The sequence below is a fragment of the Chamaea fasciata genome, unplaced genomic scaffold (genome assembly GCF_029207755.1).
Source record: "Chamaea fasciata isolate MVZ Bird 193981 ecotype frontalis unplaced genomic scaffold, bChaFas1.0.hap1 SCAF_1, whole genome shotgun sequence".
NCBI classification, from domain to species: domain Eukaryota; kingdom Metazoa; phylum Chordata; class Aves; order Passeriformes; family Sylviidae; genus Chamaea; species Chamaea fasciata.
Window position 1 is genome coordinate 120,627,273 of NW_027094086.1, and position 122,618 is coordinate 120,749,890.

At 39.4% G+C, this 122,618-nt stretch overlaps 1 protein-coding gene across 3 annotated transcripts; it reads left to right on the forward strand.

Moving 5' to 3' along the window:
* Positions 1-28,761: 28,761 nt before the first annotated feature.
* OSBPL3 (oxysterol binding protein like 3) lies at positions 28,762-111,199 on the forward strand. Of its 3 annotated transcripts, XM_066195589.1 has the most exons (24): positions 28,762-28,996; positions 47,668-47,786; positions 68,195-68,437; positions 74,916-75,032; positions 75,231-75,284; positions 75,500-75,613; positions 76,375-76,545; positions 80,164-80,290; positions 81,118-81,221; positions 81,366-81,458; positions 82,056-82,212; positions 84,611-84,741; positions 87,453-87,560; positions 90,355-90,486; positions 91,200-91,293; positions 94,184-94,434; positions 96,239-96,376; positions 99,103-99,166; positions 102,198-102,276; positions 104,415-104,559; positions 105,838-105,982; positions 106,658-106,784; positions 107,326-107,448; positions 108,651-111,199. In XM_066195589.1, exons 3-24 carry the CDS (start codon positions 68,345-68,347, stop codon positions 108,745-108,747), a joined length of 2,664 nt encoding a protein of 887 aa, XP_066051686.1. In that variant the 5' UTR covers positions 28,762-28,996; positions 47,668-47,786; positions 68,195-68,344; the 3' UTR covers positions 108,748-111,199. The 3 variants fall into 3 exon arrangements, with proteins under 3 accessions (XP_066051686.1, XP_066051694.1, XP_066051699.1); XM_066195597.1 differs by lacking the exon at positions 87,453-87,560; XM_066195602.1 differs by lacking the exons at positions 28,762-28,996; positions 47,668-47,786; positions 68,195-68,437; positions 74,916-75,032 and having other exon boundaries at positions 75,264-75,284; positions 75,504-75,613.
* Positions 111,200-122,618: the final 11,419 nt, after the last annotated feature.

Consider the following 122,618-nt stretch of genomic DNA (forward strand, 5'->3'; position numbering starts at 1 on the left):
GTGGGATTTAGGCATTAGAGTCCTTCTCTATTTCTAAGCACTCAAGTAATAAAGGCTCTGTGAATTATCTCCAGCATACAGTATTACTATCTTTCCAAAATTGTCATTGCAGTTGAGTTTAATGGCTACTGTACAACTTAGAAGTAGCTATAAAAATCCAAGAGGATGGCACCACAGCTACAGACTGAAATCCAGAAAGCTGTAGTTCTCACTCCAAGAAAAAAATCTAATGCATTAGCAGAACATGACTTCATTAGCAGCATTAAAAGTTATCATTTACGGGAAGGCAAGCTCTACTTTGGCAAATATTTCAGTGAATAACAACAACTTCTTGAATATTTCAACAAACATGCATTGACAGCTGGTTTAGGGCAGCACGTCTAAAAGCATTTAAAATTACAGCAATGTTCCTTAGTATAAAGCATTGTTACTGCACTAATTTTCTTTGTTCTACAAAGACATTTTTTACAGTGTTTAATATATAATAATGTTCATATGTAAGTAAAGCCACAGACATGTCTCCTAGCTAGTTATGTTGCCCAGTATTTTTCTAAAATACAGTTTTTTGGAAGGGGGGGGGTATTTTGGTTTGGAATTTTTTTTTTTGCTTCGGTTTTGGGTGGGGGGATTTGGGGTTTTCGTGTCACCACAGAGAAAGAAACATTTTCTACATTTTGCTACTTTGTGCCTTAAAATTTTGCTTACAGTTGACTCAATTTTGGGACTGGGGAGGGTTTGTTGTTTTTGGTTTTTTTCTTCTGCTTCTCCTCCATCTTCACCTCTGTACATGGAACCTACATAATGCTCATCAGTCCTTCCTTCAGCCCTGGCAGGATTTGTTGATTATCTCTTGTTTCTATGTTGCCTGCAGTGGGTCCTCTCCTAGGCTGCTGCCACTGCCACTGCCACACTGAGGTTTAGCTTTTGTGACATTATCCTTCTGGGAACAGTAGGATAGATTTCTTGGATTGCTGCAAGCCACCTATCTGAATAAGAATATATCACTCTGCAGTTCAGAGACTGGTATTGTTTCCTGAGCCAGCAAATCAATATTGATAATATTTCTTAGCTGTTTTGACAGTTATTTTCTTTTCTCTTCAATCTCATGATTGTTAAAAGAATAGCTGCTATAATTTTGATTTAGGACAGCATCATTCAATGTTTCAGAAAATCAAGATCAATTTTAATTAGGCTTTCTAAACTATCTTTTACTTACAAGAAAAGAAAATCAAAGTAGGGTAGAAATGCTACTCTGTCTCTGAGGATTTCTTGTTTACACATGTAAGGCTTGATTCTCTTCTGTTTTATAGTGACACAAATGAGGCATAAATGTTAGGCACAATGTAAATGTAGAGTGGTGTAAAAGCAGGGGAAAGGGAAAGAATTTGGGCTTAAGATGGGCAAAATAGACACTATTTAGATGCAGGTAGAGTGCATGATCTTCAAAGCAGAGAAAGCAAAGACAGGAAGTCCATGAATGTGAAGTGAACAGACAGGAATCTCAACTCAGATCCTGCAGGGAAGTACAAGAGGTAGCTGGTTTGATGCCCCTTCCCAGTCTTGCAGCAAATAATTGTTTCTAGATAGGCCTTTTCAGACAGCAAGATGTACAGGTAAGACATTTGACAGACAGAAGGGGAACATAACCACATCATGCAAGCCTTCCCTGCCCCTCCAGGGACTGGGACAGGAGAGGAAAGGCAGACACACTGTTCCCATGTCCTGTTTGGTTCTGCCTGGCTGCAGAGATCAAATGTACCTTGCCATACCTAAGAGTACCCAGGGAGTTTCTGGAAAACAGGAGAGCCTCTCAGCAGTTGCAATGGCTGAGGGACTGCAGAGCCACCAGGACTTGCCTTTGCTGTGCCCAGGCCTTGGAGCAACTGGAATAAAGGAAACTTCTTTTCCAGGCAGTTAGAGAAGTCATGCAAGCCTCATTTGCGGTCACTGCATCTCAACCGAGCCATGACCCTTTTCTGTAGTGGAGCTGGACACTCTTGCTGTCATATTAAAGGGGATAAAAAAATAAAATTTAAAGACATTTGAGAAGAAAAAAAGGAAAGTAAGCAAGTCAAGGTAAAATCAAGCCTGCTCTTCAGTGCATTACAGAGAGAAGGGTGGGGACAAGAAATCAGAAAGTTCTGGAGGGAAGGCACTGTGTCAGTTAACAGTGAGAACTGGAAGTGCATGGAATATTCACTTGTTTGCTCACATCTAAATTTCTACTAATGTTTTCAACAAAAATGGCCATTAAGCAGCAAGACAAATATACACAAAAGCTGTATGGTGGAAATGGTCACTACAGTCCACCCTGTGGCACTAAAGAGCTGCCTGAGCAATACAAGGAGCTGCTTCCTCTGGCCACCTACTGGCACTGTATGCATGTGTCTGTCCTGGCTGCCACTTACTAACAGGAGCTTTGACATCCCTGACCCAGCTGCAATGTTACCAAAAGTATCCTCAAGTCACTGAAAAATAGACTACATAATTCTCATTTGGCAAGTGTGTGGAGAGGAAAGAACAAATCATGCAAGTGTTTTTGGTGTGCTCCATATCCAGCACCTAGATGGAGAAGGGCATGGGCACATATATAAAAGTATGAAAATTCAGTTGCAGAAAGGAGTAAGGGAAATATGGAAGGGGCTGAGGAGATAGTGAAAAGGCTTTGTGGTGGAAAGGTCCCCAAGACTCCCACTCTTTGGGAAGAAGAGAACAAAAGACTGGAGATAATCGAGGGAAAGGAAAGCTGGTGAAGTGCTCACACAAAAATTAGGGAGGCAGACCTGATGACATTTATCAGGGAGACAGCACTGAAAGGACTGTCATAGGGAAAGCAGGCGGCTTTAGGAAGGAACAAAGCAAATGCAATTTAAAAGAATCAAAGAATTTCCATGAAAAGAGTGAGACATGAAGAAGACTACAGAAAGTTTATCTAGACATAAAAGGATGGTGGTGGAGAAAAAGAAGGTAAGAATCAGAGCAGGACTAGGATATTATTGACTCTGTTTTATTGAGTGTTTGGCTCATCAAGCATTCTGCCCTGTACGTGACTAATAGCTTGCTTCCCTCCCTAGATTCCACTTCTTTCAATACAGCCTACACCATCCTCTTTTTTCTTCCTTCTGAAAAGCTGCCTGATCTTGCACTCATACAGCTGAAAGTCCATAAAAATTAAAAAAAAGTAATCTTACAGCAAAGAGCAATATTACAATAGCGAATCACTGTGCCTCCACAGGCAGCAGCTGCAGGAATGGGGTGTAATTTTCACTCTGATCAGCTCTTCAGCTGAGCATTTTCATATGCCCATGGTTTCATTCTGTGCAATAACTGAGAGGTAACAACTGAAAGCTACGGAGAAGCTTCATATTAATAATTATGTAGTTACTTCATTAATAAGTAGAACATACATATCAGGACCACATGTACACTGAAACAATTATAAGTTGTTCAATTGAAACCATACTTACAAAAATCCCTAGGCAAAATATGTTCTATTTCATATGATTTTGAGTTTTGTATATTATTTGTCCATAAAGATAATGAATCCTCTAATTTCTTTAATTTGTTCTTATACAGAAGAAGAAGAACGCCCATGATTCCACTTTCTTTGAAGGAATTTCAGAGCATAGAATAGCACTGGTGGCACTAAATAGCTCATTTAGCTAAGACTTATTTGCAAACTGATAAAATAATAGCAATTTGTGGAAGCATCTTTCATTGCTGAAATTGATAGTCCTGTACTGTCATCCTCTGATTAAAGTTGTTTTGGAAATATGGTGTAGGGAAAATTACTACCCAAGTTCTCTTTGCATTCCTTTTAATAATATTGGCCTACAGTTCAGTAATAACCAAAACTATGATTATACGTAAATACATAGAAAGTTTCTCTCCTCTGATAATAAATAAAAGTCTAGGACCATCTGAAGCACAGGTTTAAATTCAACTGGAAATGAAGTTTTAAGAGGTTTTTGTTCCTGACAGGCCGGGAACATTACTGGGTCTTTGACTAGAGTCTTTTCATTTCTGATCAGCTTCCTCTATTCTTAAATGTGTGCCTAGGAAAAGGCCTGGTTAAAAGAATGTTGAGCAGTCAAGTAGAAGCTCCTTTAGGAAGCAACATTTCTGTGCTCCCAGGTGGCAGCAGAAATGGGGGCTTCTGCTGTTCTCTTCGATTCTAAGCCTGCTCATCTTTTCACTCTCAGGGGTAGGTGCACCTGTGCTGTACAATGCAACACAATATACAGATTTTCAGGCTAATTCTTACTGAGCTATCATTGGCAGCAAAGAGAGAAGAGCTGCATTAGCAGAGCACTGCATCAGAGCCAAGTCCTCCAGCTGAGAAACCACCCCGGATGCCTCTACTCATTTAGCACTTATCCTCACAGTCAGGCACTGTGTCCAGGCATGGAAACAGGCAGTGTTACTGAGGGGGAGAGCACTGACCGCTTCTCCTGGTGATTCACCAGCTCAGCCTGCCTCTTAACAATCCGTGCGTGGTGTCCCGTGGCCTTCCAAAGGACGTGTTCAGTCATGGGTGACACACAGAGGCCAAGAGACCTTTGCATCTTTGGCCCCTGACCAAACTCCTGCGAGAGAGGAGAGGCGGAGGCTGTCTGGGAACATCGATCTGGCTATTGACTGGTTTCTTTCTCTAGCCTGAGCAGAGCAGGATCCCTCCTTTCTAAGGGAACTGGCTGCACAAGGTCCTGAAGCAGCAGCATGTGTCAAGTGCCCCTGAGAATGCCTGGGGAGGCTCTGAAGTCATTATAGCCGGTGTTTTGTCCAGCACCAGGAACAGTGCTATTGATTTTGCTCTGTTCTCTTGTCATCAAGCTGAGTCAAGACCCCATTCTTCTAAAAGCTGCATTAGAAAAATGTCAGCAGAGGATCTGCTGCACCTCCACAAACTGTTCAGGGAGCTCACAGGTTTATCTAAGCCTGATGTGGTAGGACAGTATATCGTCTTTCTGATTGATTGCTGGAAATCTGTTGTTATGCCAGGCTCTGACTGTCCTGATAAAGAAGGAGTACTGTGCCAAGTACAGGACTGAGTGAGTGCGGTTCTATAAATCAGCTTTAGTGCTTGGCTTATTAGAACCAGAGGCAAATGAGAGGCTAAATGAGCAATACTGGTATTTAACTATGCATGAGATATTATTTAAGCAGCACGAGGCTTGCGTGTTGGATGTACTGTCAGTGGACTCAGTAATGAAGCTCTTTACTGAGGAACACTCACTTTCCTTTAGCCAAATGACGAGAAATGCTTTTTGGCATCATATGACTATGATATTGCAAGTTTTGCAGTGCAGAAATAAACTCAAAAATCTAATTTAACACTGAGCAATAACTTGCTGATCACAGACTGTTAGATTTATCTTTAGGTAAATCGCCCTCCTCTAGACAACAGCAATTGATGTTTAGACATAGTGGTATAAAGGGCAGTTAAAAAAGAAGAGTAATGCCTTCATCCCCATGTCTCCTAAACTCATTGCCCAAAATACATGTAGCTCTACTTAACCTTCACCAATGTCCTCTGCAGGACTTACTGCAAGTGTTCCAGACATTTGCTGCTTAAGGAACGATCAAAAATATGAGACAAAAATGGTTGTGATTTATTCTTGAAGCTGTTAGTTGCAAGATTCAGGCCCAGATTCAGGCCTCCTTAGGGCAGTTTTGTGCTGCACCCTGGGCAGAGTGCCCTTGAAAAGGGCAGAGCTGGTGTTGTGTTTGTGGACTACACTCCAAGGTGTACTAAGCAGCAAAGGTCAAATTCTGCTTGCTCTTTGAACTTTTTTTTTAAAAGTCAGAAAAAGCTAAAGGCAAAAAAAGAAAGTACGTAGTCTGTAAAGAATATGCAGTCTAAAACCTCTGTTGCGATCATGTTTGGTAAACAGTGCATTAACAAGAAATCAGTGTGATTCCTCCAGTAAATCTGAAATCAGACCTTATTGTTGAAAAGAAAATAAAAGGAGCAATAAGCCATTCTAGCTATGTTTGCACTTCAGTACTGATGCCAGAAGTGCCAAGCTGTCACTCAGAGTCCAGCTTTACAAACATGACTCTACCTTTTACCTTTTGCTGAAGTGCTTTGTTATATAACAGTGTTCTCATTTCTTTTTTTCCTGAGAGATGGGATTTTGTCATCTGAGTTCTGCTAAGAAAAAGACCAACTCACAGGAAACACCATTATGTCCACTGGCTTTAGCTCATACCTGAAACTCATTTTTCTTCTGCCAGTCTGTCCTGCCTGCACTCTCCTTTCTCCCATCCCATTTTCATTTGTCTTCTTCACCCTTCTCTGTCTCCTTGAGCAGGTAGGACCGTACACCTCCATGACAGCTGGATTAGCAAGCTGTGCTTTAAAGAGGCTGAATGCTAATGCCAGCTCGCCACATTTCACAGGCTGTGGATTTAACCTAGCTGCAAGGGTGCAAGGAGTGCTGCAGCAGCACAAGCCTCATCTGTATCCCCTGCATTTTCACACTGCTGTGTCTACATTCTTTTGTTTATGCAGAAACACCGCTACTTTCTCAATGACTTTCTCTTTGTCAGTTCTTTTCTAGAGACACTTTTCAGGCATACTTCAGCCACTGGGATGATCAGATAAGTGCATCAGTAAGGATTTCTGTCTCATTGTTGCTAGACCAGACAAATTCACCTTGATACATAGAAAAGCAGGTCTTCTTTCCTTTTTGTGTCTTACACACATGGACATTAATACTTATATAGCCTCCTCCTGATGTTTCTCATCCCTTTAGGCCTGATTGTCACACCAGCAGGCTACAGCATGATGGAATGAAGTTTCCATATGATTACATTGGCCTAGTGACATCCCACCCCATGATAAACAGACAAGATACAGAGCATTCCACACAATCTGGAGTTTGTGGCTGAGGAGCCCCATTGTGCATTGGAACTGCTAGCAAATGTTTTATTCCCCTGTTTGTAAAGAACCTGTACTTCAGTGTTTTGCCTGAACTGTCTCACTATCTGTCTTAAGGACAGAGGAGACTGTGACTGTTGAACTCAGCACTCCAAACTGTGTTTAACTGTTACTGTCACTCAGAGATATGATTATGCTAGACCCGCTCATTCACCTGGCCTGTTTCACCACCAAAGTTTGCTCAGCACTTGCCAGGCAAGTATCTTTTACTTAGAAATCATTATATGGTTACATAAGAGCACTGATAGGACACTTTTTCATGTCTATCAGAGGAGGCCAGCACAGCTGATCTGCAGAGCCTGGGGCCTAATTCTTCAACATGAATGAAGCTGAGATGGAAATGTCTTCCCACACTTCAGCTCATGCAGAAGTCAGAAAACAGAAAACCTTTGCTGTGACTGATAGCACAAGCAGACCACAGACAATCCCAAGCTGCAGGAAATGCATGTTACAAGATTAGGTAAGCATGTCAAAAGAGTCAAAGACTGATGCAATCTATATGGTTTCAATCAGTGTCAGAATTTTTGCTTTCCTCACTAAAAAATAAATGCTTTTGTATTTTCTTCAGTTTTCTTCTTTAACACAAGAGTGAAAGAGGTGTGCAAGTGTCAGGAATAATCCCCATATTCTCCTTGCTGCCAGTGTCCTTGGAAGCTGAGATTGGATTGACACTTTCCTCCCTTAATTATGTCAATTTTAATTTGCTGGCTGTTCATATGAAGCCACTTGCCTGAAACAACTGCTGGGGCTGTGCAAAATTAAGCTGAGCCATGTCCAGGGTCCAGGAGTGGGGTGCTGCTCTGCACAAGCTGACACATTTGGTGCTGACATCTGTTCTTGAAGCTGAATGCAGAAGACTGAAAGCTGGATATGCCCTGGAGATCAGTACGTCCTGCCTTCCTCTGGGTTTATCTTCTTAGCCCTTGCAGAGATGGATTTGCAGGGGGAAATCAGGAGGAATGTAATTCTCTTCATCTCTAAGTGTCACAAGTGTGTTTTGTATCAGATGGGGAAGTGCCCATGGCAGGGAGTGCTTTCTCCCTCAAAGTGTCATCATGACTCTCTTATAACTAACCCCGAGTGGTGAAACACCTTTGGAAAACCCTAACTCCCTCGTTTCCACCCTGAAGGACATGAAAAAGTTTCTTGAACTAAGGCAAATCTGCCCTACCTGGTTTACTGCAGCTAAAACACAAAGTGATTCCTAGGTGGTAAAGGTGGTTTACCCTGGGATCAGTGTCCTGTATGCTGTTGGCCTAGAGTGGCTACCTCTGGGCTTTTTACCTCATAAATAGAGATAAAGGTTAGTGGTTTTGCCCTGGTTTTACCTGTTCTCTGAATTATATTATTCAACCTCCAGTGCTCCCAAGAAAGTCCTTGGCTGCAATTTTCCCAAGACTAGTTCTGTCCTGTCAGTCTAAGTGTTCATGCTTCAAAATAAGGTTGTGTTTCATGGGGAAAATCAGCAACATCATGGTGAGTCAAGGAGAAGTATGAAGTCAATTGGCATAACTTAGAAAGGGAGAAACCTGCACATTGAGATTTTATTCTACAAAATGCCTTTGAATCAATTCAGAGCACTTTTTCATCAAGGACTAAATCCCCAAGGATTAAGGACAACTTTAGTCACATTAGGACCACTTTAATCCTAAATGAGGGCACCCATTTGGGGCTTTAATGCATGTTGATTTTCCACGGTAAGATAAATTGGCTTAACTTGTTAAAGTGTGTCCTTCTGCTTACAAACTCCAAGTCTCCTTTGTTTTGCACTTCTGCCATGTCCTACAGGAAAGAACTGCTGCGTCACGCCTGCTACCCCGTGTGTGCACAATCCTCTTTCCTTCTCTAAATCACTGACTCATCTCTTCCGGCAACTCTTGACTCTCTTTGTAAAGTTTTGTATGCTGCAAGCTATATAAAGAAACAAATTTCATTTAACTGTATTCACAATCAGCCTGGAGGAGTTTTTATTTCTTTTTTTTTTTTTTTTTTTTTTTTGATGGGGGTGGTGGTTAGGGGGGTTCCATACAGAAACCCGTTTTCCCAAATCTTCAAACTTTCCAACACACTTGACTCACATTCCTGAGTTGTCAGAACTACTTTGTGGCTGTGTTGTATTTCTTCATTCATTGTGTTCTTTATTCAGAGCTGATAATTTTTCCAAAATTATTTAAATGATACTACAATTACCGTATTTCACATAGAAATAACAAGTCCATCTATTCTCTCACTGTAATTAGAGAGTAACATAATGCATTTGAAAATAAATAGCCCAGGCATGAGGTGGTTATATGGAACAATACAGAACAAGTGGGTGGACAGGAATGTGGAAGTAAAGCCAGGATTTGAGTGGTAAAAATTGGCTCATCTCCATTAGCTTTCCAGAGTTACAATAGTTTGAACTTTTGCATTTGGCAATGAGTGGTAAAATTATAAAAATATATAGTATCAGGAGAAACATGTCCTTTTAAGCTTTCTTTCAGTGAATTTCTGCTGGCAGCAGCACAGCTTTAGAACAAATGATCTAAAGTTAGATTTCTGTAGTTGCACTCTTGGCTATAACTCAATGGAGTTACAGCAGAGAAGCTGTGTAGAATGGGGGGGGGGTGTCTCTGTGTTAGGTGGAATTACTGGTAATATGATATTGCTCTATGTTGTAGTGAACTGAATGACCAGGAAATACAACAGCATAGACCAACACTTTATGATTTTTATGCTATTGAGAAATGGAGAGTAAAGAACATTGAAAATTTTCTTTCATTTTTCCCCCTTCTTTCTAGCATAGCTGCTTCTTTTCCTGGAGTGCTGTCTTTGAATAAAAAAAAAAAAAAAAAAAAGAAAAAAAAAGGCTATATACCTTTAATAAAAATCAGAATACAGGTTTCAAATTCAAGGTGCTGCTGGAAGTTGTATTCCCATCCTGCCAGTCATCCCTAACTTCATATCACGAATCTCCTACACCATTGCTTCTGTTTATAGTTTCTTACAGGCAGATTTCTGGTTTGTGTTGATTGCTTGGTCTCTCTTGGCATCTTTCAGGAGATCATAGTCAGTGCTGAAAAAAAAATGAAGCACCTAAAATCTGCTTCAGCCATAATTTTGTTAGCCTTAAGAGGAGAAAATCAGATCTTTGTGGCCCAGCTTTCTGGTGCAGAATCTTTGGATAGAAATGTGTGTTGAAACAAGACCTTATCTACTTGTTTGTTCCTGTTTAAGGAAGCCAGGTCATTAAATCCAGTTGTTCATTTCAATCTTTACTTGACAATTGTGTTTGTCTATTCTATTTTTCTATAAGTAAAAATATGACAGCTCAGAAACATCTGATCATAGCTGTGCTATATTTATTAGTTAGGAGTCTTGATAAGATGTGGCCTTATGACTCTCCAAATATATTCTTCCACTCTTATTTATTTGCTACTTCTGGATGAAAGCATCTCTTCAAATGGCTTAACATAGCACATAAATATAATGAATTTGCAAAATATGGAGCATCAAAGAGAAGAATTACATCATACTCTGTCCTCCCTTATTTCTCAGGCTAATATAAAATGTCATATGCTTCTGTTATTGAATGGGAAACAAGTTGTTGCTTTTCTTAAAATTTAGGTTATGGTAAAAGGCTAAACTCCTACACACTTCCATGGGAAATATCATATATATGAATCAACATCACTGCATTTACCTCCTCCCTGATTCTAGCTGTACAGCTCCTAATCTCTCCCAGCAGTGAGGTTTTGTATGTAGTCTCATGCCTGGTCTGATGGCTGGGGTTGTGACCAGTATGTGGTTTTCACAGTTGTTGGCTGAATTTCACACTTACACTACTCCTATCCTGAAATTAGCAAAAGTATTTGCGCAGAGCTCTAGTGAGCTGTTAGATTGTTTTGCGTGGCTGTGTCAGGTTCCCTACAATGACCGACCCAACACTCGTCTGTATTGCCACCCATCATGCTGAGGTAGACCACAGGAGTATTGGAGGACCAAAATTTGCTCAGAATTGTTAATGCTGATAACAGTTGAGATATCTGTGGCCTTTTAGATGAAATCTGCAGCTCTGGGAAGGCTGGGTAGGGAGAAGTCAGAATTAAGAATCTGAGAACTTACACGGTGCCTACCTCCCCAGACGATAGCTGCCAGGGCCTGCCATCATCACTTATCTGCAGACAGAAGGACATGAGTAATGCCTTGGATGTCACCCCACACCTCCCCCGCTGCAGAGCTGTGGTGCTGCTGCTGCAGCAGAGGCACAATCGCCCCCTGGAATCCAGGGTGGCAGCAGGAATGAGTCCCTCTCACACTTTATATCAGAAACATCTGGACATAAATTACACTTTGGCCTTGGCTAGAAAGAAATACAGAGCTGAATCTGAGTTTTCTTCCCTAGATTTTTGGTAGTTCTTCTCTTACTTGGAGCAGCACACACCTCCTATCCTTCACCAGGTTCTCACTTGTGTAGGCTCTCACTGTCCAGTGTATAAGAATGCCAGGTATGCACATTCTTCTTTGTAAGTTGTTTTTTGTGGAGAGAGACAGAAAGAAAAAGTTGGTTTGTATTTTTCACTGACACATCTTAAGGAAATAAAGTGTGTGTCAAAGAGGGATGGCTGAGCAGCAATCTCTGAGATGTGAAGATCTGACAGATGACTGGATTGGGAGCAGGAAAGAGGGAGCAGCAGGGGAAACTCAGATGAGATTTCTCTCCGACAGCAGCTGGTTAACCAGTGACTGTGCCCGTAGCTCTTCATACCATGTGCTTATTTGTGCTCATTTGTGCTCAGCAGAAAGCCCAAAGGCTGTAAACAAGGGGCATAAGTAGATCTCTAGATGCTGCATGAACAGGACAAGGGACTGTAAAGAGGAGTCTGAGGCGAGAATTTAGGAGAGACAAAGACTGAGGACATGGTGATGGCAGTACTGCATGAAACATGGGTTAGAGATGGATTACTAACACATGTTAGGGCTCAGGGCACATAACATATATTTGTAGCTTGTTCGACTTAGGTTGCTTTCCTGCTAATGGAGTAAGTTATTTCCCTCTTTAGTCCCAATTGCCATAGCTTTGCCATTGTATCAGCTCCCCCATCAACAATGACTAGGAAGGCAGGCACAAACATCTAGAGCAGCTTGAAATTTTTGTATGTCAAAAAAGAGTATTTCCTGGCCAGGGGACATCTCCTGAATAACCCCAGTTAGCAGATGGAAGAGCCACAGCTCTGAAGTGTGTGTGTGCTTGTGTCAGCAATAGTCCTCTCTTTTGGTGAAGCAATCCCTACAAATTAGAGGCAGAAGTCACTACAGAGGCAGGTCATGTAAGTAGAGCTTACCCAAAGTGTAGTGATTAGCACCTTTTACTACTCTTGGATTTCTGATGTGTTTACTGTGGGTGTTCTGCAAACATGGATAGGACTTATCAAGCTGTGACCTTGAAAGAGCTGCTGCTATGCAAGAAACCAGATTCTGCTGTCCAATACTTGTGGAAAAGTCACTAGCAGTCTACAACAGAGTAATCTGCCTCTTCCTTGGTGACTGGAGTTTTTTTCACTTGGCAGCATGCCTAGTTCAGAGTTAGTACCAAACAGAGACTAAGTCTCAATCTGTCACCTGCTTCCAAGAATACCACTTACAATAGATCTGATCACTGTTCCCTTTGTCAAGTAATGGTGTCACCTTTCTGCAGTTCAGTATTATGTTCTTAGATGACTTGAGGTTTATTGAAGTCCTAAGGCAAAACACAACTGCAATAATATTTTAGTGAGCTTCCAATGAAGTAGTGGGATATAAAAATTGAAAAAACTTGGGTTAATTACCCCTAAATTTCCAGGATCTGTGTTATTCCTCATGTATGTGATTGTCAGGAAACAAATGGCCACTGGAAAGCCTGGTGTCAGAGAGAGTAAACCAGAGGCTTTGCATGGTATCTTTTTCACCAGGCTGAAAGATGTTGCAACAGTATTCTTGGTAGACAGACAACAGGCCCAGTCTGCAAAAAAATGGTCCAAAACATAAAAAGACCACAAGCTTACTCTGCCAAAAATAAGAAAGTCAGGACTTTTTTTTCCTAGTCTAGGACTGTGAAGATCTAGCAGTAAAAAGTGAAATGGAAAGTGAAATGGAAATTGCATGCCAAACTAGTGACGCCATCGTTTTCCTTCAAGAGTTCTATCACAGTCAGAGTTCTCACTACTTTGTCTTGCTGCCCTCACTAGTAAGTTTCAGAAACTCTCTGAGAAGATAATTGTTTACAGCTTTTATGATTGCATCACTGGAATACTGTCAGAAGAAAATGCCTGCCCTGGGCAAGGTATTGAGCTGCCAAAGAAGGTGGCTCTTTGTAATCAAGGAACTAGAGATCTCTGACTTTTCTCAGCTCTGCTTACAAGACTTGGTTGAAAACAGTGAAAAAAGTGCTACATCCACATGGACAGCTTAACATGCCCTTAAAGCAAATATATGACCTTCAGAAAGAGCTGTCAAGAATTTGTTGTGGAGACAGAGGAGAGAAGAGAAACAGATTGGCTAGTGCTTATTGTCTAGATGAACTTAAAACACAGAAAGACATAGGATGTCATTGCAAATCTCCAGTGCTTCACTTCACACCACAAAAAGGACTTGGGCTTAGTCATTCAAGAATATTCACTGTTAGATGTGGGCAATTTCTTTGAAAAATAAATATTACTATGACTCAGCCATACACCTGTCAATTTTGCTACATTTTAAATAAATTATATTCCTGATAATTTTATTTCACTTGCATACATTTTAACAGTTTACAGACTTCTTAATATTGATAAGTTTCCATATTAGATGTTTTAAATTGTGTCCAAAAAAGGCCTTTCCTATGCTCGCATATTTAAAATACCAGCATTTTTTTGGAATCAGACCAGTGTCTACTTTTCATGCTGCATTACTTTGGTTCAGGTGCCTACTTTCAAGGTTAAAAGTGTCAGTGTTCCTTTCCCACTGAGAGGTGTGCTTTGGAGTGCTTTTGTACCAGCTGAGAAATCTTTGGAGGAAAACAGTAATTATATGACAATGTTCTTTTTTTGTCTTTTGTATTACAATAGCAAAGAAATGCACAAAAGTCACAAGATCTGACATCATTGCTAGCCCTGGAAATTCAGACTGCTTTAAATAAGACAATGTCATGGATGAGACAGAGCAAATGGCAATCCACCATTGATCTGGGAACTGAACATTACTTAAAAACCAACAAGATTAGAATTTTTACCCTTCGTAATTATTTCACATACTCAGTCCTACTGTCACTTCGGTGTTATGTCCTCTAAGTCTCAGCTTCACATGCCAGCAGGAACATCACTACTCAACCACCAAGGCCATCCCCTGGCATTCACCTACACACAGCCCCAGGTCTCTAGGATCTTCCTCCACATTCAGGACATTTTCTCTAGCCAAGATCTCCACCTTTCTTTCTGCAGGCCACCTTGTTTTTATTGAGACCACTTCTTATTGGGAACCTGTCATTTTGTCACCAGCTCTTCTTTACAGAATTCAAGGACCCCATTTTCCCTCAGCAGTCTGAAGCAGAATGCGTATGATCACCCTTGTAACTGGTGGCTCTGTCTCTTCGCAGGATTCAGGATGTACCACTTCTGTTTAATCCGGGGGTTACCAAAATTTGCTACCAGCCTGTACCATTGCAGTTAGTAGCTGACTTCTAGGCTGAGCTTGGTAGTCCAGAAGTTCAGCTTTTGACATTCTCCCGCATACACATACATCCAAATATCTGTCCCCTGTAGCATTCACAATTTAAATCATTTTTTCACCTAGGGCAGACAGGGCAGGGACTTTCTACCTTCTTCACCAGTTTTAGCTTGGACTAGGATTAAAGTTCTTGAGGCAAATGCTTGAGGACAAAGAGATACTGAAGTGTATTCTGCCTGGGGAAACACTGATGAATCCTACCTGGGTTCTACTGGAAGAAAGAGACTATTTGGAATAACTTGTACATTTCTATCCTCCCTGGCAGTCCATGAGGGCCGCCCTTAGGTCACCAAGCCAGATTCAGCACCAAAATCCTGCAAAATTAGTCAGCATAATCGTGCAAATTTAGTCATGAGGGAGGTGTTAGGATGAGTTAGACTAAAAAATACCAGAGCTAATAAAAAAGCTGGTAAAAACTGACATGAGCACAGGCAAAGAGTAGGCAACTGTGCATTACAAGGCTTTTCGAACTAGCATAAGCTCAATGCAGCAAGTCCTAGAGTGCATCCTCATGAGAGCGTGGCTCTTTTGCTTCCAGATTCAGCCCAGCTCACATAGAGCCCATGGGAACATTTCCACACTGTGAGCAGAGTTACCATGCCACCTAGTTAATTCTCCACCAGCTGATTAGGAGGAGACTGTAATTGTTTTGGGTTTGAATGGGTTAGTATAAACTAAAGCCCACTTGCCTACATTTCATACAAGCTCAAAAAACAAGAATGAATCTGGTGTCTAGGATGATATTATTTTACTGGAAATCTGCTCCATATTTGCAGTACTTCAATGCAGATTTTATTAGAGACCCTTCTGCCTTTCTCTTCTTCTGTATTTCCAGGAACTAATTTTCATTTGCAAAGTTATTTCAGCTGGATCAGATAGCTGAGTTTCACTTCATTTTCAATGACTGAAAATGATTTAAGTCTGTTCATTGTGGAAAGAGGCCCCAGAGTGTTGGGCATTCGCAACAGAAAACTATTTTTAGTCTGTTTTCTTAAGGAAGCAATGTCTGCTCAGCAAAGTATTTTGTTCACCCATCTATCAATTTAGCTGTAATAACTACGAATATGGGACTTATTTCAGGCAGATTTGGCAAATTTGCAACATTCCTGCAAATTGTATTAAAACCCTGTGGTTAGGTAGAAAAAGCCTATTATTTCTTTCATGATGCAGGAAAAGGAGGCACTCAGGCACTGTTCTTTTGGGTGAGAGCAGGCTGACCTCTTCATCTTGTTACTGATTGACTAGATGCTGAGCTTGAATTCAGCTACAGCACATCTGGCCTCTTCCCGACCTGGTAATTAGAGGGCCTGGAGTGAGGTGAAACTATCGTAGGAGAGCTGAGGGACATGTAGGTAAACTTTGCAAGATGAAGGGAAATCCATGGTTATTGAGTCAAGCTTTGTAAGAAACATGCAGAGAAACAAATCTGTAAGAGAGATTTCATTAGTTCTGCTGCCCCTGACATACTGTCTTCTCTTTCCCTCTGAAGTTTCTTACTCTGAATTTTTTTCTTCCGTTTATATTCAGAAATCTCACCTGAATGATTCAGGTCTTTTCAGCTACCAGTTTGAAGACATCTGTCATTGCCATTGAACCTATATTTGCTGAATAAAAAGACAGTCACCTCTCTGGGCACCTCCTCCCTGAGCTGCTTGGGCTCACAGAAGCCTGGACAGCACATCCATTCTTTGCCAAACACTTTGTGTCACTTTCCTTCCTTTCATTTTTTGGGAGCAGATGCTGAAAATACAATATATTCACATTGACCCTGGGGACCTTTTATGATGAAAGTTATTATTTGTCTTGCTGATTATGTCTGGATAATTTTCTTTTAGGTGGAAGATTTCAAGAATTGAAATTAAAATAGAGATTTTAAGGAAAAAGTGCTTTTCAAATTCAACCTCAAATATGGAAGTGATAGGATGACCACCTGAGGAGGTGAGAGGGGTAAAAAAAGGGAAAAAATAGTAGAATTGTTTGGGTGTGCACTTAAGGTACATGTGAGTCTGGTGAAGGAACAAAAGAGAAGAGAGTGATGAAATGAAGGAGTGGAAATGCAAAAAGCCACCCAAAAAAAGCAATGTGGGATGTCTTTGAAAAATGCCTTTAAGTTTCAAGGGCTCTGATGCAGCCTGTTGTTAACTGACAAAGTGAAGACCGAAAGAAGGCTACATGGCATCGTATTGTTTTGTTTATTACCTTTCATTTTCTTCTTAAAAATGTTAATACTTCACTCAGTTCTTGACAATTGCTGAACACTCAGCAGATGTCTTGGATGAACTGACAGCATGCATTTGCATCCTGAGCACCACAAAGTGATTTGACAGCTAAACTGGACAATTTAAACAAAAAGTGGTTACAATCAAGACTACAGTCTATCTTCTTGTCAAAAGAAACCCTGGAAAACACTGGTTCATTTGACACAGATATTCCGTTCAGCCTCAGAGAAATACTTCGCTTAGAAGAAAAATAGAAGAAAATATAGTCTAACCCTCCAATTTTAGTGTTCCTGGTTCTTTGGTGAGTAAGCATGAAGTGGGAGCCCTAACCTCCTGTCTAAAGTATTTTCTGGGAATCAAGCATTTCCTGACAGGAATCAAGTTTTTTTTGTTGGGAAACACCACGTATTAAACACACTGGATTTGTAAAGACATTAAAGCACTACATCTTCTTAGGAGTGGTCTGATCACTGCCAAGGTCAGGGATTCATCCTTTTCCTTTTTTTCTCCAAGGAAATGAAACAATTCAGTCTGCACTCTTTGGCACAGCTTATGCTGTGGTAGTCCTGTGGCATTCCCCCATGATATGTGGACATCCCTTACAGGAAGGAAGGGGAACTGGTTTTCATGCATCTTTTCTAAGTGCTCCAGTTGCTACTTCACTTTTTCGAATCTGGCCCTCGACATTTTTTGGGTCTTGTCTTGCTGAAACTATTTGGCTAGTCAGTTCATATTTGCAAACAGTCTCAAGATGACAGCAACCACACCAGCAGTTTTACTGGTGCTTTTTTAATGGTCTTCTTGCCAGTTGTGGTAGAGCTGTCCTTGGAGACTACAGTTCAACCAGAGCCCACTCCACCCAAGCGTTCTATGACTTACATTCCTTCCAACAAGCCTTATCTTGAACTTTCTTTGTTGGTGTCCTGATTTTGGCTGAGACAGGGTTAATTTTCTTCCTGGTAGCTGGTGTAATGCTGTGTTTTGGATTAAGTATGAGAATAATGTTGACAACACACTGGCGTTTAGTTGTTGCTAAGTAGTGCTTTCTCTAAACCAAGGACTTTTCAGTTTTCCATGCTTTGCCAATGAGGTGGCACAAACAAGCTGTTAGTGAGCAGCACACCCAGGGAAGCTGCTCCAAACTGACCAAGGGGATATTCACACCAGAGGACATCATGCTCAGTGTATAAACTGGGGGGAGTTGGCTGGGAGGAGCAATCTCTGCTCAGGGGTGTGCTGGGCATGATTCAGTGGATGGTGAGCGACTGTATTGTGCATTATTGGGGTTGCTTTACCTTGAGTTTTATTTCTTTCTCTCCCCCTCTCTCTTTGTTACCTCCTTTTTCATTGCTATTATTAGTAGGAATATTAGTATTATACTTGACTTTATTTCAATTATGAAACTGTTATTATTTTAAACCACAAGTTTTACCCTGTCCCAATTCTCCTCCCTGTCCTACTGGGGTGGGGGAATGGGTGAGTGGCAGTGTGGTACTTAGTTGCTGCTAGGGTTGAACCATGACAGTTGGTATTTCATTTACAATTATATTGCTTCCAAACGTTTACAGTAGCTTTATTAGATCCATCTGGTATTCTTCATAATATTCCCAAACTGTGCCAAACCCAAACAATCTGTATCATAAGCAAATTTTACTACCAGACCATTCATCCTTGCAGACTCTGAATACTATACAGAAGAGTGGCTCCAGCCAGGGTCCTTGGGGCATCCTGCTATTAACCTTTTTCCATTTTAAGAGGCAGTGATTTATTCTAGCTCTTTATAGTCTCTCTCTCAGATAGTTTTAATTCATGATATGACTTCACCTTTCATGTCTGATTCTCAAGTTCCTTTACAGCCTCTTGGAAAAAGACTTTATTGACAGTTGTCTTGGTTTGGGAAGACAGGTATCTGCCAGGTAATAAAAAAAAAAACAACTGGAGTTTCCTTTGGAATGGAGAGTGTAACCCCCCACCCCTTTTTTTTTTTCTTTTTCAATTATAAATTTACAATCAGAGGCTCTTAGCCAAAGATTTGGGAAATAGGAATAGCAGTTCTTTACTAGTCTGTATTACAAAGCAAACAAACACAAAAAAACCCCACCAAACAACTACAGCATTAATAACAAACGAAAACAGTACCAAGAACCTTGAGGGCTTTGTTTCACAAAACCCAGGGTAGTTTGGTTTTGGTGTCCCTGCAGGATCCTCAGAGCACCAAGCTGAAACAGTGGAAAAGTCCTGGGCTGGTAGCTGGGATGGCAGGGTGTCCCAGCAGGCAGGGGCAGGATGTCCCGGCAGCCCAGGGGGTGCAGGGTCACGCTGTAGCAAGACGAGCAGCGCCGAAGAAGCCGAAGGCAAGGCAGGGCCGGCCCAGCTCCCACGGGTGACAGAGAAAACTCAAGATTCAGGCCGAACCGGTGATAGTATATTTCCCAGGACTGGATCCCTTTGGCCACAGTGAAACTCTTCCAGCCAGCAACAGCCGTTCTCTCTCTCCCCGAACACCAAAAAAAGAAGAGCCAGAAGAGCCCACAGCTGCCTCAAGCTCTGTCTTTTACTTGCGTTATCTCCCTCTTCCAACTTTGTCCACCTCTTTGTTTTGGTTAAGTACTCTCAAGTATCCAACACTTGGTCTCCTTGGTAACTTATGGGGAAAAAAAAAATTCTTTAGAGAAAGAAGGAACAAACCTAACCCCCAACAACAGTGTATCAAGGTTCTCAATTAATTTTGTCTCTTCATCCTTCACTAGCCAGTATTTTAATACTGAAATAATATTTACATCTTAGAAAATAAATGCTCTTCCCACCATCAGTAAGTGACTTCATTTTGGCTCATCAAAACCAGTGCATGGCAGGCATATTTGCTAGTTTTTCTCTCCCTATTGTTATGACTGTTTGCTTCCAGTCTATAATAGTCCCCCAGTTGCCTCAGAAATACACCTTTAATTCTTTACCTCAACACTGACTAAAACTCTATAACCTGTGCAATTCCTAAAATCAACATGAGTTCTAATTTAGAGAGTGAATATCGTGTTGTTTCATTTTTCTCCTTGCAAAGTAAATGTTTGCTTGTAATACATTGCCTTCGCTTTTTGAGGTCAGTTTAACAGCCCATTTAATTGAAAGGCCATTTTTCATTTTGTGGGATGGATTTTATGAATTCAGCTGCTTCTTATTTTAGTTCTTACTATACATTCTACATCACCTGCTCCCACTTATGTACTGTGATTTAATTCCACCTTTTCAAAGATGTTGCCAGATGTCTCAAAGATGTCTCTTTATTACTTGTAAAAACCAAGAAACCCATGAATTCCCCACAAGTAGTTATTTCCTGCCATTTGATTTTACTAATTACTGTGATAATCCCAGAATCCTGAGGCTGGAGAACGCCTTTAAGATCAACCATTAACCCAGCACTGCCAGGTTCACCTCTAAACCATGTCCCAAAGTGCCACTTCTACATGTTTTTTAAATACCTCCAGGAGTGGTGATTCCACCACATCCCTGGGCAACCTGTTACAATGCCTCACAACCCTTTTGGTGAGGAAATTTTTCCTTATATTTTTTCCAGATATATTTTTCCTTATATCTGATCTAAACCTTCCCTGGCACAACTTGAGGGTGTTTCCTCTCTTTCTATAGTTTGTTACTTGGGAGAGGAGGCTGACTCCTACCTGGCTACAGCCTCCTTTCAGGCAGTTGTAGAGAGGGATAAGGTCCCCCTTGAGCCTCCTTTTCTCCAGATTAAACTCCCCCAGCTCCCTCAGACACACCTCATAGGATTTTTCACCAGACCCTCCCCAGCTCTGTTGGCCTTCTCTGGACACTTTCCAGCACCTCAATGTCTTTCTTGTAGAAAGGAGTCCAAAACTGAACACAGGATTTGAGGTGTGACCTCACCAGTGCCAGGTGTAGGAGGACAATCAGTGCCCTGGTCCTGCTGGCCACACATTGCTGATACAGGCCAAGCTGCCACTGCTCTTGGCTACCTGGGCACATTCTGGCTCTTGTTCAGCTGCTGTCAACCAGCACTTTCAGGTTTTTTCCACTGGGCAACTTTTCAGCCACTCTGCCGCCAGCCTGTAGCACTGCATGGGATTGTTGTGACCCAAGTGCAGGAGTCAGCACTTCACCCTGTCATGTCATACCCTTGGCCTTGGCCCATTGATCCAGTCTGTCCTGATCCCCCACAGAGCCTTCCTACCCTCCTGCAGATCAACACTCCTGCTCAACCTGGTGTTGTCTGCATGCTGACAGAGGGGGTAGTCCATGTCCTCGCCCAGGTCATTGATAAAGATATTGAACAGGACTGGCCCCACCACTGAGTCCTGGGGGGATGATGACTGTGCACAAACCGATCTGTGTCTCTGCCAAATATTTTCCTTCTTCAGTTATGAATTGATGACTTGGTGTTTCTAAAGATCATAGTATACACTTGTTCACCCTCAGTTCCTTCAAATGTGTACAGATCAATAACCCAAATATTTTTGGTATAATAATTGCTGAACTTTTCAACAGGTTTGGGTTTTTTTGTGTTTTTTTGGGTTGTTCTTTTTTTAAATTCTATTTTAAAATAACAGTTTATTAAAATAAAAAATCTTAACAACTGGTAAGTCTCTATCTATTTGTATTCAAAAAGAGATTTTAGAAGTGGCTGACTTTAAAACCTTATACAGATATCTCTTTACAAGACCTCTTCTGGAGGCAGAAAAGTGGAAAAGCAGTTGCACATCTTTGTCATGGGTGAGGGCACTGTTAATTGAACTTGTGCTAAGTGACTGATCAGCAACTGAGTGGATTGAGGTGACTGAAGAACTGGCTATACCTGGGCTGCAGGTGAGTAAACTTCCTTTCATACCTTTTACTCATGACCTCTATATTTGTATTTGCCCAAGGCGGACTGTGTGGGAGGTTTGCTTTTCCTCTATTTCACCTTGTCAGCCAGTTGTGACAAAGTGTGGCACTACTGCCATAAAATACTCTTGGTCTTCTCTTTCTCAGCAATCACCTTTGAGTTCAATTAAAGGCTCTCATTGCTTTGTCATTGTCAAAACTTTCTTAACCACAGAGACCCCTTCTCAGCAGTAAACCCTTAGAAAAACAGCATGGATGAAAGGATGCATTGAGCAGTAGCCTGTGTGGCCCATCTTGCCTCAATTATCATGAGGCAATAGTGGGGGGCAGTACTTGTCTTCCCACAGCTGCCTGGATTCTCATCAATATCCTGAGATGCAAGGGAAAATCACAGCCACTCAACATTTTGATCCTTTAGGTGAGGCATCTGACACAAAACTCATTGAACTTAAAGAATGATTTTTCCATTGATTTCAACAACTCTAGATACAGTCTGATGCTGCTGCCTGGAACAGTACTGTTACTTCCAATAAAGCAGAAGATTTTATTTTTTGAATTTTCCTTCTGTATGGAACAATTCCTGACCTCTGGCAAATAAAATAAAGTCTGCCTGGACTTACTGACTTGTTTTGTGTGGAGCCAGGGTTATGATGTCTGGGAAGACATATTTTTCTGTCAAATAAGGTCTAGCAGTAAAAGTGGGAAGTAAGCTTACTAGTATGCATCTGAACTGTTTTAAAACTCAGGCTGTGACACTAATGGCTGTAGTACAGAAAGAGGAGAGGCTACTACTGTACCCCAGTAGAACTCAACCCACCTAGCTTAGTTTTTTCCCCCAGCTAACAGTAACTTGGCAGTCAGACTGAACAGTTTTCTTGATGGCAATCTCCTGATGCAAAATGAGCAGTTCATTCACAGCAGCAACAGGCATGCTTTCTACAGTCATCTGGTGAAATTCTTACTGATGTATCTGTGTCTAACAGCTATGAGTGGATAGTTTTGCTACATTAAGTGTTACTAAGGTGCATGTCTGGGGGATTGTGCTTGTTTTACCTGGGGTAGTGTTAATTTTCTTCACAGTAGGTAGACTTGGGCTGTCTTTAGAATTTGTGCTGAACACAGTGATAATGATATATTTCTGCTATTGCTGAGCAGGGTTTGCGCAGAGCCAAGGCCTTTTCTGGTTTCATACTGTAATGCTGGTGAGGGGAGTGGGGGTGCATGAGAGGCTGTGAGGAGACAGCCAGGACAGGTGACCCCAACTGACCAAAGGGATATTCCAGACCATGGGACATCATGCTCTGTATATATTATGTGAAGAAGAAGCAGGAAGAGGAGGACATTTGGAGTAACACATACTAGCAACTGTGTTAGCCATGATGAGGCCCTGCTCTCCCAAGGATGGCTGAACACCTGTCTGCCCCTATGAAGCAGTGAATTAATTCCTTGTTTTCCTTTGCTTGTGTGTGCAGCTTTTGTCTTGCCTATTAAACTGTCTGTATCTCAACCATGAGTTTTCTGGCTTTTATCCTTCTGATTCTCTCCCTGATCTCACTGGTGGGGCAGTGAGGGATTGACTGAGTGGGGCTTGGCTGCTGGCTGGGATTAAACCACGACAGGGTGGGAAGTATCACTGGGCACAAACTATGCCCAGCCTGAGAACTAGGAGACTGTCTGATCACTGGAGCAGGAAGGCTCTGGAACAGCTCTTTGGTTGGAGGCCAGAAGCCTAACTTTCTAGTGAGTGTGAGGAGAGTTGGTTCTCTGTTCTGCTGATGCCAGTCAGAAATGTTTGCTAAGTTTAATGGTGTAGCTGGACTTGCACACATTGCTGGGGTCATGCTTGTTACTGCCATTATTGACACTTGCTGAGTATCACATGCACTCAAATGAAGTACTAGCAATTTCTAGGAGTTCACACAATGGAAAACTTTGTTCATGTGGGCAGGAAATGTACCTTGTAGGTCCAATTTACAAGGTTTGAGCAATGTAATTTATTTCCCTTTGAAATGAAATGCAAAGGTGTCTATCCCATGGTCTTCCAGATAATAATTCAGTGTCTTATTTTACCTTCTGTGTTCATGGTCCCAAAAGAATGAAATAACTTGGCATCAGCAGTTTTTGTGCATTAGTGTTTCCACATTTTTTCCTGTTATGTGTATTCAAAAGAAAGGAGCAGCAAAGCTACCACTAATAAGAGAAGCTGGGATCCTACTCTCAGAGCAGAAAGCATGACAGTCGTCGAAGATTAAAGAATCTGTGTGCAGGTCCTCTGAGAAAAGGAGAACAGAGACCTAACCTCTCATTTGAAGTGCTCCATGATGTGTGCAATACTTGAAGGAAAAATAACACAAGAGTTATGCCTGGGCCTCATCCAGAGCCCAGGGAAGTAAGCAGAAACTTTGGTTGCAATGGATAACATATTAAGTCTTCCATCTGCATCTAGGTGGGACTCTAAAAAGCCGATGGACCCGTGGTGTGGAGTATCTCTGCTAACCCTTTGTTCCCACAGGAGGTTTTCGTCTCTCCTGCTCCAGGTAGAATCCCTCACTAGCAATCCAAATAACCAGGCCTGCATCAGTAGGGAAAGATAATCTGGCCTGCAGTGCACTGAATTTCATTGTTGCCCAATAGCTGTATTGCCCTCTGCCAGCTGAATGGCGCCTGGCTGCCAGATTCTGCAGAGACTTGTACCAAATCTCTGTAAACATGCTGGCTGAATACAGTAAATCTCCATGTATTCTGATGTTTTCTGCCTTAAGTAATACCCAAAAAATAGGACTAATTTTTTTTTCCATCTGACTGCCTTTTAGATAAATACTAAAATCCCAGAACACTGGGACAAATGAGTAATAGTCACCAATGAGGGGGAGGAGGATAAATGTTATAAAACAGCATCTGGTATGTATGAAACCAGCACAAGACTGAGAAATCCAGCATCTCCAATTGCCAGTTTGTTTAACTTCTTTTCTTAAGGGAAAATGCTACTATAAAAAAAAATCAGAATAACTTTCTCTTGAAAACCTTGAAGTTTCCTCTCATTTCCAAGGCAGTATTAAGTTACTGCTTGAAAAATGTCCTCATCTGTGTGAAGAAGAAACTCAGTGATTCTTAATTCCCTGTTTCTCTAGAGGTCTCAGTGTTAATTTTACTCATCCACCACACATTGACCACTTGACATTCAAAATTGGTTCTCAAATGCAGTAAGCCCAGGAGCCAGACCAAATACAAGTGGGCACTCACAGTTTCCCTGGAGCTAAGTAAAACAGACAAATAAAACTCAAATCAACAGCTAGAAAAGTAATTTTAATATTCATGATGAACATTACTATTTGGAATTCAGTCACTGCCAAGTCCACAGATCCTACTGTGGCAGGTAATGCACAAACACACACACTCACAAAAGACAGGATTATGAGAGTCTACACTTTTGGATCTTTTTCAAGCAACATATGTTGCACGCCTTCTCTATTTCTTTGGTGTGCACTAGTGCCTTCTGGGACAGATCAGCAGCATTGTGGAAAGAGGCTGTGAAGCCATGTTATGTTATCATGTCATGTTATATATGTCATGCATGTTGAGTATATCAGGTCATGTTACACTATGCATGGTCATGGCAGCCACAGCAAATCTGTGCATCTCTTTAATGTTTGCTATCTGGTTTGTCCTACCCAGATTTGTTAATTTTAGACCAGGTCAAACTTCTTTTGACCATTTGGCACAGGAACTCTCTTCCTGAGTGCCCAGCTGGTGGATATTAATTTCCTTTCAGTTTTTCACCTTCCCATTTTGACTTACTTCTGGTCACGCACCTGCCTTGCCAACATGGAAAGACTACCTGAGAAAGAGCCTTCCTGCTCTCTCTCTCTCTGCCCTCAGAAGTAAACAACAATCAATATAGCAGTTTGTAAGAAGAAAAAAGGGTAAAGGATGCTGTGGCATCAGGTCTGCTTTCCCCCACAGCTGTAGGGCTCTGATCACCATACAAATGACAGGGCACAATCAAGATTGCTAAAAGTATTGCAAAAGTTAATGAATTTTGCAACACATATGATATGCTTTTACCTCAGAAGTATCCAGGAGGGCTCTGAATGGAATTTAACAAGGCTAATTCTAGCTGGGAAGCCAGACAAGCCATGGAAGACCTAGTAACCATGGTCATGTGAAAAGAGGCTTGGGCAGCCAGGGAGATAGGCAAGCATTTAGAAGTACCAGCAAGAAAGACACATGAAAGGTAGTGCTAATATCTTCCATAACACCAGTCAGTAAGTGCAACAGGACAACAGCAACGTTTGCCAAAACACTGTCAATGGGATAGAGGCTCTTCAGTGGTGACAAAGAATAACATAGAGGGTACTGGCTTAAGGACAGAAATTACATCATGGGGAGGGCTGGTGGAAAGAAGAAAGCTCTCAAGGACAGATTTATTTTTGTGCATGAAGAAAGATGTTTCTGAATTTCAAGATAGATAACTCCTGCCCAGGACTGAAGATATATGTGCATAGTCATCAGAAGAGTTAGACAGATGAATCCAATAACTTTGCAACATGCACAACTCTTCTGCTGCTCACACCTTAGCCACACAAATACTGATAAATATATCCATCTGCTGTAAATGTAGAAGCTCTTTGCAAAACTTATTTGTCAGTTGTTCAGCTCAACACCAAAAGTTTTGTCACAGGACAAAACTTGTTTCTCATAATGAGCCTTTCTCTTTGTGGTCCATATGCATGGAATGGAAGCTGGGTCACCAGAAGAAGATTCCTTAAACACGAAACATCATTGCTTGTCTTTGAGTTCAATAGGGATGCAATAATTATTTTTAGCTAATAATTAAAGGAAAAAAAAATCAAGCTGGAAATCAAAAGACTATCCTTTTCATTGCACCACTGGAGACATCATTATGAACTGTCTTTACAAAACCACAGGAAAGAGCAAGCTAAAAGAAGATACATTTTGGTAGAGTTTTAATTCAGACAATGTAATTTAATTCTGAATTATAATAGATCAAAGGGAAACTGAATTAAAAAAAATACCTGTTGGATTATGCAGAATGGAGTTCCTCTTCTTAATAGGTCTGAAAAGATTACTGTGTCATGAGGCTGCATCAATCAGAACAGAAAACTCAAAGAGCAAGGATAAATTGAAGGTTAAGTGCATGTTGCTGAGGAACACCCTAACCACCTTCCTTTTATGATAATAAACAGGGTGAGTTTGTGTTGATGGATCTATTAGGAACAAAACCCAGCAATCTATATTCACACAGAGGCTTTCTGCCCATACATTTCCCCCAATGTGTACAACCACATTGTATTTTGCCATCTCAGTTTACGAACTGTCACTATTTCTCTGTGTGTTGCTTTTCTAACTGAAAGAATGATCTTATTCTCAAAAGGCTGGTTATTATTTTATTTCTAAACTTTTCTTTAGCACAGGAAAACAGAGGACTTCAATATTTTTTCATTGTTTCTCTTTGACAGAAGGGAAGAACAAAAGGAAAGGAAACAAAGCCCTAAATATGTAAGAAGATCTAACTCCTTCCTGATGTAATTCCAGTGAAATAATGTAATACGGCCCATGGATGCACCCAGTCCATGGGCCGTTTTACCCTCTGGCAATCCCGTATTATACCCTCTGGCAATCCCTGAATTCCCATACAGCAGTAACTTGGAGCTACATTAAACAATATAATGAAAACTAAAACTACTTCTGTTGCTTTTCATTGACTATGATGCTTGATGCTGACTAAAAAGTTGTTGCTTCACTGTGTAGGCAGCATCTCCTTAAGCTATCATCAGTCTGTGCAGCTACAGACAACAGCACAGGCATCAGAAGCCCTCTCTGCTGTAGCATCACATAGGCCAGGTCTGAAAGGAGCTTTCAGGTTGTTTGGGTCACTCTACTGTTGATGGCATGGGAAGCCTACAGTGGACAGCGCTCTTAATAAGAGTGATATTCTGTGGCCTCTTTCATGCCCTCACAAGACTTTGTTCAAGGTGCAACGTACTGCTCTGCTCCTGGGCTATGCTACCTCAAGTTCCAATCTGTGAATAACATTCCTAACTTTTGGGATGTCACTTAAGCTTGCTTTTCCAAATGCTTCTGCTCTTTTTTAATGCTGTATGATGGTATACATGAAGAAAAAGGTTTCTGTTTCCCTCCAGTCGAGAAAAGCACCAAGTTCTGAATGGAATTGAGAAGCAGCTGATCAGTTTTGGACTTGTGAGTCTGAGTAAAGAAACCGGGGTGGTTCTTCCCACCCCCCCCCTTCCCGCCTCCGTTTCTCCTAAGTGTGGATTAAATCGCACTTTGCAAGTAAAAACGGTGTGAATGGTGTGCCAGGTCACATCCCGTCTACCTCCTCGCAGGCAGTAACAATTTCTGGAAGATTTAGCGTACACATTCAGGGTTCATGGAAGACGTCCAGCGCGCTTCTAACGGCTTGGATCTAATTAGTCATTCAAGTTGTTTATTTTTAAATAAGCTACAGAGAAACACGATAATTTTAGGATGCCGGTGAGGGGTGGGGGTAGGGGGGGAAGACGGGGCGGGGTGGTTCTCCCACGGAGGAGCTCTTCCCGAGGCGGATGGAGAGGTCGGGCGCGGGAAGTGTTCCCCGTGAGCGGGAAGCGATGCCCGCAGGCTGCTGTGGAAGCGGCGATCCCCCGGCAAACCCTCTCCGCCGGCGCTCGCTCGCACTTCGCCCCTGCGGCGCGGGAAGCCGCGCCCTCGGGACCAGGCGGCTCAGGGAGCCATCGCTCCCGAGGCTCCCTCAGGGCCGCTGCGGGATTAGCTCCGCTCCTGCCCTGCCCTACCCCAGCTGCTTAAGGCGGGCTCGGGGGCTCAGCTCCGGCTTATCCCGGGGCTGCTGTCCCCGCGTCCCCTCGGGAGCGCTCCCCACCTGTCCGCGGGCGCTGCCCGTGACGTCATGGAAACACCCCTGGCCCCGCCCGCCGGCCGGGAAGGCGGCCCCGGGCGGCCGCGGCGGCTCCGGGCGGGGGCAGCCCAGGCTCCTCCCGTTGGCCGGCGCGGCCGTCAGTCGAGCGCGGCGGTCCCGCCGCCGGTCCCGCTCGTGGGCGCTCCCCGGCAGCCGGAGCGAGCGCTCAGCCCGGACCGGCCCTTTATGCTGGCGGCCGTCGCTCCTGCCAGGCTCCTTCCTCCCTCCCTCCCTTCCTCCCTTCCTCGCTCCTGCCTGCGGGGCGCCGCTGCCCGGGGGCCATGGCGGGGGCGCCGGGCGGGCCGTAGGTGTGGAGCTCAGGTGGGTGTCCGCCGTAGGGGTGGGATGGGACGGGGCGGGCCGGCGGGGCGCGCCCGGCGGGGCTGGCGGCGGTGGCCGCTTCCCTCGCTGGAGCGCCGCGGGACGAGGCGGGCCGGGAGGCGGCAGCCGGCGAAGTCGGCACGCGAGAGAAGTGGCGTTTTGGCACCCAGAGAGCGCCTTTCTCGCCCAACTGGCAGCGAGGGCGCCCACGGCTGCCGGCCGGGAGGCTGCTGCCGGTGCAGCGCCTTATCCCGCCTGCCCCGCCGAGCCCCTGCAGCCTCCTCCTGCGGCCCTCGGGGTCTCCGGCCGCGCTGTCACAGCCCCGCGAAGCTGTTCCGGAGCGACAACCCACTTAGACACCTTCCCTGCTCCGGGAGGGTGCCGCTGAGGGGTTTATTTGGCTGCCGGTGCGCTCCATGTGGCACCGAGACGGAGCGAATTCCAGGGGAGCTGGGACTCACCGGTCAGCCGCTGCCCCGGGGGTGGGCTGGAGCAGCTCTCCCCCGGCGGCGGGCTCGGGGGAATCGCCCGGTTGGCTGTGGAATGGAACTTCAGAAATCTTGAGCGTGTTTGCAAAGCCGTCGATCTCTGCTCAATCTGTGGTTCTCTGTGCTCATGTAAAATAAAGGAAAAAAAAAAAGAGCCACCATTATTATTATTTTTATTTTTTGCCTCTGTCTTAAATAGGTTAATTAAATCCAGCTTGTTTCCAGGTTGATTTAATTTCCATTTGAGGACCAGTTAGGCAATGTGAGCTTTTAAACAGTCTATTATTTGAAAACTGTTTAGTGTAAAATTCAGTGACAGTGAAGTACTCTTCATTGAGATTGTTTTATTTTTACTAATATCTAGATATCTAGAATAGCTAGGGAAAAGGGCAGTTATTAAATGTAAGGTAATTTTCTGCCTTATGTTTTTGTCCTAGCCCGCTAGTGGTGGTGGTAACAATGTTCTCTCTCTGTTTTCTTGAGAAGGGGCTAAGCGAGCAGCTGCTTCATCACTTGACTTTCATCGATTAATCATAGAGTTCAGAGTGTTTCACTCATAGAGTTCAGAGTGTTTCACTCTACTTAGTTTCAACAGAGCTTGTAAGTCCGGTTTGGATATTTAAAGCATGTGTGTTCATGGACACTTTCTGTAAAGCTATGGTTAACATCAGTTTTAATTTTCATGAGCTTTGTTTTTTTATTGTTTTAAATGTTTTTAAAAGGTGTTTTAGAATAATACTTCCCAGTCTGCACTCCCAATAGATTAAGCTAACTAGTTTTCCGCTGTGGCTCCTATCCATTTTCAAAGCAACAGCATTCACAAGTCTTGATTCTTTTTCTCTTTACTCTTGTATTTACTTCCCCACACATTGCATTAGGCCCACCTATGTCCTCTCTTTTAAAATTTTGTGTAGTATCCGGTTTTGCATGCAGGAAAGGTGGGAGGGGACTTTTAGGTGTTGGAGATGTTCTCTGTGTGTGCACTGAACAGTTGTGGTTGTGCTGAAATTATTAGTGTGTTCACCAAGGGCAGGAAATGATGGTAAGGCTCAGCTGGAGTTTGCCTCTTGCAACACTCTGTGTGTGGCTAGCTCATTCACTGTTGCAAATGTAAGTATACTGTATTTTATGCAAAACCTTATTTGGTGTTTTTAAGTAGATGTGTGTATATTGTTGTAAAGAATTTGGTCTTGTTCAAACCACATCTATTATAAACAGATGTGTGTCAGCTTAATTCCCGCGTTTGTTTCATTCTCTAGGTCTTGTTACATACTGCGGAGAAGATAGTCAAACATGGCATTTCCCCAACCTTATGGTTTCTAATTGTAAAACTGAGTTTTTGGTTTCTACAAATGGTGCTCTTAGCTACCAAATGAGAAAAGCCTCTCTAGAGAAAAGTTATTTCTTAACTAAGGTGCTAATATGTTTTATGTTTAAATTGGATTTGCTGCAAAGTGTGTTTCAAAATCATACAGCAATGAACGAGGCAGCAGAATGTTACTGTGCATGGGGTTGTTGTACATGTCAGAAGCAGTGTAGTATCTGTATCAGCATATTTTTATCTCATTAAATTTAATCTACTTTATGACAGTTAAGATTTGACTTACCAAAGTAGCAAGGTTTTGCTGGTAAAAGGCTGGGGTATAGATGCTGTGATAGACTGCTACTTAGGTACCAAGGAAACTTCTAGGAGAATCTAATTGCTTTTTTTCTGTATCAAGTTTCAGATAATAGCATGGAGATATACTGAGATCTGACAAACAACTCTCTGGACCGGGACTAATGTGTTACCAAATTTACCCTCCTCTGCTCTTTGAGATGCTGGATTTGCATGTCTGTCTTCTGCATTAGTGATTGTGTTCAAACATTATACTTCAGGGGTCTGACACTGTTTTTAGGCTCCTGCAGCTGTCACTTGTGCTATGTCCTTGAATACTGTGCCTTGAAATACATATTTAATTGCTTAAGTTTCTCATTTATCTGAAGGACAAGGAGGTTTGGTGTATTGTAACGTTCTGTCCTGTTGTGGATACTTGTCTTTATTTTGCTAACATAAAATGTATCTTCTCCATGTGAATTTCTAATTACCTTAGAGGGAGGTTTTCTGTCTGCCTTCAAGGTTGAGTGGTCTGGGTGTTGATGCTAATGACTGTGATAGCCTAGGTAAAGTTGTAGGCATAATAGCTAAGAAAAGCACAGCTCTGGGCCTGACCCTGGGAGGCAGGATATCTGTAACTTCTTTCAATCTGTTTTAGTTTGTTACTCGTGCAAAGCTCTTGAAGATGCTTGTGGCTTTCACATAGGGTATATGTTCAGAAATAGATTCTATTGTATATGAAGTTATGACATGAATGAACAGTGTTGGGGTTTTGGAACTCTGTCAGCATGAAGCTCATGCGCGTTGTTGCAAGTCACTTGAAACATTTAAAAATAAAGTTGAGGATGGCCTCAGCTGGGGAAGAAAACAGAACTTGAACAAATTCTTTCTGATTTTCTGTATTCAGCTGTTGCAACTGAGATAATTATTAAATGATGAGAGCTGTTGTGGCTGCTGGGTTTGTTTGTTTGTTTGGGGGGTTTTGTTTTGGTTTTTTTCTAAAATACAAATTCAGTGGCAAGTCTGGTACCTGCCTTGCTACTAAAAGCAATGGGGACTTAAGGAATGCTAGCTGAAACTGAGAAATGTACTTGGCCATTGCAGCTCAGCCTCTACTGTCCTGCCTGACTCAGTGCAAGCTCCTTAGGGTAGGACTCACGTGTTGGTGTGTGGCACAGCAGGGCCTAATCCTATTTCAGTGTCTGGGCACTCCATGATGTTAACCATGAAAGTAAAGAAATAGAGTTGAGCTGCTTTCAATCTGACAGGTGCTGAGCAGTTTTTGCAACGTCTGTTTGCTATTTGCTAATGATTCTCAGTCTTTGAATGCAGGCTATTTTAGACATGCCTCTTGAATTGTGGAAAATAGGTACTGATTAGCAAGACTTGACAGGAATCCCTGTTATGTGCAAGAGGAGGAACAAATAAGAGAGAGAACTGACTTTCACTGACCGCTAAGCCTTAAGCTGAACTAGTACGTTGAGAGTTGCTATGTGCATCTAGCTCTTAGAGATATCTCTGAACTGAATAATTGTACATCTGGCTGTGAGACAGACATCCTGACATAAAGATAGTGGCTGCCTAATAGCATCTGGTAAGTCACAGGAGGAAGGCTGCAGATAGGATGTTTTATGTGTCTCTGTTGTTTGTCAATATTGTGACCGTTTAGACTGAATGTGAAAACTTGTCCTTTGAAGTCATTGAAAAGCATACTAGGCAAGCTCTGCATTCCTTGTCCAGCCATGAGGTGTGTGGTTTTAGATTTGTCACTTTCAAGCCCGGTTGTACATACAAGTACCTGAACTGAACATTTCCTCTCTTTGTCCTCCCCCTCATTTTAAGCTGTGGGGGTTTGATACCTGAATCATATTTAGTTTGGCAAACACAGGTGCTGCCATGTCAACTCTTAATTATTTCCTTCTGAACATTTTCTTTGGCAATTATATTAACATGAGTGTGCAAACAAATCTCCCTTTCCTCTGCTTTCCAATGTAATGCATAGATTGAGAATTAAGGACATTTTTCTTTTGATTCATCTTTACATATTGGCAACTTTTTAAGTCATTTTCAGATTCTGCCTGCATGCTTGTTGAACTTAAACCTGAAAAAAATCACGGCAAAACCATGGTAGTATGTGGTGCTACAGTTGTCATGCAGCACTTGTATGTAATTGCTGTACTTAGAACAAAGACAGTAACAATACAAAATTGTAAAGGTGAGAAACTCATCCATGTTTGTGTTTCTGTGTATACTGCAGTGGTATCTTTTGAATTTCAATAGTGACTTTTTTATTTTCATAAAAAAGAAGTATTGGGCTTTCTGGCCATTCTGTATATCCTCTGATGAATGTTTTCAGGGTAAAAATCTGAAATATTTCCCTTACTGAATGTAATCATACTTTTCTCCTATCTTAATTGCAGCCAATCCTTTTATTATTGCTCATGATGATCCTGCAGAGTCTGTTATCACAATTGTAATCTCCTATCTCTTGTGCCAGTCACTTAGGTCACTTTTAGGTCATTTCTGTCTTATCTGATGCCACTTATTCTTGTGATTCTGGAGGCTTTTCCTAGTCACAATGAACACTTCTTTACTGTTCCAATTTTAGTCTGTTCCACTTTCATATTGTTGTTGGTGAAAGTGAATGAAGCTCCTGGTGTAAATGGTTCTGGTAAGGAGCAGCTGTGTGGATATACTCCATTTGCCTCACATGTATACTCTGCCCAGAGAGTAGCTGAAACCCCTGAAGAGACAATTTCTGAACAGCCTGGCAATCAGCGAAAGAACCATGTGTGCAGGAGACTTTATCCTTCTCAGTGCACAAGCCCATCTGTGTCACTGTTAATTCTGCTTGTTACAGAAGGTTAAGTCCTGCCCTTCAAGTTTTCATGTGAGCAGAGTAGGATATAGGTCTCTAGTACTACTTTCTTCCATCTTGCCAGTCACGCATGTTAAAAACATTTTGTTGCAATGTCTCTCTCTTCTCCAAGATAATTGCTTTGTCAGTGGGCCTAGGAAAAATAGCCTTGAGGAGGGATAGACTTACTTCATGCTCATAGTTGCCTAAGTGAAATGTACAATTCTTATTTTTACAGAACTTTTTCTGTCCTGTCTGCAGTGACAACATATGACTTTGAGACCAGTCTTGCTAAGTGTTACTGTCAGAAAGGTTCTGGTGCTACCTCAGGCTGTGAGGTGTAAATCGTGGCATCTGCCCTGAATATGCATCTTGCTCATACTGGCAGCTGAGACTACATTGGCTGTAATTGTGCTGCCAGAAAAGAGGTTTGTTTAATACTCTAATGAAATACAGTGTTCTGAAGGAGAGTGAATGATTCTATCATTTTTCAATATCTCTTGCTCGTGACAAATATGAGTGCTGAGATTCCCTACACAAAGCTTTGACAGCATAAAATCTGAATTTAAGTGCAATTTATGATAGGAGGAAGGAAGTTCCACTGTGAACGTGATTCAGTCGCTGTCTTGTGTATCTTAAAAAAAGGAACAGCCAGTGTCTGTTAATCTTCTGTGGTAGTGCTTGACTGATTTAAAATAACAATGTGTAAATCATCAGTAGCAACAGCGATCCTGAAGACAGGCAAATGATTATTGTCTGTGTATTTGGGAGCAGATGAAGCGAGCTCCAAAGGATGTGGGCTACTGAGTCTCTGCTAGTTCAAGATGATTGTGGTTAAGAGTTTGTGGTGGCTTTCTCAGGTTCACTCCCTGTTACCTTGCTGCTTGCCAAAGGAAGGGCAGGCTGGTACTTGCTCAGAGATGCCTTTCTGCAATTTGGTAGCTGTGTGGGGTTTTCCCCCTCAGCTGGATGCATCTGTGTTTGTGCAGCATAGAGGCATGTGAGCTCTTAGTTCATGGCAACTATGCAGCCATTTAGGTAGCAGGTCCATCTTTTTAGCAATGGCTTCACCACCTCCAAAGAAGGTAGGCCATCTAGAATGCCTCAGACTATTTGGAGCTGGCATTTTTGCTGCAAGATTGAAGGTATTTATTATTTATTATTAAATAAGCAATATTGGAGTAAAGAAACAAAAAAAAAAGGAAAAGGTGTTGAGACTATGCCTGAAGAGAACGCTTCTCCTTAGCTTTTTTTTTTTTTTTTTGCTAATAAGAGCAATAGGACTCTTTGGTCTACCCTGGGAACTTGTCCCAACTCCGTCTTACTTGCTGTTACTGTTAAGTAGGGTTAGCTGAATCATTCAGAACAGCTGTGTTCAGTTTCCTTAAAAGATAACATTCTGATAACTGCTTTGTCACCTCTTAAGATAAGTGAGAGGACCAGAGACAATGGGCATTGAAACAGGGGAGGTTCCATCTGATCATCAGAAAGTTTTTCCTTCACTAAGGAGGGTTAATGAGCACTGGCACAGGTTGCTCAGGGAAGATGGAGTCTCCTGGATTGATGCTGGATAACCTGTTTCAGGTGATTCTCCTTGAAGGGAGGGTGTGTTGGACCAGATACCCTCCAACTGGTGTGTCCCTTCCAACTTGAACCATTCTGTGATAATTTTACTAGGGTATTTTGAAGCTTACTGTAGTGCAGTTCTGCTCTTCAAAACCCTAGACAAACAAATTAATTTTGAAAAGCCGGCCAGATTCTTAGTGGTTTTTTTTCTGGTCTTGCCTGGGCCTTAACAAAGTCAGTAAGTAAGCTTGGGTTGGAATACAGGTCATCTCTCACACAACAGGGTGCACCCATTGTTGGAGTAGGCTTTCTGTGGAGGATTGGTGATGTCTGTCTGAGGGAATTTGAGTTTTAGAAAGAGCTAGAGCTACTGGGGTTTTCTAATTTGCTTGATACCAAAGTCAAATAACAGCAATATGTCTATGAAGAGAGGAGAATCCAGGGTAGATCTTGTCCTGTTATTGAACTCTAGTTACAACCGTGTCAGGAAAGAAGGGTTAATATTTCTTGTTTGCTTTATGATAAAGGTCAAACAATGGAAGGAAAAGAATTTCGGTGTTGGTCTACAGGATTTTGTCATGTCTTGGCAAGAAAGATAATAACATTAATAACATTTTTAAGATGTGAATTTAGTAGGTGTGCTCTTCCTAGTGTCAACAAATACTATTTAGTGAACAGAATGATGGACGACAGAGATGTATCACGGACCCTCATTTGCCTACAACTGTGGTATCTGTACCACTTCTAGTCTGAGAAGGCAGTCAGCTGGCTTTAGATTCCAGGAAAATTTCTGTGCCAAAAATATCAAGCCCCGAGCAAAGTATTATGATTGATTTTTGTCTCCCTTAACTGAATGGTACTGATATTGTTTTACTGAGTGACCTAACTAGGAAGTTAACAATTCATAGTTCTTACACTACTGCCACAGCTGCTGAAATTCAGGAAGTATAAAACACATTCATTCTTTCCTGTTGTTTAAAAAAAAAAAAAAGTATCAGTGAGTTCACTTGCAGATTTCTTACTGTCTTTCAAATCCACCAATTTCAACTGTAAGACATTAAACCAGAAGCACTCAAAATTATGATAACTTTACAAACCTTATAAAATGAAGGCTCAGTTATTAAACATCTCCCAGCATTTAGAGAGTATCAAATTGTTGAGGAAGGAGAACTTGCTGAGGTAGGGAAGTGCTGCTGTGGATAAAGTAAGTTCTTGCCTTTTAGCTGATATCCAGTTTGTTCTGTTGAAACAAGCTTTTTTAACATCCTATTTCTCAGAACTAGAATACAAATGCTTTGCTGAAATCATGTTGTTTCACCCACTGAATAAATATGGAACTTCAGATTCAGAGATAGGAGGTTTAGAATTTTCCACAGGATGGCTGAATCATAGTCTTCTCTCCACACATGGACACAATTTTACAGCTTATTTTCCTGTGTATAATACTGTATTGTACTTTGCTACTTGAAGTTCAGCAGGATCAACGCTTGCACTTGAAAATCAACAGCAGAGCCATTGCCAGGATAACACTTTTGCTGATGACACTTGCTGTTTGTTTGTTTGTCTTTAAAAGAAGAAAAAGAAAGTAATGACAGGCTTTGACAAAATGCCATATTTGATAAGTGTGGTTTATAAATTCTTTTTTTTCCCCTTTATTGCCGGAACACTTAAGTATACAATATCACTTTCTTCTGCCATGTCATGTGTGTGCAGTTGTTGGTGTACTGAAGATCCCTTGCAGATAATATTACATTTTAAAAGATCAGGTTTCAAGTAATGGGACACCATTGAGTATTTTTAAATGCATGCAAGTAATTGTTTTCACCAGTAAAGTTTAATAATCTGCTTTTAGTCCTAATTGATTACTTAGATAAGCTGAGCAGGGAAAATCAACCTCCCATTTATTTCTGGCTGTAGTGTCAGCCATCTCTGTTTTTAAAGTGGTTTTCTTAATTTCATAGTAATTCGGTGCTAGAACAGTGGCTGTGTCTCAGTGACATCAAGTGACTGTTCTCACTTTGGGAGATAGCAGCTTCCTATTTGAAGAGGATTGGGAAATCTTGGTTTCTGGGGCACAGCATTTGAAAACATTGATGTTTTCCTAACTGTGGATGCCATTTCAGTCTTGGCATTCCAGACATGACAGTTCACACTGAGTTACCAAACACTCCTTGTCAAGTGAGTTTGCATTGTTTACTTTAATATGACTAGAATGCATGGTTAGCATAAACACACCCTTCTATTCAGTGCAGGATGAGAGTTGTTTGCTTCTGGTTTTCTCAAATTTAAATAGTAGTTCAGTCTCCAGAGTCCTTCTACACAAGGATCATCTTTGCTTGCTGTGAAGTGAATTTTGTGTTCTAAGCTTAGAAGAAAAAAGTTTGTCTCTTGACTGTTAGAGAGATGCAATGCCTTTCTCACTATGGCCTGTCTCCCAGCACTCACATCTTGCAGAACTAGAATCCTTGAGGGATTTTCTTTCTTAATATCATTACTCAACACTCTGCAATTGCATTGCTACTTGATCTACCTTGTGATGGCTTACTTAAGAGACATGGTATAAGCTGTGCATTTGTTGTACATTAATTTATTGATAAAATCATGTCTTATATTAGCCCAGCATAATGCACGCACAGTTGAGAGGTAGGATGGTATTCGGTAATGGAACTGGAGATGAAGGGTGGCAAAATAGGGTTTTATATTTTTTCTTAAATATTAATGTACAAAACTTAAATTCTTCTCTTTTTATTCTGGCTTCCCGACTGCTTTTTTATTTCCTTGTGGGTTTTGTTGGCCCTTGAAAATCATGAGGTTGTTTTGAGTAAAACAGCCAAGTCATCTTATGAAACTGTTTTGCCCAGTCTTTGAATGCCACTGACACATTTGCATGCAAAAATGCTTTGTGAAATGTAGGAGGAGTGCAAACAAAAATTGCAAGACATAAATGGGTTAGATTTGTGCTCAGATTGACTTTGAAGAAGGGAGTTGTTCTAATCTCCTGCTTCTTCCTTGCACTGAGATTCTGAAGTGTTTGTTTCTCTGTCTGAGTCCCAGAATGCTGGGTACTGTAGTTGTCTTTGGAAAGGCAAGGACATGCAAAGCATTGGCATCAAATCAAGAAGAAAATATGAGTAACTTTCATTGTCAGAATTGATGTAATTGAAGCTACCTATGACTGGTAGCTTAAACATAAATTCTGAAACACATACCATTTCCTTGATCTGCCACTTTTAAAATTATATTCCTTAAAAAAACCTCATAAAGACACACAAAATCTTTGCATAGAAGAAATACATGTAAGTGAGTACTTTCTTTTGAAGTGAAGTAATTTCTTTTTATTAATGGAAACCTAAGAGTATTAAGGCAAGGTCAGTTTTCAGCCCAGATTAAATCAGTGATAATAACATTGGCAAGTGGTATATAAAGACTTCCTTGCTGAAGGTGGCTGTACTGACACATAGTATGACTGAAAGAGAGTTCCTGGATTCTCATGTTCAGTATTTGTTGCAGTCAATGGATTTGCGTATTCCCTTTTGTGAAGTTCCCAAGCATCATCTTAAAGTAGTTAAAGCTTGTCTCATTAACAAATTATTTCAAAGCTTACATGTTTGGACTAAAACTTTATTCCAGAATTCTGGCTAAAAATACCCACAACCAGTTTATATTTCCAGCTGAGTAAAATTGGTATTTTCTCTTGGTTTTTATAAGAGCATGTGCACCCTTTGTAAAGGGATTTTCTCTCTGTTTATGTAGGGGAGACTCTCTCTCCTCCAGTCAGTTTAGGAGACTTGCATTTAGACTTGAAGAGATGCAGGAAATCTTGTGATATGGCTGATTAGGTATGCTCATGGTATTCATTTCAGGACAATATTCTGCTGTCAGTCTTCCTTGCATAAACTTACATATATCTCACCTGTGTCTTTGGTGTTATTTTTAAATTTTCTGACCAGATTAGATATTGGCCAGATTTTTTGATGCTTCCCTCTATGGCTCTGTAGGAAATGCCTTAATTTATATCACGGGTAGCTTTTTTCTCTTTTCGTACCTTCATCTATTTGGTAATGAGTTGATCAGACATGTATTCCATGCATGTGTGTACCTTCCTCTCCTTGGCCACTTTCCACTGTCTCAGCAGATCTTGTGCTTGGCTTACTCTTTGGATCCTGACCTTGCCTCCAGGGCTGATGAACTGCATTCCCTGCCACTGCTCCTGTTCATGTGGCTCCTCTCCCCTGATGTCCTCGTTGTTCAGGGCATCAGATGTGCCTCTGTACCTTTTGTCAGCACCATCTTTGATTAGACACCTCAATTCCCTTGCCAGTAGTAGGACTATTAAATAAAACTAGCTCCAAGATAATTCTTGGCAATTTCTTCTCGTGATCCATGTCCAGCCTGATAATTCTTTGTTGTCTGTGGCTAGTCAGTCACTTAGCAATTCTACCAAATAAGATCATTACCAACTTTTTTAATGCAGCTGTTGTTGAGTCCAGATGAGATCTAAGATTCCACCTGTCTGTTTTGAATTTTTTGTAAAATGTTGCTCTGTTACTATTGATTGCATGGTACTCATTGTAGTAGGGTTGATGTCTCTTTGCTTTTCTCCCCTCAGCATCAACTGTAAAGGCAGGTATTCTGTTTGCTCTCCTGCTCTCAGAGAATACTTCCAACTAGCTTTTTTCGTCTGCTTTAGAAATACAGATTATAGGTTTTAAATTATTTTATTGGCTAGAGGTGAAGTAGACACAAAAGCTTAAGAATACATGGAAGTTTTATTTGCAACTCCATGTACAATTTAATTTGCCTTTTTTTTTTTTTTTTTTACAGAAATCTGTAGTGGTTTCATCTGTTTTTCTTCACACATGCTCAGGAAGATGTTACTTTTAATTTCATGCTGGTTTTGGTAGTTAACAGCTGTGTTTCACAGTTGGCATCCTATGTTTGTTTTTTTACTAAGAAATTTTCACTTCCAGGTTACTACTTCACATAGTTTCTATGAGTTGTTGAATTTTGTTTCTCTTATCTTTTAAATCATTTTTTTTTAAGCTATAACTTTATTCCTGTATTTTAACATCTGACGTGCAGCTACTTTAATCAACTTCTTCTCTGCCTTTTGGGAGCTGTGGTGAAGTGCTTATCTAGTTGGGCCTATGTGATCTTTCAAGTTATCTACTGCATGCTGCATCCCATGAGGCATTTCCAGATTTGTTTATGCACATTTAATGAAGCAGCAACTCAGCATTTTCAATTTGGAGAGTCTGAACTCCTCAATCTACCTGACTACTTAAACTTCATATGAGTCAAAAGTTAATCTCTTATAATGCCCAACTCACTGGGATATTTTTCATTCTAATAAAATAAAGTCTGTAGCAAGGCTGGTTTCTTTGAATCTACTGTGGACTCTGAGCAAGGCTGTCTTTTTTTAAGTGTGGTTTGTTTTGTTTTCATGTTTTTTGTTTTATTTTTTTTACTCAGTTGGATTCCATAAGTTCTTTTGCAATGGTGTGTTTGGTGTGTTTTTTCTTAAATCTATCACAATATAAGGGGTACATATTTGAACCCCTACTTCTCTGGGCTTTTTTTGAATAGCTTGTGCATTTCATTATGTTTTGGCCACTAAGATGCTGTTGTCCCTATGATATTTATTCTTGTATTTAATTCAGGTGTATTAGTTTTGTAGTGGAGACCTGTTTTTTATAAGTCCACAGACACTTTAGAATGTTTTATCTCATCATGCCTGTTTACCCAGGCAGACTGCTTGTCTGCCTCAACCCTGTTCTAATCTGTGCTAGGACTTTCAGCCTTTTATCAAACAATCAGAGATAAGAGTCCTTCTTGGTCACATTCTCGTTTTCCTTTACTTGTGCATCGAGGTTGGATGTGGAGGTTGTGTGGGTGCCCAACAACTCTCACTTCTCACTTTCATCTGTAGCTCCCTCCCTGGCTGTGTCACCTTGTCCTTCGTGGTCAGTGTCCTTATCTCATAATTGAAAGTCCTTGAGCAGGAGTGTCCTGCTGAGTGACTCTGAAATGCTGCAGTGTTTCACCCACCTTTCTCTCTCCTCATTATTTTAATGCTTCTTCATCAAGTCACTTGAGATATAGCTGGATCAATTGTTTGAAGTTCTGCCATATAAATAATCTCTAGAGTCTGTCCCTCCCTCCTTAAGTAACCTTGAACACCCAGATAGATAGAATATAGCTTCGAATCAGCAGGGAAATACATAGACAGCAAGGGACAAGAGGAAAGCCAATATGTGTGAAACTGTTCACTTAAATGTGACTTTTTATATTTTATAAATATATCCCCCCCATGTTCCATTTAAGTGGATATAAATAATTAACTGAAAATACTTACATGTCATTTTCTTTTAGTCACAAATACAGTAGTAGCTGTTGCCAAGGTTTATCAGCAGCTATTGCTACTGCTAAGGCAAATTTGCAGGTCATCAGATGTAGAGAAAAACATCTGGTAAATAAATAGATTCTGGAATTTGTCGACATCTTGACTGGTCACACCTATCTGATTGTGGGCTGGGGTTTTTTTTGTTTGTGTTTGTTTGTTTTTTCAAGAAAATGTCCCTGAATAAAGTTACTGTGATTAGGTTGAAGTTTCTGCAGGATAGTGTTTATTTATTCTGGTGGATGTTTGATGTTTACTCTGATAGATCTTGTTGTTTTAAGGTAATTGCTTTTGAATTAATGCTTTCATGACAGTTTTGTGAATATTTAGGCTGCAGTGGTCCTGACCTGAGGTTGATAATGTTTTTTTGGGTTGTGTGTGTGTGTGTGTGGCTTTCTTTATATACACGTAATTCTTAAGAGGGGAAGGAGTTACACTGTAGATGTTCTAGTTTTGGAGAGGAGAACAAAATCTCTTCAGTATTATGGATGACAAGAAAACAAATTACCTTTTTCTGGTATCTTTTCTCTCTTGCTAATCCCCTGATCCAGATTTAGAAGCATTATGTGTCTGTCCACTGTAGCTGTGTGGTTTCTTTCCGGTCTGATGCTGCAGTTGCGTTGGCTGATCTCCACTGTTCCTCCCTCCTTTCGCTTGTGTGGGTTTTCCTGCTGATTTCTTAAAAGGCAGCATGTGGTGTGTCTCTACTCACTGCACCTCACATGGTGATTTCAGACCTGGGGAGAGGGTGAGAGGCTGTTTGGTGCCCAGGACTTGTGCAGCCCTGGCTGACAGGCTGCCTGCCCTGCCTCTGTCTGCTTGCTGCTGCCTGAGAGCCAACAGCTCCACCCGGCAGAGCCTCGTGGAGGTCTGGGGCGCTGAGCTCTGAATCATAACAGCTAACACATAGCTGGAAGACTATATTTATCCACAGTGTGTGCATGATGTTTTGTACACTTTGTAGGTTTTTTTAACCTGCAGTTGTTCTAAATAGTCTGTTGTGATTGGCGGAGTTTTAAAATAAAAACATGTTCTGTACCAGTAACCACCTGATCTGGTGTACAAAGTGCCTCCAGTAGTCATCCCTATTTTTTATGCTATTTACCCACCCTTTGATTTGTTACTTCAGAAAGAAAAATCTTAATGGGGAATGAATGTCATGCTCTTGTGCTTTACCAGAAGTTGTTAAATGAAGTCTGCGCCTGCACTGGCAGTAGGGAGCCTTTCTGTTCTGGGGCAGCTCAGCTAGCGGTAGAGCACAGATGTCCCAATGCAGAACAGTGCGTGTCAGGAGACTTGCTTTAAGAGCTCTCTTAAACAGTAAACAGACAGAGTTCATTTAACCTGACTTATTCAGCCTGGTCTGCACCTCAGAAATGGTAGGTCAGAGGGCAGAAAATCAGTGGCATACTACCTTTGGTCTTGTTCAGCGTTGAAGGTACTTCTTGGCAGCCCTCCAGGCAGTGTTTCTAAAGTGCTTGCACAGCTCTAACACAGGCAATCCTGGAATTTTACAGCTGAAGTGAAGGGCCAGGTAATGTGGCATTTGGTGATTCATATGGAGTGGTAAATAATTAATTTTCCATAAGCAGCATTATTCTTCTTTTGCCCACTCAGTAAAGGAGAAGGGGATGGATGAAATCAGAGAGAAAATAGTAAGATGGTCAGATGATGGTTTGGAGGGGAGAGAACAAAGTTTGGAGTTCTGGCCTGAGGGATAGTGGGAAGACTTGTCATTGCAACAGTGATTACTTTTGGTTTAACTCCATGGATTGTAGAAAAACTCTGAGCGCTTTAATTACATAATGACCTCTAAAATGAAGGTGAACAGAAATGCTGAATTCATAGAACACATTTCTAACAGTCAGCCAAATTTTCTGAGTGAAACCCGTTATCAGCTCAGAGAGGGGAAAATGAAGCTTGCTACGTGAAACTTTTCGTTACATTTTTTGAGATCTTTGGGTATTAGCAGGCAGAAGAGAGAATTTGTTTCATGCCTTTGTTGGAGTGCCACAGTCTCAGCTGTTCCAGCAGATTTTGGAGCCCCTTGTCTAAGTTGTGCCTATATAGTGGCTGCAGGGAAGGGGCATGCTGTATATGAGTGTGCAGCCTTGCTCCTCTTCCTGCCCCGTGGTGCCCAGCAAGGTGGCACAGGAAGAAGTGTGTGGGCACCACAGCAGCTTGCTGGCAAAGACAACATCTTTGACTGGAAGCACAGGGCAAGCGAGATTTACAGTCTGCTAATAAAGCAGCAAAATGGCTTAGTTTGAAAAAGTATGCATGCTTCCATCACCTGCTGTAACTGGAATCAGAGTGGTGGAACAGGGAGACATTTGGTCTCTTGAAAAATAGGAGTTCTGAATGAATGTTGGAGACTAATGTAATCATCTTAATGGTTTGCTTCCTGCTTCTCTGTGGTAACATGCCACTGTGTACGCCTGTGTGCTTTTTCTAACGAGAAGGTTTTTCCCTCCTTGAAAGACAGAAAAGCTGAAGGGGAGCTATTAAATTCTGAAAGCTATATTTAGCTGGGAGCAATTAAAGCTAGCACTGTATAATGACACTTGAGACTAGCTTATCCATCAGGCAAACGGTAAGATTTTAATGTTTGGTTTCAGTCAGACTTGGCATTACTGTTAACTTTTGCTTGCATTCATTAAATTCTGCATTTTAGAAGGTGTGTCTGGTGTGGGTTGTTTTGGAGAAGTTATTTGCTTTCTTACTGTTCTCACTTTGTTCCTTCTTCCATTTTCAGTGTAAACCCCCATAGTCTCATGTTGCTTTTGAAAGAGGTAGTTCTGCTCTACCCTCCAGTCAGCAGATGCCTAGTTTGCTCTTTTCATCATCTTTATGCTTGCAGCATGTTGATGCAGTGAAATGACTCTGCAAACACTATGGCTAAAAATTTGTTTTTTTCCCTCTTTAGTTATTAATTGGATTAATTTTCCACTCTAATTTCACTCTGTAGTCATATTGCTACCAGCTCTAGTAGAACTTGCTGTGGGGATAAATGGCTAACTTTGAGAAGGGAGAGAATTGGCTGGTTCTTTCCCAAGGGCCCAACCAGTTCTGCTTGATGCAGTCTTATACCAAATTGCACTCTATTGCCAGACTGAGTCTTTGTTACACTCCTGGTAGGCTCTTCTGGAAATACTTAGAAATGTGTGGCTTCCTTAAGACTAATACAGTACAAAACAGCTTAATTAATTGCTGTAGAGTTGTTAAAAGGTCAGTTACTACATGTTCATTCTTTTTCTTTTTTTGGGTTCCAAATAATTAATTTTCTCAGTTCTGCATTAAATGAGCATCCTTCTATGATGCTCACATGAGCTATAGTCATCAACTGCGAGATATGTTTATTGCTCAATTTGTCCTTCTATTCCAGTGCATCAGCACTAGAATTTTTCTGGTCTAATGTTTTTGAGTATGTCTGTACAACTATGGGTTACTCTTTTGTTACACAGACACATAAAAACTTACAAATCAATCAACAGTGCCTTTAGGCTGATCTGGATTTCCCAGATCAGCCTTAGATTTTAGATTTTAGAAATTGTGTACCTGTGTTGCAAAATATTCAGAAACAAAATCATATGAGTGCTTCTTTATGCTCACTGCTCAGAAGAGACCTCTTGAGTACAATGGTTTGGGGACCAAGGGAGAATATGGAACCTGTTTTGGACCAGCAAATTGTGGGGGAAATTTCATTTTGGAAGGAGGAAAACTTGATGTCCATGCAAAAAGTGGGAAGAGTGTGGACAGCAAAGGCATCACTTGGCTTTTTGGAGTGACTAAGTGGTTGATACAGCCATCAGCTTCCTGAGCTGCTGATGGCCTAAGGTGCCTCATGAAGGATGCTTAGGCTGTGTCTCCTTATATCTGTCACTTCACTTTAGGGTCGTTCTAGAGTCCCTGTTACTTCAATATGATATGTAATATACTCCAAGTAACTAACATAGTTCTTTGTAACCTATGTCAGATAATTTTTTTTTCTGTTTTTCTTACGGTATTCATGCAAATAGCACAGAGAATTAAAGGCACAAATGTTTCAGATCTAGCTTGTTGGGTTTTTTTGAAGGCTTTTTATAAGGTTATTCTGTTGCCTTAACCATGAGAAGTTCTTAATATATGATTAGTTGGAAGTTTCAAATGTAGAACAGCTTAATTTTTGAGTTACTGGGAAAAATGCCAGCCATAGATTTGGGAAAGTCTGAGTAATAAAATCATTAAGCTGGTTCATTGCTCAGATATGTTGTTATTTCAGCTGCCTCTGCCCACTGCATGTTCCTACAGGCTAAAAATGTCAATAGACTCTTATATTAATAGCTATTTTAGTACTCTAATCTTAAAAGACAGTACAATGAAAGAACCTTACATTAATCAAAAATACCAAAGTTAACACATCAAGTGTTCTTTCTTACTCTAGTTTAAAAAACTTCTACCCTTAATACTTATATGATTAAAAATGCACAAGTTCGTGTCTTGAATTATCCTAAAATTAAATCACAGATGTTTAAACTACAAACCAGATGGGGATACTGGCATTTCTAGGAATCGATATAGAAGAAGCAAGAAATTGAGTGTAAATGTGAAATTAGGAGATATTAAATGTAGACAGCTGATAGGAGAAGGCAAAAGTATAGCTCAAAACTCTGAGTTGAAAACAGGGAAAAAAATTTCCTTTTTCCTTGGAACATATGCTAAGACTGTAAGAATAATATTAAATAAGGGCAGTAATGTCAATTCAAGAAATGCAGAAGAATTTAATTTCAATACTGAATTAAAGCTATAATCTGACAGCCTGCTGTCAGTAATAGCTAAGAAAAAGTTAAATTGTAACAGTAATCTAAATTCAAAACTGTTATCACAAGTAATTTGAAGAATTCTCTGTTTCTAGGATTGAAGAAAGGTCAGGAAAGTCTCACCACTGGAGAAAGCTTAACAATGTGCTGGTTTTTATAAACAATACATGGTACTCAGACACTGGTTTTTCTGGGGCAAATTGATTGCAGACTTTTGGAAAATTAATTATCAAGCTGATATGGGAACTGACTCGGTGCAGTAGAAATTCAAATCTAATAACTGGAATGAAGGACCGTGCAGTCCATGAAGATAAAGGCAGACTAAACCATTGTTCCTTTTTAGCTCAAATGGAGCACGTTAAACTTTGTCATAAGCAATTTCTGTTTGGTAGTGTTCACAGTGAAGTCCTGCAGGCTGCTAAAACTGTAAAAGAGAATTGTCTTCAGAAAAAGGACATTGGACTAAATGTCAAAACCCCATGTTAGTTGCTTCAAAGCAATGGCTGAATAGTGATACAAGTTTGTCAAGGAGTAGCACCCTGGCATCTATTTCTGTTCATGATTCTTCTTTCTTGTTTTGTGCTGAGGAGATGTTTGGGCGGGTTCCCCACAGCCTCAGTAGTTACACGCTTGTGCAGAGTTCTGGATCTTCAGAGCAAGAAGGGTTTCTGTTACAAAGTGCATTGCTCTCATAGTGTATTAGCAGACTAAAATTCAAGTTGCTTAGTTATACGGGAGAATGTGGCTAACCTGAATTTTTAATGCATATCTTTCAGAAAAAAATGTCAGCTGTAGATGCTGTATTTTAGGGATATGTTTTGGGAGAAGAGTATGTACAAAAAACAGGGTTGAAAAATTTTTATTCATGTATTCTACTTGGTACTTCCCTTGTGCTTCTCAGGTATGAAAGGACAATGCAGCAGGAAGTTTTATTTCTCATCTGTTTTTTTGGTTTGTTTTTCAGATCTGACACAAGACTCGTGAGCTTGCCACATCTTGCCTAATGGTAATAGCTCATACTTTCACTTCTGTAAGAGAAGAGATTTGGATTCTTCCTAGTGGCAGTGATGCTACCCACTCACTGTAAGTCAGTCATCCTTCTATCATGGCTGTGTTGCCCTCTTTCTAGGAAAGTAGAGGTTAAATTATTGTGGAGCCTGTTGTAGCCTAGAGAGAGCATGATCAAAGAAGCTTTGCAAGAAACTTCTTGGCATAAAGAATCAGTCAATGGAGAATGGGAGGGGACTACAGTATAGCTGTGAAGAGGCAGCAGTTCAGTCCCCTTTTGGGATAAGATGTGCTTAATTAGATGTCTAGAAGAATAGAAGGAAGTAACAAGGATATAGAATAGGTAAACCTGAAGTTGTGCTGATGTAACCTTTCATTCTGCTGAGACAAGGGTAATTCAAAAATACCTCAAAGCTGTGTTACTTTTGAGGGAAATGGGGAAAAATACCATTTGTTGGGTTGTACTGTGTTTGGGTTCCCTTCAGTTCAAGGCTTTGGGGTTTCCACTGATCACCCACCAAGTCAGGAAGGGGGAACTCACACCCCTTCAATGGTGCATTCACCATTGGACTGTGTGGCTTGTGTCTCATTCTGAAATGTTCTCACTAAACTGCAGCCAAATACAGAACTTGGGCAAGGTTGAGATTGTGTTATTGGTGACAGTGAAAAACTTCTTGTCCTGCTGATGGGTTCTTCTGCCTGAGTGTTCACTAATCGTGAGATTTAGCGTTAGGAAAAAATTCTGTCCTGAGTCCTATTTCCAGTCATGGCACTTGTGGCATTTTATCTTCTCTAATAGTATGTAAATGTAGTCACAATGCCTTCTGAATACTTAACAATTTCTCTTTTGGTGTAGGAACATTGTTAATGTATTTGAACTTTCTGGCTAGCTACTTGTGCTGCATTTCAACTTTTTAACATTTGTATATGTGCATATGTGCATAAATATATTACTTGTCCTTTTAAACCTGTAGGGACTAGATAAGTATTTTAGAGCACATAGGGCAGTTAGGATGTTGTAGGCCTTATGTGCATGTAATTTACATATTTGATTGCAGTTTTGGAAGGCTGGGTGTTCTGAACTGTGCAGTTCTTACAGTCCTGTATATGAACTGATGTTTTTAAAGTCTGTCTTGATAGACTTATATGGATCTTATACTTGTAAACCAGAATTTAGCAATGCTGTTTGCACTAATTTCTTATTGTACTTGCTCCTCTGTCTAGGTAAGCTTAATCAGTGCTTTAACTTGGTGAATTTTTAGGTTGAATCTCTGTTTCTCTTGAGAGTATGCAAAAGGTATCACTAGCTCTGTGATGCCCAGTAGGAACTTGCATTTCTCTGGAAAGCTGGAGATGAGTCATGAGAACTGAAGTATGGAGCAGGCACAAGGACTGAATCTTTGCTAGATGTGGCTGCTGTAAAGCACATTAAAAACCACATATGTTTTCAGCTTCTCTAAATTAGAAGCTGTAAAGGTGTCAGTGGAGGAGAGCAAGGAGTGGAAAATACTTTCACTTGGTTATTTCTGTTGGTAGGTACTGACTGTCATGCTGCTCCAATGGGAGCTGCCCAGTTGCTATAGGATCCTTTTACCTATGAAGATAGTGGAATTTATCAACACTATTACAAAACAGTTTGCTGATAAAGTTGGGAAGTTTTATGTTTAAGTAGCAAACCAAAGTTTTGTGATTGCCTAAGGACTTTTAAAACATTTCTATACAAGGCAGAAATGAACATAGACCTGCCCCACCCCAGTGTGCAACACGTAGCCATTTTATTTACAGAGGGGGTTCCTGTGGAACAGAAACGGTTGTGACTTCACTTGGAGTCATGCAGGAAACCTGTGAAAAACTCTGGTCAAGACCTTATCTGCTTGTCCTAATTTTTCTAATGTTCCCCATTGAAAAGCAACTTTGATAGCAAGGGATACAAAACTGACAGCATTTGAACAGTTACAAAAAGGGAATTTTTTCATTGCTCCTCTAATAACTGCAGCAGAAGGCTGAAATGAGAAGTAGGATTTATCTTAACAACAATGCTTCCATTTTCATGGTGTCATGGTACAATCCTGTCGGTGTATGTTCTCAGAATGCATTAATACTTTGTAACACCCTGTTTTTGAGATATGTTAAATCTCCCATTAACACATGGTATAATTTCACTGATTAGCTATGTATCTTTTGAAAAAGGAAAGAAACAGTAGCTGGTGCTCAAAGTGAATTCACCTTTAAGTGGCTATCTTAAATTCATTTTTTACAAGCTTGAAAATTGAATCTTTGGCTGTTACAGAAGCAACTTCTGTATGTCACTGAGCCTTTAGAAGAATTCTTTACTGCTCTCCTGAATGTGGGAAAATACAGTGAAAGAAATGATCCTCAGTCCACATAAATTGTTTTAAAAGAAACATCATGGAAACCTTGTGTATTCTGGTCTTTGTTGGCATTTTCTGTTAGTTTTGCCAACCTAAAATTCCAAGCTGGTTCTGTGATAATAATATTATGTACATTGACTATTTGATTTTATCTCTCTTATGAAAGGTATTTAATTTTACTTTTTAAGCTGAATATTGGCAGCTCAGTGCTGTCTGCTGTCTCTTTACTAATAGTCTTATATGAAAAACTCTTATACAGAACAAAATTCTGTGTTAAAATATGTCATTTAGTACTTCCTGTGAAGGAAAAAGAGGCCGAATCTTAGCATGCATATGCTTGTAAATGCAAAAATAACTAATGTATAACCCTAGCTTTTGTGTACAAGCTCATGGCTATGAATTTAAGCCACTTCTCTCAGATGTGTTTCTTTTGGAATTAGCTATGAATATTTGTACTAACTTGTCCAGTGAATAGTAGCATAGGTAAACTTCCTGCAAAACAAAGTGAAGCAGGGAAGAAAAACACTGGTTTTTATCTTCATATCTTACTAGTTGCCATTGAAACAAATTAGTTTTGTTATTTTTTAAGGCAAAACCAAACTGTTACATCTGAGTATCGTGGATGGCATGTGTGGTTGGGAGCAGTGAATAAGCAGGTTACCTACCTCCTGGAAGCATGAACTGTATTTTTTTTAGTTTTAGTCATAGATACTTAGATCTAAAACAGAAAACACCTGCTTAGACAGAGGAACTATTTGAAACAAGCAGACTGATTTTATATGATCTCAGAATAAAGTCATTTTTAGGACTTGTTTCAATAGAAAAATAATTGTTTGTGATACTATGAAAAGAAGGATGAAATATACAGGCACAGTTTCATTAATACAGCATGATATTATTTATCACTTAAATGCATCTTTTAGGGCAAATTGTTGCTTGTAAATGCCAAACGTGTCAGGCTGATGTTTGGCTTGAGGTGGTGTGAACTCCTCGGCCCGGTGGTGCCAAGGTGACAGACCATTCTCCCTGGGTTAGGGACAGAGTATGCCACACACAGGAAAATTCAGGTCTTTTAGTAGTTACTGCTTTGTGCTTTGCCAGAGACTATGAACTTTAAGTGCTTGAAATAGTTAATTAGCATAGCCAAAAGTAACTTAGAAGATCATGAGTTTTGTCTTATGTTATGGAAACTTTAAATTCCTTAAGCATAAATGCAGAGGAAAGTAGCAACTGCTGTGTGTTTGGTTGTTCCAGATACAGTCAGCTGGGAACAAGTTGCCTTCTTACTGACATTATAGTGAGGATTTTACAAAGTGAGATTCTGCGTTTTGCTTACAGAAAGTGATACAGATAGTCCATATTCTTACCAGTGAAAAGGTTTTGATCACACCCTCACTGAGCAGAAGGATACACTTTTCATGAACTCAATCCTGTGATGTACATAATTTTTTTGCTTGGAGAAGCCAAAAGAGCTTGCCCCTCTTTTAAGAGTAACTCTAAGACACCATCTCTTTCTTTTAGTTTATGTTTGAACATGTGCTTCTGCCAGCCTTATTGTTTTGAAAAAAGATGGGGTAAATTTTTCCTCTTTGCTTATGTAACCTCTGGTAATTTCTCTATTTGTCCACCAGCTGAAGAATAGAAATAAAGCCAGAAATAAAAATACATCAGAAGGCAGAAGATTTGTCAAGTTTCGAAGGGGGCCTTAGAAATGAAGACCAACAGCTGTAATAGCTATGTAGTTGTAGAGCTTCAGGGCCCCTCTTTCCAGTTGTGCCACAGCAAAGGTTTTGTGTGCAAGCAAATTGCAGGAGAAGATTGCAGTTCTTGGTGGGCTCCTCTTGAGTGGTAATGAGGATATGAAACTGAATCCTCAATCTTGCCATGTGTAGTAGTGAATGAGGTATGGCTTTTGCCTCTCTAGTGGCTGTTGCTTATTCACTGATTCCTAGTTTATATGCCTTATATTCACATTTGCTTCAGAGAAAAGGTCATATTCTTGTTTTAATTCATGAAGCAGGTTCTCATAGCACCAGGTATTTGAAGACAAAATGAAAATGATATTGTTCTTTTAGTTTGGAAGAAGCTTCCTACTAAGCAAAAAAAATATTATGATTATTGAAGTAGTTACTTCTCAAGGAGAAATAAAGATTACTTTTTAGACTGAGTAAAATGTTAACAGTATAATTTTTTTGAGCTATGTGTATAAAGTTCAGTGGCTTCTTCAGTTTCAGTCACTGGGCTTCTGTTACATTAATGTGTTTTAATCTTATTTTATCCTTGTGTGCTTGCCCAAGAATGTAATGTTGTAGATTTTTTTGTTGCACTTCTTATCAAACCATATATGAGGGATGAAAAATGGTCAAACCTGATGAAGTACAGTTATCAGTGGTGATTAATAAACAGATGTCTTTATTGAAAATGTAACATTTGCAGTATTTGTTTAATGAGTTTTTTAAATTTATCCAACTTTATGCATCTCACACACAAAATGTCTGTTGTGGAGACATATGCTTTTTAGTGACCAAAGCATAGCAAGAATTTTTCAGAATAGAAGTACATTCTCACATCAACTTGTTTCAAGAGCATTAACATTCTGAGAGAAAACTAGGGAAGCTGTTACCTGCCAGGGAGTAAAACGCACTGACACAAAAGTGAGCATCAGAACAATGATGAAAATAAATTGATGATAAAATGATGAAAAAGCTTTAAGAAGCCTTCAGTGCAGCAGCATGTTTTACTGTGGCTTTCACTGCTCTTCCCTTCAGAGATGTCCAGGTGACTTCTCTGTCTCCAGATCAGGAGGATGCCTGGGCTCTGCTGCTGTATTTCTGGAGGATGGCAAGTTATTAAAGAAAAGGAAGTTTTTGATCTAAGACCAGATTTCATATGATGCTTTACCTTAAAAAGTAGCAAAAATTCTTTTTTTCTACTTAAGATTCGCCCATGGTATGTTTGTCGCCTGGAGTTTTTTACTTCCAGTGCTTAAATATCTGAAAAATTTGGTGACTGTCCACAGGTGTGTTTGAATGTACTTCAAGCTGTACTTTATTTTAAACAGCAGGAATTATGCTTTCAGAAAAATCAAAGAAACTCAAGTTACTTCTCTCCTTTAGAAGTCTAATAATAAAGGATTAATCAAAATGTTGACATTAGTCTTTCTGTAGCACAGCATTTGTTTGGAACTTTTAACAAGCTGTCAAATGCTACAAAAAGAAATAATTTCAATTATTGGGGGCTCTCACATGAGCTAAAAGGTAGAAACTCTCAGCTGCATGAATGGTCCTAAGGCAGGAGTACTCAGTGTGGTGACTGTGAAAAAACTATTTCTGGTTGAGGGACACCAATAGAATTTGGCATTGCTGATGAGAAGGACAAGGAGGACTGAAGAGTCCCTTTGCATGTGATTTTTTTTAATGCCAACTTTTATTGGGCAACAACTTTTCGCTTCTAAAGATTTAAACTGTTAATGTTGTTTTGAACACATTGTGATGAGTCATATGCCGCTCCCTGCCTGCTTTTATTTTTGCCATCACTGGACAAAATCATAGAAACAGGTGGCTAGCAAAGTAAAATGTACCTTACGAGAAGCTAGTTTATAGTTTTACCCTTAATACCGTTCAGCATCTGGCCAGCAGCTTTTGAGGGAAAGCCTTTGTTTCAGGAGAAATAGAAAAAGCATTCATAGTTTAGGTCAAGCTTGGGAGCTCCAAAGGAAATTGGATTTTCCACTGTATGGAGTGAGACAGGCTGCACAATCTAGAACTTAAAAGTTCAATGGGTTTTGATTTGTTGTGAGGGTAGTATAAAATAAACATTTTCTATGGCTGTTTGTTCCATCTTGTCAAATTATAGTTTGTACTTCACCCTTAACATTTTTACGTATGGTTTATGTTTCGAGCTTGAATTGTCTGGGTTTTTTGATTGTTGGGTTGGCTTTTTTTCCTCTTTTTGTTGTTTTGTGGGTTTTTCAGTGCCGTAAAGCTATTGAGGAAATCTAAAAGAAACCACTAATTAAGAGGTGGTGATAGCTAAGTAACAGCTGTTAAGGACATGATTCAGCATTTCCTGCTGCAACTAGCTTCCCCTGTAAATTGTGAAATCTCCATTCTGTATTTGCAAAATCCCTGGTAAAGAGGTGCAGGTAACCAGGGTGCAGGGACTGCCACAATAGGTGTGTGGTGAGTCGCCACCAGGTGCCCACTTAAGCCACTCAGCCACTCCCCTCAGCTGGATGGGGCAGAGAAAATATCATGAAAGGCTCATGGGTCAAGATAAGGACACAGAGAGATGACTCAGAAATTGCTATCATGGGCTAAACAGTCTTGACAGAGGGAAATAATTGTAATTCAGTGCCTGTCAAATATAGCATAATGAGAAATAAACCCAAATCTTAAAACACCTTCCCTTCATCCCTCCCTTCTTTCCAGGCTCAACCTCCAAATCTACTTCCTTCCTCCCGGTGAGCAGGGAGTGGGGAATGAGGGCTGTAGTCACATCATCACACGTTCTCTCTGCTGCTCTTTTCTCCTCAGGGGAAGGACTCCTCACTCTCTTGCCCTGCTCCAGTGTGGGGTCCCTCTCATGGCAGACACTCCTCCAGGGATTCCTCCTTTCCATGGGCTGTAGTTAATCATCAGCTGCTCCAGTGTGCATCCCCTGTGGGGTCACAGAATTTGTGGAATACTTCTGCAGTGGAATTTTGGCTTTAAGCTGGAGGCCCTTTTAATAGAATCTCGTGAGAAATAAGGAACCACTAAAACCTTCTTTTGCCTGGATGTCTGGCTCTGTGTGGGATGCTCCAGCTGTGCTGTGCAGGCTATTCACTGAAGAGTTGGACTCAATGATCCTCATGGGTCCCTTCCAACTCAGAATATTCTGTGATTCAGTTGTCACCTGTGGGAAGATAAATTCATGGTTTTTTCAGTTACATAACCATGCATCACATTTCATTTAACTTATAGCCCAGAAATCTGACTGTAAGGCACTCGATATGATGTGTGCATTTAAAACACAATGGCATTGTCGTAGAAAAAATAAATGTGATTATTAAGACCTGATTAAAAAGAGATTATTAACACTTGAACAAGGTGCTAGTATCACTTCAGATCCATATATAGAGTCCATGAATGTCATTATGCCTATACATTGCATAGGTATTGCAAATGAAGCAGTTTTATGACTAGCAAGAATTATGGGGTTTGCCATGGAAAGTGCAGCAGAAGTTCTTAGCCTGATGAATGGAACAGAGCTGCCGAAGGTGTATTTGGTAGAGGGGAAGGCTGCAGTTCCCGAGTGTCCACCTGAGGCAGGTGCGAAGCGGATTGATCTGGGCCAGCTCAGAAGGCCCAGCCATGCAGATACTGAGTGAAATGTCCAGATCTGAGTCTCTGCAGTGAGTCAGAGCTCAGGGGCTTCTGCCTTTGCTTCCAAATGTGCTGCCATCAGTCTGGTGTAATCTAATAGGCAGTGACTTTTAATTGCCTTTTGGCCTTGTGGCATCAAGCTTCTACTGCCACAAATGACCATTAGTAAAATTCCTCTCATTAGACTGCAGTGAACAAAGGGTAACATGATAGAATATGCAGGGTAAGGAAGATGTATTTTCCTTCATAAAGAATATTTTATTGCTATCACAAAAACATTCATGTGATTGCATGTGTTTGAATTTCAGAGTATTCTGAAATGATTGTGAAAACTAGCATTGTTGCTACTTATTTGTGTGAATTAGCAGTAGCAAGGGAGTTCTGATTCAGTATGTTAAAAGGAAGCTCAAATGGAAGACTGTTTGGTGGTTTTGGATAAATTGTGGCGACTCAGTTTGGACTGTATGCTTTCACCTGATTTATTTAATTTACTACCTATGAAATACCCTTTTTCTGTGCATGGGCACAAGGCTCATTAATGTTTTTGAAATAATGTCTCTCTACTTGCTCAGCTGAAGAAAAGTCAGGCCTGCAGCATCCCTGAAGGTGGTTCTGAGTCTAAAAAACAGTGGTTGATTATGTACAAAATGTTAATTGTCACTCTGCTCTCTTCAGACATAACTAATGTGTGACTTAATTTAGATATGTTAGCTGAGAATCATGAAGTTCACAGGGGAAGTAATGCTTTTGTCACATGTATTTACTTTCTCACGCCTAATGCATAACATCCAACTTGACAATTCCTGCACTTGTTGGTGAGTTTAAGCTTCTTAGATTTACTGTGTAAGGTGGTTAAGCTGCTGGTTTTAACTTCCGAATGCCTAATGCTTTTTCCATGTCCTCACCTAGCTCCAGAAAAGTATCCCAGGCATGGGGAATGGAGCAGGGAGGAAGACAGAAACTGAGCTGTCCAGACTGGTAAAAGGAGATGTGAACTCTGAGCAATTAGTGAAGTCCCCAAGCAAAATTAATATAAAATCAGATTTCTCTGCACAAGGCAGCAGCATTTATTGGAAACTTTAATTATTTTAAAGCACTGTGTGCTGGATTTATATGGACAATCTCTAAAAACAAATGACAGACTTTTCAAGATTAGTTGCTGAATGCCATGGACAGCAGAAGAAAATTTACATTCTAATTTTGGGAATAATACTGAAATTTTGAATAGACTGGCAGTTGGTAATAGGTCAAAATTTGTATTTCTGGGAATGCTATCATTTATGTGAAAGAAAAATGTGAGGTGTGAAGGTGTGAAAGCTGTGATCTGCCTAACTGATACTGTAAAATCACTCTAGAGAACAATATTTCGCTCTCTCACCCCGAGAACCATATGGGAAGAGTTTCAACAGCACCTCTTCTATTATTAGTGTGAGTGTCCTTCTCTGGAAGATCATTGTAGTGAAGGATATCATGGGGCTGGAGAGCAGTCAGGTGAGTCAACAGGTTTGAGAAGAATCTGAATAGGAGCTGGGGTACTGCCAGCTCCCATGGCCACCTTGTTTGTTTGCAACTAGGACAGACAGTGGACTGATTTTCTTGTTTTTTGAGTGCAGAAGAGAAGACTGTCAAGCTTCAAATGCTGATAATGTAACTTCTCCAAATGTCATCCTTCCAACTGCCATTGGTCATTCCCAGATTTATTTTTAATGTGATGTTCCATGTAAATTCTTGTGATTTTGCTGTAAAAACACTAAAGATTTTTGGGTTCTTTGACAAAATGAAAGAGGATGTGATCTCAAAACCAGTAAAACATGTTAGGAGAAATATATATATATTTTGTGTGTATATATACATACACACACACACACACAAAAACAGTATAACATGTTGGGTACATTTTTATATGGATATCTTAGGGGTTTTTTACTTAAATTACCTTTCTCTGTAAATTTTTTTCACTTTTCTCCTCCAGCTCCTCATTTTCTACATACATTTAATTTTTCTATCTTTTCACAATTGAACGCATAGAAAAAAAATAATGAAAATCAGTTCAGTGGTTCTGTTTTAACTGCCTGTATTGCACAGGTGTATTTTTTTCTACAAGACAGTGTGAGTTATAACAATGCTTTAATGTCTGCAAATATCATGTTTTTTGATCAAGGTTGGATGAAATTTTTGTGCATAGAGTTTCAATATTGAACAGCTTTTAAAAAGACAGTTTTATGTCAGAAGTGTAATTTTATGTCCTGGACTTTGTGAAGGTGTTTTCCTCCTTTATGCATTCTATATTTTATAATGTTAGAAATATGTTTTTGCATAAGTTTCTCAAACCCTTAATGCTAAATGTCTCACTTGGTGGCAAAACTATAAAATACACAATGAAATCAATGGAAGATTAATATTAGTAAAAGTTAAGGGCAAAAAATGTAGGTCAGCACAGGTGAAGTAGGCATGAGTGCCATCTGTTAAGAAAACAGCTTTCAGTATTATGTTTCCTGCACCTTCATATGTTGTTATTTTAGTAATTTTAGACATTTTTATTAAAAAACCCTAAACCTTTTAGTGTCTTCCTCTAAGAAATTGCTTTGTTCTACTTTCCTTTTCAGAAATTCATCAAGAGAGTTATATGAAATAAGACTTGCTAAGCATTGTGAGAATTCACTTTATGTGCTATCCATAATTAACCACAGGTTTGATTTATTTTTGTGTTGTAAGTCCTGATGGTCTAACAAAGCCAGTGCCATATGCCAGTAGTTTAAAAACGAACACAAAACTGATGAATGATTGGAAGGAGAGTAGAGAGAGAGAAGGCAAAGACTGGTGGAACTATTTTAATATCAAGCTGTTTAAGGGGAATCTACATCTCTTGTGAAAACTTCTGTTTATTGCTGTTTTATAGCCTATAATTAAAATCCAGCTTGTTAGTTGCTGTTCAAGTATAACCAACCTCAAGAATGCTATGAAGCAACAAAAATGTTGGGCTGTACACATTATAAAACTCTTCATGTTGTTGTCTGTCATCTCTATGGCCTGCTTGCAGTGACTGGAGCTGAACTAAAAAATTGCATACTACTTTGAAATAAAAAATATGGATAGTTTAGTTGTACCACCCTTTCATTGAGCTCGAATCAAGTTCTGTGTAAATTACTCATTCTCACTTATTGCTGAGGCATCCTAATTAAAACCTTCCATCTTTTAAACCTCTAAAAATACTTGAGAATGAGGGCTTAGCTAAAGCTTATTTTAATCATGGAGCATTTCACTTGTTTTTAATTAAATTCAAATAGATAGCTAGCTTGCAAAACCTGAATCTAAATGTAAAATTAGGGACAGAGTGTCTTGTTCAGAACTGTCTGGATCAATTGAAAATAACACTGCTTCCACTTTCTTGTCCACCAGCTGGTGATGACCATCCCAAAGCAAGGTGTGAGAGCTACTTGCTGTGATAAAAATCATGCTCTACTGAAGTGGATCAGGGAGGGCTCCTGTGATTTTTTTTATTTTTTTATTTTATTTTTTGTCAGGGAAACTACCGATCTCCAGGAAAGTAACAAATTGCTTTGGAGCAAGAATTTCTTTAATTACTTTGTCACATTTGAAAATAAATATGAATTTGAGCTCTAAGCTGTCAGTGGGGGCACTGAACTGCTATTGAGACCCATAAAAGTTCTCAGCAGCTTTGTATTAACTCTGAGCTCCTTGCTGGAGGCAGGCCATATTTTTACATTGGGATGTCAGATTGTAGTAGACTTGTATAAACAAACCTACTGCATTAAAACTCTTTGGGTCTTCCTTGTTCTGGGCTATCTGTATTAGTTATTCACAGTTTCCTTTTTTTGGCTAATCTCTGAACTGGCTTTTAGATTTCGTACCCTTGTAGCTAGGCAGAGGCAGGGCAAGATCTGACATGAAGTCACTCACTCTGAGATGGACCTTCTTCCCAAATACAGGTTTGCAACTTCTGCAGCTTCATGTTTAGTTTCTTCCCTTTCCAAGGGCAAAAGTTCCTTTTCCAGCTCTGTCCAAGTTGAGCCTCTGTGGTAACTGTAGTTGGATTTGTCTTCCCTTCCAGCATTTCAGAACTTGAGGACATGGTGGTAGGATTGTATCATTTGAGGTCGGGAGAGGATCCCTTTTATGGTTCTTTCCTGTTCGAGAGCTGCCCTGATAACCAGTCAGAGACCCTCACTTCTGGCCTGCATCTTTTTTTGTCTGACCCGGCTGTTGTGATTGACTTTACCATTTCTTATCAACTAGGCAAAATACTGCATGTAGTTATTCAGTTTTATAATCTGGATTCCCACATCTCTCATCTCTCTGCTTCTAGGTCTTTTTCAGTTCATCTTTTCCCTATGCCATGAAGATAATGTTGCAGAAAACTTGATCCATGGAACTGTTTTCCTGGTTCCCCTTGTCAAGGTGTTCATTGCAAACATAAATATGAGTGGATGTAAGACCAGATGTCTTAAATCCAAGAATCTTCCAAGAGTGTGATTCACAGCATCTGTGACTTTTGGTTCCTGTCACCTGCATACATGGATGTGAGTGTCATGTGTTTCCAGGCAAAAGGACAACTGCAGGCATCCTTCTGTCTGTCCTGGAGGAGCTCCCAGCAAAGCCTTAAAGTCTTTAATTTGTATGTAAAATGAACACGTTTCTGTGAGAGGTTTAGATTAGTTATTAAGAAGAAATTTTTTGCTGTGAGCGTGGAGAGGCACTGGCACAGGTTGGCCTGAGGAACTGTGTATGTTCCAACCCTGGCAGTGTTCAGTGCCAGGTTGGATGAAACTCTGAGCAACCTGGTCTAGTGGAAGATGTCCATGCCCATGGCAGAGGGGTTGGAACTGGGTGATCTTTAAGGTCCCTTCAAGTGACCTAAGCCATTTGATGGTTCTGTGGTTTTCTGTATACTTTTTTCCTTCATGCTGGCTTTTTGTTTGGTTTTTTTTAATTGAAAACTTCGAATTAGCAAAGTCCTACCTTTTAGCATTAATAATAAAATTACTTAGCACTTGTAGTACTGATTGTCCTCAGGATACTTTATATGTTATTATTTCCTACAATGCATTTCCAAAGTGTTGATGTTTGTTTGCACATAGTGTTTAGAGACATGGTGTTAAGAAATTAGTGGCCTCTCACCTAAGGTGGTATTAGAAAGAGTTAACACTGATCTGCTAACAACTACCTGCCCTTGTTCAGAACACCACACACCTCTTTTGTGGTTTCAAGCTCTCTTAATATGGAACAACTTTTGTTAAAAAAAAAAAAAAAAAAAATCTACATAATATTTAAAAGAAAGCTGTAGTGCTACATATATAAATATTAATGTTGTAAAGTACACTGAAAGAGGCATCCTGGAGTGGACTTAAGAGACAGAAGCCTCTAAAGATACATTAAGTTGATCAAAAAGAAATACGACATTTTTATAACTCATCATCATTGCACTTTATAAAATGTGTGAATGAATTTCTGTGCATCTTAGGAAGAACTGAACCTTATTACCACAGTTATTAAAGTTAAAAAGATTTGAATTTTGAGGTAATAGGCCTGCTTACAGAAGAAAAATACTAAACTTTCTCAAAGGTTTTCTTTGTACCTTTTTTCTCTTAGCAATTAGTGATATACAGGACAAATGACAATTCCAATGTATCATGGAAAGACAGATTTCTAAGAGGGGGATCAAAATTTCTGTTTTGTGGGTTTGGTGGGTTTTTTTGTTGTTGTTTTAAAAAAAGAAGTAGGTGATGCCAAAGTGTGAAAGGTAAAATAGCACATCAAAGAGAACAAAGCAGATTTGTTGGATCCTGCCACTCTTTAATGAACATGTCTAGTTCTCCTGCATGAGATAAAGAATCTGTGTTGTATTTGCTGGTCATAGCGTCATGATATTTTCTTTCAGACTTTGGTGAGGATCATTCCTAGGCCACCAAAACTCTCTTTCAGTATTTCTATTTGCTGTTCTATTTGAAAGCAGAAGTGACTGAGTTTGGGGTTTTTTTCTCCACAGTTAAACCAAATATGTCAGCTGGTTTAATAAAATACATTGTTTTATGTTGGCCTTGATAGATTTATGCATCTCACAGCATTATGCAGTTCATTAGGTCACAAAGAGCCAGTCTGATTCAAAGTCACACCGGTGCCTTCAGTGATTTGACAGAAAAGTGATGTCTTTTTCCTATGTGCAGGCAGTTCTGTCTTAAGATCTTGCTCTACTACATGCTGGCGGACTGACAGATATTTCCAGAGCTAACATTGTGCCTATCAAAACTGAATCCGGGACAACAAACAATGTGTTTTTTCAGTAACACTTCAGCCATAATGACTGCAGGTTTGAAAAGGAATAAGCCTCAGGGCACATTGAAATATCTTTGTTTTAGTGAACAAAGCAAAGCTTTAAGTAGTAAGAGCAGAAAAATGAAACACAACCAACCTCCTGCCAAATATTTCCCACTCAGGGATGTTATCACTAAGAGATGGGCCTTTCCAAGGCTTTCAGCACAGACTGTAAAGTGATACCATGTGCCTGTTATTTTCCTTACTGGAAATGATAATAAGCTTGTCTCTCTCTTCTATTGCCTGATCATCTTTTGTAAAGTTTTCTCTAGCTGGGCAGCAGTTGGGTGCAAACAGACCTGCTCCTGGTTTGTTATTTGCGCAGAGACAGGACTGTCTGCCTCCTGAGCATGGCTGTGTGCAGTGTACCTGCTCCCACCCTAGGCTTTGATCACAGCTCTGGAGCTGCTGTTTTGTGCTCCACCCTCTTGGCAGGGACACTGTGGACTCCTCTTTTACTGGGTCACAGATTGTTTCTCGTGGTCCCCTGGCTTTTGGCCTACTGGACAAGTGTTCAGCCATGCCAAGAGCTGGAAGGGGCTGTGGGGCCCCTCAGTCCTGCTGGTGAGCCCTGAGCTGCCAGGCAAGCCCTAGGCAAGGCTCTTTCTGAAAGGGGCAAGGAGAGAAGAGGAATATTAATTATTTAGGACCTGACTATGAGCTAGGTTAGACCTGTTAGTTATGATTCTCAACTGCGATTGAAATTTGGGTGGAAAAGTTATTATGACAGGTAACTAATTGCTATAAAAATACTGCCATTATGGCGTGTGTTTTCTGTATCACTTGTCACCCAGACTTAACATGTCTATCTAGTTTATATACCCAGTAAGTTTGGGTTTTTCGGTACAAGTGCAATCTATCACAGATCTCCTGGGGGGATGGAAACAGTGTCAAGAGTATGCATTTAAAATGAATCATGTCATGTGCAGTATTATAGTCAGTTTCTGTGGCGGATGTGAGGAAAAGGTGGTATTTTTATATGTACTCATATTTCAGGATGCTGAGTGACCTATTTTTAAATTTATATAAGATTTTCGTAATGTAAGGGTTGAATTATCTGCCCCAACGTTTAGTGAAGCAGCAAATATTTGCTTTGCTTCGGGAATGTCCAACTAGACTTGACATCAAAGCATGTTCTTTGATGTCTTTCTTGGGATGTATTCTACTGCATTGTTTCTGGGATGTTGTTTTGTGGTTTGTTTTCTGGTTTGGGTTTTTTTTTGCTTTCTGTGCACTGGAACATACTGGATTTTCTTTCATCAAGTGATGAACATTATACATGATAAGCAGTCGTGTTAAATGCAGTATGGTTGTTGTTTGTCTGTCTTTTCCCCTTTCCCTCTCTGTCTGTCTCTCTTTATTAGATAATTAGGAGAGTTTTCTTTGAACTAAATTTTCCTCTTTTGGGTCACTGACATAGCATGATTAAATTGCTACAAAAGCCTCCTTAAGGAGACAGGCTTGATGGAACTGTTTCTTTGCATCACAGACTACTTCAGACTAGTACTTTTTCATGGCTGATGAAAACGTCTGCTCAAGAGAAGTGATTTGGGCAAGCACATATCTGATGGAAGGCAGTTCTGAAATGCTTCCTGTTATTGTTAGTCTCCCTAAGCTGTTTGAACTTTTGCTTTCAAAGATAGGTTTAATAACCTATCAGTAAGAGTTGTTTTAAACTGCTTTTGTTTGTTCATGCAAGTTTTCTTTAGTAAAGAGAATACCTAGTAACAGAACAGGATTTATGTGCTTTGACCTTCAGTACTGTGAATCTTACAGTAATTGAGGAACAGCAAATACCTGCCTTGAAAAGACATCTCCAGTAGTTGTACATGGTGTATCTGTAGCCTATAAATAATTCTTTTCTCTTTTGGGCCAGATAAGACACCAGGATAGATTAAAGCTGGCAAATTGAACTATAACAGAGAGAGACATGAAAGCAATGCCAGGAAAAGACTATTGCTTTGTTTATCCAGGCAGACGTGAGTGAATGTAACTTAATAATAGCTGCAGAGCAAAGGTTTCAACACAAAGTCTTTTTTAATTCTGTGAAAGTCACTCAATGTTGCTTGCAACTGATTTGGATTGCTCAGTAGCATCCTTGCTGTATCCACCTGACTCTCATCAGGCTTTATGTTGTTTCTATTCTCCTATCCAAAAAACCTTAATTGACTACAGAATGAGATCTACACTTCCAGTTTTGCTTCTCAGAGTCTCTAGTGTTCCTTCAATGCTGAATCAGCTTTGAAGCAGCTGTTAAGGCTTTATTTTTCCTCCAGAACCATGGCAAAAATAATTGCATAGTGTTGATTTTTTTTTTTTTTACTGCAGTTATACATAATTTTTTTCTGAATTTCACTTCTCTTCTTTTGTGAGATGTGAAAAAATTTTTGATTTTGCTGTAAGCTTATTGTTTTCAGAGTTGTGAAAGATGAAATGATACTGCAAGGCTGCTTTGAACTTGTGCAATTTTAAAGGTTTGGGGAAAACCTGGGATGGTACTATTTTTAAAAAAAAGAATTGTATTCCTGTTTTACATATTATCATATGTTTGCATTAGCTTTAATTGATGTAGAATGATAAGGCTCTTAGTAGCAGATGATAAGTAGAGATAAGTGCTGTTTATCATCTTACGGTGTAGTAGCTCTAACAATTGATACTCATGTATTCTTAATTTTTCAAAATGCACCTGGGTGAGGTCATTTGCAGAGGTACTCTTGGCCTACTTTTGCAGCTGTTGACTTTATGGGAAAGAATTAGGCCAATGCTTAGCACTTGTGAAAATTACTGTCCTAAATTTCTTTGGATTTGCCTCAGCCTCACACCTTTGAGTTGTCTTTTTGGAGTAGACCAAGGAAAGTGGCCCTGTGTGCTCCAGAGAAATGTGGGAACAAATACAGTTCTGAGGCCATCCTGTGGCATGGAAAGGAGCAAATTTCAATGAATCTGAAGCAATTGGATCATGATAACCTTAAAAATCAATTTTAGTTGCAATCTTCACTTCGTTAGCATAACACTGCTCTTTATGCTTGCTTTAAAGTTGTAATTGCTCTTATACCTGGTGACCTTAATTTCCACAGGTAATGCAAATATCATTTGCCCTCGAGAAGCCCAGTCACTATTGCTGAAAGCCAGTCTAGTTGGGATGCAGGATCAGTGTTTTCTCACCTTCCTGGAAGAAAGTGAGTTATTGGTGAAGGGCAGCCACAGTTTTCCTTTTTCTCTTCTAATCTTGAAGAGAATTTTAAGAAAGGAGCACAGAGTTGTTGCTGGAATACACAACAGTTTTGCAGAGAAGTTGGGGCCATGATCGTTATTCACATACGCTTTTTCATTTTTAAATCTGGAAATCTCAAGGTAATAAGTTAAATTACTAGAAAACACCAATAGAATAAAGCACTTTGGAGAGAGGATACATTTTTCACTCCTGAATTCTTCAGGGCTGGTAAAAAAAGCCTTTTGTCCAGCCCGTGCAGTAATTCATTTGAAGGAATAAAGGAAATTACAAAAGCTCAACTTTAGAAGCAGAGTGACAGAATACTTCAGGTGCACTCTGCTGGATTTTACCTCACCTGTCTCCTGCTCCTTGTTCAGGCACCTCTTGTGAGGTGGTGAGTCATCTTCAGCTCATTTGAATTCTGGAAACGTGCCCATCTCAGTCTTTTTGATTCCAAAAGGACAAATGACATTGCCCTAGGAGATCTTAAGTGCTTTCTTAGGTGGTGTAAGTCTGTGTCTCTCTGACGTCAATGTTAGCAAGTGGAGCAATGCAGTAAAACTGGATCCTTGTAGTCAATCACTTACAAGATCTTACATCAGCCCCTGCATAAGACTCGTCAGGACTAGCTCTAGTTTGGTGTTGTGGACTCAGTGCTTTGAGCACTGGATGCAGTCCTGGAGCACATTTAACCCAAAAGGGATTCAGTTTCCATGTTCCTAGAGCAAACCTTGTTATTACAGGAGATTTGCAGAGGAAGTACCCCTCTGCTCTGTCCTAAAACATTAGTGTAGCCATACCTTAAGTTCATCTAGACTCCACACCAGAAACATGATGATAGAAATATTCCTATGATTATATGGCTTCTCTGTGTTGAAGTCCAAGAGGACTTCTAGGGTTTTTTTGAGTTACTTTACACTTTCAGGACATCACAATCATTGTGCTATGTGTTCAAACAGGCAAAGGGCATTGAATATCCTAAATCTGGTCTGTCCTGGAGCTATACCCACAAGGTACTGATGGCAGTAATTTTCAGTGCATTTTGCTGCAAATTAGAGCCTGTTTCTTGCCATGAACTCTGCCAATCTCTGCCAATCACTGCCAAAATGCCAGATAGTCACCAGTGAAAGCTGAAGGTGCTCATTCTGAGCAAGAGCATAGAAGAGAACAGGGATTTATCTGAGCCAAGTGTGTTCCAGAAGCAAAGCACTTGCTGCCTGGTTTCAAGGGGTATCTGAACAATGAGTTTGCAGGAAAAGTGTTTCTGTTCCTGTTGAGAGTGTTTGACCTCTGCTTGTTAATGCAGATGTTACCATTAAACTATTTTGCTAAATGGAGCTTGCAAGTAAGGAAGAAAGTTATTCTTTATATTTACTCCATAGTTAAAAACCTGAGATGCTTCTAACCTGCTTTAAAAATAAAAGTAAAATAAATCTAAACCTGTGAAAAGTACTAGTTCTCAATGAAATACCACACAAATTTATCTTCCAGAAAGAAAGTGACCATACCTTCTCCAAAATGCACTGCTCCTAATCTCAGTCCCATAACTTCAGTCTAAAGTCCATGTGTTTGGCCTAAATCACATAGGCCTTGCTGTCACGTTGCTGTTCTGGGGTTTTTTTTGGCCGTCACTATGCTCACTGTCTTTGTAGCTCTCTGATGGTTCCTGGAATATTTACCAAGCTGACTCACCTTCACTCCTGGAAGAACTCCAGGGGAGTTCGTTTCTCACCTCACTTGTGGAGGTTGGGGCTGTATCGCAGATTTGTTCTGGACGTAATTGAGTATTTCTAACTAGGTAAAGTAAATGTCATAAGAAGAGATTGTGTTTCAGGTGAAAAGAGGGCATGTTGATGGAAATGTTACAGCAAACTATATTGCTAGAAAGCACTCTAGACTGGAAAAGGTTTCTGTTCAGAAGCTGGATGCTTCAGACTACAGCTGCAGGGAGAGAGATTTTCTGCTGCAGAGTCTTGCCTTCATCTTAAATATAGCACCTGGTTTTAATTTGAGTTCTGGTTGTTTTTTCTTGTCTGTGGCTTTTGATGTATTTTTTTGGTTTGGTTTGGTTTTTTTTTTTTTAAGGAAAATGAATTCTTAAAATGCACAAAATGTTTTACTAGGGATCTGAAATTTTTGCTTCTCTCAGAATAGAATGTAAGCCTCTTCAAGAAAAAAATGAATGGCCAACTTCTATAATCAGTGATCCTAGCTCAGGACTGTTGAGACAGTGCAAGCAAGGGAATTGTGAAATAGTGTCCCCCTGTTTCAGCTATGAAATCTCTCTTCTCTCTGTGGAAACTTCCTTACCTTTCTCAGTGGTTGTTCTTGGACCCTTCCTAATTGTGAATTCTTTGCTCGAGGCAATAAGGTTTGAAGTGATACACAATTTATACGGCCACCTTACATTTTGGAAAGCATCACCCTTTTATAATGTCCTCTATTTGTTGTTTTGTTTTGTTTTTAAAAAGTATACGGTTACCCTGGCAACTTTTACTGACACTGGAACTCCGTTACTGGGAGTTCCTGGCATGACTTTTATTTGCATGTGCTGCAAGGAGCACTGTCATTAAACAAACTGTTAATTATTCTTCCAGTCACTCACTGAGACAATCGATGTGACAGTAGATAGAGCTTTCTGTTTCCAGGTAAAAGTGGTTATGCACAGCTCTAAGCAGCTAAGTTTTCATGCTCACTACTTTTAGGTATTACTCATTTATGTAGAGGAGTTTTTTTTCCTTATAGCATGAAGCCATGCTTGATTGTTTAAGTTATCAAGGAATAGAGAAAAAGAGACATTTATTTGATTACACCATCATTTTGTGGTGACGTTTTATTGGATGTTTGCCTCTCACTTTGGATCTATTTTGGGCCATTTCGTATAGACATTTATGATTTTCTTTGTGTGTGTTTATTAATTTTTTAAATTAATTTAAATCTGTAAAAAGATGCTTGATACTGTACTTTGTCCTCTGAACAAATAGCAACAATTAAAATGTTTTTAGGATCCAAAATCTATGTTATTCCTGCTTGAGACTTGCAAATTTATCTTAAAGTGATTGTTCAATGTATTTCTTATAAAATACAGTAATGTTCTTGGCTTGTGTTACCAAAGGCTTTATTATGATTCATGCTAGAATAGAGCAGCAAGAGACAGCATCTGATAACTTGGCTTTTATTTTTTCTTTTCCCTTTTAGGAGTTTCCATGGGATACAGATCATGCCACTGGACTGCATTTGGGTAAAAGATGAGTTCAGTGTTTCTCTGAGGAGTCTTCCAACACATTTTCCAAATTACTTTTTCATGGTGGTCTAAGTGAGCTTACGTGAAACAAATAGTATTGGATCATGAGTGAAGAAAAAAACTTCGGTGCATCCCAGAAAATGTTGTCTCCTTCAAGAAGTACTAGCAGCTGCTCCTCCAAGCAGGGAAGTCGACAGGTACTTTTTTCACCAAGCTGAAAGTATTGCTAAGATTGGCAGATTGGCTGTTACTTTTTTCCTTGGATATCTGCAAACCTCTTAAACCTTGTTTTCTACACGTATTACCGAATAGCAGGCATGTATAAAACTGGAATGCTTACAGTGAATTTTGATTTCCATCTTATTATATGTATGGTGTCTTGATAGCGAAATAGAACTGTTGTAGCATCTTGATCTCAGTGGTTTGATCCTGAAATACCAAATCTTTTCTGTTAGGCACTACTTTTCTGGTAGAATATTGTGTAACTGCTCTGTTTATTTCAAGTTTTCAAGGAAAGGTGTGCATGCATGTGTGAAAGATAATTCATTTTTCGTGAACCTAACACAGGGCTTCTTTGAATGCCCAGGTGTGCTGGTTGTTGCCGTAGAACCTTAGATAGCAAAATGAGTATTTCTGTAACACGATGCATCTGCGTGCCAGATGTAAAGATTGCTTTGTTTTCTGCAGAGATGATGCTAATCTTTAAACCTCTCAGTTTCAAAAGACATGTCTACAAGTGTTTGCACCTGGCAGGTGAGGCTGCTGTAGACAGCTTTGTTTGTGGACAGGAAATGCTGACCTGCAGCCGCACTGAGAATTAAACTTAAATGTGCTCAACCCATGCTTGCAAAGTCATGAGCGAAGTGCTCAACATAAACTTTTGTCTGTACAAATGCTGGCTTAGTGGAGCTCTTGAAGCTGCCTCAGGCAGAGATTTTAATTGGAATTGAGCATCCCAATCCCCCAAAAGCTTTGGAGTCCTCAGCTGTGTTTTGAAACAGCACCTGCTCTTCTAGGACTTCTAGCCCTGTTCATACAGTTGGCAAGGCAGACAAATGTCTGAACAATTTATGACTTTTAAAGTGCTGTGCTTGTGAGAAATGCTGTGCATTTCTAGTATGCTGAACAATAAAATCCTTGCTCTCAAGATGTCTTTTTTGTTTTTCTGCAATGTTATGTTTTATATCCTCCATATGAGATTACCTTTGAAGAGCATAATTTAAAAGATTTGGTATTGTCTGTTCAACAGTTCATGTCTATCAAGTGTTATCATGTATTATTTAAATAATAAGATTTACATGAGTATGACTAAATGCATTGGTGTGTTAAACAGCCAATATGAGGAACCATACTTATGCTATTTATTTGCCCTTTCCACCTGTGTATTAGTTTAAATGAAAACACTTTAGGTGTTCTATTAAGAAAACAGCAACCATCTAAAGTTGTAGGAAATTGTTAAAAATCCTCTAATCAAAAAAGGACCACATGTACAGTAACCTTTAGGAGCTTTTGTTGGTTTGTTTTGGTGTTTGTTTCTAAATCCTGGTAGAATAGTGGAATGTAACACTGTATGGGTACTTTTTTTTAAAATAATATCCTTAAAGTTTAAATGATGTTGCCAGGTGCTGTGCAGGTTAGGGAGTGACATGCTATGATTTTGATATTCTTTTCTTCATATTCCAGCTCTGTGGAGTACTTCTTATTCCTCCTTCAAACACTTGCATCTCTCGTGCTTGTGGCTTTTGGGGTAGTGACAGATCTTCCTGGCAGGTGCTTTTTTCTGTGCTGCTGCTCTGATGCAGTACTTCTTTGAATCTGATTAAGTAGAAAGAAGATCTGAAAATTGTAGGGGGAAGAAGAGTTGGAGCGGGGTAAAGCTTGCCCAAAAAATAGCAGGATCTGAATTCTGAGTCTCTCTTGATTTCCTAGACACAGACTTTATTGCTGGTGTATGCCAGCACCAAATAAGTGACCTGAGGTTGGGATGTGGAAGCAGGATAATGCCAGGTTGCTGTTTCTGCTGAAGTTTAGTTACATGTTGGAGGGCTGCTTGTATGGAGCATGACTCCTGTGATGCAGAAAATGAGCCACTGTGCTAGAAAGGAGTTGACTTAAGCAGGGCTGCAGGACTTTGAGGAATTCACTCGTTCCTTTGCTACATTTGGTGCCCATTTCCTGCCCAATGTAGTACACTTGCTGTGTGAACTGAACAGGTTAACAGTTAATCCTCTTCCACTGAATTCACCTTCACTTTGAAGCCCCGTGAAAAGTTGGAGGCTACTGCCACTTCCCACCTCTTTGCTTTTCTCTTTGCCTCTCCTTCAGTTATGGAAAGGGATCTCTTCCACAGAGACACAACTCAAATTCAGTTTTGTGAGGAAAGAAAACCAGTTTTGACCTTCCTTAAATTTAAATTGACCTGTGATCAAAAGAAGGTATGTTGTGCTAGTTATTTTTAAATCTAATATGTTAACTACCTTTTAAAATAGATCCACTAGGGAAAAGCTTTGTGATAGGAGAACTGTTTAAAAAACCTCATGTTGCATAAAAGAAAATTAAATCATTTCTGCCAATTTTATGAACCGTAACAAATGCCTTAGTTGCAGCTGATGCCAACCAACCTTTATCCTCCACAGAGTAGGTTTCTATTTTTGGCAGTTTAAAATATTTGGTACAACTGACTGCATTTTGCACTGAAAGAAAGTGTGACACTGTCATCTGTTTCGTTCAGGGAGCTGCAACTGCATCGTCAGTCTGAGAGCCGTGCAGAATCATTATTTCATACTTTCCCCTGAAACAATTTGCCTTAAGGAGCTGTATGGTGCAGAATATTGCAGAAAATGTGAAAGTTTTTATCATATCAAACAAAGAAAATGAATACATTTACTTAATAGTGGACTTATCTCTGAAGACTGAAGTCTTTGAGTTTTCTCCTCAGCCGTAAACCAAGTATGGGACAAGGAGTCTGTACAGAGGGACTTTTCAGTGCTGATCTGAAATGTGAGCATGTCTGGACCTGAAAAAAGTAAAGATTTTTTTCCTCCCTTAGCCTCAAGTGAAATTTCATCATGGGCAGCAAATGAAGTGTTGATCATTTTGTGTAGATTTTGGCCCATCATGATGCAACATCTTTTGTAGCGTCCTAATCTTAAAACACAACCATTCCAGACATCAGACTTATGCTAGAATTGTTAATGCCATTCATCTGAGAGTTTGGGGGTCTTTTTTTGGGGGCGTGTAATTTTTTTCAAGTTAGTGCTGTGTTTTGGGCTATCTCTTTCAGTTCCCTATTGTGGGGTAGGAATAAGCAAAAGGGAGTATAATCTGAATGCTTTCAGAATATCCTTTGTCTCCAATTTGCTCCTCTGCTATTTCAGAGGGATGAGTAGAGATGATAATCGACCAGCCTGATTCATTTGCCTTCATTTTAGAGAGTAAGCAGTTTTCTTTCACTTCTGCAGCTGCTTCCAGGAATAGCCAGCTGATGCTTTTTCCTCATTCAGTGAGGTGTCAAATCTCTCACAAAAGAAAAAAAACCTGGTCAAGGTCTGTAGGGTCTGGGTCGAGCAAATGGATCCAAAACTGGTCACAGCAGCAGTGTTTTTAAAAAACGTGGGAGTTTGTTCAGGTGGGAAAGGTTGGATTCTTCTGGAACGATGTATATGGAAGAGGACCAGATTCTGTTAATGCATCATGGCACCTTGCATGTGTCCAGCACATCCCCAAACCTTTAATTCTGTGAGCTTTTAAGAGGATCCATTTTTAATTCGATTACACTACCTTTATGTACAGCTGACAATTGAAGTGTGATGTTCCCAGGGTAGAGAGATGAGTAGCAGACTTGCCTTCTACCTGAGGTTTGGCAGGCTGTCAAGCCTGCTTGAGGGGAAGCAGTTCTTCCACTTCTGCTTTTCTTCCCATTTTCACACTTTTTATTTGAGAAGGCACATTCTAGGCCACCTTGCTCCCCTGAAGAACTGTGATAAATATGACTTTCCTCCAGGAATGTGAGACACACCTTGTGTCAGTGCTGCAGGAGAGGTCCAGGCAAAGTAGGAGTTGTAATGCAGGGAACATTGTATTCTGTACTAAAAATTTTGATCAAAACCATTAACACTGTGTTTATTCCACATGGGTGTAATTGGCAGAGCTATTTCTCAGCTGATTCCTTTCTCTTCCCCTCATATACCCAGTATCATGAGTCTGTCTCATTTCAGGAGTCCCTTTCTTTCTAGGCTTATCCTTATGGAAAGATGATGGTCTGTGGCAACTCATTGCAGCCTTTTTTGACTACTTAATGGAGCATATAAAAAAGACAGAGAATGATTTTTTAGATAGTGATAGGATGGGGGTGGGATGATCTTAAACTGAAAGAAGGGAGATTTAGATTAGCTGTTAGGAGATTTTTTTTTACTGTGAAAGTTGTGAGACCACTGAAGCAGGTTGCTCAGAGGACTTGTGGATGCCCCAGCCCTGGAAGTGTTCAATGCCAGGTTGAATGGGGCTTTAAACAACCTGGTCTAGTGGAAAGTGTCCCTGCCCATGGCAGAGGAGTTGAAACTAGATGATTTTGTAAGATCCCTTCCAACCAAAATAACCTATGATACTTTAAATCTTCCTTGACTGAGATCAATTTTCTGCTTGTCTCCTGCAGTCAGACCACTCTTCCAATGATACACTGTGTTTATGCTTGATCAGACTGTGAAAACTTGATCTCAAAGCTGGAGATTCCATTAGGTACAACACTAAAATATTGAAAAGGATCTACTGTTCACTGCTACCAGATTAATTCTCAGTGGAAAAGTTATGTGCTTGGGTAGTGCAGTTTAATATATTTTGGCAAGATGAGGGAAACAGCTTGCTTGATATTTGGGCAAAGCAGCTTCTAAGTTCTTCTGGCTACTTTCAAGAAGGAAGAAACAAAACCATAAACGCAACATTTTTCTTAATCTCGCAGCTGTTCCTGTCAGTTCTTGATTAGAATTATATGACAAAATATGTTCCCTCATAAAAATTTTGGTGAGGACAACTGCGCGTTTGACTTGTTTTGTGGTAATACATCTTTGGATGGTCTGCAGGGTGTTGAGGGGCAGGAGCTGCTCAGCCCCACATTTCCAATGCTTGTGGCCTATTTGTGGTGAGTGTTGGGAGACTAAACGCAAAACAGGAAAGCAGAGCAGCTTTGTTCTATTAAGCAGAACAGGTTTGTTCTATTAAATAAGGCACAAGGAAAATGACAGAGAAATAACGGAGTGCCACTAATAGTGTGGTGGAATTCACAGATGCCTGTTCAAAGATGGTTTGCTTGTAATGCCTTATTACACAAGTAATGAGCATGTTACCTGATGTAATTTTTTTCTGGGTTTATAGAGATGAATTTTAAGGATTCTGACGATGGATAAATGAAGACAGCTAGCACATTTGCTGATTTTTTTGTTTAATTTTGTTTAATTTTTCTTTTTAAGTTGTTGTTTGTTTTTGAGGGGGTTTTTTTGCCTTTTTCTGGGTTTTTTTGTTTGTTTGTTTGTTTTTGTTTGTTTTTGTTTTTTTTTTTTTTTTTTTTTTTTTTTTTTTTTTTTTTGTTTTGTTTTGTTTTTTTGGCTTTTTTTTTTTTTTTTTTTGAGCCAGTCAAGTTCTTTTTGGTAATACTTTCCTATGTATCTTACAGGGAGCACCATGAGTACTTACCTACCTAGAATAGTTCTCTTTTCCCTAATGTGCTCCATACTAGTCCTTTTTTGTTATTATACTCTATGTATTAAAGTATTCTTTATCTTTTTCAAATATAAGGGGATGGTACTAGCACATACCATTTCCTGTCAGTTATTTATAATTCAACATCTGCCAAATCCTGGCAATAAAGAATTCATGAGATCTCTGATCTGAAATCTTGAAATTCATGTTACATTGTCATTTGTAGTTGTTCCATAAATAAAAACTATAAAAATACTATGAGATTTAGACTCTTCTCTGTTTTGTTGCTGCAAGGTCTTTCATTTAAGAGTTCCTGGTGACAAAAAAGAGAAATTTACTTTTAATTAGCTTTATCTGGTGAAGGGTGACTTCTGTTTTTCTTGTAGTTTCCATTTATGTCATATTTCTGATTGTACTTGAGTTACTTCCTTGGCTTTTTCATTTGGTTTTTAGTTTAGTTTTATTTAATTTATTTTATTATTTTTACTTTAGGGAGGCTGTAATTTGCACCAAACACAAAACCTTGAGTTACTGAGTATGGACAAAAGAGTTTTGTAGGAAAAAGGTCTTCATTTTTAGTGTCTTATTTTTATTCTTCATAACCTACAAAAGCTATTCTTTTAACAGAAGCTGTTTCTGTCTCTGATGACAGAAAGTTTTTTGCTAAATTGTGACTATGCTATGGTTGTGTACTGTGTATATGTATGTGCAGGAAAAGTTACACATAAATTCTGGCAAGCCAGTGAACGATGGTGTCATAAAAATTGTGTTTTGTTTAGTGGTATTGTTTCTATCAAAATTAAAAAGAACCTTATCTCTTTGATGATACATAACAAAGTGTAAAGATGGATCCTTGGTTATATTTCAACATCAATTGGGTTTTGTCTTTTTTTCTTATAGCCTTCTTCTTCTTGAATCTCTCTTAACAATTCAGTTCTTTGGAAGAAATAAGATCTACATTTGGATTTTCTGTTTAAGCAGGACAGCTGGGAAATTGTAGAAGGACTCCGGGGAGCAATGAATTGTACCCAGGAGCCACAGAAGCAGGAGGGCTGCTTGCTGAAAAAGAGGAAATGGCCTCTGAAAGGCTGGCACAAGGTAGGAAAGGAATGTGTATCTGAAAGCTTGAGTGGGACTTATTCGGTGTGGTTTTGTGACAAAAAGGTTACATAAAAGCAGAGAAAGTGTTCTTCAGAGAAATGGAAGGGGGGAGGATATGTTTGTGCTATTTTTCTGTTTGTGGCTTTTTTTTGGTGTGTTTTGTTTGTTTTTAATTCTCAACATTTCTGTTTACAGAGATACTTCTTTTTGGACAGAGGGATTTTGAAGTATTCTAAATGCCGAGCTGATGTAAGTGATCTGAGACCCTTTAAGGCCATTATAAAGTAATACCACTCTTTTATCCGAAATAACAGTAATTCTCTATTGTTGGCAATGAGAAATAAAGTTTTCAGCAGTTCTGAACGGTAGTTTTAGAGGGGAAGAAATGCTGATTTCAGAAGGTATTATTTATCCTTTTGCTTTCATCTGGAGTGATTATGTTTTTACTTTTTACTTTTTTGCAGATAGAGAGAGGAAAACTTCATGGCTGTATTGATGTTGGACTTTCTGTCATGTCTGTAAAGAAATCAACAAAATGTATAGATTTGGATACAGAGGAGCAGATATACCACCTGAAGGTAGGTCTTCACGATTGTTACAGCCTTGCCCTCAAACTAAAGACATAAGATGTGTTGAGTGGAGCACTTTATTTTTTGACAAGAGGTCTCTTAGCTACGCTAATAACTTCTCAGTCTCATCAGATTAGTTTACACTGAATAACTTGAGAGGTCTAATTGTACTGTTTCGAGGCCCAGAATCAGTAACCCTGTTCTGAACAGAAACTTGAAGATGTCTCATGTTTAGCAATGCTTTTTTCACTTCTTGCACAAGTGCTTTTATTTTTAATACTTGTATCTTCATCCTTGTCTTATCTGTAGGAATTCTTTTCCATAGTCAAGTGTGGGGATTTATACTTGTGGCATAAATTGTTTTAAAATACATCACCAAAATCAAATTTCTATTTGTAATTGGTTAAGCATTAACCTAGCTTTAACTATGGCAACTAAGAAACGACAAGTTAAATGTGAGGGGGTTTATTCAAATTTTAAGGGTTTTTTTAATCTGTAAGTTGCTCTAGTATTGTGTTCTGCATTGGAAGGCATAATTACTAACTGTAATTTCTTTTTTTCATGACTTTATCTTGTGATTAATTTTCTGTCATGACTAAGCTCATAGCTCATACAGTGTGCATTTTGGTAGGAGCATCCTTAGAAAAACATTCCTGATACTTTTCCAGTAAAAGGTCAGCCAGGCTAGCTGTCTAATGAGCACAGAATACCATCATTTCATTGTTAGTTATTTTGAATGTGAATGTCGCCAACCCTGAAATTTTGTGTAGGTGAAGTCTCAGGAGCTGTTTGATGAATGGGTAGCAAAACTTCGCCATCACAGAATGTACCGCCAGAATGAAATCTCCATGTTTCCTCATGACGCCAATAATATTTTCTTCCCTGGGTCTACTACTACGGACTCTGTCCCTGGTTTTTGTGATTCTGCTCCAGGTAGAAAGGTAATAGTTTTTAATTTATAAATAATGAGCTTTCATGAAGAATGAAATGAGTCTAATCTGTGTTCATTAAATAAAGAGCATAATGGAAGTTTGTGGTGGCACTTAAGTTGTGTTCTAAAATGTCAAGAGGAAAATCTATTATTTATTGATTTACACCCAAGCAATTTCCTTTATGATGCTGTTAAATTTTATAGTAGTTTTTCACTATTTTAATCCAGTAAATTGTATTTTCACAGTGAATTTCAAAACTGTATATTGAGTTAAAATCCTCATAATTTTTGGGACATATATCAGTATATATGTATATATTAGTATATATGTGTATATCTATATAGACATATATCAGTCTGATATGTGCTGGTGATTATTAGTCACAGAGGAGTACTCAGCTAGGTTTTTTTTTTCCTTTAGGGTTTTGCTGTATATCCTTTAGCTCATAAACCCTCTCCTCTTTCACATGAATGAAGCTGACTACTTAACTAAGGAGTATATAGGAATTATACAAAAAGCCATCAACTGGGACCATTATTTATATTTTTAACTGAGGCAGAAGCATTATTCAGATCAATCCAAGGGCTGTGCTGTGGGTAGACATGGGGTCTGGGTGGGTCTAGTCAGCAGTGTATTTCTGTTTTGGTAAAGTCTGTGAATTAGTTTCACAAATGACCTGACAGATGCTCAGTCCAACCCCATAAATGGCCTCTTTGCAGTTTCATGGGAGATGGTGTGTGTTCTGTGCCTGAACACAGCCTCTGTGCCTTCAGCTGTCCGTACAGTGACTGGCTGACCTTCACCCAAAGCAGCTTTTCTGCTTCAGTGTAGAATCACTGGTTGCTTTGGAGAATCCAAAAAACCTGTTCTGTGTTACTACAACTGAAATGTAGTAACTATTTCTGTCTCCTAAGCAGCAATGCCCTCCTTCTCCTTCTATCTAAGGCTTTCTTTTCCCTGGTGTAATTACTTTATGATCTGAGTAGGCTTGTTCCCCAACACCCGCAGTTCATCACTTTATCCTGTAGCTGAGCATGAGTTTTAGCCAACGCAGACATGTGTCTGAACAGTTTTTTGCTCGTGGTGGAGAGGGAGGGGATGTGTGTGAGCGGGCAGCTGAAGGAACAATAACTCACCCTGCGGTAACAAGGCCGCTCTGCAGAGAGTTGTCTGCACGCATTGCGCGTGCCAGCAGCTCCCTGGCTCTGACAGCCTGCTCTCCTGAGGCACTGGCTGCAAGGGAATGGCAAATCTCCTGTGGCCATTTAGTTATTTTCTCCTGAAAGACAGCAGGGATAGACATGGGGAAGAATTTCAAGGGCAGAAGTGGAACATTGCAAAATCCATGGTATGATTATGCTGGTGCCCTCAAAAAAACCCCAAAAAACCGAAACCTATGTGACCAGCATATCTAAAATCTATGCTTACTGTGTGGAAACTAGGCATTTCTTCTTTGGCATGAAAGACTTTAATTCAGACTATTAATCCAGATTTGCACTGCAAAGAAGCCCTACTTATTTTCATGTGAAAAATAGAAGGGGATAGTTCTTAAGCTGCAGTTAATCACCTTAGCTGTGCTCAAGCTAAATGGAAGTCTGCCAATTTGCACCAGCCTTAGCTTGGTGTTAGTTGATATCACTCCAGCACTTAGGTTATTTTGAGAAATATATATCAAGTGAAGTTTGAGTTGCATTTTATTTGCTTTTAGCAACACCTGATCGGTTTTCGCATCCTTTTGTTATTGTTGTTGAGAGACAGGTGTAGGTATCAACACATGTTTATGTGGAATTCTTGGATTATAAAGCTTAACTGTGCTGATCCAAAGCAAAACTATGGAAACTGGAGCTACATAAGCTCTTTCTTGCCTGTTTCTTGGCAGTCCCTACTTCCTTCCTTCCTCATGCTCATGGCACTTATATGTATGAGTTCTGGAAAATTAGTTTAAGTGAGACCAATTTCTGAAGAGATAAATGTGGAATTGGTTCACAAAATGCCAATATAATTGCCTATCATTAAATTCAGTTTACTTGTGCTTTTAAAGGTGCTGAGATTATTATTTGGAGATATGTGTGTGTGTATATATATGTCTAAATATATCACCAAAGCTTGTACAGCTTTATGTAGGAATAAGCCAGCTAAGCTGCATTGATTAATTTAAAAACAGGTGTGCTCACTGATGCTTACTGCATTGCATACTGACACAATACTGAATGACATCACATGGATCGTGCATTTTATTTTATTCTGAAACTCGGGTTGGTGGTTATGTTGTAAACTTAAAAAGGCCCAACTAAGAAAGCTGCACCTGACTGAGATGTAATGAAATTTCTTATTAATAGATTTAAAATTAGTACTATGGGAGTTCTGATATAAGGTGAGCAGGAGGTAACAAAGTTTGTAAACTGTATGCTTCAGAGAAGAGCCAAACAAATTAGTCAGCCTTTGTCATAACCAGTAAAATGTCTGTGTAATGGCCCAAGGATGAAACAGTTTAAAACTGATTATTAACGAGATGTTGACAAAGCACGTGATTTGTGCATCTTCCTGACCTGGGTTTTCTTGAAAATGAAAGGTTTAGTGAGATGTACAAATAATTAGGTATTTGAATGACTATTATATGTAGTTACGTCAGAGAAGAAAACAGCATTATAGGCATAATCAACTGGTAATAGTACTGGGTAAAAAGTTCTTTCCATTGGAAACCATTTAATTATACTGCTCAGTTAGCTCTTATGCAGAATTTCCATCACCTCTTGAATCATCTGATGATGGGCACTGCTGAAATTCAACTAAGTGTGAAAATGTTTACTGAGGTGTTGTCAAAGGGTAGTCTTTGCCCAGATAAGGTGTATGGCCATCTCTGTATTAAGGCCTGTCAAGCCAAATCCATGCTGAAGTCATCCAGCCTTGTATAAAATTTTAAGTGACATCTAGTGTCAAAATTTTAAATGTATCTTGCTTTTTTACACTGAAAAATTGCTTTAAAAATGTGTGTTACATCTTAGTGTTAGTTACTTAATGTGTTACTTTTGAGGCTTCTTTGAGAAGCATGGAGGAGGAACAGAACATCTGAATTTGGTTCCCTTCAGATATGGTACTTTAATTGTTTTACAGAATCACAGAATGATTAGGTTAGAAGAGACCTTCAAGATAATTGAGTCCAGCCCACCCCTAACACCTCAACTAAACCATGGCACCAAGTGCCACATCCAGTCTTTTTTTAAACACATCCAGGGATGGTGACTCCACCAGTACTTGATCACTTCTTCCATAAAAAAACCCTTATTCCTAATATCCAATTAACCTTTGTTTCCCTTGGCCCAACTTAAGACTGTGTTGATTTAATTTATGCAGAACCTTGCTCTTCCTCAAAATTTAGTTTTCAGCAAATTTCATTGGTTCTTTGAGTTTTTCTATTGCTTGTGGACAGCAGTTACATTAGTTATCATGGCATTGTGCTCAATGGCTATATACCTAGTCTAGATCATACAATTTTTTCCCCTCCATGTAATTGATGCCGTCAGTCCTTGTCCATGATCATGGTCCTCAACTGTTGGTTGTCAGAATTTGTGCATACAACATTAAAATACGGTGTGTTCATAATTTACTTGTTCTTCTTTGGAACAGGCAGGCAGCTTGACCAAACAGAATTCAACATCAACTGGAGGTAATTTGTCATTTTCTTTTTCAAGTAATGAGTCCAGAATTTCGTCTTGGCTACAGTCTTCTGAAGACATGGAAAAATGCTCAAGAGGTAATGATATTTGAAGAAAATTGAAAGTATCTTAGTATTTCCCCTAGTTTTTCTTAACAATGAGTGTATAATACACTAAGTAGTCATTACCGTTAGAATTTTCTCTGAAACTGGTGGAAGGAAAGAAGTGGTTGTTGATTAAGTGGTTACTCACTTGTTTGCAAAAGAACTGGTAATTTTGGATGTGGGGGTATCAATTGTGGGCAGCTCTTCAAGGAACTCAATGCATTTCAGTACATTTTCTTTTATATGGGAACATCACGTTCAGTAGTAAGATTGGAACATCCTTAGGCTGGCAAAAAGGACGCATCTGAAACCTAGTAACTTAAAAAGCACTAAGTCTTTGTACTTCAAAGTCACCTTCTGCTTTCATACTTTCCTAAGAGCATGAAGATCTTTCTCATGTCGGCAGTGTCTGTGTGATATTTATTTGTTAAATTTCTACTTACCAGTGAGCTTCAACTCTAATGCAGAGGAGCCCTACCTCTAAGTCTGAATGCAGTGTTGATGCCTGTGGCATTGTTACCCTCACCATGAGGAGCTCTGACAAATCTCAAACTGCAGAAATTATCACATTATTCTAATTTTTCTGCATCCAGCTATGAAAAGATGCCATGATCATCATACACACCGTATAGATGCATTTCAATATTTTGAATTTGAACTTGACTATAGGATACAATCATTTTATCCAGCAGTCTAATGCTTTTAGTCAATGAATAACTTAGGCTAGCTGCAATCAAAATACGACTAACTTACAAAGAAAGAAAACTGTCAGTGTGTCTGTTACTTTAGGGCAACTGAAAATATTCTCTTGTTCCAAACAGACCTCTCCAACTGTCACACATATTTACTGGAAATGAACCAGTTGTTACAGAGCATGGATGTTCTTCACAGGACATATTCAGCACCTGCCATAAATGCTATGCAGGTTTGTTGTTTAAAAGCAAAACCAAAAACTATTTTCCCTTACAATTCAAAATAATAACCCCAAATCCTAAAGAATCGAGATGTTTTCTAGTGTTGTTAGATTTATGGCAGTCTCTATTGTTTTTGTCCTGTGTGTTGTTGGAAGGTTGGATCTTTTGAAAGCCCAAAGAAGGAAAAGAGAACACACAGGAGGTGGCGATCCAGAGTTGTTGGGAAAGAGGCTAAAGGAATGTTACAGGTAACTTCAGTCCTTCCTGAGCCCATCTTCCTCCAAACCTTAGTTATTGATCACTTCTTGGCATGACCTGTTAAGGAAATATGAATCCTTTTTAAGCAGCATCCTGTGTTAGCTCATTTTAAGTGGTAATATATCAGACAAAACACAAATGTGTTGTCATTGATATCTGCAGTAGATTCTGTCCTGTTACCTTCTGGACACTGGCCATGTTTTTTACCCATTTTCAGTCTTCTCTAATTTGTTGAGGAGGGTTTATTATGAGTATATAGTTTTGCAAATTCCCTAGATAGTTTTGTGCACATTTGCATCCGGAGGCCATGTGATCAGATACTTAAAAGTGGGGTGAAATAACCTAGCATATGTGACAACTCTCAATGGGCTTGGTTTTTTGAGTTTTGCAATCTCCCATTATGGCACCTTGGGCAAAGTTATATTTCTGGTTTCATTTGCCAGGTGTCATCCATTCAAAGCTTATTGATAATTGACAGTAATTTTTTTCATTTTTGGTGTCTCCAACGTGGAATCCAGGTGGGTACAATAAAACAAAATTTTCTTTACAGTTCATAAAATCATCACAAATGACTATCCTACTTACAGGTGCCTTCAGTATTTTCTGCCCCTATGAGACTGCATGCTTCCAATCCAAACTTATCTACAATAGACTTTGTAGAGGAGAAAAATTACTCTGATGGCTCTGAAACATCATCAGAATTTACTAAAATGCAGGAGGACTTATTTCATGTTGCACATAAAGGTAAATGAAATTGTCTTTTATAAATGATTTTATATCATCCCAGTTTAGATAATGATAGGACTTCTGAGAATGCTTCCTGTTTATTGTTTAGAAAAAGCAGAAAACATCCTTCCTTTAATTTTCGTTGAGGAATTGCAAGTGTTGAGATCTTGAGTCATTTGAAAAAGGTGGCTTAATCACCACTTTTTAGGGTTTTTATTTCATAGTGAACTGCACCTTGGTTTATGTGCTAAAAGCCTAGATTGTTTTATTTGTTATGAAAAGGTAAAATACCTAAAATCAGTTGCTAGAAATACAGCAGACTGTACTCTCTTGTGTTTGCACGCACATTTGTGCATATGGGCACATTTGTCTTTCCATATTCTGTGTGCTTCACTGTAGTTCAGAGTCAAGATTTGTTGGTGATGCAAGGGTTGCTATGGTAGTAACCTATTTTTAGTGAATACAGAAGAGTAAATCATGCAAAGCAGCCAGAGGGGGAGCTTGACTAGAAATATTTCTTCCCTCAAAATCATTTTTCATTAGCAGAGCTTTATTCCATCACCCTCGCACCAGAAACATTTTTATTGTTTAAGTGATCTTGGTGAGGGAGGCACTTAAGCATTTATAGCTGAAAGGCTGTTGGGAGTATTGGCTTTGCCCCCTTTGGCACATGATAATGGTTGATGGTATCAATAAGCATTCCTTGCTTGCTGTTCCCCTTTGGTGCTGATATATCTTGATTCTATTATGTAAGGAATGTATGCAAGTAGTAAATTTCATAAAGCCAATTATAGTCAAAACTGACATATGTTTTCCAAAGGAAGAAAAGAAGTGAGGGTAGGATGCAGTTGGAAAAGTTGCTGTTAAGCAGAGCAAAGAAATCACCTACTCATGATCATCTTACTGGAATTGTCCATGACAGAAATTTTGGATAGATTGATCCACACATTTGAAGGGACAATTAACTTTGTTCCATTGACTGCAGAATCATTTTACTAAGAGGACAAAGAATTTTTCTCCAAAGTTACTTCATAGCACACCCCTTACAAGAAAGAGTAGTGGAGAAAAATCTCGTGGCACCTGTTTGATACGATTTGAATAAAATGTAACATTGGTAGCATAATAGGTAATCTTGAAAAGTAAAGTTAGTATATAACATATTAAATGTCATTGAAGGTCACTGGAGATTCTGGTCATGTTATCTACATAGAAAAGAAAGCCTAACAGAGTAGATTACAGCGGGTATATTTCCCTCGCCACCCTGTGATACTGTTAAAGATGTCTTTGGCTAGTATAAGAATGAGCTTTGGAAATGGTTTGCAGTGTTGGAATATACCTTAATAATTTTTCAGAAGACAAAATTAGGTTACATAACTACTCAGTGAATTTATGAAGATTCAGGTTAACTCACAGTAGATGATTAGGAGAGAGAACTATTGGGAATTTCTTGTTGTTTGCCCTTTTCATGCATCCATGCGCAGATTTTCTATCTTCATTTCCCTGTAAATGGATTAATTTTTTTCATTGGCAAGTCTCATGACTGTATTACAGGGCTTGATTAGGTCCTCAGAACTCCTCTAATACTCCAGTCAGATGAATGTTGAAAACCTACACAGACAAATACTGCTCAAATAATTTCTTATTCCTTGTGGTTAAAGACAAGATGCAATGTCGTAATAGTTAAAAAAAAAATCTAGAAGTGCATTCCCCCTATAAAACCCCCTGTAGTGATTTTAAAACTGCATGATCTGTTGTCTGATTTAAATCTAATGTGCTGGTGATAGTGCCTCAGGAAGGAGCAGAAGTAGCAGCATAACATGCACATCATTCAGGATCTGACCCTTTGAGTCACTAAATCATCTAACAAGCTGAAATTTCTCTGTCACAGAAAGAGAGAACAAAACACGACACCACAGTTGACTTGCTTGTGTGGAAACTACTAACCCTATAGCTGTGGCACAGTGTGTGTTATGGCTGCCCTTTTTTGGATGACTTTTTTTTTCCTATTTGATTTTTTTTCTTTCGTCTCTTCTTCTCCCCCACTGGAATTCATAGAGGAATATGGAGTAGAGTCATGACCATCTGAAGATTCAAGATAATTGGGAAACAAAAGCAAGTGAAGAGCAGATGTGGTTAGTTAGCTTTGTTGCCATCTGTCACAAATAATCAGAGTAATTTTGACTGTGGCTAATATAGTCAACCCAGTAGCCTTCACCATAAACATGTCTCCTACAAAAAAATCTACCCTATAACCTTGATTAATATTACTTGTTTTTAGTAACCCACCCTGGATCTCTCAACCTGAATTCTTTTTTCTGTCACTGTAAATAATGCTTTATTGGAGTTTTATGTAATTGGTGTGTATACAATTGGTAGCAGCTGTTTTTAACTGTCACTTTTTATGAAATGGTTCTAGTTTACTTCACCTTGAGGTCAGCTTTCAGCACCATATCCACAGAGAGAGAAAAGCTGAAGCAAATGCTGGAGTACGATGCATCCTCATCTCCATCTGCACAAATAGTGGGCTTGAAGAATGCCTTAACATCTGTAAGTGACATGCTGAAGCTCACCAAGCTTCATTGTCATCAGATACTACTTTTAAATTTTAGAGTAGTTATTTTCTGTTTCTTCAGTGTCAGCTGTGTGCTAAAATTTGCAGAATTTATTCATAGTAAGTTATTATAGATCATATTTTTCAAAGACTTTGCTAAATGTTAAAGGTATTGTCAAATCATTGTAGTTTGATAGATGGATTGATATAGGTCTGTATTCTAATCTGTATCATTTGAGATGAAGAATCAGAGGGCTGCTCTGTGACCATGAGTCTGCTTTCTTTCTAAACATGCTACTACTCACTTCTGATGGGTTGCAGGTTTCCTTTTCTTTACCTAAACAGCACTCAAATGTTCACTGTATGACTTGGCATAAAATAAAGGTGAGAGTGGCTGAATGCACTCAGCAGTCCCTTCTAATGCACTAAGCTTCACTATGCTGCACCAAGACACTGCAAAGCAAATTCAAGTACAACTTGTTTATATTGACTTCCAATCTCAAATATCTCTCAGTCCTCTAAAAGCAGCAATGGAGCTGTTAGGGCAGAGTTCTAAATGACAAAAGATTGCTCTTTAAAAAGGTGGGGGTTTGGTTGCTGTGCTTTATGTAATTGGTTGAGACCGGAACTTTTCTGGTTGTGTTTAAGAATGTCAACCAAACTGATCTGATTCCAGAGCAATGAGGGTAATCATTAGCATGGCTTTAAAATTTTAGTGTTTATTGCGGACACCACATCAGAGGCAGGGGAGATTCTCTGGGACTGATCAATGTGATGTAGATCATCTTAGAATTATTTCACTATGAAAACTTCCCTTTGCTTTATAAAAGCTGCATGTGATTATAGTTTTTAAGTGTATGACATGCCTCTGCCTGGACCTATAGAGGCTATGATATCTCCACAGTATTTAGAGAAAGTTGAAGCCTGTTTCATACCTGTACTTGTTCACGTGCACTTCTTTGTTTTTGGCTTTCAGATGTTCCACTTCTGATATCTGAATATTCTGATATCTGACTTTTATTCTTCCAGTGTTATTTGTCTACCATTTTATATCTGAAAATCAATTGTAAGATTGTTCAACTCAGTGAACACTCAGCTTAGCATGAATTATTTTGTTTTCTGGGCATTGAAATTCGGTTGTCCATCTTTGTCTTGTACATGTCCTTTAAAAATAATTCCTTTTGGTCTTATCTGATGCCTAATTAGTCTTGTAGCCCATCCAGAAGTCATCTGTGAACCTTGGCTGTTTCAGCAAGGGCTAAGGGCTCTTCTTAATCTGCAGATCTGTAATGTTGTGATGCCAATAGAAATTTTCTCACCCTGTACAGCAGAGATCCTGTAGGAGAATGGAATGAGCTTCCTTCAAAGTAATTTGGAAGCATGGATATGATAAGCTTGACATATTTTTTAGACTTCCTTGCAAGAGAGAGTCTTGTGTTAGTGACTTTGCCTTAGTGTGTATTGTTGTTCATTTTAGTTTGTTTTCTGCACAGGAGGAGCAAAAAAAACACAGGTTAAAAGCTATCAAATATAAGTCTGTTTTGCTCCTGTCAACCTGGCAGTGGAATAAAAATGGACAGATTTAAAGTGGATAAACCACCACAAAACTAGCATATTTCTAGCCTCTATTTCTCCCTCATTTAGATAGTATCCTTGACCTCCATGCATTCTAAAAAAAGGAAATACAGAATGGGAAAAGATGCAATATTTCTGGTTTAGGAGGGAGGAAAAAGACAGCAGGAAGAAGAAAACATTTTGTAGCAAATAATTTAAATGGGAATATGCTGTTACGGGAGAATTATTTTGCACTTGCCTGCTGAGGATTTAACACAGTGCTGAGCATTTGACACAGTAGGGATATGTATACCTTTATGGCAAATTCAGACCACATATAGGTAAAGCCAGAAACAAATTTTCATCACATTGAGCTTACTGTCTTTGCTGCACCCAAGAGAATTTTCAACACAAATTACTGCCAAAAGCAGAAGCATTTGTGGGATAAAGCGGATGTGTAAACAGCAGGGTTCTCCACATCCTGATATTGATTCAGATCACTAAAATGGGATGTAAGCCTTCAATATTGTTCCAAAATTAGTAAAACAATCTTTTGTTTCAGAGATATCTTCATTGCAGGGTTGGGCTTTCTTCCTACAAGTCTACTCTAATTGACATCTGTCTATCAGATGCACCCAGAATAAGTAAATAACATGTAACAAACACGACTTTTCAGTAGAGGCTTTTTATTCTGAGCATCATCAGTATAATCTGATAGGACATAAATTGTACCTGTTATGTGTGTGAATTTATGTCTTATTTCTCTGTCATTGGAAGGCAAAGGAAACTGCCAGTATGGAAAAATCAAATGGTTTTGGATGTGGCAAGAACTAACGTTGAGAGAGGCTATGTTGGAGATGGGGGTAAAGGAAGGGAGCTTGAAAAGAAAAATATTCCTGCCATCTTTAACTTTTTTCCTCCACTTATGTCTCTGTTTCCTCATGCTGGGAAAAAACAGTTTTAATCTGAGAGATAAGGAGTAAGGTTTGAAGCATTTATGATAAATGATTTGCTGAACCAGTAAAAGAAATGATTTGGTGGTGGTGTTTTATACTGCACTTTAAATAGTCTTTGCCCCTTTTTATACAATAAAGCCACGTTCGAGTTAGTTGAGAGAACTTTATATCCCCAATATTTTTGTTAAATATTCCAGGCAATAGCACAAAACACAGATCTTAAAGACCGGTTACGCAGAATACATGCCGAATCTAAGATCATTGATTCAGCATCTAATGCAAAAGCAAGCCCTGATTTGGTGAAGGTGGGTATGGATTTCCTCTTTCAGTGATGTCCATTCCTCCAGCCCCTACATCTAGACAGTGCTGCAGTGCTGCCTCTTGTCCTGTTCTCCGTGTCTCCCCTGTGGTGTGGTGTGTTAGCCAAGCCAGTCTGCTTTCCTGGTTGTGAGTCATTTCTGATGATGCATTGTGTGATATTTGATTTCAAAGACTTTCCCTGTGAGCGAGTCTCCTGACCACATCTTTTATTGCTTTTTGCTACTGGTTCCTGGTGTTCTCCCTCGCCTCCTGCTTGCTTCTCATTCAGCATGTACAGAGCTGCCACCTTGTCACCCTCGCGCCACTTGTTTCTCTTGCCCTTCTAGTCCCTTGTTAAATTCTGCAGATCTTTTGTCACCCATCTAAGTGCTGTTAGCCCAGAATGTTGGCTACCAGTGTGGCTCATGTAAGGTTTAGAACAATTTTCAGGCATTTCCATGAAAGGATCAAAGTTAATGGGACATACAAGAGCCCTTTCAGCCATTTAGTCTTCTTTGTGTGAAGCCAGGGAGTTTTCTAGATCAAGTTAGCCAGAGATTCCACTGATGTTCAGATAGTTTTTTGGCTCACTGCAGAATGCATGTGAATGTGGTGTAATTATAGGTCATAAGATGTAGGTATTAATGGTGTTAGTGAGGGAAGCCAGAAGTGTATTATTTTTGATGGATTTTCCTAAATGTTAAGTCATATAGAAACCTCTGTTGTGCTTGTAGTATAAATCTTTCATTAGAACTTGAGTGGATATAACGCTGGGGCTTTTATGTAACTAATTATTTCCTTTTATTTTTAAAGACAGTTTAGTCATTCTAGAACAGATTCCATCTGTTCACTTCTGGTTCAGTTCTGTTTTAGTGGAGCTGTGTTTTGGTCATATTTAGCTGTTCAGTTTTGGGGTTTCTTTCCTTTAGGTAGTTGATCATTCTATTGCCTTTTGCTTTAAAACCCACAAGAATTTGAACAGCACCCAAACCATTATTCAGAAAAGCATTAAGGCATTGTTATGTAGTTTCAGGAGTTACTTTCTTTTTTAGTCGAGGTCCTTGCAATGACAATGCGTTATTTCTGAAACTTGTGCTATGTGCTATACATGCACAAAGAGACACACATGACAAAAATAGCTTTCAGAAGGTCCTTTGGAGGTTGCATTTACAAATTCCCTCTGGCATGGCTTGGGATGGAACTTAAGGATGAAATCACTTATACTGAAGAAGCTTCATTTTAAGACTGTCTGAGGATTGTGATACAGTAGTGCTACTTTGAGGAAGACAGGGCCACTGCACCAAACTTGTCACTAAATGATACATTGGGTGCTGTGATACACCTGTGAAAATTGAAGCAGTATAAAACAGTATCTCAAGCCTTTGCATAAGGGAAAAGTTTCATTTGTCTATTGGGTAATTTAATTGTAGTTCATGATGCCGAAGTGGGAATATGGAACAAGAAAAACTGAAGCTTATATGTTAGATATTAAAACCTGATGTTCTTTTATGAGTCTTTCCTGCTCACTTTCCTTCTCAGATTCAAAATAGTGCTGGAAACAATCCCAGTAGCAATGCTTATGTGTGTAAGGTATTTTTCTTTTACTTGTAGGCTAGTGTAACTGTCTTCCTCCAGCAGGGACAATGCTGAGGTTCTCTTTTATCCCTGCTGTAAAAGGAGGGTTTTTTCAAGTTTTTTGTATAGCAGTTTGTTTTGTTTCCATGTCACCATTATCAGCATGTATCAAGTGACATTCCATATGACAGCAAAACCTACCAACAGGAAAGCTTTGAAAGAAGGTTTGTCAGCTTGATTGTGGGCTTGTCAGACTGTTTATTATTGTTCTGAAAATAAAATACTACAATTCCTGCAGAATTATGATAGGCAAGTCATGGTTATAAGCCTAGTAAAGCTTATATGCAGAAAATCTTGAGAGCAGCTAATACACTCCTTTGGGGCAGCATAGCTCATGTCCTTTGCCTTTGTGGAGTTATCCAGAAAAGCAGTAGCACACAAGCTTCTCCAACTTTTTTACTGCCACTACAGAATGAGAAGTCTCACTGGTCCCCCCACCTTTGCCAGGCCATCCAATGGAGCTCTGTTTACACCAAAGATCTGCAGAGCTTCCATGGGAGGGGCTGTCAAGATCTCTGTGGCAGTCAAATGTGCCTCCAGCAGCAAAAGCAATTTCGGTTACATGGCTTTAATAATATGTTGGTTTTGGGTAACGTGGAGATATCTCAGGTGTGGATATGAAGGAATGGTTTCCAAAGCACAGCATAGTAAAATAGCGAAGAAAAAGAGGTAGGAAAACATACTACTATAAAGAAAGCAACTTTACCCCTCTGAATTTTTTAGACTACTCTATGGCAGGCTTTGCGTTAAGCAGAACTTGAGGAGGAAAAGATTAATTAATTTGCTGAGAGCAGAAAGGAATGTGAATCTAGGATGCAATATAAAGAGATGGGAGTTTTATTCTTTTGTGGGCATTTTGGCAATACACTTGGATATATCTGGCTAAATCATATAAATAGCAAAGTATTTTTATATGCAGCACCTTAGGTGATTTACTCAATATGCATTGCTTTATTTTCCTTCTTTTTCTCCTCTTTAGTCTGTTTCACTTTGGTTTTAAATTCCACCTTGAAACATGTGCTATATTTCACATTAATTGAAGAGGAACATGTGCAGTCTTCTTCCAATGTTTTACACCCCTTCAAGTTAGGAGACTGTGGAATTGCATGTATGCATGTTGTTTGTGGTACTTGCCCACTCAAAACTTTCTTTTCTTTTAAACAGGAAAATTCAAGAGAAGGCAGAGGTCTGGTTCACCAGGTCTCCAATGAAAGCAGACTGTCTATCGCTGACTCTCTCACTGAATTTTTTGATGCACAGGAAGTCCTACTGTCTGCTAGTTCTTCAGAAAATGAGGTCTGAGCAAGAAGATTGACATCATTCAGATGTATTTTCTTATCTGCTTATTGACATGCAATCTTTCATAGTGCTGACTGTACATCAGAAGACTGCCAGAAAATACAAATTTTCAAAACATTTAGAAATTAATATGTCATTTATATTCATTTTTTTTTGTCATTGTCTCTTCACTGTGAAGGGTAGCAATTATCATGAAGAAGTCATAAGACTTCTTCAAATACAAAATACACAGTGAGGGAGATGGCAATTAAGTAACTCATATGCAGATAGTGGATTGTAGTCTGCCTTGAGCCATTATACAGGTGCCCAGGGAATTGCATCACAAAAATACTTATTCATACCTGTCCTTGTGGTTACTGTAGGTACCTTGAGGCTGATGTCATGCATATTGAAGTTTATTAGATCATGGTTTCCCCTCTTGGGCTCCATAAAAACCTTGGCTTTTAATATGAGGAAAGCCTTCTTAGTTGTGAAGCCAAGGAGAGGTAGCATGTCTCCACTCAAGTTAAAATTTCAATTATAGCAATCTCTCCCAAACTCAATTGTGTCTTCTTAGGACCTTCTAGTACTTTTCTATAGTACCGAAACACAACTTAAATGATTGAATTATATTAAAACAATAATTGCAGCTGAAAGTAATAATTTCCACATGCATTTGGGGGTTATTTTAATGAGTGAGGTATCTTGCTTTTTCCCCACCCCACACTCAGGTGTCAGATGATGACTCATATGTAAGTGATATCAGTGATAATGTCTCAGAAGATAACCTAAGCAATGACATGGAGAACGAAAGACAAACTTTAGGTAAGTTCAGTGGATTTTTTATGCCATGTTTTGAGAATTTTGTTTCTGTTTGTTTGGGTTATTTTTTTCTTCTCTTACTAAATAATTAGATATTATGGGATTTGAGATGTAAAAAGGCTGTGGTTTTATTCATATAGACTCAGATTGGTTTGGAACAGCAGATTCTGGTTAATCTGTTTATCTGGGCACTGTTGATTAAGCAGGATGGTAGTTCTGTATCAGTGGGGAAACACCTCTTTTCTTGGCTTCTTTGATGCAACTCCCGCTTCCTCTCAGTTTCTCATGGCCACAGGATTTTTCAAAAAAGTAAGGCCCAGCTGCTTTCATTTTTTCCAAAATTTTTTTCCTTGTCACACTGTTTTTCAGTCTGCATTTTAGCAACTGTATTCAGAAGTCCTGTTGTTTTAGCAGAACTCAGTGTTTAAAGCAGCATGAGAATAATTATTCACTGGCAGCTCTGGTGCACGACCATAAGAATTTCTTTCTTGCCTGTATTAATCATGATAGTCTTGTTAGTACATACGCTAATTTGTCCTTCTAATAGAATGAGACTCAAAAAAAGAATTGGTCATTACAACCTAGTTGGCTTTGCGCCTTCAACTCATTTCAGCTAACCATGATGTTCTTCCCAGTCTAACAATCTATTTTTATTTACAAAAATGCTCTTTCATATCTTAAAGGAAAACATTAAAAATTCTTCATTTTGAACAGTTACAGAACATATATAATTTTATCTCATGATCTGCACCTTACAAAGCTGTATTAATGTGGCAGTTCATCTTTCTCTAACAAAGACTGCCACTGAAGCTCTTCAGTATAAGAAGCAACCTCTGCATGTTTCTGGTACCTGCTATTTCTGTGCTTTGGGCAGCCTGCCACTGCCATTAATAGAAAACTAGATGTCTTTTTCCTACAGGGCTTTAGCTGCACCATAAATTGTGGGATTATGACAAAATCCTCTGGCCACTGTAATGTAGAAGGTCAGATCAGATGTTGATAATGGTCCACTTTGGCCTCGAAAGTCATTGACTCTAACTGGATGTCAGATGTCTAAACCTCCTTTGGCATTCATCCTGTCTGTCACAGCTCTTACAAACCAGAACTGCCTGGGCCTTTCTGTGTTGGAGACTAGGCAAACTTCACTGTTTAGAAAATTTGGCATTTGAGTATTGAAATTCTTGCTCTACTCTGTTTTTTTTTCAGTAGCTTACCTCAATTAATGGACTCATCCAGAATATGTAAATTAATCAATTGATATTCAGTTTTTAATCAGAAGCTGTAAAAAAACATAGCCAAATCCCATTGCTAGGAATTCTTTTAAACAAGGATAAGTTTTTAGCATTTACCTCATTCCTGAGGTATCTAAGGGAACATCCTTCTTTTTGGCCTCTTCTGGTATTAAATAAATTCTTCCAATAAGGAAGTATAGAAGTCAGTTCCTTAACTCTCAACAGTATAATTGTTACAGGTAGATTTTTTGACTCATAGTGCCCATGCCATTTTTAAGCAGAAAGAAAGATACAGGCAAGGGACTGCAAATAGTTCACCTGACCTTGTTAGAGTAACTCAGTCATATGAGGTATTGGGACTTCTAGTTTGCCAGTGGCAGGAAAGGAGGAAACTCCTTCCTCAAAACTCTGAGGCTACTGATTACCCTTTAAAAGCTCCATGTGAGGCATGGGCTGGGAGGCATGGCAGGCATGGAGAAGTTTGTCCTTGTGGTCACCCTCACTGCTGATACCGTACTTATGTCAGTGGCAGAGAAGAGGAAGTACTGGTTAAGTGCTTTAAGGGCAGGGATTCTTCAGGCATGTGTAGCACAGAAGGAGATGTACTGCCCAGTGTGGGTTTAGTTCCTTCAAGACAGACCTGTGTGAAGAAAGCCAGAAAAGGACAGGGGTTGACAGACTGGGGCTGTGCCTGAATGTCTCCAAATAGTAACTGATCCTAAGGCAGGAGCTTCCTAGATGCTCCTGAGGGTGTGGAAAGATAAAATATGTTCTTCTAGTGGCAAACACATTCCTCCCTGAAACAAAAGTGATGTATTGCTAAGCAATAGAATCACTTCAGACTAGTGCCTGTTGCGGAAGCTTGTAGCTCTGTTTGGATTTTGCTACAAATCCTGTCATGGCACACTTAGAACTATTTATCCTGTTCTGATTGCTTTGATACAGCAACACAGACTTCAGATGTTCATGTCAAGGACTCTTGACTTGAGGTTTGTTTTTTTATCTTCAGCAAACCCGTAGCTCTACAGTTGCTTCAGCTTTTCCATCCTTAAAACACGTCAGTTCTCCATCAATGTATGGGCGTATCTCAAAGTAACATCACTAAGTTTAAGTGCTATGGGGAGCAAAGTGGAGAAGCCTGAATGTAAATTCGTGGTACAGTAAATTTCCCTGGTAGGAGTATGCAAAGAAGCAGGAAAAGATCAGTAGGAGTAGTTATTATCCTTGCATCTGTAAGTTACATCTCGCCTTCTGAGAAGTGTCAACTTAATTGAAGCTCTGTCAAGGAAGGAGGTTTTATATCCCCTAAACAGATAGGAATCCATCTCTGTTACAAATAAAATAGTTATAATATTTACTTCTTGAAATTCAGTGTAAAGTCGGAGCCTTTTCTTACAGACTCTAAGGGAAAAAAAAGGTCATTTTTATGCATCTCTTGTACTTGGCATTTTTACTTGGTTAATGTACGTAAAATGTTACTCTTAATTCTGTCATTTTTATAACAGGCTATCTTCAAACCACAAGTGGAATACTTAAATGCATCGTGGGTGGAAGGAAGTTTTGACAGAAGAAAAGATGGTTGCATTTTAATGCATGTTTGCAAAGGGGATGAAACTAAGAAAATGTGAATTTAATTGTTCTGCCACTTCCTTTCTTTTCAGATTGTATTTCTGAAAGCGGAATTGGATGCAATTCTAAACGGAGAACGTGTTTACCAGCTCCATGTCCTAACACAAGTAACATCAGCCTATGGAATATCCTGAGGAATAACATAGGCAAGGATCTCTCCAAAGTGGCCATGCCCGTTGAGTTAAATGAGCCACTAAACACCCTGCAGCGCCTCTGCGAGGAGCTGGAGTACAGCGAGCTCCTGGATAAAGCAGCGCACACACCAAACCCCTTTGAGAGGATGGTAAACGCCTTTTTCCAAATACTTAGGGACAGCCAATAGAATTAGGATAGAGTAAACATGAAAGCAATGCTGAAGAAATGAGGATGTTCTAGTCCGTTGTTTTGTTTCTCTCAGCTGAGAGGCAAACTCTCCAAATGTGTCTGTACATACTCACATAGCCACTGTTTTTGACATTTCTGCTCCATTTCTGTTGTTGTTTCTCTTTCCCCAAGTGCCTTGCTGTTCTGCAAGTTTAAGGAAAAAGGGAGCTTAGTTCTATTTTGCAGTTCTTGCTCGCTAATATTAAAAATTTACAGCAAAAAGGGAGGAGGGGATTGAATTTAGTTCCCTCTCAAAAAGGAAAGCTACAATAGATCTTTTTCAAGGGTGTCTGATCTGGTGTCTGTTCATAGAGATGCTGGATCTTCCAGCCCTACATGACTGTGATGTCTCTGTATTAACTAAATGAGCTCCATGCTTTTTATTAACTGCTTTTCTGAAGTTTTTGTGTTTATCCAAAATGTTCAGGATCTCAAAACCAGAGGCTGTATGCTGGGTACAATAATGATGTCGTTCTCCGCCAGTGCAGAACCCTGAATTCTGCATTTGGCAAAAGAACAAGAGAGAAATGCATTTCAGTTGTTCTGCTTCCAGGTGTACAAGAGCTACTTAATATGCAAGCCCATAAATAAAGGATTAGAAGCTCCCTAAATTCTCTTAAATGGAAGAAACAGATTTTCCCATAAACTGAATTAAGCCTTTTCAACTCAATATATCTTATCTCAAAATGAAGTTATTAGTGAGAGTAAGTAGTCATGTTATAAATACTGCTTGAAAAATCTCTTTCCTCATTCTGACGCTTTCAGGGGTTACAATTTAGGGCCTGTTCCCAGGGTGTGGTCATTCACTGGGGATTTCAGCCCATGGCTTTTTTTGTTCTCTTGAGAACATATGCTAAAGGGAAAAGGAAATGAGCAGTAGTTGTTCAAAAGGGAGGGAAAAGAAGCCTTTTACCTCCTTCCCACATCCAAGCATCTGGAAATTACCTCAGACTGGTGCATTCTTTGCCTTTGAGAAATTCCTGAAGCAAAATTTAATACTAGCTGTTGCATAATAATTGCAGTAGTTCATAAGAGAGCCTATCCTCAGTGGGTTTGTTTTCTGAAACTGCGAAAAGAGAGTATCTGCACTTTCACAAGGTGAGGAAAAGGGAATGAAAAGAGGAAAAAAGTGTTACAAAAGAGACTTGAATCAAACAACCCTGAATTCTAATTGCTCATATTGTGCTTGAGTTGACTGCAAAAATTTGGAAGGTGTGTCAGTCATGATCAACAGTTTCATGATTAGGTAATAGCACCCAGTAGATAAAAAATAATTTAAGTCAAACAGCATTAACAATAGCAAAATTGGTGGAAACTTACCCAATACTTCCTGTGTCATATTTAAAGAAAGGATAGTTGGTACATTTATGGAGTCACAGATATAACTATAAAAACCAGTTATTATACAAAATTTAACAGTGGGTTTTAAGGTTACTTCTTTGAACTGTGTTGTAGAATGCTAAACTGTTTCAAACATTTTTCAGAAATGTTGTTTTCAATTGATGGAATTTGCAGTATCTGACCCTAATAATTCTATCCCTGACCTATTGAATGACTCTGAAAATTGAATAATCCTCTAACGTGTGAACTGGGGCTTTGCTTGCAGGAGGTGCACATGTTTGTAGTCTGCAAGTGCAAGGAAAAATACAGAATCAGGATAAAGCTTGCTTTTATTTTTTTTGTCTGTTGTAAATTAATCTAAGTCCCAAATATGTACTTCGCAGGTATACATAGCTGCCTTTGCAGTCTCTGCCTATGCATCCAGTTACTACCGAGCTGGAAGTAAGCCATTTAATCCTGTGCTTGGAGAAACCTATGAATGTATTCGTGAAGATAAGGGTTTCCAGTTCTTTGCAGAACAGGTATTGTATGCTGCAACCCTTAGAATTGCCACTCAATACACTGCTGAATTCTAAACGTGTGGCTGGAATCCTCTAGAATTAAAAGCAAAATACAAGATTACCTGATCCCAGCAAAGCCCAAGGAACCTTGCTGAATTATAAACAAAGGGAATTGGTTTTTGAGGAAACTCTGCTAAGTCTGGCATGGAACATCACAACCAGCAGCTGACACTCGAGGAGCAAAGGCTGGCGTGCTGCCTGCTCCAGTAACAAGATAACTTGGTTAAGAAGAGTGCAATTCTCCATACTGAAATCTGATCACAACTGCAACAAAAGTTTACACTCTTGTTGTTTTCTTTTGTGTGTGATCATTAAAAAAACTACATTTTCAGCTGTTTAATAACAGCTGTCTTCTTTTATAACAAATGTATCCCTTGTGTGAGTCAATCAACCAGAAGTATTTACAATGGCACCAAGACTATTTCTGCTTCCTGTCCAAATGCTTAGTAGGTGAAGCCTTTCAAATCTGCTACCACAGCTGAGTAGGTGAAGGATGTACACAGCACATCATGGTCTTAGTGTTTATGGAGATAATTCCCCAGTAGGAGAATAATTATTAAGTATGGGTGAAAAATACTGAATTTAAACCAGCCAAGCTACCAAAATTGCTGAACTTGAAGTGTATGTTAAAAAGAGATAAAACTCAAATACTGGGTGCCTAGCAACGTGAGATGACTGAAAGCTGTCCTATTCTGTCTAGACATAACAAAAAAAAAATACAAAAAGTGCAAATGGGCAAAGGTGTGCAACCTAGAAATTTGATAAGAGAAAGACTTCTAAGAGGCTTCCTTTAGGAAATGAAGAGTGCTTTTGACCGGCTGTGACGGTACAACATTTTGCACATTATGTTTTAGAACTGACAAAAAGGAATGTTATATGATCTCTCCTTAGTCTCAGGAAATGTCACAGGCAAGAGTAAAAATAAGGAGGGGAAAAAAATCCAACAAAAAGTAATACAGTCAAGGCAAGAATAAATTTAAAGTTCATGTATCCGGTTCATCACTATGCTACACCAGTACTAAGATGATGTGTGTAGAGCACTGTAAGTACCAGCACAGCATCAAATTTGAGTAACAAAGGGGTGAATAAAGGTTAGTACTGAGTTTAATGTTACACTGAATTAAAGGAAGATATTTTCACTTGAATATTGGGTAAACCAGTACAAAGGCTAGTTTTTATAAAGATGAATTTTACTACGTGAGTGGGCTTGTGCCATTAACAACTGTTGTTCTAATACAAGTAAGAAGTTAAGTGATGTGAGTTTATGGAGTGGTAAGAATATGGGTTGGAGAAGTATTAGGAACAGAGGCCAGTATAGGAGGAAAGAAATTTAATGCAGCAAGCATTAAATATTTCTCTTTGCATCAGGAACAGTGGCTTATTGCTTGCACAAGCATTTTGATGCTTACTCCAGATACCTTGTTAGTGCAGGCAGAATGTAATTCATGGGCTAGACTGGCAGAAGATACAAAATTAAAAAGATCCTGTTTGATCACTAGACTGAGTTTAGAATAACTCCTGTCAGCACCACGACCTTACTCTGGAATTATAACAGTTTAAGTGAGAGCTAAATTTAACCCATGTATTATAGTGACATTTGGGGTTAATCTGGGTACAGTATGTAAGAGAGAGAGAGTGTTGCTCTTGCTGGATTAGGCCATAGCTGAGAGTAATTAGTACCTTTTTTTTTTTTTCAAGTACAAGATGTTCAATAAACAACTGGATGCCTGTGGAAAAAAAAATGCTCAGTAAGAGATCTGTGAAATGAGTAACAAAAAAAAGTAAAAGTTGATTTGAGCCACATAGATGGTTAAGAAATTAAATTCATGGTGAAAAATAGCAATTTGACTTGCAAATAAAGTTGCCCAAGGAACAGCAGGTGTTATGCATGTAAGAGCTGGTCCTGGTCAGTTGTTAGTTTTGTTCACCCAGAAGGGAGAATTCAAGTCAAGAAGGAGTGGCTGCTTTCACTTTGTGCTTTTTTTATTTACTGTTGCATTTTAATAGTCTGAATTGGTTTTTTGCTCACAGTCCTTGCTTTGCTAGTTTGGTGGTTGCCCTAATTCATGCACATGCTATTGCCCAAAGCTGATGAAATGCAGTGCATGTGGTTAGAGTTTCACACTTGGAACACCTGGGGTGTCACTGCTGCGGTAGTAGGGATTGCTGGATGGAATTTCCTGGCTTGATGTCTTCACCCCTGGCCCACTTAGAGATGCTGATCACTATCTTCTCCCTCATACTCAGGGTTTTGTGGTTATTTACTGCACAGAAGCGTTTGGCCCTTTGTTATGTTTTTGGTTTTTTTTGGTTTTGTGAAACTTTTTGTCTGTGTACTCTAAGTGTGGTTTTTGTTAATCTGTTAAGAGGTCCTAAGGGTAAATTTAATTATCACCTTAGTGACAAAGTACAAAGTATGTAGCGAGATTTTCACTTGAACAAAATTTCAGGCCTTTTAAAATAAGTGTTTCCCATTTCTTTCAAGGTTTCTTAGGTCTGAGAACGTTTATTAATCTCACTGCCTCCCCCTTCAGGACACAACTGCAAAGGGCAAACTAATGTTCAAATTGTAAATGCCATATGGGAATGAAGGAGAAAACAAAATAAAAGAAGCCAAACCAAAATGACTGTTCAAGTGTTCATATGTTAATCTTTTTTCCCCCTCTCTTTTCATGTCTTGCTATTAGGTCAGTCACCACCCACCTATTTCTGCATGCCATGCTGAATCTGTGAATTTTGCTTTTTGGCAAGGTAACTCTTCAGTCTATCATTTACTTTTACAGTGTTCATAATGTTTTTTAATGTTGTATGTCTAACACAAAATATCCAGAAACTAGGAAAAGTAAAAATTCCTTGCTTAAATTTGTACTAGAATGGTTTTATGAAATGTTAGGCTTTACTTACTTGCATGCTTCTTACTTGGATCTTCTGCTATTATAAAAATTCTCAAGATATTTTGCTTTGTTTGCATTTATTTCATGTAGCATTAATTGATTATTTTCATGTACAAATATCTGCTCTTCTTTGAAATCAGGTTTGTTTGGGGTTTTTGTAGGGGATGTTATTTTTTAGTAAGGAAGAATTGTATGTCAAGATATTTATAAAATAAACAAGCTTGAAAACAGCAGGAAAAAACTACAAGTTAAATGCTAAACCTTGCAAATCTTGTAAACCTGCTCTGAAAGCAATTTTCGAAAATGAGCATAACAGCAAGGATAAATACATTTACCTTCACTTTCTCTGCTGGCATTATTACAGGATATAAGAGTTTGTGCTATTTGCTAATTTTTTTCTCAAAAGATGTGTGTTGGAGCTTTGTTTGCTGTGTACTGCTAGTAGAAGGTGTCAGTCAGTAACAGTACCTGTGTGGTTAGATAATTCTGGAGTGTACATAAAACATAACCATGCCTTTTAACTCACTCAAAATCCTTCACCCAGGGGTTTTTCGAATCACAATGTAGCCATATTGTAATCTTTTTTTTTTTTTTTTCTGATTGGCTCTGCTGACTTGATTATAGTTATTACAGATGGAGCCATACTGAACAGATATTGGAACCCATTAGTCTGGGTTTTATTATTCTGTGTAATTCTTTGCCTTGTAAACAAATACAGAATCCTTTTGTTCATAGCCCAAAAGCTAAGATGACCAAAAATTTATTCAGTAACTTGAATGCTGTATAAATAAGATTAGATAGCAAGCAGCCTGTCTTAATAAAAATAGATGAGACTGATTTGTTTAACAGATCTTGACAACTGTTATCATTCAAATATTTTAACAGTTCCATTTAGAGAATGAAGTTCTTCTCATGAGAGCTGAGACTCTGATTCATGTGAGAGTCTGAGATTTGGCCTTGATGAGCACAGGACATTCAGTCAGGGTGCAGCAGAGCTTAGGGATTTTTGTTTGCTTTGCTTTTAAATATGGCTAGCTGAGCTTATGGGAGGGCTAGACAATGATTTTTTTTCCCCTGTAAAGGCAATTTTTAAATGCTACAACCTCTCGTAATGAGGCTGTATTAACTTACATGGAAAGATTAACACCAATCTAATCATAAAGGCAGCTTGTCAGTGAGTTCAGTTCTTTCTGTGTGCAAAGACCTTTTCACTTACTGTGTCACCTTCTCAGCTGAAAAGGAGACAGCAACATTGCCAGAGTAGTGCTGTCATCCCACCACACACTGGTCTTAGTTCATGTGTTCTGTCACCAAGAAATCTCCCCATTATGTCTAGTGAACTAGAAGTCTGGGCTCTGACAGGGACTGATAGTTTGGAAATAGCTTTCTATGACTTATGAAACTGACTCTGCTTTTGCAGAGGAGTGTCGACACATGAGCAGTGGAAATGAAGGAAGTTTCAGCTATTACAGCATCTGTGCCTGAATTAGTGAGAGCATAGCTTTGAAATAACACTTTGCTTTTTCTCTTCTGTCCTAAAATTATTGCATGATCGAGTTGCACACTGGCACCCAAGATGTTTCCCACATGCTGATCTCTGTGGGATAGCTTTGCCATTTATGAGAACAGAATTGGGCACAATTTGGTAACATATTTTAACTGTTAAACTCAGTTGGGTGTACCTTTGCCCTTTCTCTTCCATTCCACTGCAGAAGAAAGAAAGCCAGGACAGAATTTGCCTCAACAACATCATACTGGAAGTAGTTTTGGAGCACTTGTGCAGTGTAGGAATCACAACAGAATCACTGTCACTGAAGATGCTGACCCAGCACCAGACTTCAAAACCAAAAACCCCAAAAGGTCCTTTTCTTACACAATAAGAAAAGTAATTTCCTTGTGTGCAGAATTCTGCCCTACATCCCATTCTAGTCTTTGCAATGATAGGCACCTCAGTGTGGCTCACTCCTCACTTGCACATACATAGTCAGGAGATGCCTGAGTAATCTCTTAGTTGTAGTTTGAGCATCCATCTCACAACCAGTGTAAGGGTTCCCCCCCAGAATTGCATAGGAAATGGTGTTTTGTTTTCCTTCTGTTAGAACTGGCATCTTTTTGAGACTAGAGTTGAATTTTCTCTTTTTTTTTCAGGTTGGGCAGGGAATGAAGTTCTTAGAGTCTGAAATAGGAAGGGTGCTATTCTCCTGAGCTATGAAGTTACTATGAAAGTTACTGCCTGATTATCTGACCCAATTTAACTGTACACTCCTTTTGCCATGCTCCTCTGTGTTTCTTTCCCTTCCAGGTGCTTTTGCTCAATAAACTTGGCTAAACTTGCATTGAGTTTTCTTATCTTTTTTTGTATTTTTTAAGAAATGGCATGAGACTTGGACACGTCTTTCTGTGATTCAAACAAGATTTCAAAAGACCAGTTAAACTTACAGTGGGAGCTGAACTAAAACCCTCTGCCACTTTGTGCCCTTTGAAACCTTCTTTAGCCTCTTGGCTATGGATGTTGTTGTTATGTTTTTGTATTTGCAATTCTGCTTTTGTTTTTGAAAATGTCTGCATTCATTCACTAGCAACTGAATTGCAGACAAGTATATGCTGCCTATAGCTTATTCAAATTTCTTTCTTTTGAAAAGGTTTTTGAGAGGACTTAAACATCTGTTACTTTGCTATTTAAATAACCAATATCATGATAAAAATCAAACAAAGCAAACAGCAACAACGAGAAACCCACTAACCAGTATTTGAAGGTCCCACAACATTCTTTGAATGCTTCTGTTGCACTTTGTTATTTTGAATTTCTTAAAAATAAAGTAGAGCCCAGAAACAGCCTGATTTACCTGCCTGTGAGTAAACCTGTCTTTTTTATCTTCTTGTTCCAGATGTCAGATGGAAAAACAAATTCTGGGGAAAGTCCATGGAAATTGTTCCAGTTGGCACAACGCATGTAACTCTTCCAGTGTAAGTACTGCCCTTGGGCGCTGCTGTTCATGCACAGGCACAGGTGCTTGCACACACTGGAGCCACATTCATTCAGAGGACAGCAAGCTCTGCTCTGCCCTTTGGAAGGACTGGTGGCTATGATTTAATTTAAAGAGAAAAGGGGAGGAGGAAGAAAGACCCCACCAAACCAAAACCAGTAGCATAAATCAGAAGCACTGACTCTTTCAAAGGTTATGAGAAACAAACAGTGAAAACCCTCCCCACCACTCCTGTGTACCTTGAAGAAAGAAAAGTTGGTATTTTCAAACTTCAGTTGAATTTCAACCTTCATGCATTTTAAACTCACAGGGAAAAACTGTAGGGTAAAGGAAGCTATGAATTCTTTTGCTTGAATATGGGTTTGGGGGAAGAGGTGGTTTTGTTCCTATCTGTTGTAACTATATTTGTAGGGATCCTGACACCATGGGGTGTTCCGGGCTGTAGGCAAGGCCAACAACCATCATCACTGCAGAAATAATTACTGAAAGTGATAAGTCGAACACATAATATAACATAATAATGCACACATATCTGGTGTTTATTATCCAAGGACGCAGCCACTGTGGTGAAGTGTTGAGTATAGTTGGTTTGTTTCCTTTTGTTTTTTTTAAATAAAAATCTGCAGTGTTTCGATACTGGTTTGTCAGAATGCCCATTATTGATGAGCAATTAAAATCCCTTAGAATTTGGCTTATATCCATCATGTTTGCAGAACCAGAGGTCTAAAGGTTGAGTATTGTTCCAACTAAATCTGTTTTCCAGTGAGAGAGTACAAAATTAATTAATCTGCCATCTGGAAAAAAAAAATAAACCAACCAAAGAATTCAAGAACCTAGCACTCAGCAAATCAAGCATGCCTTTTTCTTTTAAGTGGATAAAATTGTAGTCTACTAAGATAGTATGCAAAAGGTAATGTATGAACCATGCTGTGTGCATAGCACCTGCCCTAAGCTTTGGAATGAAAGGTTTCTAGGATGTAAATGAGGGCTCAGAGCCAAGATAATTAATATACTGGGGCCTATGATGGGCTGATGAACTGGGAAGCAATCTGATTCATATGTGGTCTCCATGTGCTGGTTTGTATCCCTGTGTATTTGATACAGAATTGGGTACAAAAAAGGTGCTGAGGCTATAGGGAAAAATTAAGCTTTAGTATTGAGGTTCATTTTGAAACAAATACATTTTTTTGCCATTTATGCTAACATGTGACGTGCATAGGTAAGGGCAGAAAAACAACTTACTGTGGGATAAATTGGCTGCATATCTGCTACTTTGTACAAACTGTCCTTGTGTGTGCCCTTACAAAGCAGCAAGTGAAAGCAAGTGATTAAGAGGAGGTAGGGAACGATTCTAATATCTTCACAGGATGTGTATGAGGCACTTGCTTGTGGGAAATTGGTGCTTTGCAAGTTTATATTTTACCTTACCAGTAACGTTGAGTTGGCCGTCCATACCCAGAACAAACTGTAGAATATATGTCTTCATGAGACTTTCCTTTCCTTGATGCTTTATAAAGTTGTTTTATAAGAGCTAGTTCTTAGCTTTTGTAAGAAAGCATTCTACTTCTTTCATAAAAGGTAAAATGTTGTATTGCCTATTGGTATTTGTTTATATGTCTGCTGTTTCCCAGGGTGCAGCTGCATCTTGAACTGCTGGGTGAGAACTTCTGCTCTTGCCTAAAGCACACATATTAGGCTCAGCCTTGAGAGCTTGAGCCTAGCTTTTTCCTCTCAGTACATGTTCAGATCACTCTGGTGGCCCATGTCCTTGTGTTTTCCACTGTCACTGTGTTACAAGCTTGGAATGGGCATCTCAGACTGTAGAAGATACCAGAATGATTACTTCTGGAAACTTAAAACTTGTTAGAAGGACAAGTAAATTGAGAGAAAACTTGAATTCAAGACGGAAGTATATAGCAGAAGTGAAAAGGATTTTCTGGGAGGTGGGATTGCTGTCATAGGGCTTGTTTTTGAAAAGGCTGGAACAGGAAGCTGAAGCATTCTAGTAAAAAAAATAGTTTATTTGGCTTTTCTAATCAAGTTCTCTGCAAATTTTTTTCCTCAAGTTTGAGCTCACTTGAACATGGCATGAGACTTTTCTTGTATTCTTCCTTACAGTTTTAAAGACCATTTTGCATGGAACAAGGTGACATCCTGCATCCATAACATCTTAAGTGGGCAAAGATGGATTGAACACTATGGAGAGATCATCATAAAAAATCTGAATGATGACACGTGCCACTGCAAACTGACTTTCATAAAGGTAACCACAGCAGTGTTGGCATTGCCTTTTGTAATGGGCACAGCAGTGGGAGGATGCTCTCTGCTGAAGCTCAGTACTTTTGCTTACAAGCTGTAATTACTTGTGATTGCTTGAAAACTGTAACTTCGGAGGAACTACCACTCACTCGACAAAAAAGAGAAGCAACAGCTTTCTTGAGTGATTCCACTGGGAGTAGAGGAATTATGGGGAAAAGAATATCACGGAAAACCTACAGTGGGTTTGATGAGAGACATAGGCACAAGGTGCCTACTGACAGTGGTTTACCACATGCCTTCTACTAGCCCACTGGTACACACTGTGGTTGCATTCATTCAGCAGCTGGAGGACCAGTGCTTATGCAGGGTGCTTCTCCTGATGCTCCTTTCTAGCCCTTTGCAGGTACTCAGAGGAGTTTAAGTAAGAGGTTGTGGTGTTACTCAAAGCTTTTGCTTCAGTACAAGTACAATATATACAAGTTCTTCAGGAATTGTCTTTATAACTGAAATTAGATTCCGTTTTTGGCAATAAATGACTTGCAGTAAAGGAAAATCAATGAAAACGTAAAGCAATGCCAGAATTTCTAACCTGAGAAATAGTTTTATAAATCTTCCTAAGAGACTTACCTTAACCTGCATTTTCTATATCTGATTAATGGAGAAAGGCTCTGTTTGACATAAAACAGACCATACAGATACAAGGGAAGTACTTTCAGTGTACCTATGCATGCTCCCCAGCAAGATTGGGGTTTTTTTAATTTGTTTTCCTGAATACTTTGTGCTTTCTAAGAAGCATTTAGGATGACTTTTTTTCCAAATACTTACTTGAAAGTACTTTAATGTATTTTCTGAGCTGCACTGGATGTTTAAAGTGCAAATATTAAAGACTGTGAGCCTGCAAATCTTGCACCTTTGACATTGTAAACTGTTTAAAGTGGAGATTGACAAATGAGTTCCTTTTCTTCTTCTTCTGCTAATTTGGAGGAGATGTAGGTAACCAAGTCAGGACACAGGGTTTGACTGTCTTTGGGCAAAATTCAAGGTCAGCTGCACTTTACCTCATACTGCCCCTAAAAACAGGCAAACAAAATAAATACAATTCTCAACATTAGTATTGTAAGAAGCTAACATACTAATAAGTTAGTTGTTTGCATTTGATATTGTAATGCACAGCTAACTGAAAAGTTTTCGTTGCTCTACAGCCTGGTGCTACTGGCATGGCAAAAGGGCCTGCACTTGAGCTCTTATGCACCTTCTTTCCCCTTGTTCCTTTTAATTCTAGGCAAAATATTGGAATCCAAATGCACATGAGATTGAAGGCAGTGTCATGGATAAATCTGGGAAAGTTGTGCATCGACTCTTTGGGAAGTGGCATGAAAGCTTGTACTGTGGGACAGCTTCATCTTCAAACTGCATATGGAGAGCAAGTTAGTGAACAGAATGGCTCATGTACACAAACTGAGATCTTCCTGAGTATAAGCTTACTGTTTTCATCTCTATTAGACCCTAATTTCTTGCTCTTCTTCTGTAAAATACTAGGTTTTTTGTCAAGCATTTAAAAGCTAGATCAGAAGAATTTATCATTTAAATAATTTAAGAACTTAATCCCATGGCTTCCTGCATTTTCTCCATTCTCTTTCATTTTCATATTTGGGCATGAAGTGAGGATTGAGGACTCTAGAAAGAAGGGGGGGAAAAAGGAACAAACTCCTCCTACTGCTTGTGCAGAGAAGTGGTGTTTATTTCATGTGTTGAACACTGGAGGACAGCCCACAAAGCTCAGGCCTGTAATGACAGGGATAGCTGAATTTCTCCCAAGCTTGTGGAGTTTTGTCTACTGTGTTTTGAAAAAACATTATGATAATAGCATAGCCTTCATCTCAGTTGTGCTGTGATTCAGCTGAGAGAACAGAAATCTGTCTTGTTGCAGTGCAATTATCAAGGGGGATGTTCTCTTTTGTCACATTATTAAAAACCTCTTGTTTCCCCAGAACTGACACTGTGGATCAGGCATAAACAAATGACTGGAGGGAGCTTGAAATTTTCCCTTTCAATCTAATAGCAGTTAATTGGAATTCTGAATGTACTCTTTTCTTCTGTAGATCCGATGCCTAAAGATTATGAACAGTGGTATGGATTTACACAATTTGCACTGGAGTTAAATGAACTGGACCCACAAACTAGGGCGTTACTCCCATCCACTGATACACGTTTTAGGCCAGACCAAAGGTAAGAAGCTTTAACTCTGAAATATTTTCCTAAAATAGTTCTTAATCTTCTGTACACTCACTTTACCCCGAACTCAGACTGTTTTCTGTGGATAACTGGAGTGTGTTTCTATTTTTACATTAATGTGCATCTGAAACAGACATTGTAATCATTTATTGAGAGATGATCTAGTCATTATGGAAGTGTGTCCTAAAATTGCCTCTTGGATGCTTCTATATAACTGCCTTTCCAAGGATGTTAAAACTTCAGAGCTTCAGGTGCTGGATGTTGAGCATACAGTATTTGAATAACCAAAAACTGAGAGATTTGAAACTTCTTTCTGCAGTGAAAATTTTATTTTTGCAAATTTCCAAGTAGAAAAATATAATGGAACTGTGACTCTGAGCTTGTTCCAAGAGTTAGTTTTTCTTAAGTGCTTTTTTGTAGTGCAGTTGTCTGCAGAGGCAGCTGTTTACCTTTCAAACACTGTGAAATACCTGCTGGAAAGATTAGATTCTTCTGGGGACAGGAGACCAATTGTCTCATATCACTGCTGCTGCAGGTTTCTAGAAGAAGGGAATATTGAAGGAGCTGAAATACAAAAGCAGAGGATTGAGCAGCTACAGAGAGAACGACGGAAGGTGCTAGAAGAAAACAATCTAGAGCATCAGCCTAGATTTTTCAGGTACTAAATAATAATTAGCATATACTGATTTTAAATGGCCACGTACAGGCTCCAGTTTTTTCCAGGGTTCCTCTATATACTTTGGTGATGCAGAATACTCCAGACATCGTTAAAACTCAAAATTATGTATTAGCTTTTTATTAGTGCATCCCTGTTTTTTTGTTTTCTTGTGGGGTTTTTTTTGATTTTTTTTTTTTTTTTTGGGGGGGGGTTGGTGTTTTTGTTTGGTTTGGGTTTTTTTGCCTTGATGGCAATTGATTATTAGTCTACATTTTTATTTGGCTGAGTGAATGTAGCATCTTTGATTCTTTGAAGCAAGCTAAAGTAGCTGGATTTAGCTCAATTACCTCTGCTGAAGTTTTGCTGAATTCAGTGGGATTGCCTGATGTGGAAGTGTGCAGAGTTGGAGCCTTTTGCTTCCAAGGCTGTTTTTGAGCATGTTTCCCCTATTTTATGGAGAGATAATTATTGTTCTGAGGGCACTTTCTCTCTTCTTGTTGTAAATTAGTTAAACAGGAGACTGCAGGCTTTGAAAGACAAAAAGGAATGCTAGTGAGGATGTGGTCTCTTGCCCTCCAGCTTCTCTGTTCTCCTGCAGTGAGAGAGTTTGAGCCAAGATTAATGTTGTATGGGCCTATAAGCAGATCCTATTTTTTCTGAGGAGCTTCTGAGGAACACAGTAATGTTTTAAATAGGTGCAAAAGGGAATGGCTTAGACTGCTGCATCTCTGACAAGCTGGTGAACTAACTCATCACATGCCAACCACGCGTACTAAAGGGAAGCAGGATAGAGGCTAAGTCTAATACTTTGTGATTGTAGATTCACAATGAGAATTGTGAATAAGAATGAGGATTTGAATCCTTACAATGAGGATTTGGAAGCTGAGATCTATCCTGTAGATTTAAATGACGGAATAAAGAGCTTAATTATAATATAGCAACAGTATTAGAGCAGATATGGGTTAATGCATTTGGCTGTTCAATAGTGATGTTCTCTGGTGAACATTAGATTGAGATGCCTCTCCATGGCCCAGTGCAGACATACCTGCTCAGCTCTTCAAGCTCTACTGCCTGGTTTGCAGGCTGGAATGAGCTGCACTGCTGGTTCATGGGCTGGATTTGGTACTTGTGCATGGTGCTACACTGCATTACACAGCATATGGATGGAAAATATAAGCTTACATCTGTTTAATTTTTGATAGGAAATCCAGTGATGACTCCTGGGTGAGCAATGGAACCTACATGGACCTTAGAAAAGAACCTGGTTTTTTCAAACTGGACAATCCTGTCCTCTGGTGAAAGAGGAGCTAAGTGAAGATATTCTGTGCTGTATTCTTGGAACTGATTTAAAAGACGTATACATAAAATATAACTATATATCTATATCTATATATACACACTCACATACAGACTATGTGTGTGGTGTGGGCATATGTGCAAATGTGCATATCTACAGAATCGTGCTTAATTTAGAATCTGATAATTCATTTATTTCCTTTACTCAGCTATTGCAGTGATTGTTTGAATGTACAAATATCCTAACTTCTTTTTATAAAATATTTAATAAATAGTACTGAATGTTAACAGATGGAAAAGAGAGGAGCTTTTACACTACTTTCTCAATGTGTGATAATGTCAGTTCTGAGTTAAATTATGCCTTACTGAATTGCATTGGAGACAGTAGCATCAGCATCTCCTAGCTGTGCTGAGGAAGAGTGCAAGCCTTAGTGGCTCAAACTGTAGGTAGGCTTCCACAGTTCAGCTGTCTCTAGGCTGGTATAAATTGCTAAAACAGATTATCAGCTGGTGCTGGAATCTGACTATGATATTTTGCTGTCTGTAGGAAAGATTTAAGTAAGCTTTTGTTTCTATTAACTTTCCTCTTAGCTTTATGGAAGAGGTAGTTCTGAGCTTACATCGGTGGTTCTACTGCCTTATACATAAACTGTACCCAGTTAAATGTAGTGCTAGAAAGTCAGGAATCGCCAAAATTTTCCACTGGGAAAATTTTTCACTTCAAATTTATAGCCCCCAACAGGGCAAGAAGAGGAGATCATTTGTATATACTGCTTGAGCAGTGACTAGATGAAGAAGCTCTCTCTTTTTCCAGTAAGTGAAATCTTATACAAAGCACGAAATCCTGTGCTTCCATAGCTTCATTTGTTTTTATTCACTTAAAAATTGCAACAGTAAGACTTTTTAAAAAGTAAGCAAACTGATTGTTTTAAGCTAGAAATTTTTTCCTAGTATTTTGATATTTTCTACCTCTTAAGAAATAACGTATTTAAGATCTTATATTTAAAAAATTACCATCTGCCTTATGGAGAAGTGTACGGAGTCTTTGATCTTCCTCTGTTTGTTTGTTGAGTTCAGATAAATATTTAAATGTCTTGCACTAAATCAATTGCATCCCTTTCCTGTAATTTTGTATGTATGGTTCGATTTGTGAAGCTACTAAACCATAGGTCAGAAATTTAGCAGGAAACAAATGTAGCAGAATCCTCACTTTTGAATGACAGGTATAGAGATGGGCAGTATTTTTGGGTTTTTTCCATCAAATCACGATGCCATGGTCATTAACAGAATAATTTACATTCCCACATACCTGCAACCCAAGCCGGATCCATGATTCTTCAAATCTGCTCTGTGTGTCTGCAACTCTCTGGCAGCAATTCAGTTTTCCACGTGATAGATCTGCATCCTGTCACCACACCTTTTCCTTTTCCTTTTCCTTTTCCTTTTCCTTTTCCTTTTCCTTTTCCTTTTCCTTTTCCTTTTCCTTTTCCTTTTCCTTTTCCTTTTCCTTTTCCTTTTCCTTTTCCTTTTCCTTTTCCTTTTCCTTTTCCTTTTCCTTTTCCTTTTCCTTTTCCTTTTCCTTTTCACCACTGTAAAGACACAAACCAAACCCAAATGCTGGTATGTTAAATTGGCTTATGACTGGAACAACTGGACATGGCATGAATAAAGTGGACTCCTAGGAGGACAGATTAATAGCTTAGAAAAGCTTGCACTTTACTGCAATTGTGCTGCACTGTCCTAGAGAAAACCTATTAAAAATGGTTCCATGTATTATGTGTAACATGAAGAAAATACTATGAAGGTTTTAAATTTTAAACAAAATCTTTGGTGTTAGATTAGTATATTTGAACTTTGCTTTCTGTTGAAGTCTCATTGTCTCAGAGACAGATGAATGCTTTTTCACCATTTTTCATTTTGCCCAGGTTCTCTGCCTCACCGTCGTTTCCATAATTTATTACCAAAGAAGTTAGCATAATTATGTCTAATTAATATGTCTTCAAAAAACCTGACTACCATGCCAGCAACTTGTAATAAGGCAAGGTTCACATTTATATGAAGACAAAAATCTGGGCTTTTATTCCAAAGGAAATCTTAAACTTCAGGAATGTTTGGCGTTTCAAGAAAAATGAGGTTCTCTTCATGACTTGTTCCCTTCCTGTCTTTTATCCTTGTATTAACTGTCAAAACCTGGCACAGAAATGAGTTGATAATTTCAATTATCCTTGCTGTTGATAATTACAATTTATACTAAAAATAAGGTTCATTTAAAAACAAGAGGGTAGAGGAAACAAAAGCTTTTAAGAAAAGGAGCAAAATTTGTGGAGGCTGCATTAAGCTTGCTCATTGTCATATTTGGCAGCTACTGTGATACTGTGTGATCTGATTGCTGGATTTCTATATTCTGTGTGTGGAGGGGATTCCCCCTTACAGGTAGTAAACAAAACCAGTCTCATATGGGGTCTTTGAGTCATGATTTTTGAGAAATCAGACTGGCAGTGCCAAGTCCGATTTCTCTAACACACTAAACTTTCTGAAATACATGGGATTAATGACAAGAAGCATTAGGCTGAGCAGTGCCTTATATAAAAATTTCTTCATCAAAATTTCTGTATAAAGAAAGTAAACTCCAGAATTTTAGCATTGTCTCCATAAAAATGCCTGAGAATAACCCAGGGCATTTCTTAAATGCGTGAAGCAAAATCATTGAACGAGTAATTGCTCCTTTTGTAAATGTATAATACACACCTCCAAACACAATGTAACCAGTTGTGAATGATCCTCTGACCCCACATTTCCAGCTGCAGTATAGTTTTCCCTGCTTACTTTTTTATGAAACAATTTGGTTTAGTTGTTAAACTTCTGTTAACTGTATATTAAGAAGTGGAAAAAATTTGTCTTGATGTTAGTTCTGTGTATTTCTGCATGTAAATATATTCAACATTCACAGACTTAATATATTCTATAAAGTTATTCTTGGTAAAATATGAAATTTTGGTAATTTTCTTCCCCTAAACTTCAGCTGTGTTAATATGTACAAAATTTATATTAGCTTTCTGCAGTATAACTAAGACAACTGTTATTTTGAATAACTGACACTGAGGGACTTTTTACCCACTATTTCTACCCTGAATGGTAAAAAATAATGGATCAGGCAATTTAACTGCTTCCTTTCATACACAGCTGTGATCCCCAAGGTGTGTAGCTCAATGGATCACTCTTAAAATTTCCTGATGACCCTTGCCTGCTGTTATAGCTCTCTTATTTCATGACTTTATAAACATTGCTTAATACAATTTTGGAGACCAGTTTGAGAAGCACTCATGCAGCTCTGACTTTCTTTGTGTGTCTCTTCATAAAGTAAAACCCTCACTATAAACTTCCATCAAGGTGATGGAGCAGCTCAGGCCTTTGGGTATTGAAACCCTGCTTCATTTTTCAAGTTGTAAAGCATAGAAAGAAAAAAAAAAATCCAGGGAAATGTTGTACATAGGAAGAGAAACTCACAGCTCTACTTTCAGATTTGCAGGCTTGATGCTAAGTTTCTGATTTTTGTGTAAATTTGGGATTAAAAAACAGCATCACTTTTTCGGGAGGGGACTCTGGGTAAAGTGGCCTTTAGACCAAGTGGAACTAGAACACACCATTAATCACTGCATTCCTTTCTGGATCTCTGCTCTCTGAGATATGCTTGATGTGACAGTTTGCCAGCTCTGAACTACTTCTTTTAGATACTTTTTGAAATACAAATCCAACAATCTCTACTTAGGCTCTTTATGTAGAGCTTGGAAAGTTAGATGCCTGGAAGAAAGACCAAAACCAGCCCAAATTCCACCAACCAGTTTTCTTTGAAGGACTGGAAACAGGATTGCTGCTTTTTTTTAAAAAATCTGGCCCCTGAAGGACATAATAGTTGCAAATGCACTCACCTTATTACCTGGCTGCTTAGTGTTGAATCTAGATCACTGTACAGAAAGAACACCAGTTCATGGGACCAGAACTAGGGCCCAACCAAGGACAGCTTTCACATTGCACAATGGTCCAGTGCTGGTCTCAAAACAAACAACCCACCCAAAAAAACCCAACCTAACAAAGACCTCACCCCTTCCCATGCCACCCACTTTCCCTCAGCTGTTTACAGTCCTGTTCAGGTTTTCTATGTATTCCCTTATTCATTGTCCCATTTTTCTCTTTATTAAAAAAAACTGATGAATAGGAAACAGCCCATTCTAACAAATAATAAATCATACCTAGAGGCTGTAGTTAAATTCTTTTCCCCATAAATTCTTTCTGTATCTTTTCCTTGAGTGTGAATGAAACTTCCTTACACTCTGGAGTCAGACCTGGTAAGGGTAGTGTGCTATGGAAACACATAGCTATATCTGCTCAGCAGATCCTAATTACAAATGTCCTTCATCTGCTTTTGTGTAAATCTCTTGGGTTGTCTCTCCAAATGAGCAGCCTGGCAGAGCAGGAAACTCTCAGCATATCTTGCTTTGTTCAGTATGGCTTCTCTTTTGGGTACAGCTCATGCAGAGAGGGCAAGCTAAAGAGGAGTGCAAAACTTGGCCCATGGTGCATTTTAATAGAGAGAAGGATGACATCCAACTCATCCACATAACTGAGTACATCTTGCAAGGGCTAGAATGAGATGGTGCTATTCGAAGGAGTGACATTAAAATGAAAGGGTTTTTTTGGTTGAGTGTATTTTCATTCATGAATTATGCCTACAATAAATAAAATTCACAGTGTTCAGTAACTCATCCTTTCTATTTTCTAGCTACTGGTGGGTGCACTTTACTCAAGCAGCTGTGGGCTCATAAGAAGGTACACATTATCTGGCTTACCTTTTGAAAGTTAGTAAATGCTGTAACTTACCACCAAATAAATGTATTACTGTACTGCTCAGTTCTTAGACACTGTTCTTGCTGCAGCTTTTTGAAAGCAATAAGAGAAATTTTACATAGAAGTAGTTGCCATATGTTAAAGAATTATTTTAAATGGTTCATTTTTTAAATATAATTGTGGATTTGGTGTCTTTAATGTGTAAAACAGAACTGTAATAAAGCTTATGAGAATGTTTGGGATGTTGATCCACAAGAGGTGATGACCACTGTCAGCTCCACACCTTAGAGATGGTTGGCATTCCTGAGAATCTGAAAGCCTTTCTGTTAACAGTATTTTGCTAGTCCCAGTATTGGGAAAACATCCCACATGTATGAGATATTACATAAACAAAGCTGCTAAATGCTGAACTTGTTGTTAGTTTTGATAGGGCATTAGTGATTTCAGAATGAGGAACAGTATCTTATGTATTAGAATTATTGCTGACTTTTGGATACTTGAGAAGTCTCTCTGTAGTCAGGACCCACCTGTTTTATGCTTCACTCCAAAAATTTGTAATAACATTGGAGTACCTTGATGCACAACTTGATTTATTATTTTTGTCTCTGTAACCAACCTAGTTGGATGTTAATAAATCATACTTGCAAAAGGTCACAGAGCACCCTGACTTTTTCCCAGGGGTTGTAAGCATCTCTTTCTTCAAAGGTTGTTCGTGGCAGCTGAAACAAATCTCAGTGCTGTAGTGATCTGTGCTTTTTACAGTTTGCAAAATGGCAAGTAGGAAAGAGCTTCCATCTGGTAGAACCCTTATTTATCACTCTTACAATTTGTCTGGGAGTTGTGCAGTGTTCCAGTTGTACTGCTCTCCACAGCTCTGCTGCATGGCTATTGTGCCAGACACCAGAGGCAGGAAAAGGGGTAAGCTGATGGAACCCATTTACAGCTGGAAGTTTATTCTTAAAAGCAGTTTTTAGCAGACATATGTGCAGCATAACTATAATGCTTTAGTATGAGTGTAGAAACAACATGAATAGTTCTCCCTAATACAGTCTTTTAAAACAAGGAAATGTGGTATTTACTGGATAAAATAAATAACTGGAAAGAAAGTATCAATGTGGTGGTTTTTCCCTTAGAGATGGTGATTCAGGACAGCTCTGCCAATCAGACCTCAACTGTCTCACAGTCCCACCACATGTGTATAAGATGCAATATGGATGGACTGGGATCTTGAAAAACGTGGGACTACAGTGAATGTAACTCCTGACCAACGTGAAATTCCTGACTGGAGTTCTGCAGCACTTTGCAGCCTCAGTGTCTACAAAGTTTTGGTGGGAGAGAGCATGGAGCTTTCATGAAGAGCTGGGAAAACTGGATCTATACATTTGTTACTGTGCATAATATCCTCAACTGTTGTACATGGCAGAATCAGGATAGAGGCCAAAAGAAAAAGTCTTTATAGTGGGCCAGAATCAGCTCCTGATTTTTTGAAATCCAGCCATTTTGGTTCTATTGGATTAAGACTTTTGGAACTTTCTCACCGTGTCAGAGGGAATTATTTCAATGATGATTTGTTTCATAGAAATCTGACACAGTTTAATTGTATCTGAAATAACTAGCATTTAGTTCAATTTGCTGAGAAAGTTCTGGTTTATAGAAGCAGCAATATTTTTTTCATAATTATAAAAGGGAGAGGAAGATTGCAAGGGATGCTCGTTATTGGTGCCCCACTCATGAGCACCCAGGGCAGCAGGGATTTCTCTTCCAGAGAAATGGGTATGCAGTGAATTTCTCATCACTGTCCCTCAAGCTCATCCCAGGCCAAGTGCCCACAATGTGGTCAGTGCTATCCAGACAAAACAGGCTGTCCTCCTCTACAGAAGTGCATGGTAAACTTGGCTTGTGTAGACCTTGCATCCAAAATGTGTTTAAGCTCAGTTGTCTGTTCATTTACTGTAATCTGTATTTTAAAGTCATTTTGCTTACTGCAAAATGATTCAAACCTTCATAGGGTGAGGAAAAACACTGACAGCTGAGTAAAGCTGACTTTACATAGTAACCAGCACACCTTTGCTTTTCTGCTGGTTTTTTTTGTGCCTGTTACATTTCTTTCATGTTGAAAATGTTGCTCTCTGTGCTTGGTTTATTGATTTTTAATTTAAACCTCTCTGTTTTATGCATAAGAATTTGTAGGGTTACTCTCTGTTTTTAAATGGAGTTAAAAGCTGGTGAGATACCAAATTCTGGCGTATCCTTATGAATTTGTATCTTTTGCTTACTCTGTACCAAGGGAAATATTTGAAATTACTTTGAGCAAACTCTCATTTGAGGTAAATCAACATTGCTCTACTGAGCTGAGTGTAACTGAAGCTTAAGATAACTGAGAATTTATCTCTATGGGTTCGCTGATCTAAGTTTTTACAGGCTCTGGAAACAGTAATAAATTCCTGGAACACAAGATGTTGTGTATGAACATCCGCTGATGTTTCTGACTGTAATTTCAGACTCCAGGAATTATTGTCTTCCTCTAAATATTAGGGTACTACTTCTCCTTGAGGATTTTGTGTGCTGATGTTTCAGGTGCTATTCTAGTAAAATCAGCTCTTACAATTCAAAAGTACTTTTGCTTAGTTAACACTGTTTGTCTTTATTAAAACTTCTTGATAAAAATTGATTTCCAAAATTAAAAATTCCTTACTTTTCCACTTGTGTTAAATAAAAAAGAAATAAAGGTTGCAGTAAGGCAACTTTGAATTATTGCAGTACATGCCTTGAAAAATCCTCTCCTCCTTAGGTTTTTATGAGGATATGTCTGCAATGTCTAGATTGCTGCCCAAGGCAAGGAGGATTATTTAGATTTATCAATAGATGAGAACCTGTCTAACAGCTGAAAGAGATTTACAGTTTTGTTTACTGCAAGGTTTGTTTTAATTTTGGCAGTTGACAGACTGAAGATGGAGTGAAGTCAAGAGATCAACCTACTTGTATTCACTGTTTGCTGCTTGCACTTCAGGCAATGAAGTAAACCTTGTAAAGACAACTAGAGCTATATAAGTTTTTTTGGATGGAAAAATCAATTTTTCTTATAAGGTTCAAAAATAGCGCACCAAATTATGAAGTTCTTTGGTGGGGAAAGTCTTTTACTAAAGACTAGACCTAAGAGAGCAGTGCAAAGGGGTCAGTTAGGGCAAGCTTGACTTTTTCTGAGTTCTCTAGTGACTAAAGGATGATGAACCTAGCCCTTCTTTAACGTGAACACTTTCATTCTGGAGACAGAGTAAAGCTTCAGTTAAAGTTGATGCAGTGTAGAGAACTCTAGAATAATATATTCTCACCTTTTGTGAATATCAGGAATTGAAAAATAGGATGTGCCACATCACAGAAAAAAAAAAAAAAGGAAGAAAAAAAAAAGCCATAGTAGGAGCTGCATTGTCTTTGTCTAGGTGCAAAGCTTCCTAAAGCTGATGCTCATGTGAATGCTTTGGTCTTGATACCAACATGAATTGGCTGTTTGATGTGATGGGAGAAAGGAATGAGAGGAAAGAGTATAAGTTGAAATATGATTTGCAGTATTGAAATGTGCGGTCATGAGGTCCTAGGATAAAGGACTAAGAAACTGCAGTTCATGCTTTCCCAGTACTGGTTGCTCATTGTTTCCTTTCCTGATAATGCTTCCTCTCAGGACACAGCTGGTCTTCCTTTTCTTTTAGAAACTGTATTGCTCACACTGTGGTGCATTGGCATTGGTGAGGCTGGAGAGTAACTGTGGGAGAACCAAATAATCCCAATCTCAAACTGACAGAACCAGTTCTGCAGAAGTACAACCCCATTTCCCAGTTGCAGAGTTGTCTGTTTGGCAGTAAGAAAGCCATCCACCCAAGGGTACTTGCATCACCTGTTACAGATGCCATTCTCCCATATCAGTACACTGCTCAAATAGAAAAGGGCAGTACAAGCAGCAAGGACACCAGTTTTAGTCCTGTGATGAAGCAAATAAATTATACTTTTAATTGTCAGAGAAGAGGCCAGCACTTTATTTCATACCTGAGGTTGTTTTCCAGCATAGTGAAGACCTGGTCTGCATGTGAAAGTGCAATATGACAAAGAGTGTCAACAACTTGGACTTGTGTGACTCTGTCCTGGGCCACTACCAGTGCAAATTTGCAGAAGATGACTGGTCTGTAGTGGTTCACACTCTATTCAGAAGGACAGCTGCAGCCTTTTCACAGAATCAATCAGGCTGGAGGGGACCACAGTGGGTCATGTGGTCCAACCTCCCTGCTCAAGCAGGGTCATCCTAGAGCACATGGCAGAGGCTTGCACCCAGACAGTTCTTGAATGTCTCCAGTGAGGGACACTCCACATCCTCTCTGGGCAACCTGTTCCAATGTGGGGTCCCTCACACAGTAAAGAATTTCTTCCTCGAGTTCAGGTGGAATTTCCTGTGCAGCTGTTTCTGCCCACTTGTCCTATTACTCAGCACCCCTGAGAACAGCCTGGCTGCAGCTTCTTGGCACCCTCCCTTCAGATACTGACAGACCTTTGTGAGGCTCCCTTTCAGTCATCTCTTCTCGAGGCTGAGCAGGCCCAGCTCGCTCAGCCTTTCCTCATAACAGAGATGCTCCAGACCCTTAATGATCTTTGTAGCCCTCTGCTGGACCTGCTCCAGGAAATCCATGTGTCTCTTGTGCTGAGAAGCCCAGATTGGAACACACTGCTTTTATATCTACCAATCTGTTTTGACCCAAAGCACCCTCTTTATGGTACCTGCTGTCCTTTGGGCAACATTGTTGCATAACATAAAAAGAACTCCCATACAATTACCAGCCCCACACTCTTTTTAGCGGCTTGCCAGACCTTGCTCCTTGTTTCAAAAAGAACTGTGCTCCTTTTTCATCCTGTTCCCTTTTGTGGGAAAAACACAGGTATGTCCTTACCCCACTGCCTGTAGGACATTGAAAAGCAAACACTTCACATGCTGAAATGAGGAGAAGCAATAGCAAGCTGAAAAGTGAAATGGCTTTAAGAAGAAACATGAAGAAACTCTTGGTACCCAACAGGGCTGAACTGTCACCCCTGTGGGAAATGGGATGGGGTTTTAACTTGTGTCCTTCTTTGTGGTGTGTGTTTCTACAACAGAAGATGCAGACAGGTCCTGGCAGCTCCTGCTGCAGAGCCCCTGGGAAGCTGCAGGAATCCTGACTCACGTGTAGGAGCAATGCAGCCTCACCAGTCCTCAGGACCCTCTGGAGCTACTGATTTTTTCGCTGTTTGTGGTCTCCTCAATGCATCTGCCACTTCTATGCGCCATGGCTTGCTTCAAAGATCACTAAACAAAATTCTCAATTTCTATCTTTGTGGGCACTTAAAATTGCATGCTGTTGTTGTTGTTGTTGTTCTGGAGAAACCTCTTTCAGTTGCCCTGGAACAGAAATTTCTGCTGTTGTTCCTGCAAGAGAGACTGAGCTGACAACAGATAATGAGAAGAGGGATTATGGAGTTGCAAAACAACTAGAAAGGAAACAAAGGAGGCACAAAAACCAAAAGGGAGAGAGAAAATTTGTTTTAAATCACAATAAAGCTATTGCTACAAATGTAGTACATGACCACACGCATCTGGTGTTACTCAATGAAATATTAATGTTACCTTCTGAACATTTTTCAAGGTTTGACTATGGCCATGCTCCAGTTCTGCAGCAGTGCAACACAAACATCATCCGGCTGGCTGCCCATGAGGGACTGCAATCACACACTGCCTATTCTTCAAGAAAATTCTGCCCAAATCATTTGCTGCCACAGGTGGATAGTAAAGTTTTTGAGGATGCTTATACATACACATTCAGAGGATGCAAAAGGAATTTCATGAAAACAGAACATATCTGGAGAGCTGATCAAAGAAGACTTAGAGCCAGCTTTTCTCTCTACAGGCAGCTTCAGCCATGGGCTCTTTCCCAGGGATCTTTCAACTCCTGTTGCTTTGCCAATTTTATACTAAATCTTCTGTGTGTTCTTTAGATGTGATTTCTTTTGTTCTTCCATTCACAGTAACCTTAAGGTTGTCTATAAATAGCAAAATCACTAGGAACTGCCCTAATTTTAGGGTGACATTTTTTACTGATCTGAAAATGTAACTGTAAAATAAGTGGAAGTACAATTTATTAAAACAATGTCTATTATGTAAGCATTTACATTCAGTTACCTAGCTGCCCATAGTAGTAGGCACTGTACAGCTCTGAATAGTGCCATGTGCTGCTGTACAGTTAGACTTCAGAGCAGTGCCAGAAACACTGACAGAGTGCTTGCAGTCTGAAAAGTGTAAACATGCAGAGATACAAAGATGAAGGGCTTCATTTTTTTGGAGGCATGGTGACAGGTATCCTCTGTTCCAATGTTTTATTGAAAAAAAATTCTAATAATTTTTATTTAAATGCAATTTGTCATTTTGACTTTGTCACTCCTGTTCCAACTGTCCAAGAATTAAACACATAGAAAAAAGAATAAAAGTTAAGGAGTAAGCTAAATTTCAGATTTTATTGCTGATACAATTTTTAGACTTATGAAGTTTAATGTTGAAGTTTAGTGTAGTCTAATAATCTTAAAATAACTGTTTATATAGGACATGAAAGTTGTTTGGAGGTCCTACACAATAGTTTGATAGCCATTCCTTTTGGCTAATTTATGAGGAAGTTGTACTACTAAATAGCTTGAACAATATAGCAGCCAGATGGTTTTTGATAAAACATTAATGCAACCAGATGGTTTCTAATAAACTATTATGGAAGGCTTTTGAGACATGCAAGAAATGTTATCTATTCCTAAGTCTTCATTTATCATTATTGTAAAAGAAATAAAGTTCTGTGGCTGCCATCTAATCTACAATTTAAAGTTAGAAACACCAAGTGTATGCAAATTCATGCAAACTGTTCTCCATATTATTACTGCAGACCTCATAGGATCATCCCATGGTTAGGACAAAATGACAGAGGGGAACCCTGTGCCACAACCTGTGCACTACAGGAAGGCAGATGTGCACTACTTCCCCCCATGCCAACATCAGTGCTGAAGGCAAAGAGCTCTGACTGAGTCACAGCAAACAGGTTGTACTGAAACGTCTGCCTCCTTCTGCATCTCACCATGGCACTCTCCAGTGGTCCTTCCAAGGGACTAGAAGGTCCAGAAGTGAATTCTATTTTCCTCATATTGGTCTGTAAAAGTAGCAGAGTTGAACCTGGCAATACAAGATAGCCTCTAAAGAGTGACCAAACTCATCTTACAGCAAAATCTTCAGATGGTTAAAGATGTCCTCTGCCCATCATCAAGAGCAGAATGGACAGAAGCTCACATGAACGGGTAAGGAAGCAGAGAAGAATAATTTTCTGGCTGTTTTGAACTCACACAGGCCCTCCTGGCTCACTGCACCCTCCCACTCATCTCCCCTTCTCAGGACACGGTCCCTTGCTAAGCCTGTCACTTGCTGCTGGCACGGTGGCAGGGCTGGTGACAGCTCTAACTGCAGGGGAGGGACAAAGCTGTTGTGTGCAACAGGAAATGTTTCAGAGGACAGAATGGTAGAGGCGAAAAGTACAGAGCATCCCAGCAAAACAGGACATGAATTTCAATGTGGAAGAAAAATGAGGCTGGTTAGTTGATTTGAAAGAAATAAAGAAACAAACAAAAACTGCTGCCCAGATCTTTTATTATTACAAAAGGAAATGGAAGGAAAAAAAAAGAAATTCATTCTTTTGGTGGTGATTTGGCTTGTGCTGCTGGACACCTTTAAAAAGATTTGCTACCCCAAATATCCTTCTCTTTTAAATAGAAGCCCAAAATAGCTTCACACTTTCTTCCCACTTCCTACACAGAACTGAGGCCAGCAGAGCCTTCTCCAGCCAGCGTGAGGGTTTTAAAAAGACCTAGCATGCAGCACCAGAGACCTTTGGGTGACCTCTTGACACCTCAGTATAGAGGCACAATTTTAGTGAGTGCTTTCTAGCCAGGCTGGATGCAGCCTGAAACAACACATTGATAGCTACAAGGTAGTGTTTGCCATTAGTACTGCTGTTCATGCTGTGAAAGCATTTTTAAAAGTTTTTAAGATAGAGATTAATAAAACAAGCCATTTAAGAAATTCCCCCTTGCGACTAAATTTGGACTGACATTGTAATGTCAATGGTTGAAAAAAATAAGGCCAGATTATGTCATCATTCCAAAAGTAATAAATCTAATACCAAATGCATATAGGATGTAAAGACCTTTTCTGTTTCTGGTAGGAATAACCATTCTGCAATGCTGACATCTTGTGGTGGCATGCTCAGCGACTTCTTAAAATACTATACCTGAGGAATTTCACACAGCCATACTCAAAAAGCATATAATTTTTTTGCTGGCATCTTTTTTCCCTTTCAGATTCCTATATTTTGTGTTATTACTCCCTTATTATGTGCATTATTATTTTTTTTTTCAGTTGTGGCTGTAAAGTCCCTTTTCTCACTTCACTTATTTAAAAGGTAACCAAAACTTGTGCCATACCAAGAGTAGTTTGTTCCAGAGGCAAAAGTTTCTGGTTTTCTTCTTCTGCTCCTTCTGCAAGACGATCTTCTTATGCAGAAGCAACACAGAAGGATCTTCTAACGCAGCAGTGATGCACTTCATGCTTCAGCTCAGGAGATGGAGCCTGTGGCTGACAGACCACGCTGAGATTGTGTCTCTCTGACACAACACTCTCCCTGCTGGCATCCCAGCTGGTCGTGGAGTAACCAGGGGCTGGGAATTTCTAGTGTGCAGTGCACCTGAAGGACATTTCCACGAAGACTGAATGCTCAGGGTGGGTGTTCAGTCCTAAATGTCTCTCATTTGCAGCCAGTTTCTGTGACAGACTTTGAAGTCTCAAAGTTAATTGCTGCACAGCCCCAAAACTGTTTGCTAACAACCTGTTTCTGTGTCTTCTAGTTAATGAGAAGCATCTCAAAATTACCCTATATTAGCTGGTGCCATTCAGATGGATAGAAGATTTCTGTTGAAGACTTTTTCTT

Coding starts and splice junctions, on each gene's coding strand:
- OSBPL3 (XM_066195589.1), top strand. CDS start 68,345: ATGAGTGAAGAAAAAAACTTCGGTGCATCCCAGAAAATGTTGTCTCCT. Junction 81,459..82,055: donor AGGCTAAAGGAATGTTACAG/GTAACTTCAGTC, acceptor TCCTACTTACAG/GTGCCTTCAGTATTTTCTGC. Junction 107,449..108,650: donor CATCAGCCTAGATTTTTCAG/GTACTAAATAAT, acceptor AATTTTTGATAG/GAAATCCAGTGATGACTCCT.